The 134,383-nt window shown below is 41.6% G+C and overlaps 1 protein-coding gene across 1 annotated transcript; it reads left to right on the forward strand.

The window, feature by feature from the left end:
* The first annotated feature begins 23,081 nt into the window (after nucleotides 1-23,081).
* FAM126A (family with sequence similarity 126 member A) lies at nucleotides 23,082-93,907 on the forward strand. The gene is made up of 11 exons (XM_040965058.1): nucleotides 23,082-23,257; nucleotides 50,149-50,227; nucleotides 59,548-59,649; nucleotides 62,955-63,134; nucleotides 63,915-63,995; nucleotides 64,456-64,571; nucleotides 64,937-65,032; nucleotides 72,883-72,999; nucleotides 76,137-76,224; nucleotides 77,159-77,318; nucleotides 89,480-93,907. The coding sequence occupies exons 2-11, from the start codon at nucleotides 50,177-50,179 to the stop codon at nucleotides 90,043-90,045; spliced, it is 1,557 nt and encodes a 518-aa protein (XP_040820992.1). The 5' UTR covers nucleotides 23,082-23,257; nucleotides 50,149-50,176; the 3' UTR covers nucleotides 90,046-93,907.
* The last annotated feature ends 40,476 nt before the right edge of the window (nucleotides 93,908-134,383 follow it).

The raw sequence follows: 134,383 nt of genomic DNA on the forward strand, positions 1-134,383 counted from the left end.
TATTTATTTATCTGAAAGGCAGAGTTACAGGATGAGGGGAGATGAAGGGAGGGAGGAAAAGAGAGAGAGTGTGTGTGTGAGATAGAAAGAGAGAGGTGTTTTGTTTTGTCTTGTTTTGTTTTTTTAATCTTTTGGTTCACTTCCAAAATGACTGCAAAGGCCAGGCTTGGGCCAAGCAAAGCCAGGAGCTAGGAGCTTCATCTAGGTCTTCCATGTGAATCCAGGGGCTGTCTTCTGTTGTTTTCCCAGACGTGTTAGCAGGGAGCTGGATTGGAAGTGGAGCAATCAGGACTCGAATCAACACCCACGGGGGTGCCAATTTTTCAGTCAGCAACTTAATTCACTGTACCACAATGTCAACCCCCCAAATCCATTTTTCATACAACAGACTTAACAAGTAGTACACATCTAAAGAGAAACAAATGCCAATAACATTCTGGGTTGTATTCTTCTCTGACCCAGCCATGGATATATTTCGTTGTTACTTTTCATCCAAATACTGAAAGGGAATGCAATCTGAGACCTTGTACACTTTGTCCAGCTTAAGCTGAACCATCTCACAAGTGATAGAATGGTTACCTTAGAAATGAGAAAAATAGCAAGTGGTTTGCTTTTTTGTTTTAAATGATTGTTGTGTTGCCTAGGAAGATGAGTTCTAACCTTACACTCTCTTTGAAAGGATACCAACTCTTCCTCTTTATTAATTTAATTCATTCTGACAATGAATTTCAGTGGAAACCGAAATCTCCAGACACTTTGTTCCAAGTTTGTTTAAAATGCCTACATCTTCAATACTTCTTCAATGGTAAAACAGATGCTATTTACCTTACATCAGACACTGTGCTAAGTGCTTTGAAATATGTATTTATTTTATTCTTGAATATTTCCATCAGAAATAAGTTAGCTTCATCATTTTAAAGATGAACAGTTAGGAGTTCTATAAACTTAATCATTTTGCCCTAGTTCCCCTAACTAGTTAGTAAAGAGAACTATTTATATTTGGCTGCAAAGCACTTGAAATTTCAGTGCATCCCAGAGCTGAGATGATCCAAAGCCAGGAGCCAGGAGCGTTCTTGGGATCTTCCACATGGGTACAGGGTTCTAAGGCTTTGGGCCATCCTCTACTGCTTTCCCAGACCACAGGCAGGGAACTGGATGAGAAGTGGAGCAGCCAGGACTTGAACCAGTGCTTTATGGGATCCTAATGTGTGCAAGGTGAGGATTTAGCCACTGAGCCATAGCGCCAGGTATATGTCATTTAATTTGTAAATATTTTTGTAAGTAACCTTAAAAGAAAAATATTCAGGGAATGGCACTGTCACATACTAAGTTAAGCCTCCCCCTAAAGCATTGATTCAAATCACAGCCACTTTACTTCCAGTTCAGCTCCCTGTTAATGGCCTGGGAAAGGGAAAGCAACAGAGAGTGGTCCAAGTGCTAGGGCTGCTACACCCACTTGGGAGACTCAGGAGAAGCTCCTGGCTCCTGGCTTTGGACTGATCCAGTTCCGAGTGTTGTGGCCATTTGGGGAATGAACCAGTATATGGAAGCTCTCTCTCCCTGTGTATGACTCTGTCTTTTGAAATAAAAATAAATCTTTTTAAAACAGATAAATATTCTAATAAAAGCTAACCATCCAAAGAAGTAGGCAATAAAATCTGTAACATCATCATATTAGCAAGTCAGTGTTCGTAATTTCCTTCACATCCTTTTTTATTTGAAAATTTGTAAAAATTGGTTTTTGTGTATTTAAACACTGAGAAATAGAAACAGATAGCTCCCATCCACTTGTTCACTCCTCCAATGCCTGTAATAGCCAGGCATAGAGCTGGATGCTGCGAAATCAAGAGAGAGAGGTGGAGAGAGACAGATCAGTCTTCAGTCCACTGGTTCACTTTCCAAGCAGCCATAACCACCAGGGCTGGGATAGGTTGAAACCAGAAGCACTGAACACCATCTGAATCTCCTGTGTGGGTGGCAGAGACTCAAGCACCTGGGCTACCACCTACTGTTTTCCCAGAGGTATTAGCAGGAAATAGATGCTGGCATCACAGATGGTGCTTTGCCTCACTGACCCACAATTCTGGCCTTGACAAATGGCATTTGTTAGGCTTCCTTTGCTACTTGCATCAAAGACAAGTCAAAGAATGTGAATGTGGATCTAGCAGATTGAAATGTCACACAATGAAAAAATATATATGAAGAACTATGTTTATTTGGTTCCTAGCCAACATCACACTCAAAGCCTGTGTGATTAGAGTCCAGCTAATGGTGTTTCAGTGTTTGAAGGCAGGAAACTGTCTCTCCTTTGTCTGCTTTCCTGACTCCCCGGAAGTGAGGGCTTCTATTTCCTGCAAATCCCAAATAATGCAGGCCTAGTCTCACCCAAGTGTATTCCCCCCAAACTGCTCATTCTTTGCCTTGCACGTCCATTCCTCTCCACAAGGACAAACTAACATAAAAGGAAGGCTTGTGGTTTCATAACTCAGTAAAATATAGGGAAGAATCTCATGTCCATTTGTTGTGATCTTATTCAAACTGGCTGGTTTCTCAAAGCATCAGTTCACTGACCTGTAAACCAACAAGGCTAACCACTGCTTTTCAAACTTGCAGAAAAATTTATTTGCATAGGATACAAGGCAACTACCACACTCCATGCTGGTAACTAGCATCTCACTCAAGTTCCCATCTGTGTGATGAAATTAATTCTTGACCCAAGCCTTCAGCGGAGACAGGGAGACAGCCTGAGGTTAGGACAGCACACTGGGTAGTTGGCTTCATTCTTCTGGCCCCTAGAAAGTGCTCTGCTCGGTGTGATACCATGGTGTAGTAGGTTGGATCTCTCTCACTGGTGCCAGCATCCCATTTTGGCACTGGTTTGAGTCCCCACTGCGCCACTTCTGATTCAGTTCCCTGCTGATGTGTCTGGGAAAGCAGCAGGAGATGACCCTTGCACCCATGTGGGAGTTCCTGGCTCCTTTGAGGCCATTTGGGGAATGAATCAGCAGATGGAAAATCTCTATATTTCTCCCTCTCTTTTTCCTTCTCTATTTGTAAATCTGTTTTTCAAACAAAAATAAATATTTTTGGAAAGAAAGAAAAGGTTCTGCTCAGGATTATTCACTGCAAGAACTGCAAGACAATCTTGTAGATGTCTGTAGTGAGTGATGTTTCATAGTGCAGCAATGGACTAGTGGAGGTGGATCCAGGATCTCCTGGGAGGGATTACTGGTTGCAGGAGTTCAGGGGATTGTTCCGGGGGATCTTTTTGTTGCTTGGAAAATCAGCCTCCTCTTGGCAGACAGGGAAATGATGAGCTGCTCCAGGTTTGGGAAATTTCACAGTGGTGTTCTGGGAAGACTTGGTTTTGGCAATGATGGAGAAGGGACAAGAGGTCAGGAGAGGGCAAGAGACTGTCCCCATTCTACTTCAGCTCTGTCAGTTCTGCTCAGTTCAAGTCATTTGTTTACTCTAAAGGCAACATCATTTGGAAGGAGAACAAAGAGCTTTGCTAACATACACACACACACACACACACACACACGTGCGCGCACAACCCTGTTTTAGACTTTTCTGCACATGGGGAAGTTAAAAAGAGAGCTCGCGGGGAGAGAGAGCAGGCAGGCAGCAAATGGCAAACCCTTGAACTTGTGTGTAGTTCAATACTAGTAGTAATGATTTCCAATGAAGATGAAAATCTATGTGTTTGAATGTGGCTGGTAGAATCTTCTGGATGAGTAAATCTCAATTCAACCTGCACAGTGCCTGAACTTGGGAGCTTTAAGCAAATACTGGTGCCTAAGTTTCACATTGTAGGGTCTGAGGATCTTTGATTGTGAATGCAGCTCAGGGTGCTAGTCACTAAAAACTTATGTCCATGCAGCAGCGTTAGAATAATTGCATGTTATGTAAGTATGCATTTATAGTAAATGCATTTTAAAAATATATAGGCAGATTTGACCCAGTTATAGAGTTGAATTATTGATAATGATTATACATAGCATTAGTTTTGGATATTTTCCTCAATTTTATGTTCTCCTTTGTCAGCATAGAAGAAACACGACCATAGTCCTTGCTGGCATTATGTAGGCAAAGAGAAACCATAAAACAAACTTTTATGGTTTTGCATTTTCTGTATCAACCGGCAAAATAGCATATATTCATCTTCATGGCCTGTTACTGCCTCTTGCTTATAAGAAAAGTGCTTTTAGAAGATTGTGCCCAGAATGAATTATCTGATGTCAGACACTTGCTTCAAAATCTGACTACAAGGAGTATTAGTCAAGACCCAGGAAAGCTCAAGACCATAAAGTCGACTCTGCTTGAATAATGTTGCAACGAAGTATAAACATTAAATCACTCCAGACACCATTTATTGTAAATGGACTCCAAAGTGTCTATTATTCTTCACAATGACAAAATGAAATAGTCCACAGCCAACTAGAATGTTAAGATTTAAAGCAAACATGGGAGCATCTTACTTTCCTTGACACAAATGTTTACAACTTTTCACCAACAGAAATAATGTGATGACACAGACACAGTCCTTCAAGATTCCTGGGCTTGAATTGAGACATTCTTACAAATCATACCCTTCTAGGTTCATACAATAAAAAAATTATTTTATTTCTCAAGCAGGTGCTCTAGAGACACATCATTCTTTCTTGGGAGACCCGGAATCTCTTGCCCTGGAGCAAATAGCTTTCCTGAGACTCCATTGAATGCAGGTTCTACTGCAGAGGTGTCCAGGAAAGCAAAGAGCAGGCTTCTCACCCTACACAAGCTGTGTTACTCAGAAACTGACACAAATTAGGGAATACTTCTGGGATTTTTAAATGCTCTCTCAGATTCAAATGTAGACCTTGCAATTCCACTTGAAAGAACACTTAAGAAGACATGGCTAGGAGAGATGTGAGGAGATCAATGATAGGAGCTAGGATTGTCCTTGTCTAGATGAGTTTCTCTGCATTTAAAAAATATATATGTGTTTTATTTTTGTTTGAAACACAGAAAGGAGGAGGTACAGACAGTAAAATTTTCCATCTGCTGGAATGACCTCAGTGGTTAGGACTGAGCCAATCCAAAGCCAGGGGCTAGGAACCAGAAGCTTCTTCCAGGTCTCCCAGTGGGTGCAGGGGTTAAAGGACTTGGACCATCCTCTGCTGCTTTCCCAGACCACAAGCTGAAAGCTGGATAGGAAGTGAAGCAGCCAGGACTGGAGCCAGCGCCCATATGAGATGTTGGTCCTATAGGCAGAAGCTTAGGCTACAATGCCATGGCACTGGCCCCCTATCTATATTCCTGTGTTGAGAAAAGTCTAACGAAGAAGTCACAGACAGAATTTTTCCATTGCTGTTGGCATTTGATGAGGTCATTCATGAATGGAAATATTTATTTTGGGGAATAAATAAATGTTCCAAAATATTTCTCCCTCGACTAGCAAATAATATTTCCCATGAGGCAATAGGCAGGGGAGGAAATGAATGCTTATTGAATGCTTATTATAGTGCAGGCGCTCTGCCAAGCACTTCAAAATTGTGTTTATTTATTTGTTTGAGAGAGAGAGAGAAAGGAGAGCAGGAGAGATCAACAGTGGTTACATTTCCAAATGCCTCCGATAGCTGGGGCTTGGACCAGGCTGAAGGTGGGAACCAGGAACTGAATCTATGGCTCCTGCTTGGGCAGCAGGAATCTGGTGACTTGAGCCTTCACCACCGTCTGTCTCCGAGAGTCTACATCAGCATGGCACGGGGACAGTCTCTGCACTCCTATGTGGAACCTGCACATCTTCTAAGCACCTTTATGCACACTAACTCCTTTAATCTTTATGCAGACATTGCGTCTTCTAATTCTTATAAATGCATGTTCTACAGGTTTAAAATTAACGTTCAAGAAAATTTAAGTACCTTTCCTAAAATCATTGATCAAGAGAGTGGCGAAGCCAAGATTCCAATGGTAGCTGAAATTCAAAGTCCACATTTTTTTCCTTATGCTAATCAGTCTTTTTTCCTGAATGAGATAAACCACAGGAGACCAAATGAATGACAGAGGCAAGATTTAGACAGAGGTCAGGGAGAGCAGGGCAGAGTGGTATGTGGCTGGGCTGGTTATGGGGTCCAACAGAGCTGAATCTCAAACTCTTTTCTCGGCCACCCACTGGGTGCAGCCATACACTTTATTCGGGTTGGGGAATATTTTAAATCTTACATAGCGAGTGACAACCTCCTTGGCAGTGCATGGCACATATAAGCTGGCTACAACTGTTTTCATGTTTATGATTGTAAAGACTCTTTTTCCAGAAGTGAAAGTCTCCTGGTCACAGGGCCAATCAGCGACAACAGCGGCCCTGGAACTCAGCGCTTCAGTGTGTTGCTATCTCCTCACTGTCTAAGACGTTGGCCTTCTCAGGGAGATTTCTTAGTGATCATTGAGTTTTGGCAAATGTTGTAGGGCGGCACATCGGCAGCCAGTGCCTTTCTTGAAAAACCCAAGACGTGAGCAATGTCAGGAGCTCAACAGGCACTCACTTCCTCCTCCTTTTTCACGGGAACTTGGTTTGGTCCACGTGTCTGCTCCTTCCCCATCCCCAAGGATTGCATCCTGTTTTGTTTAAGACCGTCTTTCCTCACCTTCCAAATACCTGGGGGACTTGCCAAAATCCACTTGTAGCATCTCTGAGCAGATTTAGGGGGAGCCCTGGGAGCCCACGTGTCAAGCAGGTTTTCAAGTCTGAAGCAGCTTGAGCTGTCAATCTAGGGGACCACACTTCGGGAATCGCTGTCTGGGAGCCTCAAGGTGTGATGTAGGAGTGGAGCTTATCGATCCAGCCAGATTGAAGGCAAGGCTTCAGATTCCTTGGTTGCAGGATTGACCCTGTTGAGGATGAGCCCTATTCCTCTAGCCTTTGCTGGTGGCCCTCTCATTGTCCCTGGGAGAAAACAGACCTCTGGCAGAGCAGAAAGTCAGAGGGCAAACCTTTGCCAACCTCCCTGGGCCACTGACACAGCCATGCTAGGGTCTGATCTTCTGATCTTGCTGATATGTGCTGTGTGATGCTGTGTAGCTTTCTTTGTCCTTTAGCTAGTCTAAGTCAGACTTTCTGCTATTTCAGCCACACTTAGCTACCTTAAGTCGGATAAATTCCAAAGACTACAATGAAAATAAATGTATCTTCACTTATTATGCCAGCTTTCTCTCTTTTAAATCCTTGGTGGCCTTACCTTTCATTAATGTGACAATGCGTATATAAAATGCCAATCTATTTCTGTGCTTTGAATTACAGAAAGCGTTTGATAAAAACACCGCCCTATTTTCAATGCTTTCTTAATGTGGGCAGGAAAAACAGTTATCTTTCAAGAGATTCAAGGCGATTAGTTAGTAGTTGTCAGTGAGACACACACTCCAGTACATTACTAAATTAGGAAACACTTGAAATTCTTAAGACAAGATACATTCCTTCTAAGGAAGTCGAGCCACATAATGTTAACAATTGCTGGCTTGTGAAAGCATCAGTTCTGTGTTATAAGTCCAGATAGAAGCGAAAGTGAAATTAATAAACTTCAACTTCTGCTTGATTTTATATTGTTGCTACAAGCTAGTGCAAATGTAATGAGGATGGTAAGAAGGAAAACTCCCAAATAGCCCACTAGGCTTTCTTTGTAGCACCACACAACTGGAATACTTGTGTGGACAAGATATTTTTACCTCAGTTATTTCTTTCATGCAGAAATATGCCCCCTCGTTGTTTAAGAATGCTAAAGCAAACTTTGTTTTTCTGGTCTGTAGTGCCTTTCCATGAAAGATCGTCTTATTGGGACACCGTCATTAGATTCTCTTTCAGGAAGTGGATAGTACCAGAGGACACAACCTAAGTCTTATGGAAAGAGCCAATAACAACTTAGAGTTTTCCTATTATCTCTGACCTGAGAACCTGAAAACATGTCATGAATAACAATGTGTGTTATTATAACACAACATGTGTGAGGCAATAAGAATGTTTGTTGCTTCTCTACTGTGTTCTAGGCTTTGTGCTTCATGGTGCTTTTCATACCATTCTATTGATTAATCATTCAAGAAACATTTGCAGAATCCCTGGCATTTGCCAATCCTGCTGCTATAGCCTTCTAGAGCAGCCATCTGATTTTGGGCAAGGGCCATGTTTCCCAGGATGTGGGAGATGGAGAAGCTAGAAATCTGTTTCTTTACTTTTTATTCCTTGAGTTTTCCACAGTACTCCTTGACTTTCAACAAGATGTGAGAGGTGGGGAAGCAGGAGCCATCAGCCATTCAACAGGACTCTTTACTATAGAAATTCTCTGGGGCGGTCTCAGAAGGAGCCACATTTTGTGTTATTTCCTAAATTTACTTTAATATCTCCTCTGCTTCCTTCCCCCACCTGTAAGCTCTCAGGTGCCCTAAACCCTCTGGGTTTTATTCTGCACAACTGCAAATTCACCACCTCCCTACCAATCTTTTTCACCTTCAGCTTATCTCATTTTAGACCTCACAGAACATTTCTACTCAAAGTTGGGATCTCTTTGGTGGACAATTAATCTCTTGAGGCCCTTGGATCCTGGCTGATGTAGTTTCAAATGATAATTACTGGGGGAGGCAGAAGGAGTGGGCATAAGAGAAAGTTCTAACTAGCAACGGAAAATGTAAAATTCAGTAAATAAAGGAAAACTTGGCAGAGTCTTTTGGAAAACTTGCCAACTCCTGACTGAAATCAAAATGTATTCAAATGAAAGTCATGGCTCATGGCTATCTTGGGAGGTGGAATGGAAGAGAAAACTTGGAAACAGTCTACTTAAGCTGGTCACATTTTGAAGTCAAGTCTGATCAGAATGATCATATGAGGTATAGAGAAAGAAAGAATGGTCTTTGGATTCAGGATCATGCAAGTGTGTGATTATTTATCTAGGCAGGTGTCTTAGCCACTTGCAAAGCAGATTTATTCTGTGTATAGCTGTATTTGATTGTCATTGGTTCCCCTGAAGAAGGCCAGTTGGGAAATGGTTAAGTGCAATAAAAATGTAAGGAGGGTTTTTGGCACAGGGTAAGTCCCTGCTTGGCAACTTAACATTTAGTTGAACTATGCCAGGCCCAGGGAGACAAATAAATACTTGCATGTTCTCATTCATGTGTGGAATCTAAAACAGTGGCTCTCATAGATGTTGAGAGGAGCCTGGTGGTTGGGGAGGCGGACTTAGGGTTGAGTTCCTGGCTTCCGGTTTCAGCCTGGCTTGTCCTCAGCTGTTGCTTTCATTTGGTAAGTGGGCTAGCAGATACAAGATCTGTCTCTCTGTCTCTCCATGTCTCTCTAAACTAAAATAAATACCGTCTTAAAAAAAAAACTAAAAAACAAAACAAAAAAAGGGAAACCCTTTAGCTCTTTGTGCTTCTTGCTCCTATCTGTGATACAAACTATAAGACCTCACTCTGAGAAATAACAAGCAGAGTGAGGAGTTACTGAGGGAGTAGTATGGGGGGGAGGAGAAGTTACTGAGTGTAATGCCCTCTTATGAAGAGAAAGTGTATGTGTTAACCAGAACGCTGGTAGGAAACCAAATTCTCCCTTCAAAAGAATTCAACTAAAGGTTTTCTTCTTGTTGTTTGTTTTATTTCTGTTTTGATTGACATGATAACTGTACATATTTGGAGAGTCTAATGTGATGTTTTGATACTTATATACACAGCATAATGATCAAATCAGGGTAATTAACCCTGATGCTTATCATTCCTTCATGGATAGAATCTTCAAAGTCTCTTTTTAGTTATTTGGGAATATAAATTTTTTTTCAAGTTTCACTTATTTGTATTGAAAGGGAGATTTACAAAGAGAAAGGACTTTTGTCTCCTACTTCACTCCCCAAGTGGCTGCAACAACAGCTAGAGATGAGCCAATCTGAAGCCAGGAGCCAGGAGCTTCTTCTGGGTCTCCCAAGTAGGTGCAGGGTCCAAAGGCTTTGGGCCATCCTCCACAGTTTTTCCAAGCCATAAGTAGGTAGTTAGATTGGAAATGGAACATCTGGGACATAAACAGGTATCCATAACAAATTATTAACTATAGTTATCCTACTTCATAATATTAGCAAGCTTCAAAAATTTCATGAAAAATATACATCATGATAAAATAATTGTGTTCAGGATTTAAAAATACTTGTTCAAAAATAAACTTGCCTTTTTAGTTGTTTTTCCACTAAAGTTCTGTAGTCCTTTCAAGAGCATCAGAATGTGTGCCTTCTGTCTAACTATCATGTGGTTCCTGTTGACCTACCTCTTCCTAGACTCCATTCATCAATTCTTCCCCAACTACTATTTCACTTCCTGTTTCTCTGAGAGCAACTGTTTCAGATTCCACATAGTGAGTGAGATCATGCAGGACACTTTTTGAAGTGTCCACATCAGCTGCATGTTCTTCAATCATCTGTTGAGGCTCACTAAGGTTGACTCCACAATGGGTCTGTTTACAGAGGTGAGGTGCAAGGCGTCAGAAGGATGCTGAGAAACCCAGGCTCTTGAAACAGTGGGGAATTCCTGTAGGCAGAGATCACAAGGGGAAGGCAAGTGGAGGAGGGGCTGTCTTGTAGGAGCCGGGCTGTGGATGTAGCAAGCAGACCCAGCTCTCTTGGTTTCTTTACGCTGTTAGAATAGAATACCATAGGCTGGGTAACCCATGATGGACAGAAACAAGTCAGCTCTGGATTCTGGAGGCTGGGATGTCCTATGTCCAGGGGTTGGGAGGCCTGACTATTCTGATTCTTGGATGGTTCCTTCAATGTTCTTGTCCTTGGAGAGAGCAGTGCTTCATTCTTACTCAGCAGACAGTGGAAGAGCAAAGAGAATTTTTTAGGTGAGAAAAACCAAGATATTTACAGCCTAAGTGACTTGTCCAATATTTCAAATCTCAGAAAATCAATGTAAGGTTTCAGCTCAATATTGACTTTGAATTCATTTCATTCCCCCACTGTGCATCTTTCATAATCCCTGTGAGTCAACTCACTATCTTAATTATGACTCAAAATTCATTCTCTTGGATCTCTGTTTCATAGGGAAGGAAAAGGAGAGAGGAAGATTTCCTGTCCAGGTGGGTGTATGCCAGCACGCTGGGCTCTTCAGCTGAACAAGGAAGGCATTTGCAAGTTCCTGTGAATACATAAAGTAAAAGCGTGCCTACAGGGAGCCCAAGCTGGAAAGATGAGAAGAACTGGTTCCCTAAGTGAGGTCAACTTGATTCATCTAGATGCACCACCAGGTGTGCTGTGTCGCAATCCGAATGGGTGATAAAGAAGTCCAAACTCTGGCTGTATTAGGTTCACTGGGAACTGGGGCCACCCCAGGACTGCAGCTTCCAACGCTTCAGGGCAGCCCGAGCTGAGATTGTGGAACGGTTGACTTCTGTTGAAGGTGACCTCACACCTCTTGCTAGCCCCAGTATATCCTGGAGCCACTCTCCCATTTCCTTGGTTTTGGCTTCTTTGAAAGGAGCCCAGCATTTCAGATGGGCCTTGATCCTAAACTTAGTAAAGCTCAACAGGGTGTCTGCTAACCTAAGCATTGTCTGTCACGTTAATGCGTTATCCCTTCCAAGTGCTCTTTCCATATTCTCCTTCCTAGCCAATCTCTCCGTATTTATGGTATTTCAATCTTCTAAGCTGAGTTTGTGATGGGATGTTGATTTTAGCAGTCAAACTGTGCAGAAGGCAGAAAAGGAAGAACCAGCTAGTGCCACCTCTTGGCTGAGATGCACAGAAAGCTAATTCAGAGTGACATTTTTGGCAAGGTGGTGGGGGGGGGACGGGGGAGGGAAGCAGAAAACACTCTTTGGCTCCTGTTGCCACCCCTGTGCAAATTTTCCAGGTGAGATTTGCAGCAAAGTAAACCTGTCTTCAACTTTCAGAAACATATCAAGTCATCAGAGGTTCAATCACATTTCTGAGAGCCTGTTCTTTGAGTCATATGGATCAAGATACTTCTGGGAGATTTTTATTTCACAACACCATCACTTATCAAAGTTCACTTCGCCCTTTCTTGTAAGGACTAGTGTTATCAGTAAGAAGGTGGAAAACACAATTAAGATATAAATATATTTTGTTGCAAAACATTTTGAAATTCATGCATAATATTTTTTCACAATATACATTTTCCATAAACTTTCAAGAAAATATTTATTCATATATTTGAAAGGCAGAATGACAGAGAATGAGGGAAGAGAGAAAGAGAGACAGAGATCTTTCATCTGCTGATTCATTCCCCAAATGGCCACAATGGCTAGGCCTGGTCCAAGCTAAAACAAGAGGCCAGAATGCCCACATTCTGCATGTGGGTGGCAGCGGCCCAAGTACTTGCAGCATCCTCTGCTGATTTTCCAGGCACATTTAGCAGAGAGTTGACCTGAGAACAGAGCAATTGAGACTTGAACTGGTGTTCTGACATAGGAGTCTGTTGTCTAGGAGGCAGCTTAGTCCAATGCATCACAATACTGGCTTCTTTCATGAATCTTTTTATGGCTGATAGATTGTACTGTTTAACTGTCATCGAGTCTTTGCAAGCTGTGAAGTTTGGAGAGTGTGGTTTTCTCTCAGTACACTCAACCCCGTTCCCATTCTTAGGGCCCTGACCCTTGCTGGAGAATCCTTTACCATGATGTGCTGATGTGCCACAGTGTCAACGAGATTAAAATCCGGAGCTATCAAGCAGTGCTGACCACAAACCATCTCTTCCAGGAAGAACCCATCTCATCACCACATGGAGCCATGTAACACCTACCAATGCTGACTCATAGCAGGAAATCAGCAAAGACTGATTCTGAGCCTAAGAGTGGCTAAGCAGGGATTTGCCACAAGACAGATGGGTACAAGTGTTTTAACATGGCAGAGCTGGAAGAGTCATCGGGGAAATGCGAACTCAAACCAGGATGAGATAGCACGACACACCCACCTGAAAAACTAGAGTTTGAAAGACAGATAATACAAATACTGGCATGGATGTGGAGCAACTGGAGTTCTCCTGTCCCATCAGTGGCTGTGGAAGTGATGTGACTAGTGTGGAAAATGATTTGGCTAGATCATATAAAGAAGAGCAGGTGCTGAGCCTCTTCCAAGCAATGCCACTCCTGGTGTTAGCACAAAAGGGCATGGGCATGTGCACAAGAGGCATGTCGGAGAATGCTCCCACCCCCCACTGGAAACAGCCCAGCTGTCCATCAGCTGTAGAGTGGTCAGGTTAATCAACGTGCATCCATCCCGTAGAATATCATGCAATGAAAACAAACAAGCTATATTTACAACAAGAAACCTGGACAGACTTCAACAAACCCAAATATTAAGAAAAAAAGCTAGGGACAAGGGTATGATTGCACTTCTAAAAAAAGCTTAGAAGCATAGGTAAACCAAAGTCTCGTGAGTCCAGACGCATTGACTTTGGGGAGCAGAGAGTGATTGGTGACTGGGAGCAGACCCAAGCAGCTTCTTTCTGTCCTGTGTCGATTCTTGCTCTTGACCCCTCTTGTGTACATCTTGTGCTAATTGTGCCAATTGGCCCATCTTGTGCTAATTGTATTTTTGTTTTGTTCTCTTCCCCTACATATATTGTACAGTACCCGTCCTTATCTGTGGTTTCACTTTCCATGGTTTTCAGTTACTCTTCATCATCAACTGTGGCCTGACATATGAAAAGGAAAATTCCAGAAACAAGCAGTTCCTAACTTTTAAATTGCACACTGTCTTGAATAATGTGATAAAATCTTATGTGATCCAACTGCATGCCCCTAGGAGCATGTGTTGCTCATTTGACTGGCATGTCCATGCTGCGTATGCTGTCCATCTGTTGGTCACTTAGTTCTTGGTTACCACACAGACTGTTACAGCAGTGTGGTGCTTGTGTTTAATTGTTATTTTATTTCATATTGGTTTCAACGTGCAGGAGTACTGAGGTACTTCTAGTACAACATGATCTGACACTTGCTCTATTCTTACTCTCTTACTGCACCTAATTCGTAAGTTCAACCCTGTATGTGTGTGTAAGAAGAAATGTAGTGTACATAGAAATCAAGACTATCTGCAGTTTCAGGTGCTCACTGGGGTTTTGGAAGTATGCCACCAAGAATAAGACTATAGAGGCATTACTGATGTTTAGGTTGAAAAAGCTGCAATGATTGCAAAACAGTGAGAACCAATGCAAGTTAACACAGCCTGCTCTTTCCTGCGTGATGTCATTCACTTTTTTTTTCCCTCTCAGCTCCCCGTATGTCTGACTGTCCATAATTCCCAAGCTTGGGTCCTCCCTAGAGGCTGTATCAGGCTCAGATATTGCTTTTCCTTCTTGTTGCCACCTCCTTCCCCTTGTTTGCTCTTTTCTTAAGCTCAGCTGTTTCTTAGGGACTTGACTAACTCATCTTTTCTAAGTTCTTTTTTTTTTTTTTTTTTTTTTGCTCACTAGTGCTTGTTATCCTCCTGCTGTAATTCAATTTTGAAAAAACTTTTTTTTTTTTGAGTGACTTCAAGGGTTACCACCTGGTCCAGCACACAGACAATAGCAATTTTTAGGAATAATGTCTTTAAATGGCACCGTGTGTGCTGAGGCTGGCTTCAAATCCGCAGCGAGGATGAGAGAAGGCGTATGTTTTGATTCAGCTAGCATAAGAAGAAACCAGAGGCCATCTTAATGATGAGCTGGACCATTTCCACATGGTGGAGAAATAAGCAGAAGTCGGACTTATTCTTCCTGAATGCTGGTGATGTTCTCTCTTCCCAATACTCTCTTTTTTGGCATAAACATCAGGGTGTGGTGGTGATGACTAAGCAGATGAGAACAAAATGACATGGAAGTATTATTCATATGCTGGACTCCTTCAACCTGAGTGTGACAAACCAGAGACAGTGGGTCAGCTCAAGTGTTTGGCATGTGCCTCTTTCTGCTTTCCTGGCACCCCTCCTCTTGTAGCTAGGCCTTTGAGGTCCAAGTCCCATCCTTTGTCCAGGGCCTCTGCTTGGGGAATTGCCATGGGGCGGGGGCTCCCTTACCTCCCAGTTGAGTGTGTCATCATTTACTAGCCCTGCTCCCTGGACACATGAGAAAATAATTCCAGATGTAACAAGGAGAATACACAGTGAGCTGTCAAGCCGAGCACAACTGAAATACACTACATCCCTGGAACTAGAAAGTCACGGCTCCCAACACTTGGCTGATGGGCTTGGGTATAGATAAGTCAGACTGACTCGCCAATCAAAACCAGATGGTAGGAAAACTGCTTTCTCTGTGTGTGCTCCTTTAACCTGTGTTTCTGCAATTCCTCTCTGGGATTCAAGTGCAGTGAAACTCAGTTCAGCTTCCCCAGGATGGTCCCTGTTTATCACGGTTACCAGCATTTTAAAAATGTAATTTTTGTCTTCTAGGTTTCCACTTCATGGAGGAAAAAAAAAACTACATATGAGTTCATCCTTTTTTACTGAATACGCACTGGTGAAATCTTTTGCTTGCCAGTAACAAGAACAGCTTCTCTGTGGGATTTATGAGAACATTTTAAAGAATTCCAAATAATATATTGGAAAACAGTGAGAAGAATCATGTTGAATCGAGGTTCACTCTGAATTAATGAACCAAACATGGGCACTATCTTTTCCATCTTAAAAAAAAAGAATATGGGCACAGCATTAAGGTGTAACTGGTATATTTGCCACCTAAATGCCAGCATCCCCTATGGGTGTCAGTTTGAGTCTAGGCTGCTCCACCTCTGATCCAGCACCCTGCTCACATGCCTGGCCCAGGTCCTTGGGGCCCTGCACCCACAGAGAGATCCAGAATGAAATCACTGGCTTCTGGTTTCAGCCTGGACTGAACCAGTGGATGGAAGATCAATCTAACTCTGTATGTCTCACCCTCTCTTTTTCTTTGTAACTCTGCCTTTCAAATAAAAATAAAACAAATCTTTTTTTTTTAAAAGTACACTTCTCTTATTAACAAACCAACATTTATTTTTGTAGATTACTTGATAGATTAAAAAACTATTATCCATGCCTGCAATGATAGACATATGACTGTTTATGAAGAACTATACTATAGTAATAATATAGGGGAAGTCAGTAGGGGGTGAGAGAACTCATGGAGGGGGGCAGGGAAATATCAGAGCCTATTAAACTGTATCATAAAGTTATAATAATAAAAAAGAAAAAGAAAAATGAGACAATATGGTTATCACTGTAATAACTACACTGAAAAAGACCGTGTGGAGTGAGTCTTGCAAAAACAGGCAGAAAAATTTGCAACTCCCATACCCTGCTAAAGGAAGGACTGAAGTTGGACATTTTCACACACTGACTCCCAGAAATTTCTCTCTGAAGCACACATGTATAAATACATTTGTTCAAGAAAAATATATGTATGGGCCTAGCGTAGTAGCCTAGTGGCTAAAGTATTCACCTTGCATGCACAGGGATCCCATATAGGTATCAGTTCTAATCCTGGCGGCCATGCTTCCTATCCAGCTTCCTGCTTGTGGCCTGGGAAAGCAGTTGATGACGGCCCAAAGCCTTGGGATCCTGCAACTGTGACAGACTCAGAAGATGCCCCGGGCTCCTGGCTGTGGATTGGCTCATATCTGGCTGCTAGGGTCACATGGGAAGTGAACCAGGGGATGGAAGAGCTTTTTCTGTATCTCCTTCTTTCTGTGTATCTGCCTTCCCAATAAAAGCAAAATAAATCTTAAAAAGAAAAACCAGTCACCAACCCTGGAGGTAAAATTCCTTTTGCAGCATTCATTTTGGTCTACCTTTTTTTCCCTGCCTGGTTCGTTTGGGGATCCAAAGGAAAAAACAAACTCGGTCTTTTCTATTGTAATATTCACAGCACAAACTACTTCCGTGCTTCTCAAATGTGTGGGGATTTCTCCGGAGAGGAAACCATCAAGTCAGCAGTAGAAGCCAGCTCAGTGGCTCCGAATTCACCCCTATTCTGACTGCTTGGAGGTGGCGTTAGTCTGCAGAGATTGAGGTGTGGTCACGCGACACCGTTCCTCCTTTCAAACACCTGTTACTCCTCCAGACCTCCTGAGCCTCTAAATGGCTGCATACCGAGGTTTCTAGGACCATACCTTACACCTTGATTTATTTGCTATTGCAGCTTCCAGAACTGAAGGGAATGCATCGGATTCACCTAATATTTTTTCAATAAAAGATTTTTACAAACAAGGATTCAGATGTAGAGACTCACCGGGCAAAGTCTGAGTGAGTCTCCTGTGCAGGAATTTCTGTTTCTGCAGAGTTGGGGTACACCCCAGTCTTAGGATCTGCGTGAGTTTTGTTCACCTTCCTACACAGGTCTCCCTCATATTCAAATGTACAAGAGCTCCCCAGACCTATCTTGTTGGTGTGAATGGAGATGTCACTGAGTAAGCATGACAGAGCTTGGTCTACCGTGTGGTGATGGGATTGGACAAGAAGTGTTCTGATGGAATGCCAAGAGACTTAGTGGAGAGACTCAGCAGGCCTGTTTGTCCAGATTCTTCCTTGCCATGCCATACAGCATTCCTTTCCCTAAGAGTTGGGGCAGGACCCCTTCTAATGTGATCTCATGATCCCCTATCAGACCAAGTAGATCAGAGGATTTCTTAAAGGCCAGCTCCAACACAGAAATGCAGGGAAAGATTAAAGTGTAGTTTTAAAAAGTTTATCTTTCTTTTAAAGTACTTGGTCAAATGAAAGAAAGAAGGGGGAAGGGGGAAGGAGAAAGAGAGAGATGGTTCATTCCCTCAATGGCCACAACATCTGGAGTTGATTCAGGCCAAAGCCAGGAGTCTGGACCTCCATCCTGGACTCCCACATGGTTGACAGGGATCCAACTACCGGAGCCATCTTCCAGTGCTTTCCTAAGCATATGAGCAAAGTGCTGGATTGGACTTGAACTGGTATTCTGACACAGGGCTGCCAGTGTCACAGGCTCCAGCTTAACCTGCTGTGCCACAGAGCCACCACGTAAAGTGTAATTCTGATGCCTATGGCCTGACGTGATAAGAAAATCAGCAGAGAAAAGGAGAGCAGGAAAATATAAAAGAGAGATATTTTGCTGAGGACTAATCTGCCCAACATTCTAACAAGAAACTGTTCTCTTTCGTACATGTTTTACTTTTTTTTTTTTTAAGATTTGCTTCTTTTTTTATTTGAAAGGCAGAGTTACAGAGAGAGAAGGCGTGACACACAGAGAGAAACCTTCTAGCCTCGGGTTTGCTACCTAGTCAGCCACAATGGCCAAAACTAGACTGGTCCAAAGCTGGAAGCCTGGAGCTTCCTCTGGTTTCCCACGTGCGTTCAGCCGCCCACGCGCTTAAGCCATCCTCTGCTGCTTTCTGCGTGTATCAGCAGGGAACTGAATCAGAAGTGAAACCGCCAGGACACAAGCTGGTGCCCCTATGGGAGAGTGGCACCACAGGCCAGGTAGAAGATTAGCATACTGCACCACCGCACTGGCCCTTCTCTTTCATGTTTATCATTTCTGCAGCTGTCCCAAAGTTGCCTCAGGAACCAGAGACAAAAGGACAAATACTTTAACAAACTACATGCTTCTTGTTCTAGTTGTTAGGAAGCGGTGGAGGTTACTGAGGGAATATAAACCAGGAACTATGAATAAAAACCAAAAGTCATGTGTCATAGCAACACAGCTCATGGTTCTAATTCTTGGTTTACACAAGAATGAACAATGCCACAGTTCATTTCGGATGCATCAGGTGGCGAAGTTGGAATCTCATGGAACTCTTGAATAGCTGCACTTGGGATGCAGATGCCGGGAGCTGGTGGATCCAGTACGGCTGCAGGAACCAGGTTATCTATCTCATTAGGCCCTGAGGATCTCACCAGCCCATCCTAATGATGTGACTCGCCACACACGTTTTTTTCTCTTTCTCTTTTTCTTTCTCTTTCCCGTTCTTGAAAGAGAATGAGTGTGTCTGGTCAGCCCAGATCTGTGTGGGCACAGTGTGACCATGAACTTAGCTAGCCTCAGGTTCTCTGGTTCTAGCTACTGGGTCGTATAGCATAGATCAGGTGTGTGGCTGCCTCACTGGGGAAACTGGTTGGGGGAAATTCCCCCTAGAAAAAGAGAAGCTGACCGAACAGTGACCTTTTAGCTACACTCTTTGTTCTGATATGTATACGTGTGTTTTAATACATTTCACTTACCACTAAAGAAGCAGTTGGACTCATCTCTCGTAACAAAAATACTCCCTTTTCACTTAAAATGGATTACTAAATTACTTTCCTTTTTTTTTTTTTAGCTTCTGAAATTTTGTTTCACAGAGACAATGCTCTTGCTTCTTCCTTCTCCAACTTCTCTTGTAAATTCGTTTGGTAAGCTTTTACAAACCTGCTTGTTAGGGCCTAAATGACTGTTGAGAGCTCCTGTAAAACTTCGCCTAAGGATACGGGAGACTAAACCAAGACACGTAGGAAAGGTCAGGAATATGCTGACTTTCATGAAGTAGTTTAAAAGCATTTCCTTCTTGAAACACAAATGTTCTCCTGGGTGTTTTCCTAGGGTTTTGCCTACTGACATACAAGTGGCCGATGGCAACAGTGCTACCATTTGGAAATTATTGGTGAATGCATGAGTTGTGATGGAAAGGAGAGCACACGGCAAACAAACAAAAATATTGGTTTTGATTTTACTCTTAGAGGAAAGATGTAACCTACGACTTTGTATATCATTTTACCACTGCAAAAAAAAAAGCCGGAAGTGAAATCAGGCAGTAAACCTCTCCCTTCCTGTCTTCTTGTAGGAAGGAAGCAAACTGTATATGCACACACACACACACACACACACACACACACACACACACACACACACACACTTCCGCTGCTTTCATCTCAGTCCATTCTGGGCTCAGTCTTGATTTCCCCTTAGTCAAATGACATTAATGTCACCACCCCTTCCCACTTATGTCCTCAACCTCGGGTCTAAATGAGAATCATTTGGGAGGCTTCTTAAAGAAAAAGTCTCTGTTCAGGCTCTCTTCTCTCTGCACCACACCCAGACTTTCCGATTCACCGGGTGTGGGTGTGGTCTGGGCACTGGTATTTAATGGGCTTCTGAAGTGATCCCAATAAACAGACGGAGGCAGAGGAAGTTTTCCTCCTATACAATGGGACTCGAATCAAGCTGCACTCTTAAATCAGTTCGTGACCCAGGCTCCCCCGCTTGGTTTTTGCCTCCTTCACAATCCCTCCCTTTGGTCACTGCAACGTAGACCTGTCCCTCCTCTAGAAAAATCACTGAACCATTGAATCGGTTCTCACTGCCTCGGAGTCATCCCTTTCAGTGTCGCAGTGGATGACTCATCTGTGCTTACCTTTTCACCTGCTCGTTATCCAGCCATCTCTGCTGTAAGCTTCTAAGCAGTCATTTGTGTCCTTGATGGAATTGATTGCTTTGTGCTGTAGCAGAAGGTCAATATTTGTTCCTTCCTTCCACCCTCAAGTGTGCTTGTGGCCCACCTGGCTTCAGGGACTTACCGGTTCTGCCTCTAGACACCCGTGCTCTTCAGATCAGGCCAAGACACAGCCAATGACCAGCAAAGCTGTGTGTGGGTGTGTATGCGTGCATACACCCCCCCCCCCACTCCCTTGCTTCCTCTTGCTTTTCTACTGATCACGGCCTTGATTTGCTCTCTCACTCACTGGCTTCCCCCAAGCCCAGGACTCCGTGGCAGAATTCAGCTTCTTTGGGATTTGACTGCATGTGTATGCTAAGATGTCAGGGTAAAACAAACTTTCTAGATCTTTCTGTCCCTATTCCTGTGGATAAACATTGCCTTTCACCAGGCTGGACCCAGGGGACCCTAAACTGTCATGTCAATCATTTGCCAATATCTGCTCTGATCTTCCCAGCTTATCCTCAACAGCATTCTACTCTGGCTTTTATTGTTCTTGTTAGAAATTACACCTGTTAGGAGTGGGGCATTGTGGACTAGACGGCAAGTTGCCGCCTGCAATGATGACAGACCCTCTGAGGCCATCTTGAGTTCCAGCTGCTCCACTTGTGATTCAACCCCCGGCTAATGCACCTGGGAAAGCAGCAGAGGATGGCACAAGTCTTTGGGCCCCTGCACACATATGGGAGACTCTGAAGAAGCTCCTGGCTTTGGACCAGCCCGGCTTTGGCCATTGCAGCCATTTGGGGGTGTGAACCATCAGACAAAATATCTTTGTCTCTTTCTTTGTTGCTCTCCCTCTCTCTCTTTCTGTAACTCTGATTTCTAAGTAAAATAAATACATTTAAAAAAAAAAGGTTTATTTATTTTTCAATTGGAAAGTCAGATACACAGAGTGGAAGAGAGACAGAGAGGAAGATCTTCCATCTGACGATTCACTCCCCAAGTGACCACAACGGCTGGAGCTGCGAAACCGAGAGTCAAGAGCCTCTTCAGTGTCTCCCACACAGGTGCAGGGTGTCAAGGCTTTGGGCCGCCCTCAACTACTTTCTCAAGTCACAAGCAGGGAGCTGGATGGGAAGTGGAGCTGCCAGGATTAGAACCTGTGCCCATTTGGGATCCCTGCACGTTGGAGGTGAGGACTTTAACCGCTAGGCCACCGCTCCAGGCCCAACAAACACATCTTAAAAAATATTTTGTCAAAAAGAAAAAAAAAAACTTGTGATGGTCCTGGGTGACTTAAAGAACCAAATCCAAACACAACTGTACAATGTGGACATTCTTAAAAGAAAGCAAAACTGTATGACTCAGTCTGGCCCCACATCACTGCCAAGGGCCACCTGTTGTAGGCAGCGACATGAGGTCACAATTTGAGCAACACAAATACAGAAGCAGCTTTCTTGTCACTGCCGAGAGCGTGACTGGACAGCACTGATCTCAGAAGTTTATCCCAACTCCTGAGGTCTCTTGCACGTTCATTCTTCCCCACCGCTTGGCAGTTTCTCGCCCTGCAGGCCAGCTCATTTTCTCAAGGTGCTCCAACCACTCCCAGTCCTCTCACAGCTCTGTGTCTCTGTCTGAGCTGTCCTTGGACTTGCTTCCCTGCAAACTTCCACTGGCCCTTGGAGCTTGCAAGTTCCCTGACTTTCTGAAATGTAGTACTTCCTTGGTCTTGGTTATCCTTGCTCGTTTAACCCAAGACAGGTGCCCTTAGCGGTGCATTTTGCTATGATGTTCTTATAAATTTATTTATTCCCCGAGTGTGGGGAGTAGGGTGGGGGGTGCTTGGGGAATTGTGTTGGTTCTAGCAGTCACTCCCCAAGTTGTTTGCTTTACACCCTTCGGAGTTTAGTAGAATATACTTTAACTTGTATAGCTACTATGAATGTGTGCCTCATGTTGGAAAGAAGACTTGGTGCTTTTGAAACATCCTTTCTGCTTCTGGAGTAAAGCGCCATTGGAGGTCCATTTTTTTTTTCTTCTAACAAAGTCCCAACTGGACTCCTAAGGGATATGGCAGGTGGCGTCTAAAAGGTTGAAAATGGTAGGAATATAATTGTATGCAGGAGCTGTTTTAGACGTGCTCAGAATCCAGTCCTTAAGCAATAACAGGCAAGGGAGCCATAGGGCTTTTTTAAAAAAAATTACTGTTTTGCAAAAGACGTACTTTTTTTTTCCTTTTCAGATTGTGGAGGAAGATTTTGAAATATTCTTTGAATTTAATGACTAGGGAGTAAATGCTCCCGGACAATAAATGGACACATCATTTGTTCCCTGTTCTGATGACAGTTCACACCATCTTGAGCAGGGCCTGCGTGAGCCCCAAAGGCTTAAGGCATGAAACCTTGACTGGGGATGCTATCTTCTGGCCGCGACCACAAACCCCCCCCCCCGCCGTCAATCATCCCCACCAACGGCCACGCCCACAGATCGACCACGCCCACTCGGGTTGTCCTCCCGCCCACCTCCCCCCTCCTCCTTAACGCTCCTCCCCGCACCCAGCAGCGGGCGGTTCTCATTGGTGAAGAAGTTGTTCTGGTCCCGCCCCGGGGAACAACGATAGGCTCCACTGGCGTGGGGCGGTGGTGGTTGGCTGCCTGGAGACGGGTCCTCGGCCGTGCCTGTCAGAGTGGCTGGCGGCAGTGGCGGCTCTCCGGGGCTGGATTGTCAGTCAGTGAGAGGAGGGGAAGATGGCTCGCCGGGACCCGCTGTGCTGAGGAAGAAGGGAGGTTGGGGGGGCGCAGGTGGTGCCGCCAGTCGGCGGAGAGGGAGAGAGCCGAGCAGCAGCCGAAGCTGTGGCTACGAGCGGCCGCGCGGGTCGGAGCTCCGGGAGCAGCCCTGGTGAGTCCGACCGGGGCGACCCCATCGCCGGCCCTCTCCTCCCTTCCCTCAGGGCGTCCGGACACAGAGAACTTTTTTTTTTTCTCCCTCTCTTGTCTGGGTGGAGAGGTGGCGGGCCGGGAGGGAACCGGGACTCTGTCCCCAGGGGAGGAGGCTCCGTTGACGGTAACGGCTCCCGCGCGAGGCTCGGGGTGGGCAGCAGAGGGCAGGCGGGTGGGCAGCGGCCGGCCCCGCTGACCCCGAAGTTGGGCGCAGCCAGCCCGGCGCGGCGGCAGCTTTGTGTGTGTGTGTGTGTGTGAGTGTGTGTGAGTGTGTGTGGTGTGCGCGCGCGGGGACTTGGAGCAGCTTCCCCTCGAGGAGCCCGGTGCAGCCTCTGGGCGTGACCCGGCGGCCGCCGCTGCCCCTCGGCCGGGTGGGCCTAGGGGTCGGAGCCCCCAGCCCGCCGCGGCCTCGCCCACCTACCCTTCCCGGATGCCCGCGCTTTCTTCCCACCCACCACCACCCGCCTTGCCCACCAAGGCGAGGCCAGACTGGGGGACCACCACGGTCCCACATTTCCTTCTCTCCCAGAGAGGGTGGGAAGGCCAGTCCTCTTCCTTACCCGGTCATCGCCCTGGCGAGCCCCCCCACCTTACTCGGCTGACTCGCTTCTTTCTAATCGGTCTTGGAAAGGTTGGAGAATTGTGGGGGGCTTGGCTGAAAATCGGCGCATTCAGACACCCCCCCCCCAAGTTGGCACGCCTCAACAGAGCTGGCTGTTCGCCCTCCGGCGGCGTGCACTTGTGTGCTTTGTACCTCCAGAGTTTAGACGTGCCTGCAAGGTTTGCATTTTGCCCTAGTGGCTTCTTGCTGCACACAGCCTCTGGCTCCCTGATTAAAAAAAAAAAAAAAAAACAAAAAAACAAAAAACGGGGGACCCAGCAGTTCTGCTCTTCAAGTAGGAGGAGTTTGCTCCAAGCCACAGCTTCTGTGAATCCCAGAGGCTGGGCAGCAAGGCACCTAGAGGGCTTCGTTATATTACTGTCATTAGTATTAATTTATTTTGCAAATTCAGTGTCCTTCGAGCCACACAATCCTTTATGGACCAGGTGGACCTCACACTTCACAGCGTGGGCTTTTGCAGCTTTTTACTTCTTATTATTGGCATGGTGTAACCTTGAGGCATGATGCGGTGAGCACCTGAAAGCTGTTTTTCTGTGAGAATACTCTGCAGCTGGTGTGTCCACATGAAGCTTTAGGTCAGTAACATTTTAAGGTTTACGAAAGGCATATTTGTTGGAAGCACCAGATTTTTGAAGTTCAAGTGGAGGCAAGAAAGGAGAGGGAGGACGGTCGTTAACATTCGCTTGGCTGATGCTTGCTTCAAAGTTAGCTGTTGAAATGATCAGCCCATTCCACAGAGGGGCAAGGAGGAGAACCATCATGTGTTTAGAACACGCATCCTGGCCTTGGCTCATTTTTATCCTGTTTGCTTTACTGCACCTAGATGTGAACACCCAACAAGGCATTAGCTGGTCCGCTGTGCCTGCACTAGTGCCTTCTCTGTGTTGTTCCATTCATGAAATCTGTGTCGCAGTTTAAGAGTGGTTCAGTTTAGACAATGAGTTTAGATATATCTTGTATTCAAGTGTTCTATGCAGCATCTGTTGGGTTTGAAAATATCTTATATCCAACAATTTTCTCTAGCATTCTTTTTGTCTAATATCTTAGAATGAGTCTAAAGAAATCTTAAAATGATCTTGGTATTCAAAACCTTTTTTTCGTGTATCTAGTGCACCCTTTATAAATAATCCAAATGAAGTGTAAACTTCTTTGGCAGCACTCCAGGCAATGAATAAGGACTAGGAGTATAGAAATGACAGTCATAGATTTTGTCCTCAAGGAATTTGTCTGATATTCAGGTTGTTGGTAACATGATGGTAAAGTTTGAGTTGTCATGCTGTGAAGCAGGTGTGGCTAGAGCTGTGCCTGGGAAGGGAAGTTAGGTGTCGGTGGTTGGATAGTAAGTGACTTTGGGTAGAGGTAGAAGTGGGGTTTGGCAGGATCATTGACAGGCACAGACAGTGTCAGGTGATGGAGTCTGTGACGTTGGCCTTGACATGGCTTGGATGCGAGTGCCAGCAGGGGAAGGGTGGGAGATGAGGATGGCGAGGTGGATGGAGAGCCAGAGCAGGGCATTGGCGCCTTAGCGGAGGTGACAAATGAGAAGCCATGGCTTTGCATTCTCAACCCTCCTTCTGGCAGAGTGAGGCAGAACCTGATAGTCCTGGTCATCTCGGGCAATCTGGGCTCCGGGCTTGGACTCGGCTCAGAAGCACTGGGAGGATTATACATTCAATGTTGGATTTCCTTTTATTTTTAATTGAAAGCATTTTGATTACTTCCCAATTATATGTATATGGTAACCATGTCATGTTTTGATACATGTACACATTGTATAACCTTCAAAACAGGGCAAATGTAACTTGTCAAACAGCTAGCACTTCTTGCTAGTCAAAATACTCAATATCCTTTCTTTTAGGTTTTTATTTTTTTGAGAAATACATGGTACATTTTTGTTATTGTCACCCTACTGTACAATAGAACATCAGAACACCTCAGTTTGATTTAACTAGATACTTTGGGTATATTTGAGAGAGAGACAGACAGACAGACAGATACACTCTTATTTACTGGTTCCCCTCTCCTGTGTTTAGCATAGCTAGGCCAGGCTGAAGCCAGGAGCTGGAAATGCAGTTGGGTCTGGCCCTTGACTGGCAGGGATCCAAATATGCTAGAATTGGGAGCAGAGCAAGAACTTGAAGATAGACACTGCGACATGGGATGAAAGTGTCCCCATTGGCGCCTTGTCTGCCAGGCCATGGTCTTGTAAAGAAGTGTCCAGGAGAGAACATTAGGGTCCAGTAATGTAGTTGGGAGTTCTTAGGGGACTTGGGCAAGTACAGTTGTAACCGAGGACTGCTTCAGAAACCTATGGAAGACCGAGTGGTGATGAAGTAGAAAGACTTGAGTCTTGTCAGGAAAATTGAAAACCAAAAAGCCGTTGGTCATCCATTTCCCCTCTAGAATTACCAGGGCAGATAGGGAAGCACAAGCCCCCAAACTAGAGATGGAGGAAAATGATATGTGTGGGGTAGAATCTAGGCTGGGAGTGGTAAGACAGGAGGAAGGACCACTGCTCTTCAGGATCAAGTCAGACACCTTGGTACCTGCATCCCTTGTCACAGTGCCCGAGACCTGGTCCTCCACTGCTTTCTGAAGCACGGCCTGGGAGGCAGAGGGCGATGGCTTGGTTAGGGGGGTGCCTGCCTCCCCTGTGAGAAAACCAGACTGAGGCTTGGACTCCTTGCTGTGGGCACAGCCCAGCCTCAGCTGTAGCAGGCATTTGGGGAGAGAATCAGTGGACAGCAAACCTCTGTCTCTGCCTTTCAAATAGAAGAAGAAGGGAGGGAGTGATAGTCACAAAGCAGTAGCTACTGAGGGAGTAAGTAAGACTTCTGACTTCTAGGGGAACCCCTATACCAGTTTGGGAAAGATGGATTGGACCCAGAGATCAGCATAAGCTTCAGCACTCTTAATGAACTATACTTAACATATGAAAAACTACATTCAAAAAATTATTTGTTTTTGATGGAAAAACAGATTTACATAGAGAAAGAGAGAAAAATCTTTAATCTGCTGGTTTACTCCCCAAGTGGCTGCAATGGCCAGCGCTGATCTGACCTGATCTGAAGCCAGGAGCCTCTTCGATGTCTCCCGCGTGGGTTCAGGATCCCAAGGCTTTGGGCCATTCTCTACTGCTTTCCCAGGCCACAAGCAGGGAGCTGGATGGGAAGTAGAGCAGCCAGTACACAAATTCATGCCCATATGGGATTCTAGTGCTTGAGTCAGGTCCTACACTTCTTTAAAGTATGAAGAGTTAATGTTGGAGGTATATTGATACCTGTAAAACTAGGATTTCATATCCATCACCCCCAAAAGTTTCCTTGTATCCCTTGTAATCGTTCTTTCTCATCTCCAGGATGAGAATCTGCTTTTTTTTTTTTTTTTTTTTTTTTTTTTGGAGGGGGTAATAGTTGTCTATTTGAAAGGCAGAATTATAGAGAAAGGAGAGACAGAATCTTTCATCTGTTGGCTCATCTGTAAGTGAGTGCAACAGCTGGGGCTGTGCTAGGTTGGAGCAATGAGTTTTCTCTGGATCTACCATATGGGTATAGGGACCCAAGGACATGGCTATCTTCCCAGGCACGTTAGTAAAGAGCTGGGTCAGTAGAGCAGCTGGGACTCAAATCAAGGCCCATAGGATGCCAGCTCTGCAGGTGGTAACTTTAACTGCTATGCCACAGTGCCTGTCCCACCACTGATCTCTGTCACTATAATAGGTCATGTGTATTGCACTTAAGAAATAGTTTCCTAGGTAATTTCCATGGTTGCAGACACTGCAGAACAATCTAGGTTGAAGGAACGTCTGTTTACACATTCAAGAAAAGTAAGACAGGGAAGTTGGAGATTTGGGGAAGATGAGATAATTATTGTAATTAAGGCCCTGTGAAGATGAAGTGGATTCAGAGCCCGGATCAGTAAAAGGGGAAGACAATTCTAGAGGCAAGATCTCTACAAAAGAATGTGAGGTAAAGAGCATGCTGCCCTCCTAGCTGCTGTGTAGGTTCAAGAGGAGTTCTGGAAGCACCTCTAACGTATTAAAAAATAAAAAGTAGGCAATGTCTTAATATTGTGAGCCCGGGGTCCGTGGACCACCCTCTGATGTCTTTGATCTCAAGGGGAGCGGTTGAGACCCAGCATTTGGACTCTGGCTTCTCTTTGGAAAGTCAGTGTTTGCAGCCTCTTGGTGGCCCTTTTGCACTTGGGCTGCGACACTCGAACCCTTGCTAAAAGCGTCTCTCCCCAGAGCTCTTGCTGGCTTGCCCTTTGGTCCCGTGCCTGATCAACCACTGGAGCAGAAAATCATTGCGCAGACTCCCGAGTGAGACAGAGAAGGGTTGTGACCAGGCATTGTCAAAGGTCTACAGCTTCCGTCTCGAGAGAGGTGAGACCTTTGTTCCCACCACCATTTTTCCCCCCTTTTGGATATTTGGTAAAGTTAAGTCCAGGGATTATTCCTCAGCCCTGACTCAGGGATCCCAAATGGCTAAAGTCTGAGTGTTGCAGCAAAGGCAGAGTGAAAAGTTTTGTCTGGTTGTCTCTGTAGAGTTCTTCTATTGTGATTTAGGGATCAGTGGATGATCTGACCTTGAGAGAGAAGGCCTCCCCAAATTTGGCATGACTGTCACTGTGAAAGCATAATTTGGGATACTCTAAGTTTCTAAAGCAATAGCAATATTGTAAAAATTATTTATTTATTCGAAAGGTAGAGTTACAGAGAGAAAAAAATCTGTCTGTTTGTTCTTTCCCCACATGGCTACAACAGATGGGGCTAGACCATGGTGAAGCCAGTAGTCAAGGGTTTCATAGGGGCTCCCGCATGGTGCAGGGCTCCAAGTGCTTTGCCATCTCTTTGGTGCTTTTCCATTAAAAGGGAATTGGATTGGAAGTGGAGCAGTCAGGACTTAAACTGGTGCCCATATGGGATTTGACACTGCAGGCAGCCATTTAGCCCACTGGGCTACAGTGCTGGCCTCTTGTATTTTCTTAGTTACTCGTGTAATATGTAACCATTGTAGGAAATCTGGAAAATGCAAGAAAGCGAAAATAATAAATAATACCAGTAATGTCTCCATACAGAAAAAAATTATTGCCAATACTTTAAGGATATCCTTATGAGTCCTTTTAAATGTGTATTTAGTTGTTTCTTTCTGTCAACATAAAGAAGCCATAACGATAATTTGATTTTTGAAATTTTGATAACAACCATTTTTTCTTTGGCTTATTTTCACTTACGAGGTGATGAATGCTAACCTGAGTCAATAAATATTATTCTTTATAACATCATGTCATTTTAAATATGTGTCTCCTGTTCTGGTATATAGATTTACCTTAATTTATTTAGCTATCATGTCAGTAGTTGAAAATCTAATCACTTTCCAGTAATTCGGAGTGAGTAGCTAGCAGTTAGCTTCTTGACAGCTTAATCCCGGCTCACATCTTGTGTTCTTCACCTATCCTGAAGTCTTAAAGTAAGCATATTTTAGTGACTTAATGCTTATTAAAAGATGTCTCCCTGAAAAGTTTATTTACTCTTGGTGAGTTGTACTTGAGATTGCCAGTACACTGTTCGTATTTAATTGTTACTGCTGAAAGATTGTTGCTTCGACATGGAAAGTTGTTATTTTCCGTAAATGTTTTTATTAGCGATATTAAATAGTCACATTTCTTTTATCTATCAGTGTTCTTTGTCAATTATGATGTGAAACTTTAAAAGCCAAGTCATGGGTTCTTTTTGTGTATACACAGTATTAGGACTTTGTGAAATTATAATGCATGTAATTTCCTCAGTTCAGCACTAGCATTGTAATTTGTTTTTGGTGAGAGCTGTTCTTTTTCAGCAAGCTCTTAATGTTTTTAATGTATTTAAATCAATCACATTTTTCTTTTATGGCATCTTGCCAGCTTCGAGAAGCATTGGCGCATCCAAGTTACATAGCCGTTTACCTCTGTTTCCTTATATTAACTTCATAGTGTTAAGAAGCATTTATGCCCTTTAGGCTGTTTGCAGTATATTTTCATTTAGAGTGATAAGTCACTTATTTTAATACTATTTTTGGAAGAATTGTCTTTTCCTACAGGCTTTAAATACCAAATCATTTGTACATGATCAACCTGCTGATATAGACTGTGATTATTTGAGGTGTTCTATTTCATTGGCTTTTTATGTTTGTTCCAGTAATTCCAAACTTTGTAACTGACCTTTGTAACTTTTGGATGTCTCTTAGCATGTGGTGTGTGAGTCCCCAGCATTATCTTTCAGAGCGTTTTCACGTTTCAAATTACCTTTAATTTATGAATATCGAAAGAGTTTTATTGGAACACCTGTATTAATTTTCTAAAGATAGTTATGCTGTCTCTGCATTACTATCACCCGTTCTTCAGTCATCCTCTGTAGTGCAAAAAGAGAGTGTTGAATTTTCGTAAAGTGGATTCTGGCCATTTATAAAGTGATATTTGGTAACTTGTTGATCCTGTGGTGAAGGGAATCATTTTTTTTTTTTTCATTTTATTAGAAAGAAGCTTACATCTCTCCTGATGGAACAGTAAAGTTGGTGATTTCCTAACTATCCTCTTAATGAAATTCTTAATTTTAATAGTTTGCAAAATTTGATAATAGCTCAGTCATAGCCTTTGGAAATGTCATCTTGCCAACATTTAATCCTTGTTTCTTTTTTCCTGTTACATCATCCAGAGCTTCTAAAATAATGTTAATTTGGGGGTAGTGGAGAGCAAACATCCTTATCTCATTTCTCCATTGAATGAGAATCTGTTAGGGTTTCATGGTTTGTAGTCACAATTTTTATAATTTTAATTTTTTAAAAGATTTATTTATTTACTTATTTTATTGGAAAGTCAGATTTACAGAAAGAAGGAGAGACAGAGAAAGATCTTCCATCCATTGGTCCGCTCCCCAAGTGGTCACAACGGCTGGAGCTGAGCTGATCGGCAGCTAGGAGCCAGGAGCCAAAAGCCTCTCTTGTGTGTCCACGAAGGTGCAGGGTCCCAAGGCTTTGGGTCGTCTTCTACTGCTTTATACTAGGAGGGAAGTGGAGCAGCTGGGATAGGAACTGGTGCTCATATGGGATCCCAGTGTATGCAAGGGGAGGACTTTAACCACTAGGCTACCGCGCCAGACCCTGTAGTCCCAATTTTTATCATGTTAAGGAAATATAGTTCTTTGTTTTCTGTTTTGATACTGAGATAGATGGTAAATATGATCGTATTTCCTCTTTTAAAAAAAATTATTTTGTTTGAAAGAGTGACAAGGAGAGGGACAAATTTGCGGTCTTTTTATGTCTGGGAATTCATCCCTTCCTTGGTAAGTTTGGAACAGCTTAGTTGTAAAAAAGTCTAAGACTTAATGGATTGAATGCCATTTATTGAAATCTTAGTATGTGCTGATGTAGTTTCTGAATAGATTTAGTTTTATACTGTGCAACTCTGAGATACAAATTGTTATTTGTGTTCCTCAAATAAAGAAATTGAGACACACTGGTTGAGATGCTGGTTAAAGATCAACATCCAGTTAGCAGTAGAGTACTAAGAGTTTAAGTTCAGGTCTTGCCTGATGCTATAACCTATGTTTTAAAGTCAGTATCCTAATGTTTTCCATTTTATTTGAGCCTCTGATTGCTTTTCCTCTTTAATGTTTTGCAATCCCATCATAATAATTCCTGGTCTTTTCTGTGTTGGTGTTGTATCTTCTGCTGTTTTAATAAATACAGCCTAATACAGTTGTGATAGGTGAATGGGGTGGGATGTGCATGGGATGATAAGACTTTACATTTTTATCTATGTATTTTATATATTCATGTTTAAATTTGGTGAATGTTCAGGATGAATTTGTGTTCTTGAGTCTTTTTTTTGTACATCAGAAAGAATGTGATGGTACACACCACATATCAAGGATCAAGGAGTGTTGGAATCCCTGGGTTCTCTTCCATTTTAGTTTAAATGTTTGTCATCATTGAGCCCTGTATCCTGGTAGCCTGTTCATAGTAAATGCTAAACAGTGTCTGTGTGGTGTGTATTTTGTGGAACAAAGCATCTTTTCATTAGTTGATGAACGTAAGTTGCTTTCTCATTAAAATGCACAAGGATTCATTCAGTAATTTGCATGTGACTTAAGAAAACCATTGTTTCTGAATTCTTAATCTGTACTATGAAAATTATTTTAGTTTTCAGCTTTTGTGAGTTTTACATTTACTGTTTTATGGAGTGCTGTGTAGATTTGGAAATCCAAGAGAATAGTGTAAGTCTTAAAAGTGGTGAAATTTGACGAACACATATGGACTTACTGTTATCTTTTTTGAACTCTTGCTTTTTGTCACTTTGTCAACTGACAGTACTTAATCCATTTAAGGTATTGGTTCTAATCAGCACACACAGCCTGCCCTCCCCACTTCCTCTCCTGTGGGGTCATGAAAAGTTGCCAGTGAGGCCTCTTGAATAAGCTTGCCAGACACATCTGAAGGCCCTCAGAAAGACCAGGGAAAATGGAATGAAAACAAAGGTTTATTTTGTACAAATTTCTTTAAAATCAGTGCATATGAGGGAATTCTTAAAAAATTCATGGAAAATGCACACTATGAAAAGACTGAACATGAATTTCAAAAGCAGTTTGGACCAAAGCAAACTTACCTTTTAATACTTTTTTTTTTTTTTTGCAAACTTTTTTTGAAGTCCCCTTAAGACATCTGCTGTTTTGGTCTCATTTTCGAGGTTCCAGCTGATTTGTTCATCAGTAGATGTTACTGTAGTGTGTAGTGATATACTGCTCACAGCAGGGCACGTGTTGGTAGTAGATGAGAGAGGAAGACTGTGGTGGGAAGTTGTGAACTTTGAGTGGTTCCCGTAAAAGGGAGTGGAGAGGAAGGAAGAAGTATTTTGGAGACTCCTGGGAAAAGAAGCATCAACCAGTAGGAATGCCAGAAATCTGTAGATGCAATAAGCTGTTGGAGAAGGGTAGTGACGTGAAGCCAGATTACAGGATGATAGACGTGGAATATTGGCATTAGTGAGATAGAGAGAAGTAGTTTCAGAAGGGAGGATGTGTGCTGCAGGGTTCAAGAGAAAGAGCCAATAGCTGTTTCATTCATGAAGTCATGGAGAGTATACCAAAAGAACCAAATTTACCCAGGGAAGGAGGTTAAGGAGTAAACTGATGGTGAGTTAAGTGGAGGCAGGGGTAACAGATTAGGCAGCCAAATCAGGACACCCATGCCAGAACAGGTAAGAATGGCTCATTGGAGAGTCTGATGAAGCTTTCCTCTGCCTCTCCTCCCCTTCACCAGCTGTGAGACCGTGAAACGCAGTCTCAAGTGATAGAGCTGTCTTTTATTGAGCACCTACTGTATGCTGTTGCTTTATTTGTGGGGGTTTTTTTCCCCCTAAAACATTACCTTATCCTTCACAGTTAAGGAAACTGAGATTTAGAAAGTTTAAGTTTTGGACCAAAACTGGAAGGTGTCATGAGATTTTTTTTTGGACTCCAAAGGTAGACAGTTTCTCTTTATGTCCTGTTGCTTCCTCTGTGTCCTGAGCTATGTCAAAGCATTGTGGAAGGTCAGAGGAGTATGTTCTGATTTCCCTTCTTACAGAAAGGAGTGGGTGAGAACTTATACTTTCTCCTGCTGTGTTTGTGTCATCCATATTATCAGTTTAAAATGTTTTACCCTCTGTCTTTCTGTGCCATTCTGCCTTTCAAATAGATGACAATAAATACACATTAAATATGTATTTTTAAAATGGGTAGGCATTGTGGCACAACAGGTTAGGTTGCTTGTAAAGCCTGCATCTGGTACATTAGTGCAGGTTCAAGTCCCAGCTGGTCTGTTTCCCATTCAGCTTGTTTCTAGTGCTTCCTGGGAAAGAGCATATGATGGTTCAAGTGCTTAGGCACTGGGTGGAGTTCTAGGCTTTAACCTGACTCAGCCTTAGCTATTCAAGGCATTTGTCACTCTGCCTTTCAAATCAACGAAAATGAATAATGAATAAGACAAAAATTTTAAATGTTTTGCAAGAGGATTCCTATTAATAAGCTCCCCTTCCATTTTTACAATGTTTGATTTTTAGCAATCACTATTCCTAGGTTATAAATGTTCTGTATATCTGATTTTCCAATAAAAATAAATGAATTTAAAAAAAAAAGCAGGGCTCGGCGCGGTGGTGCAGTGGTTAAGGTCCTCGCCTTGCACGCCCAGGATCCCATATGGGCGCTGGTTCTATCCCGGCAGCCCCACTTCCCTTCCAGCTCCCTGCCTGTGGCCCGGGAAAGCAGTTGAGGACGGCCCAAAGCTTTGGGACCCTGCACCCGCGTGGGAGACCCAGAAGAGCTCCTGGCTCTTGGCTTCTGATCGGCGAGTACTGGCCGTTGCAGTCACTTGGGGAGTGAATCATTGGATGGAAGATCTTCCTCTCTGTCTCTCCTTTCTGTATATCCGCCTTTCCAATAAAAAAAAATAATAAAAATAAATCTTTAAAAAAAAAGCAATAAAAGCCGTAGCTTCAATTGTGCACGCAGTTCTGGATAGCTCCTCAGAAAGGCCAGGCTCCTTAGTGGAGATTGAGCTGGTCACAAGTGGTAATCAGAGTAGACACTTGTGATGTGATTTATTGAATTTAAATTTCATCAATTGGGGATTAGTTATTGGCAAAATAGCCTAAGCAGAGGTTTGCTTCTTAAATATATTCTTTCTTCAGAAATAATAAATAATTGACAAAGAGATGCTTTGTGGAATTAAACATTCTTATAGGATTTTGAAGTGGTTTGGAAGATATCAAGATGGAAATTCCTGTGCTCATCTTAGTCTCATATTCAGCTACAAAAGCAAGTCTAGGTTGTATTTTGTTATAACAATAAAAGACAATTTTTTGACATTGTTTTTTTTTAAAGATTTATTTTATTTTCATTACAAAGACAGATATACAGAGAGGAGGAGAGACAGAGAGGAAGATCCTCCATCCGATGATTCACTCCCCAAGTGACTGCAACGGCCGGTACTTGCTGATCAGAAGCCAGGAACCAGGAGCTCTTCTGGGTCTCCCACGCGGGTTTAAGGTCCCAAGGCTTTGGGCCATCCTTGACTGCTTTCCCAGGCCACAAGCAGGGAGCTGGAAGGGAAGCGGAGCTGCCGGGACCAGAACCGGTGCCCATATGGGATCCCGGTGCTCCAGGCTAGGACTTCAGCCACTAGGCCACGGCTGCGGGACTGACATTATTATTATTATTTTTTTAAGGTTTAGTTATTTTTATTTAAAAGGCAGGTTTTACACAGAGAGAAAGAAAAGAGAGATCCTCCATTCTCTGATTCACTCACTAAATGGCCTCAATTGCTGGACCTGAGTCAATCCAAAGCCAGGAGCCCAGAGCTTCCTTTGAGTCTCCCATGTGGGTATAGGACTTGATCCGTTGCTTTCCCAGGCCATAAGTAGGGAGCGGAACAGTTATATTTAAACGAAGAAAACCAACCCAGTAAAATCTACTGAGTTTCTGATTGCGAAGAAAGAAAATTTTTGTACAGTTAAAATCTATTGCTTTTATTGTAATGATGGCCCTGTTAGTACACATACCTGCCATTAACTGTGCTTATTTGCATTTTCTCCTTGCGCCGCCCTCTTTGCCCACAGTTTTTTATTGGGCATCTGAGCCTCTGTTGGCAGACTTCAATAATGGTTGAGAGTCTTGTTCCAGCTTATTAAAGGGCAGTGACTCACGCTAAGACGTCAGCCCACAAGTTAATTGGAATTTGGTTCTCTTGACATTTCTCTCTTCCTTTGTCCCCAGAATTGCAGCAGAGAAACCTGCCACTTAGAATACAAAAAGCTTTAAGGAATTGAAGTAGAGCTGTACTTTGGAAAGTATTTGTGATTGCCATTATATCTGGGAAAGACAGCAAAAACTGGCAAATTGTAGCAGAGATCTTGTTTACAATGGGCTTTATTTTACATCCCTTTTCATTTTTTTTACCCATAACATTTATTTTTATTTTTCTTGCTTATACCTTTATTCACCTTGATTTGTTTCAACAGAGAATAAGTGATTCTCTCTTTGTGTTTTAAGTTTACTGGTTTCTAATAGTAGACGGAATCGCTCAGTCAGTTACTTGGTTCTATTCATTTTTATAAATCTAGCATCTGGGAAAGAGTGGACAGTAACAGTTTATGAATATGTGGATGATATTTAAACATCTTTATTACAAGAAAAGATTAATTTGGGTCAGTGTTGTGCAGCTGGTTGAGCCACTGCTTGTGGTGTTGGTATTCCATTTAAGCTCTAGTTCGATTCCAGGCTGCTCTACTTCTGATTCCAGCTCCCTGCTGATACATCTAAGAAAGCAGTAGAGGATAGCACAAAGGCTTGGGTTCCTGTAAGTCCCTGTCTCTCCTGGGCAAGATCCAAATGGAATTTCAGACTCTGCCCCAGCTCTGGCCCCTGTAGCCATTTGGGGAGTAAACCAGTGGATGGAAGATATCTCTCTCTCTCTCTCTTTCTCTCTCTCTCTCTATATGTGTGTATATAAAATTCTGCCTTTCAAATAAATAAATATTTTAAAAAGGAAAAGATCCATTGCTGGATCCTAGTTGATTATAGCTCTGGGAACATTAAAGGCCTGACTGTGACCTCTGCAAAATGTGTGTGTGTTGAAGTCCTAACCCCTCAGCCTCAGGATGTAACGATAATCGGAAATGGGATTTTTTTCAGAAGTCACTAAGATGAAGTCATTAGGGTGGGCCCTAGCCCAACATGGTCAATGGCTGTGTAAGAACAGGACTTTGGGAGAGGACACAGGGAAAGGGAAGACATCGTAAAGACAGGGAGGCAGTGGTCATATGTAAGCCATGTAGAAGGGCCTGAACCAGAGCTATCTCTCATTGCTCTCCCGAGGAAACAACCCTGCCAATCTCTTGATGCCAGACCTCCAGCCTAGAGAACTACAACAAAGTACATTTCGGTTGTTGACGCTGGCCAGGTGCTTGGTTACGGCAGCCCTAGCAAAGCAATACAGAGGGCTTGTGTGCTTGGATACGGGGGAATCCCAGATGCCCTTAATTTTCCTATTCTGGAGAACAGTCTTCCAAGCCTAGTGTCAAAACCTGCAGATCTTTTCTGTTTCCCTCAGACCAGACACAGGGGAGAGGTATTTCAATCGATTGCTGGAGAAGGTAATGATCCACCGCCTCCTCTCCATGCTCTCCCGATAGCAGCTGATGGTGAGCAGCTGGCTAATTCTTTGTTTCAACTGATTTTGTTTGGTTTGGCAGGGTGGAAGTGTTTATGGGGTGTTTGTGTGCTTAGGTGTCCAAGAGCCTCCGCAGTAGACCTAGTTGCTTTTTCAAAGTAGGAACTGGAAGAGAAAGGCTGAATAAAATGCTTTTTAATACGACATTGATTTGAGCTAATTGCTTGTGTGTAATATGAGTTACATTATTTTGTCTGTGTTGCAGCCAACAGGGACAAATCAGTGTCTTTCAGCTCATGCCCATAGCTTTGATAGCTGCCAGATCCTCTGATTATCAACCAATCAATACTGAATTGCTCTAGCTGTTCTCAGCATTTTTTCACTATATGCTGTAATCATTAACTAAAAGAAGAGTGGATCAGAGGCAGAGCAGCAGAACTTGAACCAGCATTCTGATAGGGGATGCTTGCATGCCAAGTGAAGACTTAACCCACTGCACCACCCCAGTAGCCTCAGTAAAGACATCTTTTATTTATTAATTTCTTAATTGTGTAGTTCACAAAGCTGTGCAGAACCAACAAATAAACTCCAATTTGCAGGGAAGTAAGGATTGAGTTTTAATTTTGGCATTTAAACATTAGACACACCCACACCTTGTTATGTGATCATGTTTTCATTCTCTGGTTTTCATTCATTTCAGTTAAAAAAAAAAAATCTAAACCAAGGGGTTGATACAGTGGCATAGCAAGCTAATCCTCAGCATGTGACACCAGCAGCTCTTACGGGTACTCATCCTGGCTGCTCCGCCTCTGCTCCACCTCTCAGCTCATGGCCTGGGAAAGCAGTTGAGGATGGCTCAAGGCCTTGGTACCTTCACCCATAAGGGAAACAGAGGAAACTCCTGGTTCCTGGCTTTGAGTGGACTCACCTCAGGCTGTGGCAGCCATTTGGGGAGTGAATTAGCAGATGGAAGGTCTCTCTTCTGCCTTCCCATCTCTCTGTAAAACCTGCCTTTTCAAATAAAAGCAAGCAAAATTCTAAACAATTTTTTAGAAAAGGTCAAAACTAAGAATTTCTTCAAAATCACATACTATTAAGTTTCAGAGCCTGAAACTAACTATGAATTGAAGAGTTAAGCTTCAGGCCCCAGCAGTGTCCATTCCATAATCCTGTAGTTCTCAATTGGATTGCCGACAGCAGAAATATATTGCGTATTTCCAACTGAAGTGAAAATATCATGTCTGTCTAAATGAGGAAGCAGTTAGATGGCCCTAGCTGTGTTGTGCAAACTGCAGAAAATGTGAAACAATGCCACTTTTCTCACTTTTTTAAAAGTAAAAATGTTATGCTGTCATAGAATCAGCAATTTTTATTTTTGCAGGGTCCCAAGGCTTTGGGCCATCCTCCACTGCTTTCCCAACCCACAGCAGGGAGCTGGATGGGAGGTAGAGCAGCCTGAATAAGAACCTGCACCCATATGGGATCCTGGCACATGCAAGGCGAGGATTTTAGCCGCTAGACTATCGATAACACTGGGCCTTGTCTTTGAAACTCAACTATGATAAATACAGTAAATATAGCCATCCTAAACTCCACAACTTACTGTTTTGAGAACTATTGATTACACATTATGTGTGTAGAAAGAAGTTTGAAATAACATAGTTAACAGTGTTTAGTTTTGATGAGTGGGAAAGCAGCAGTGAAAGGGTGAGCATTTCTTTTAATTATGTGGAAAGATGAAATGCAGCAATTGAAAAGTCTCCAATGAAGAGCAATATTAACGGGGATGGGAGATTAGTGTTCTTTTAAAATCTTCATCATTTTTTTTTCTTTGTTGTTTTAAAGGTTGTTTTTTTTTTTTCCCTTGATGGAAATTTTGTCGTTACATAGTAAAGCAGAACCTTTCTTTTAAACACTTTGTTGCCGATTTTGTGCATTTCTCCTAGTTTTATCACGTTTCCAACACTAGTAATTATTCCCCTGGAAAATGCAGGGTGGGCTTCCTTTCATTTTTCTCTTCCGTTCCTCCTTTGCCGAGTAGATTATGGGATCCTTAAGGACCAACCACATATGTTCCAATTCTTTTGCCAGTAGTGTAAAGTAATAGAAACACTTTGCCTTTTTCAGAGCAGGCACTTGAGGGCTTGATGAATTATTAACGTTATAACGTTGTTATTTGAATACATAGTATAGTGTTTTTGCAAGCCTTGCTTTCTTGTTTCCACACTGACCCTTCTCAACCTACAGTCTGGATAAATTGCCAGTTTTAAGTTGTGGCTCAGGGTAGGTAAAAGAAATGTTCTTAATCATTGTACAACTGACCATTTAGTTGTACATAATCAAGTCAGTGATGTTGCAGTGATTTTTAAGGTCAATATAAACACACTATACAGTTTGTGTTTTAGTTATTAGGGTCAATGGGATTTAAACTTAACATTCAGTTGTACAGTAATTAAATCAATGGATGTTATTGAGATAATTTTTATAGTTTAAAATGTATACCAATCTCAAAGTCTGTAATATAAACTTTATGCTTTTTACTGACTATCAGGGCTTAATGGACTTTGATTTACTGAGGAAAGACCTGAATTGCTCGGCACATATGATAATTACATTTTGGAAGGGTGATATAAACACTTTGGACACTCTTAATTAGCCAGTAATTGTTCTTGTAAATTTCTACCCAATATTAACTTTGAAATTATTCACTTGTAATAATTTTATACTTAATTAAGCATAATCACTTATATTAATGTACTCTTTAGAATTCTTGTACAGTTCTAAGCATCTGTATAAGCCTCATGTAAAATGGGAGATTTTCTAAGTCAGGTTTGTCTGTATCAATCAATCAAGCTCTAAGACGTTAGAAGGTGCTTTCGCAGCTGACAGTGGTGGTGCCTTCACTCCCTCCCGGCGCTTTGCTGGCCCGTGTATGCGCTTCCTCACCTCAAACACTGGGATTTTTCAGTGTAAGATTGTGAACAGCCGGGGGAGTAAAAGGAACCAGGACAAGGAGCATAGACAAAAATAGGAAAGTTGGAGTATTTTGGAAAAGAGCAATAAGTTATGTTCTAGAGGGGTAAGGCATGGTCATATTTTAGAGGGAATTTGATGGGGAAGATCTGAGGTCATAGTATGTTGAGGAGAAAAGGGAGATGAGTGTGACAGTAACATACGTGGAACAGTGGAGAAGGGAAGGAACCACGAGTTGGAAGGCTGGCTGGACAGTACACGCCAAGACAGGAAAGGCCCGACTGACAATGTTGCCATGGAGACGGAGAGCAGGTGGTAGCTTTGACAGGCTTGTGAGGGTAAAATTAATTTCTTTATTCAATAGATGCTTATTGGATACCGTATGCATTTATGCTTATAATAACTAAATTGACCTTTGTAATTACCACCACAATTTCAAGCTTTGAAATTGTTATACAATTTCTATGTAAAACATATTTTTTTTTTACTTCAAAAAACATAAACTTTAAGGTTATGTACACTGATGGTGAAGTTCTTAACATACCCTTTTTGATAGATTTGTAATTTTGGAAATAATTAATGTCACAGATCTTGCTGCAATGAAAAGCAAAGTTATTACCCCCACCATTGCTTTTGCAAAGTATTTATACTTAATTTGGTTAACAAATTGGAAGTTGGCTATTCAATCACATGTGTAGGAAATTCTCCAGCAAGCAAATCCAGGTTTACTGACCAGAGGGCTTTATTTTTAAAATGAAATTTTATATTTATATTCTTGAATGTTTTATAGTATTTAAAAAAGTCATTTATTTGTAATCTTGTGTTGCAAACTATCACTTTGTACTGTCTGAAGCATTTTCTAAACATGATTTCCACATTATATTTATGTTATTTAAAGTAGGTTGCTAAATAAATTTAAAAATTTGGAAAGTACTGTAACTTCAAGGTCATTTTTCTCTGGTTAAAGTGAATGACATAAAGTGTGCATGAATACACTCAACCACGATGTTGATAATGTTTGATAGCTTGCCTTTTAGAATATAAGGCAGAAGGAGGTAAGGGAGGTGCAGATCACCACATTATGCATACTTAATACTAGGGCTTACTGTTGGGAAAGTGAAACTTGAAAAATCAGCATTAGTGATATTCAGTTACAGCGAAGGATTTTTTTTTCCTTTTCCTCATAATTGTAAATATATCATCTAAATCATTGCTGTCATTTTTCTGCATGTTATAGCTCATAGAAAGCCCTGGCTCTTGATCATTCTAGTCCATAGAAACATTTTCTTCTTTGCATTGTCTTCCCAGGCATTAAGCTTCGTTGTTGTCATTAATCTTCATGCAAGGTTAATGCTTTCTTCCTGGATGTTTCTCTTATCATTTGTTCTAGAACATTTTTTTAAAAATTTAGTTAATTTTATTGGAAATTCAGATATATATAGAAGAGGAAAGACAAAGAGGAAGATCTTTTGTCTGATGGTTCACTCCCCAAGCGGCTACAACAGCTGGAGCTGAGCCAATCCAAAGCCAGGAACCAGGAATTTCCTCTAGGTCTCCCACGTGGGTGTAGGGTCCCAAGGCTTTGGGCTGTCCTTGACTGCTTTCCCAGGCCACAAGTAGGGAGCTGTATGGGAAGCAGGGCCACTGGGATTAGAACTGGCACCCATATGGGATCCCAGCATGTGCAAGTTGAGGACTTTAGCCGCTAGGGTACTGTGATGGGCCTTCTAGAACTTTCCATATTGGAGCTTTCCTCAACATACATCAATATTCCGTTCTCATGGTAGATGTGTTAAAAACAGAGTTAGGGCCCAGCATGATGGCTCAGTGGCTAAATCCTCACCTAGCAAGCACTGGAATCCCATATTGGCACTGGTTCATGTCCTGGCTACTCCACTACCCATCAAGCTCCCTACTTGTCGCCTAAAGCCTTAGGACCCTGTATTTGTGTGGGTGACCTAAAAGAAACTCCTGGCTCCTGGCTTTGAATCAGTTCGGGTCCAGCTGTTGTGGCCACTTGGGAAGTGAACCAGCAAATGGAAGATCTTCCTGTCTGTCCTTCTCTCTGTAAACCTACCTTTTCAATAAAAATAAATAAATAAATCTTTTAAAAATACAGATTATCTTATATTCTTAGCCTGGAGCCCCTTGTACTTGGCCGGTGTCCGCTTGGGGAGAAGTCATTTCTGATTGCACTCACTGTCACTCACATGTACAGCTTCAACATACACTAGCCCTGATTCTTTGCCTTCCCTCTGGTCCTGAGTTCCATGCTCTCAGGATGACTTGATTGCATGCTGTTACCAGCTACCACAGAGGGTTAATTAACAAGTTAATTCCAATTTGAAACTCAGAATTCATAGTCAAAACCACTGATTTCCTACATTTGTTCATCTATTAGGCAACTTTGTATGTTATTTGTGAGCCGATTTATCAAGGCTGTAATATAGCTTAGATCTTAAAAAAATTAATGGGGTAAGTACAAGGTAGAAGGAACCTGGTTTGGAAGCAGTTTATTTAATGGGTCTTGGGGATTAACTGATTCTAAACCTGCTATCTTTTTCTGTGGGACTTGATTAGCTTTTCCTGATGTAAGTATCATATCCTGTCAGCTTATTTGATGCCTCTTGGGTTATTGTATTTAAGGTAGATACTACATATATATATTTTTTTTAAGATTTATTTTTATTATTTTTTCATTGGAAAGGCGGATATACAGAGAGGAGAGACAGAGAGGAAGATCTTCCGTCCGATGATTCACTCCCCAAGTGAGCACAACGGGCCGATACTATGCCGATCCGAAGCCAGGAGACTCTTCCGGGTATCCCACACGGGTGCAGGTTCCCAAAGCTTTGGGCTGTCCTCTACTGCTTTCCCAGGCCACAGGCAGGGAGCTGGAAGGGAAGTGGGGCTGCCGGGATTAGAACCGGCGCCCATATGGGATCCCGGGCGTGCAAGGTGAGGACCTTTAACCACTTGCGCCACCGCGCCGGGCCCGATACTACATATATTTATCATTTCTGTCTGTAGAAAGCTGCTTCTAAATAATCTGCTTCTCCATGATTCTATATCCTTGGTCTCAATGGTTGAGCCTCAGAGAGCCAATGTCTGGAGTGATTAGTGAGTTGCAGATAAGGAATTGGCACACTCAGAAATTTATTTAAAGAATTTGGGGGTGGTTCATAGAGAAGTGTAGATTTGGCAGAGTGTATGTAGGGAACAGAAGGACCCAATAGGATTAGGAGAGCCATTATGGGGCACAGGGGTAGGTTAGGAAGCCAGTTGGAATAAAGAATGCAGCAGGTGCACTGAGCGGAGCAGAGCAGTCACAGTGGACAAACTACCTTCAGCAAGTGGGCTTTAAGTTTTAGTTTTATTTCCTTTTTTCCCTTAAGGCCTTCTTGTGTTGGTCTTTCCCTTGGATTTCTGTAAGATTCTTTCACAAGGTAACTTTCAAATCGCCCTGACTAAAACTGTAGGCAATTTATCCACAAGTTAGATTGCTTTTAGGTAAGCGCTGCCCAGGTGGTGAGATGAGCACTTCTTTTTGAAGCTCAAGGTTATTTCTGAGCATTTGCTTTCATACCGTGGTATGAAAAAGAATCATTTAAAGTTTGCATTTGCTTATTTTTATTTTCTTATTGCAAAGTAGAAATAGAGGAGTGGAGACAGTGGAGAAGATCTTCCATCCGTTGATTCATTTCCCAAGCTCCTGCAATGGCTGGAGCTGAGCCAATCCAAAGCCAGGAGACAGGAGCCTTTCCCAGGTCTCCCACATGGGTGCAAGGTTCCAAAGTTTTGGGCTGTCTTCCACTGCCCTCCCAGGCCACAAGCAGGGAGCTGAGTGGGAAGTGGGTCTGCCAGGATTAAAACTGATGCCCATATGGGATCCTGGAGCTTTCAAGGTGAAGACGTTAGCTGCTAGGCTACCACACTGGGTCGTACTTATTTTCATTTTTATATGAAGGACCTGGCATGATAGCCTAATGGCTAAATCCTCACACCTTGAACCTGCCAGGATCCCATATGGGCACCGATTCCTGTCCCAGCTGTCCCATTTCCCATCTCAGCTCCCTGTTTGTGGCCTGCTTGTGGGAAAGCAGTCGAGGATGGCCTAAAACCTTGGGACCCTGCACCCGCGTGGAAGACCTGGAAGAAACTCCTGGCTCCTGGCTTTAGATTGGCTCAGCTCTGGACATTGCGGCCACTTGGGGAGTGAACCAGTGGATGGAAGATCTTCCTCTCTGTCTCTCTTATTTAATCCAAAGTCAGGAGCCAGGAGCTTCTTCCTGGTCTCCCAGGTGGGCACAGGAGCCCATGCACTTGGGCCATCTGCTGCATTCTCAGGATGGGAAGTGGAGCAGCCGGGACACACACTGTGCCCATATGGGATGTTGTCACTGTCAGGCAGAGGCTTAGCCAGTTGAGCCATTGCCCCTGTGATGTGCTTTTAAGTATTCTGCTTCAAAACTTGATAAAAATAGGGTTTAATTACACAGCAAGAAACTTCTATTTTAATTTTGTTTCTTTTACCTTTGAGAGGAATAAAGATTTTTTTAAGTATGAGAGATATTTTGAAGATTACTTGAGATCTCTAATTAAATTTATAAAGATTGTAGTTATATAACAAGACTTTGCCATTAATGTTAATAGGTTACATATGAAGTTGGAAATGTGGAGGTGGGCTAGCAACTTTGAAGGGCCCTTGGGTGCATGTTGGTAGAGGGAAACGGATTTTAAATCACTGCTCCTATTTTATGATCACGTGGGCTACTGCCCTACCTAAGATTTAGTGATGTATTAGTTGGGACTCTTATTCATCATAGAACTTGGAGATTATGGAAAAATGTTCTTATAATTGTATTGATATGTGGTAAGGACAAAAGCTCCTTTCAACTGGGAAACACTGTTGGCTTTTCATCTTGTATTTGTTTAAGTACACATCTCACCATATTATCATCTTTCCTTCCTTAAGCATTAATATTTCAGATTCCGTTTTTAGTGTTTAAACATTTTTTCTAACATCTTAAAATACTTTTCCATTTTATGAGTTAAAAGAAATTTGCCACCTGCAACAATTATGTAAGTTTTGCCATGTGTAGGTTTTTTAGCTTTAATAAGGTATAATTGGCAAAATCACATGTATTTTTGATATAACAGAATGTTTTGCTCTTATAATTGTGAAATGATTATATCAAGCAGTCAGCATAACTATGGCCTCAAATACTTAATCTTTTTATGTGTTGTTGCTAACATTCAGGATCTACTGCCTCAGCATTTAAAAATATGCAAAACATTATTAACTATAGTCACCAAGCTGTACTTATGATTTTCAAAAATTATTCATGCCATTGAACCCATCTCTCCACTCCTTGTAGTCCCCTCTATTCCCTGACAACCACAGTTCTTTCTGTTCTTTGCTCCTGGAGGTTTTCAGAATTCTACACATAGACCTGCTCTGTCTGCCACTCTGTACCCAGCCTATTCCACCAAGCATGGTATTCTTGCCTGACTTGGTAATTCAAAAGGAGGGAGGGAGAGATAGAGAGATCTTCCATGAACTGGTTAGTTTGCCAGATGGATGCAACGACCTGGGCTGGGCCTGGATGAAGCTAGAAGCCAAGACATTCATTCAGGTCTCCCACATGGATTGTGGAGGCCCAAACCCTTGAGCCATTAACAGGGAGCTGGATCAGAAGTGGAGTAGCTGGGACTCAGCGTGGTTCCATGTGGGATGCCAGGGTTGCAGGTGGCAACTTTGCACCACAGCAAAGGCCCCCAAAATATTTTTGTTTGAAAATAGACTTGTTGGGCCCAGCAGCGTGGCCTAGCGGCTGAGGTCCTCGCCTTGAACGCCTCAGGATCCCATATGGGCGCCAGTTCTAATCCCAGCAGCTCCACTTCCCATCCAACTCCCTGCTTGTGGCCTGGGAAAGCAGTCGAGGACAGCCCAAAGCTTTGGGACCTTGCACCCATGTGGGATACCCAGAAGAGGTTCCTGGATCCTGGCTTCAGATCGGCATAGCATCAGCCGTTGTGCTCACTTGGGGAGTGAAGCATTGGACAGAAGATCTTCCTCTCTGTCTCTCCTCCTCCCTGTATATCTGACTTTCCAATAAATAAATAAATCTTAAAAAAAAAAAAGAAAGAAAATAGACTTCTCTTAAAATCCATTTCCACAAATTTTTTAAAGTATCTCATGGCTGGTTTATTCATTTATTTTTTGTTGAGTATAGTATACTGTAAGATATGCATACAACTGTTTTTTAAGATTTATTTTATTTTTATTGAAAAGACAGATATACAGAGAGGAGAGAGAGAGAGAGGAAGATCTTCCATCCAACGATTCACTCTCCAAGCGGCCGCAATGGCTGGAACTGTGCCAATCCGAAGCCAGGAGCCCAGGAGCCTCTTCCTGGTCTCCCACATGGTTTCAGGGTCCCAAGGCTTTGGGCTATCCTGGACTGCTTTCCCAGGCCACAAGCAGGGAGCTGGATGGGAAGCGGGGATGCCAGGATTAGAACCAGCGCCCATGTGTGATCCTGGTGTGTTCAAGACAAGGACTTTAGTTACACTACCGTGCTGGGCCTCAACTCTTGATGAACATTTAGTTTGTTTTTAGTTTTTGGCTATTAAAAAAAAATAAAAAGAGCTGCTTTTCTGATAAAGATTCCTGGATATATCCTTCAGAGAACATATGTCCACAGTTTTGTGGAGTATTTTTATGTTGCCTTGCTGTGTGCCTGGAGTATACATGTATTCAGTTAGACAGGATAGCTCTTACCAAAAAATGCTTCAGATGTTGTGCCAATTTGTGTTTATACTAGTTTTGTTGAGTATCCTGATTGCAAAATATCGTTTTTCAATATTTGGTAAGACCTGTCTTTCATTCTAGCCATTCTTGTTGAAGATGATGGTGTTGTGTTTCATTATGGCTTTTAGTATTTTCCCTGTTGACTAATGAAATTGAGCACCTTGTTTTTTAATCTACTTGGACAGGTGATGCTTTTTTTCCCCTATTGAATTGTCTGCTTTTTTTCTGAATCATTTATGAGTCCTTTGTATGTTCTGATTATCAGACATTTGTCTCAAATATATGAATTGCAAATATCTTCTGCCACCTCATGACTTTGCCTTTTCAATCTCTTGGCAATACCTTTTGATAAATAGGAAGTTCTCACTTTTAATGAAGGTCATTTTATTCCTCCTCCCTGCATTACGATTAGTGCTTTTCTGCCTATTTAAAAAAGAAATCTTCGCTTACCCCAAGGTTATGAAAGGATTCGGTTGTGTTTTCTTATAAAACACACATTTAGGTCTATGATTCACCTGGAACTGGCCATTGCTTGCACTGTGAGCTGGAGAGGTCGTGGCTCTTTCCCTCCCTTGTCCCCATGAAGCTATACAGTTGGCCCAACCCCTGGTGTTGTAATTTCTTATTTAGTGTCACTTTCATCATAATTTGATTGACTGTATGTGTGTAGATCTATTTCTGTCCAAACTGTTCTTCATGTTTATTTTTCTGTTCTTCTGACCGTACCACACTGCCTTAGTTACTGTGGTTTGGGGAGTTTGGTTATGAGTCTTGAAACCTTCAAATCCAAGTGCTCCAGCCTCATGGCTTCTCAAGATTGCATTGGATATCCTTGGTCTTTGGCATGTTCCTATTGGTTCTTTCTAATCCTTTTAAGAGTAGCTTTAATTTTAACTTCAGAGTTATTTTAAATTTTTGTAAAAATGTTATCTGCCAATATCTTTGTAATATGTTAAGGTGTTTCTACTTGTGATGACTGTTCTCTCCTGAGTTTATTAGATAGCAGAATGTATACAGAAATCTATGTGCATTTACATTTACTTCACAAATGTAAAACAAGAGGAAAATACTGAGTAGATACAGGCAGACAGAAAATAATGGTAAGAATATAAAATAAAACAGCCAGTAGGATTTCAGCGTGGCCTTTTGTGGACAGGGCAGAACCTGTGGCCCCCATTTGATTTGTTAGAATCAAAGCAAAGTTAGGTGATTCACAATCTTTGAATATAACAGCAAACCAGTTACTTGTCAGGAGTTTTTCCTAATGGTGAAAACTAAGGGTGTAAATTTTCTTCCTTATTTGCTTTTAAGGGATAATAATTGATCTAGCAATATTTACATTGGTATTTTGAACAGAAATTCAAAGTTTATGCCAGTAGATAGTTCTATCAAATCAATAATAGGATATAGTTATGTGATTTTCTGATAGCTTGACTTGATTCAAGGATAATTTTGCTTATCATTTATTCTAATAAATGTGTGTCATTCACGTGATTCTTTGTGAATGAGTAAATATTGTAGGGTGCTTAAAAGAGCGTGGAAAAATACAATTAAGAAATATATCTATTTATAAGTCCATTTGTAGTTTCTTCAAAATACATATTTCCTATGAACTTTTTGTAGATTCCTCATATGTATGTACCACATGTATATTTATCTACATACAGATGAGTATGTTATATGAATATATATATGCATATTATATATGAACTTCTGTTAAATATGTTTTCATGAGAATTTATAGCAGAACTTTGAGGGTATGTTCGGTAGCAAGAACCTGTGTTATTCATCTGTGTGCTTTGATAGACAGTTGAGCAAAGGTTAACTGAGTTAGCAACATTGTTTAATGATACTGCATAATAGTCCTTTATCATTTATATACTGTGATAAGTGCTTTTGTTTGCATTTTAAAGTCTAATCCTCACATTAACCCCTTGGAAATACTTGCAGTCTTATCCCTGTGTCACAGTAGAAAAAAAGCAAGGCAAATACCTTGCCCAAGTTTATACTACAAGTAAGTAATTGAGTCAGGATTCAGTTTTCGGCAGTTCTGCTTCAGTTTTTACTACATTATTATACTGTTGACAATTCAGAAACTTAATGCAGATTTTGTACCTGAATTGGGAGGTTAGGAAGTTTAGGCGGAACTAAAGTCCTGTAAGAAAGGGTTTCTAAAGTTTGTTCCTGTACAGATGGCTAGGTGAGGAAAAGTACAGTACTTGGACAAATTTTGCCCAGTGTGAAACTATTTTGCATGTTCTTTAGCTTGGTGCATTTCTCTTTTGTGTTTAAGTAAAGGCTAATTCTCTGAGTAACTGCCGTCAAATAGGGTCTCTGAACAGAACATGGGAGTTGTCAGAATCACAGTGGAGTTGCTTGTGTCAACTTTCATGAAAATTAATTAATTAATTGATTTTAAAAAGTTGGGAGCTTATCAAGACTGGTACGTGACTGCCTGATGGTGACTCGACCAGAGCCACACGCTTGCCCAAGCAACGCTCTGGGGATAGACATCTACTCTCTGCTCCACCACCCTTAGACTAGCAGCACTCTTGTCCTTACTCCTCGTGACCAGAGATTATGTTTCAAAATACCAGAGGAAGTCCTTCTCATGTTTGCCTTGGAAAACTTTGCCTTGCCTTGGCTTCCTTGAATATGCCCACAGTTTACTGCCGGTGCATATTTCCACTGCAGTGTTCTGCTATTGCTAACAAACATCATTATTCAGATAATTTTATTTGTTTGTTTGTTTCTTAGGCTGGCAGACCATCATCTTAGATGTTGTCATTTTTACTTTTTAAGTAAGTATTTTTCAAGAATCAAAATGGCTTTCTTAATTACTGTTGCAAGGAAAAACTGATAATATAATCAAATTGCTTTCTATAGAGCCAATTTTGGACACATCTTTTTGCATTTTTCACAGTCTTTAAATGTTTCTTACAGTCTTCTTAAGATGGGGATATTTTTGAAATTGTTTGATTGCAGCTGGGGGAAAATATCCAGTGTGTTTGAGGGTGGCATTCCTAGAAGCCATTCTGAAAGCTACAGAGCCCACTTCATCATGTTGCAGTATTTATACTTGTGTCAGAATTCTTGGGTTTTAAGGCTGGTTTGTGCACATTAGTTTTGAAATAAATCTAGTCATTTGAAGCTTGCTATGAGCTCCTTTATTGTACCAGATTACCTCTTTTCATTTTAATCAGATGATCAAAGAAATATATTCAAAATTCTAACTTTTTTCCTATGTTAATTTTCAGGTTGAAGGTCTAGAGCAGATGTGGAAAGATGTTCACTTCAGAGAAAGGCATCGTGGAGGAGTGGCTGTCAGAGTTTAAGGTAACATTTGTTGAACTAACAAAGCCATTGTAGTTTAGAGAAGTTTTGTCTGCCGTTTAAATTCCAGTGGCTTTTACATTTCCTCTGTATGACCATAAAGCTAAATAGCCATGGAAGAAGTAGGACACCAAAACTCTTAATAGGCAGTTATTTATGTCTAATACTATTTTTGTAGGAAATCAATTTCATTTTTCTCAAAGAATCGCTGATGATTAATTATCGAAATATTTGTTTCACTTTGGGGGGGCAGTGTGGTATAGGGGGCAGTGTGGTATAGGGGGCATTTGAACTGGGAATATCAGCAGTGAGAAGAAGTTCAGGGGTGAGAAGAAGCCCACCTTTGTACAATAGATCTTTCTCTGCTTAGCTATAAGAAAAGTGTGTAACCTTTGATTAGTTAATGAAGAAAACAACATTTATGTTTTCATATTCCCTGAACTCTCCTCTATGATAACTAAAATTGTGTTCCTTAAATAAACTAATTATCTCCCCCTGCCATTATATAAATTACTGTGAACTATAGGAGTTTAATATTTTAGCCTGCAGTTGTTACTTTGCTTTTGTCCAGCCAAACTTTAAAGGCAAACTTAGAGTTGAGTTATTGGTTTGTTTCAATAAAAGACTGTACAATAGGTATCCTGAGGACCTCATACCAAAAAGAAGAAAAAATAAAATGATAGCATCTGAAGGATAGAGTTTGGGTGAAACTGAAATGAAACAGCGTTTTGTTAGGTTTGTGTAATGGGTTTTTCACTCGATCTTAGCCAAAAGGCTGAGGAACGATTGCATAATGGGTTTTAATTAACTCCTGGTCTACACTTCAGAGTGGACACAGGTTACTGAAATCTTAGAAACTACAACAACGTAACATGTTTGGCATGTTGTCTTCAGAAAGGCCTTCACTGAAGCTGTGCTCCTGGACTGGGAACCAAGGCTACCTCCCTGCATCAAAGCAATTTAGATCCTTCAGGCAAGAGTTGGACACTCCGTTCTTCCAAATGTAGTCATACTGAAAACTTCTCAATAACCTATGACTTTAAACCCCAAGGCTTCTCAGTCAGAATACAGTAGTCACTCAAAAACGGAAGTTGTTAGGAGATGTCAGTTGCTTTGTGTCCTTGGCAGATTCAGTGTTTCCTGCCAACAGCTGGCCTTCCCACCCTGTTATCTAACACTATTGGCTAGGCAGGCGGATTCTTAACTCTCTCAGCTTTTATGCAGTCATGGCTTGAACATCTTTCTGTGGACTCCCTAAGCACTGAAGGGATGCAGAATGTGGCCGCCTGTGGTGGCCTTCTAACATGCTTTTTGATAGTTTGGCCAAATCTTACATGTGCTCTTCATTCAAAATGGTTTTAAGTTGTTTTTTCTTTTTTTTCCCTTCTTCAAAAAGGCTTGGTGTGGTTTGTTATTACTATGATTTTTTTGAGGGTCAAGTTGATGGTCAGTTTAGCAGTTGAATACTGTTTCTTTCCAGTTACGCTTTGTTTAATGATGAAATCAGATTTGCAAAAGCACATATTATCCATTCCTTAAGGTGGATAACCATGAGGAGGGGATATGTTAAAGGGTAGGTAATAGGGGAAGGAACAACTATTAAAAAGCATGACTGAGTTAGCTTGTTTTCCCATCTGTTTATTCCCTCCCCTTACTGTCTTGGATAGGAACAGTTGTTGGCAGGGAGGATCAGCATTGGTGTGTTCTCAGCATAAGTGGGAGTTGGGGCCAAGGGGTTCAGAGATGACATGTAAAAGAGTTGGCTAGAGGATTTGCACTGAGCAGAGAAGTGAATGCAACAAATGTGTCAGTATATTGAGGAAAGAATGAGAGTGAGATTTCTCCCTGAGAACAGAATTATAAATGTGGAATGGGGAAAGGCAAAGAAGAACTCTAGTTCTTCTAGTTCTTCTAGACTGGATAAAGAGAATCAATGTGAACTCACATTTTCTTCTTTTTAAGATTTGTATGGACCTTTTTTTTTTAATGTAAAGTTTTAATTTTTATTTTTGATAATGATTACAAAGTTGATCAGGATGGGAAGGATTGAAGTTAGGGAAAAGTGGGTGTGATCTTTCCAAATTTTCTATTTCTTCTTTCTGTTTCTGGAGGAAGGGGGAGAATAAGGTGAGAGGTCATACCCAGCCTCCTAACCACCCAAGTACCCAGAGATGGATAACAGCTACTTGTATTCAACCCAGGGTCCTGATGTGGCACACACTCCACTCTGAGAGTTCTGCCCAAGTGGCTTCTATAGGTCTGAAATGCTCCAAGGATGAGGAATTCCTTCCAATGTTCATTGGCTAATACAGTCACCCTTAGAGTCTCCATTCACCCAGATTTTTGCTGTCATTGGTTGGCTGAGGCAGTTGTCCAATTTGTTCTGTTCTCCTTCCTCTGGTATGGTACCAGATGTTCTCTAAAGGTCCCAATGGGCTGCCATATCCTCCAAGCACATTAGAGCCTGTTGTCTGTTGCTCTATCTTTTATTTTATACTAAGGGGCACCAGTTCTCACAACTGGACCCAAGGACCTAGTCCAGGTGACCTGGGCCCCAACAAAAGCCACTTTCGGTCCTGGAGCTCATGGACCCAGTAACTATCATTCAGGCCGGCCTGAGAACCCAGGCCAGGGAACCCGGGCCCTGCCGGATCCCCTTCCCCCCCCCCAGGGCTCACAGATTGGCATGGCTGCACACAGATGCACACAAATTGGCATGACTTACCTCACTTTGGCATCGGTCCAGCCTGCTTCCAGCTGCAGCTCATGTTGGTGAGTGCTACAGCTTAGCCTGTCCCAGCCAACTCCAGTCCTGGCCCTAATGTGAACTGGCTGGTGTTGTAGCCTAACCCATCTCCTCCTGCACCCGTTCCTGGTTCTTAGATGTGCCAGTGGATGTTGTGAACTGGCCCAGCCTGGCCCACCCCAAGATCTGACCCATATGTATGCTGGTGGGTAACCTAGCCTGATCTGGGCTGCTCCTTGCCTTGGTTCTTGTGCTCACTTACAAGGACCACATCCTGACAAAGGAGTTTCCCAAGCTGTTCTTTCAGGTCTCCTCTCAGTGGCAAATCTCGTGCACAGCAATGGGTCCTTGGTCCTGGTTGGACTCACTCCACCTCTTGTCCTGACAGGAACAGTGTCCATGTCCAACCAGCCCACACCCATTCTGGTTCTTACTGCTGTGTCTTACAATCCAGCCACACCTGGTCCATGCCCAGATCCAGCTCTCACATGGTTCAGCGGGAGTTGAGACCTAGCCCAGTCCATTCTACACTCACCCTGGCACTCACGAGCACCAATGGGTGCTGGAGTCTAGCCTGGTCTGGCACGCCCCAGACCGAGTCCACTTCCATGCTGAGGGAGATTGCCAGCCATGTCCAGCCCAGCCCGCTTCCCCCATTCTGGCTCTTGGCATTCACCAGTGGGAACTCCAACCCAGGCATGTTGTTCCTTTAGCTCCCAGCCACAGATCTCGTGCATACCGATGGAGAGTGTAGTTCTGCAACAGTGAGCCCACATACGCCCCCTCAACAAATTTCTGCCTCTAGTCCTGATTCTCCAGTGTGCTGGTTAGTATCATGGCCCAGGCTTACATTACTCATCCCCTGTTGTGACTCTCACTTGTGGGTACTATGACCTAGTTCTGTCAGGCACGCGCCCAGCCCTAGCTTTAGTGTGTGTCAGTGGGTGGTATTCAATGATGGCCGATGCTAACTACCCCAGCTCAGGTCTCACACGTGTGCAGGTACTTTGGTCTGACCCTTAAAGGTCCTCCCGTTACCCCCTCAAACCAGTAGGTCTCAGCCTCCTGGCTTATGTGCAAGTACAGTTTCTTTGTCTATGGAAGTTCCTCACCTGGGCATGAACCCTCAGGTCCCCACTCGCCCCAACTGTGCCATCCCCCATGTCCCCTGTAAGTCCATAACCCCAAGTCCCTAGAGCCTGCTACGGGGTTGCCTGCTGCTGCTGCCAGGTAGGTGTCTCAAAATTCCCCCTGTTTTTCTTTTTTTAAAAAGGCTTATTTATTTTAATTGGAAAGGAAGATTTACAGAGAGGAGAGACAGAAAGATCTTCCAGGGCCCAGCGTGGTGGCCTAGCAGCTAAAGTCCTTGCCTTGAAGGCTCCAGAATCCCATATGGGTGCTGGTTCTAGTCCTGGCTGCTCCACTTCCCATCCAGCTCCCTGCTTGTGGCCTGGGAAGGCAGTCGAGGACGGCCCAAAGCTTTGGGACCCTGCACCCGTGTGGGAGACCCGGAAGAGGTTCCTGGATCCTGGCTTTGGATTGGCACAGCTCCGGCTATTGCGGTCACTTGGAGAGTGAATCATTGGATGAAAGATCTTTCTCTCTGTCTCTCCTCCTCTCTGTGTATCTGCCTTTTCAATAAAAATAAATAAATCTTAAAAAAAGAAAAGAAAGAAAGATCTTCCATCCGCTGGTTCACTCTCCAAGTAGCCACAATGGCCAGACCTGAGCTGATCTGAAGCCAAGAGCCAGGAGCCTCTTCCTGGTCTATCACATGGTTGGCTGTCCTCTACTGCTTTCCCAGGCCATAAGCAAGGAGCTCGATGGGAAGTGGACGCATGCAAGACGACGACTTTAGCCACTAGGCTACTGCACTGTGCCCAGAACTCTGTGTCTCAAATAATTAAAGAGAAACAGAGGTAGAAGACTTTGATCCACTGATTTGCTCTACAGATGGCCACAGCAGCTGGGGCTGGGCCAGGCTAAGGGCAGAAGTTTCTCCTGGGTGTCCTTGGTGTGTGCAGGGACCATCTTTCACTGCTTTCCCAGGCATATCACCGGAGTACTTGATCAGAAGTGGAGCAGCTGGGACTTAAACACTTCCCATATTGGGTGCCAGTGCTATAGGCAGCAGGTTAACCTTCTAAGCCACAGTGCTGACCCCATCCTGAGTTCTAGATGTGTATATGATATGTATGTGTGTATCCATACATAGATGAAGGTACCTCAGAATGTTCGTGGAAACATGGAAGTTGTTTTTTTCCCTTAATGCTTTGAAATAGGCTCACATGTATGTGCTTCTTAGCTCCTTTCACAGAGAAAACCTAAGAAACAACACCACCCCACATACAAGGTGCACAGATCTTATTTCCTGAATTTCTTTTTCCACTGAAAGAAACCAGAGTACAAATAAATGCACAGTACTATTTAAATGATAGTTAACCAAGAGAATAAATTACTTGGGTCACAGTGTTTTACTAAAAATTGGTTTATGAAGGTAGTGGTTTATGAAGGTAGTGAAACTTCTTCATTGTGAGAAGGGAATAAAATCACAGGTCTTATGAAGTAAAAGGTAATTTAATTTAATTTATTTCTGTTCTACTCTCCTCCCCCAAGATTTACTAGTTTTCGATCACTTTGAAAATGAGTATTTGTTGTCATTTATTTGGAAGACACCATTCCTGAAAATCATGTTGAGCATAACTCTGAATTATATAAATATGTACTGAACTCAGCTCTGTGTTTGATAAGGATAATAAAGTTATCAGGCAAAATCAGCAGCAGAGCAGAGGGAATACTAAGGACTTGGAAAAGTTCATGGCAAATGTTCCTTAGGAAAAGCATATGTGGATTTATATTTTTTGTGTGTGCCAAGATAACCATGTATTTTCTAATTCCATTTATCTTCAGATGTTTTGAAGTTCCTTGTAGAAGGCTAAAAATGTGTTTGGGTAGAAATATGCTATAAACCTTTAAGAATATATTTATTGGGGCTGGTGCTGTGGTGTAGCAGATTAAGCCTTCACACTTTTATGGACCTGGGTTGGAGTTCCAGCTGTTCCACTTCTGATGCAGCTCCCTGCTAATGGCCTGGGGAAGGAGGGGAGGATGGCCCAAGTCCTTGGGTCCCTGCGCCTACGTGGACGACCAAAAAAAGCTCACGACTCCTGGCTTCAGACTAGCCCAGCTTTAACCATTGCCACTATTTGGCAAATGAGCCAGCAGATGAAAGGTCTGTCTTTGTCATTCCTTCCAAATATTATTATTATTATTATTTGTTGTTGCTGTTGTTGTTGTTGTTGTTGGAAAGGCAGAGTATTAGGGAAAGAGAGAAAAACTGCAAGATTGCTCCCCAATGGCCACAACAACCAAGCCTGGGTTTGGCTGACCAGGACCTGAGAGCTACATCCAGGTCTCCCATTTTGGCAGCAGGCCCAGGCGTTTGGGTCACTTTCCACTGCTTCTGAGGCTCATTGGTGGGTAACTTGATGAGAAGTGGACTAGCTTGATTCGACTCACAGCTAGGGGATGTTGGCATCAATATCACAGATAATGGCTTCACCTGCTGCACTGTACTGGCAACACTGGTTAAGTACTTTTAAAATGAGGATGATTTCTATCTGCCTTTGAAGTGATCTGTGATATTAAATAACATTTATTAGTCAAAATAAAGACAATATTACTAATAATGTCAAGGTCACCATGCTTGATGAAGTGAATTGAGAGTCAGAAATCCTTTGATCAAATCCTGATTTTCTTACTAGGTGGATTTGTTATGTTGGGCGAATCATATAAGCTCTCCAGTCATCAGTGTCCTCATCAGGAAATTGAAGCAGGTGGTCAGTAAAAAAACCCATTTTCAGCATCATAGTCTGAATTTCCAATCTTGCTCAGGAACCTTGCAGGTACAGAGACAACACAGTTTGATTTGTGAAAATCTTGCATTTAAAATCTAAATATTAACATTTTTTTCCAAGTGTCTGTTTTAGATATGTTATTTGTTTTTTCTTTATGTTCTACTAAAACGGTAAGAATAGGATTTCATTTCCAGATTTCATGAATAGCTCAATCTTTTTCTTTTCAAATATTTATTTGTAAAACATTTTTCAGGTTATAGTGTGTATTTATGAATGCTATGTGTAGATTTACCTAGTGGATTTCTGGACTCCTCATTTTTTTTTTTTTTTCTGATAGTCACAGGATCTTAATAAGTGATTCAAATCCAGTCTTAGGAGTGATATTGTTGAAAAGGTTGTTTTAGTTATTGGTTTTTCTCCCATCTGTCCATCTCCATTAAATCTTTTCCACTCAGCCCATATTATCTCCTTATATTAAAAAAAAATCTGCCAGATGATGCTTGAGTGTGAAGCATCTGTCTTCAAATTTTGCCAAGAAGAATTTTCCAGCATAATGTTCCAATACATTACCTTTCATTTTCATCTCTTCCTTCTGAAATATGAGATTCAAATGGTATTTAAGAAGGCCAATACTTTGAAATTAATACAGGCCAAGAAAATGTAGATGCTTATTATAACGGATCTTAAATGTGTTCGGACCTTTTAAATCTTAAGCTTTTCAAAACGCCATTCATAAACATAACAGCCATATCTTCTTTTTTTGTATGCAATAGTAACTTTACCCACATTCTTGCAGTGAAATAATGACAGAATTGTGAAAAAAAATCAAAGTTATTACATTAATTTTTAGGATAATTTCTCCTCTCACTTACTATTAGTCTTGGTTTCCCAAAGTTTATCTTTTCAGAAAAGAGCTGTCTTTCTTCCATTGGCTGTTTCACAAAAAAATATTTTACCTCATAAGAATTAATTGATATATAAACTTAAAAAAATAGTGTTTTAGTTTTAGCCCAGATAGTATGTTACAACAGATAATCTTATATTCACAAACTCTAAAATATTTATTTTAATACAGTTCTGCTTAAATTTTATAGACATGTTAGAAACATGCAAGTATTGTGTCATATTAAATTATGTAATGTATTTTAATGATAGAAAACTAGATATATGAAATATGTAACTTAGGTTCATTTTTTATTCAGAAGATTAGGAACCTTTTTTATTTGACTACTAATTCTTTTTATATAAATTCCATTAGCACTATGCTACTCTTGATCAAATGACGGAAATGGAATGTTGCCTGGTGCTCTTTTATTACTTGCTTTTGAAATAAGGAAGCATGCGCTAATCTCTTCTTTATGTATGCTGTGCAGTGAAACTTGTTTTTTTCTCTGGAGGATGTTGGAAGGCTCTCAAATAGTTCACATTTATTAACCATTCTACTACACAGAACTGACTTATTAGAATTGTTTAAAAAGCCATTCATTTTTATGTCCTAAGGTAAAACATGACCTATTTTTAAAGAATCTACCAAGGAATCAACAGTGACAATGTTTCTGTCTTCTCCTGTCTATGATAAGTTCCCCTGGCAAAGGTTTGAGAACGAGGCTTTGTGCTGAGTGATGCCAATGGAGAAATGGTAAGACAGTTCTTACCCTCGAGGGGCTCGCAGTAAAGATCAGATCAAGATTAAATCCTTATTGTAAAAAGATGTGCTGTTCCACTTTACATGTCTGTTTATGTATATCTGTATAGTCGTGCCAAATGTTGAAACATGAAGCACTAGGATGTAGAATATGGAAAAAGCAGTGTATGTCTTGAAATGACTGTCAAGACATCTTGAGACATGGTGTCTACTGCAGGATTAGCACTGGTTGATTGGAGGAAGGAAGTAGTTCAGGTGAGGAAGAATCCTAACTCAGGAGACGAATTTTGTCAAATTTTGTCATTCTTAGAATGACATGGGTTTCTTTTTTTTTTTTTTATGATTCCCTGTCGTGTGTGTGTGTATTTTGTCCTTTTGTGTGGGTGTTGATTAGTTGCCCCCTGTTTGAGGCTACACTAGAAAACTGGTTTGTGATAGAACATCTGAGAAGCTGAAGTTTTCCCACCAGTTCATGAGGTAGAACAGCTTAACAGAGCTTACCAGTCACAATATGTACCTCAGGACATATTTATGTAAGACAGTATCCTGTGGCTTTTAGGTCTGAAACATTATCAGAGCCTTATATAACATGATTAGTCAGAATCAGGACCCAGATAATGTGACTTATATAATACTCCAGAAATGTGGCCAGCTTTGTATATGGCTTATATCCTCATTCTAACCTCACACTGTGATCAAAGATGAAGTATTGGTGTTCATTTATGTTCCTGATGATGGGTCGAGGATAGGATAAATTTCTGCTTTATTTTGATTTTTTTGTTGAACTATAATTAAGATAAAATTGACTATTTTAAGGTAAAAATATGGTGTTTTTATTTGTTTAGTAGTTTTGCAATGTGGTGCAGCCAGCAGCAATGTCTAATTCCAGGGCACTCCTACCACATCCATCTTTCTCCTCCCTCTCCCTGCCATCTGCACCTGTTAGTCACCTTCAGTCTTTCCCCTTCTTCATTCAGCCTCTGCCAACAACTGGTCTCCCTTCTAATCTATGGACTCTCCAATTTTGGAAATTTTATAAAAAAAAATTAAGCTTTCTTTTTTTTACTTTGTTTAGACACTGCCAGAAACATCTTTACCAGATTATGCCACAAATTTGAAAGACAAGAGTTCCTTAGTTTCATCTCTCTATAAAGTTATCCAAGAGCCACAAAGTGAGGTAAGTATTCTTACAGTTTATGATACCATTATTTTCAGTTGATTATGCTCACTTTTTATTATGAAATCTAACATATATAAAAGGTAAAGAAAATGTTTTAAAGAACAATATGAAATGAAATTCACTATACCATTCTGCCTCCCATAGAATTATTCCCATATTCCCAAAGCTATCTGTGTGTGTGTGTGACAGAGAGAGAGAGAGAAACAGTTTAATGACCACATGTGCACTACTATGTCAGTGAATAAACTTAATGGATGTAAAAATGTGATGTAATGTGGGAAGTGTGTGTTGGTCTGAGGAGGTGAATTGAGATATGATTGAAGTAGAACCAGAGAGAGAAAAACCAGGAACAAGAACTTTCCAGGAGAGAAATCAGTCATTTGAAAGGCTGTTAGATAGATGTGTACAATGAGTTCAGGAAATGTATAGAGTCTATATGGGTATGATGCTGTTAGCTTGAGCGTGGCTTTCAACTGAGTACAATTTTAGCTAGACATCCAATTAGAGGCTAAGAGTACTCAAGTCTGTTTCAACATCAGCTGTTCACTGAGAGTCATGTGAATCCTCTTTGGGGTTCCAGAATGAGAGAGGTCCAGTGCCAGCTGATGCCACACCTGAATAGCAGAGTCTTTCCAACCATTTTGTATTCTGTCCTATCTATGTTCCTTAGTAATTGTTGAATACAAAACTTTTGCAAGGTTTTCCTAGTAGGTTCACCCAAGCTCAAAAGTTTGATACCTTCCCAACTTAATTATTTTTCTGTAGAATTTATTTATGTGAAAGGCAGTGTAGTGGAGGGGAAAAGATAAAGAGATTTTCTATCCTCTGTTGCCTCCCCAGTGCTGGAACAGTTTGAACTGGCTCAGGCCAGAGCCAAGAGCCTGCAAGTCCATCTAGCTCTCCTCTGTGGGAGAGCTGTGGGAGATGGATGCTGTTGTCTCAAGCAGTGACTTAACCCAGTGTGCCACGCTTTCTTGTGCCTCGTTTCTACTACTACTAGAAATGTGTCTGGATTACAGACTTCCTACTTACGAATGAATTGTTGTAAATGATCATTTGAATGTTGCATGTTTTAGAGGCCAGGGTGCTTTTTAGACTGTAGAGAAGATACATGATAAGGTTCCCATCAGACTTCTAAAAAACTCATTTCACGGGCCTGGCGTGGTGGCGCAAGTGGTTAAGGTCCTCACCTTGCACGCCCGGGATCCCATATGGGCGCCGGTTCTAATCCCGGCAGCCCCGCTTCCCTTCCAGCTCCCTGCCTGTGGCCTGGGAAAGCAGTTGAGGACGGCCCAAAGCTTTGGGACCCTGCACCCGCGTGGGAGACCCAGAAGAGGCTCCTGGCTTCAGATTGGCATAGCATGGGCCGTTGTGCTCACTTGGCGAGTGAATCATCGGATGGAAGATCTTCCTCTCTGTCTCTCCTTTCTGTATATCCGCCTTTCCAATAAAAATAATAAAAATAAATCTTTAAAAAAAAAAAAGCTCATTTCACACACACACACAGACACACACACACACACACACACAGAGTATGCTTGACGTGTTGTTCTTTTTAACAGTACTGTGAGAAAGAACATTTAGCATTTCACTGCAGACACTAGGGAACACTGCCCATTCTAATGCTTTACCCACATTGCTTCTGTAGTAGGAGGTCAAACACTGGCCATATTTCCCACTGTGTATTTTATTGTTTTCTTTTCCAACACTTTCCAGAATGTGTATAAAGTAGTTAAAGGAGCTGACTCTAGTACTGACCCTTGTGATCCTGGCCTCTTTGTCTCTATTCCCTCATGTGGAAAGTGTGGATAATGATATTCCACCCTACAGTGCTTTGGGATTGATCAGGTTCCTGTATGGGAAAGTACTTTGCAAGCCGTAACACACTACACAGATGCCAGGCTGAATGGGTTTCAAGTACATGCCTTCATCCAGTCTATTGGCAGCGTGTGATTTCAGCTTCCCCTTTGGATCTGTCTTCATTTGGCTCTGCAGCAGGCTTTTAATGTTGAATGTCAAACTGTTTCTAAAGCCTTTGAATGCACTTTGATTAAATTTGATTCTCTGCTCATGCAGACCATCTTAAATATATTTTCTAATATATTTTATAATTTACTAATACTTTCTAAGCTTAGCAGTCCTTATCAATTGATCCATTCAAAGCTTTCCCAGGGATTTATTGAAAAGCTGAGTCATGCTACAAAACAAGGATGCTGAGGCTGGCCCACAAACTACATTTTGAAAAATTGTACCCCAAAAGCTAAAAGTCTTCCTTTATGCCACTTTTAATCTCATTATTTAACATTCCTACCCTAAAATCTTTTCTTGGTATCTATGAATAGAATCCCTTGTAGCCCTCCAGTTTCTTTGTTACCTTCCCATGGCTTTGATGGACATGTGTCACCCTCAAAAAGACCATTTGGAGAGTGGAGAAATATCCCTTATGAAGGATTAATTGTCAGAGTTAGGTAATTTTTCAGTAGGAAAGATTAGTTTTAATCAATGTTTATTGAACTGTGACTTTTGTTAAATCTTGTTTAAATAATATTGACATTAATTCTCAGTTTGTATATTTAATTTATTTCAAATCAAAAACACCCACTATAAATTAGTTTCTGTTCATTTCAATTATTGGCAGTGAAAAATCTGTTGAGTAAATTGACTTAAATCTGTTGCCTAAATTAATGAAGGATAGCTCATTGAAAATATAAGATGTTTTCCTTGAAAAACCAGTACCCTGTGAATTTCTTGACATACAGACTATGTGTATCATTTTATATGCTTTATAATAACATTACCTATGAGTGTCTTTTATCTTGCTTTCTGAATCATAAAAAGAAAGTATTTTCATGATACAGCCCACTCTACTAACTGGATGGGGTCGGGGGAGGGGTGTGTGGTGGGAAAGAAAAAGGTTAGAGATCACTCCAAATGATGTTGTATGGTAGTCACTGCTACCGGATGAAACTTGGGAGGGAGATCCCATTTCATTTCCCGCATCCCATGGCTAGTCATTTATGTATTGTCATGTATCTAGTCAGGAATGAAGGATGCTAAGGAAGAAACTTACTGCCACATAGCAATTTCAAGAAGTAAAACAAAAGGCACTGTTTTCACACCAATACTATCTGAAAGTTGTGAACTGTTCTGAAATTTACATAGTGCAAATTTAATAAACATATGTTCCTGTTTACCCTTCCGTCAGGGTTGAAAGCTTAGTTATGAATAACTTGTACATCTCATGTAACAAGGTCATTGAAATGCAGTCCAGTTTTAGAATTAGCATTTTGTTTTTCTTGCAGTTGCTAGAACCTGTCTGCCACCAGCTCTTTGAATTCTATCGCAGTGGGGAAGAGCAGTTACTTCGATTTACACTTCAGTTTCTCCCAGAACTCATTTGGTGCTACCTTGCGGTCTCCGCCAGCAGAAATGTACACAGCAGTGGATGCATCGAAGCTCTTCTTTTAGGGGTTTACAATTTGGTTTGTATTTAGTGTAGTTAACACAATGTTTTTCAGCAAAATCCAATCCATAACCTTTGTGACTACTTTACTTTTTAGTAAAACTGTTTGTTTTTAGTACATCAAATGACTCAGTTTATTCTCTCTCTCCAAAAAAAAAAAAAAAAGAAAGATTTTATGTGGTTAGGGACCCTACAGGGATACATATAAGTATGTAACTATCCTTCAGGATAGATGGAAGACTAGAAATCGTTATGATTTCAGTTCTTTTAAGGAGGTATCTGAAAATATTGTTGTGTTTTACATTTTTTAAACTTAAAGTATACCATCTATAAATGATGTTTCTGATCTTCACAGAAAATTTAGAAGCTCAGCTAATATTTACCATAGTTTTATAAAATGTGGTTATATCATTGATTTAGAATTTTCATTATGAATAGAGCTTGTATATAAGTTAATATGATGCTCTAGATACGTATGATTTATCCTCTTCAAAAATGGGAAGAAAGTTAAAGTCCTTTTGTATTTATATCCCCAATTGATTTAGAGAATGTAATTGGTTATATTAGAAAGATCGGTTATTAAGACTGTACATCTCTGTCTCAGTCATTCTAAAAGCTATTTTAAAAGTAAGAGGATGTACATTTTACCTATTTCTATTTATGAATAATTGATACTAGAATATCATGGTTTAAGATTATAACTGACTAATTTCTACTCAGGTCTTTAAAAAATAGATTAACAAAATAAATTTATGTGTAAAGAAGTAAAGATTTCAATGTATTTTTTTTACTTTTATAGGAAATAGTTGATAAACAGGGACATAGCAAAGTATTGAGTTTTACGATTCCATCTTTATCCAAACCATCTGTGTATCATGAAGTAAGTGACATTTTATCAAAGTAAGTTTATTATTCATAAGATTTGATATTGCTATAAGTTAGGGTTTAATTTTGAGGTAAATATCTTAAAAAGTATAAAACACCAAAGTATTTATTATTTTCAAAGTAAAATGAAAAATCAAAATCTTTAAACTCTGAGCTAAACTGTAGTAGTAAGAGCTCTATTGAAAGTAGGCTATTTTCTTACCTCCTGATGGATAAGTTTAATCTTATGTTTAAATTTGTAGCAATTGTACATTTCCATACTAGAATTTTTTTTGAAAACATTTCTTGTTTATCCTTTGTAGTTTGATTTTAAACTACTTATTAAATTTTAGGTGGTTGAATATTTTTATTGTATATGATGTTCCTGGTGTTCATTCTTCATGGTATACATGTTCTAAATATTACATTTTCACTGGAATTGCTTTTGCCCCTTCATTTGAATGTCGTTTCTTCAGCCTTCCAGCATTGGGTCCATGGCTCTGACAGAGAGTGCCCTCTCCCAGCACGGTTTATCCAAGGTCGTGTACAGTGGACCTCATCCTCAACGAGAGATGCTGACAGCACAGAACAGGTATACTGTTGACACTGACTTTGAAAAATCGTTTCATGTGGACAGACAGTAATGTGTAATCAGGCATGCATAGCAGCTTGTGACTAGTGAGTTATTTTATGCAAGAGAAATACACGTCTAGATTTGTTACTGGATTTCCAATGTCATCTGGAACACAAATAAGTTTTTAAGATAAGTATGTGTGGCTGTTCCTTGGGAAGTCTTCTTTTTCCCTGTTGACTTTTTACCATCATTGGTACCTAACATTGTACAGGTCTGTTCCCTGCAGTCCCATGCCTCCCTCCCCTGTGGTCACCCTCTTACCTATTTTGCTTGATTTGTTAGAATTCTGAAAACTTGTTTATATTCTTTTGGTTTGTCTCTAGGTTTGAAGTATTGACATTCCTTTTGTTGTGTTACAATGCTGCCTTAACCTATATGCCCGGTGTTTCTCTTCAATCACTGTGTCAGATTTGTTCAAGGTAAGTTAAAATCTCAATTGTTTTTAATACGTGAACTCAGGAAAGCTAGTTTGCTGCATGCCTAAATGTTTCTTGTTTTTAATGTGATCATGTGTTTAAAATGTTCAGTTAGTGTAGAGCTCAGCCTACTCAACTCATAGGGAGCTTCCTGTCTTCTGAAGGAAAATCACAAAAAACTTGATGCAGGATGTAGAGCTTGATGATATGTAAGTGGAATATTTAACCAGAGAGTTATTATATTAAATATCTAAAATGATGAAACTGTGATGATTTTTCAGGTTTAGACATGTGTTTGACTTTTTGTTTACTTTTATTCATTTTTACTGTGCCAGGAATTACTGTGCCTCGAAATAAATAAAAAATACTAATTTAAAAATTTTTCTTGTTTAAAAAAATCGGAAACAAGAAGGTGGCTAAATAAATTATCATAGCCTTTAGTATATTATTGGAACATTAAAAAATAATAACATTTAATGTTAGTATATATACCATGGTTCCTGATTTTTTTAATGTAACTGGAATATTAATGATATTTATATCTAGTTGGTAGAATTATGATTTAAATTTCTTTTTGATTTTCTGTGATGCTTTACATTTTCTGTGGGAACACATTACCTTCTCCTGAACAAAACAAAACAAAAAACAAAAAATGGTTGCCTGTGGTAGTTCAAGTAAATAAGGGGTATTATAGGATTAAGGAATTTATGGAATAATTTGTATTGGGAGAGCTTATTTAGAAAGCACAACTAAGCCAGAGGGAGGTCCATGGAGCAATCACACAGAGATCCAACTGATCCACACACAGCAAGCAGAAAAAGGGAATGTGCTGGCCAGGGTAGAAAGCCACGTGGAGCAGTGGGAGGTGGCAGTTGGCAAGACAGGGCTCACAGGTGCATTCAGATGATTCCTGAGGCCATGCATAAGTACATTTCCTTCCTTGGAGAGAGAGTTCCTGTGTGCATGCGGTCTCTGCCACTCACTGAATCATTCTGATGCATTTCTTGCTTGAAATCATCTAAAAGCAGAGGTTCCCAAGTAAAATTTCAAAACTGATGGAATGATTTACATAATATTGCCATCTTTGTATTTTGCCAAGTCACTGTGTTATTAATATCTACTCTCCACATTGTTTACCAAAAAGGAGACTATTGTAATGTGACAAATGGGGAAGGGTGAGAAGGACAATCATTTGTAAACTAAAATTTGGCTTTTTTTGTTTCTCACATCTCACTGTGGACCCCTGAAGACTTTGGTAGGAACTGAAATGAGTGTAAGGACCCCTAAAGAGATCTGAGTTTAAGGAGTGACTTTCACCGGCAGAATTTACAGCCCAAAGACCAGGCCCTGCTCTATAGCTGTTGTTCTTCCATCTAAGGATTGAAGAACTCTGGAATGCATATATGAAGAGCTTCAAAAAGTTCATAGGAAATGGACTTAAAAATTTGTTTTGATGCCAAAAAAAACACCCTGAAACCCATGCATGTTTTTTTCATAATGCACATTTTCCATAAACTTTTCGACTCATATGTGTGTATACATATATGTTTGAATGCTTATGTAGTTTACATATGTATATGTAAATATTTTTGAAATCTCCTAGACAGGCTGTAATAATAGTCACTGTTGATGTTGCCCTGAAAATGTGCATGGAAAAATCAGGGGGAAAAAAAGAAAAATCCAGCAAGAATGTGTATCCCTGGTTTTTGTCCTATGAAACCCTTAGGTGCTGCCTTCTCATATACCCACTTTTACAATGTAGGTTAAAAATATATATATAAATTGTAGGGTATTACTTTTACCCAAGCAGGTAACTGAATAATTCTCCAACAAAGAGTGCAAATAGATGCTAGTCTTAAAAACAAAGAGAAACACAATTATCTGAAACTAGATGTAAGAGGATGCCATGTTGTGTGGCTCAGCTGGTTAAGCTGACACAATACTGACATCCCAGATCAGAATGCTATTTGGGTCCTGGCTACTCTGCTTCCCATCCTGCTCCCTGTTGTGTGCTTGAGAAAGCAGCTGTGGAAGATGGTCCAAGTGGCCCAAGTGCTTGGGCTGTGGCTACTTACCTGGGAGACCAGGATGGAGCTCTTGGCTTCAGTCTGTACCCAGTCTGTGCCCAGTACTGGCTGTTGATGTCATTTGGTAAATCAATCTCTTTCTCCCTATCTCTGCCTTTCCAATCAATTAATAAATGTTTACCAGAAAAGAGAGAAAGAAAGGTTAAATAAATAGATAAATACTAGCTGTAGGATTTTGGCTAAGGAAAATTTCCCTAGACTTATATTAGATTATTCTGTGCCACAAGAGAAAAGGATTCTGTGTAAATGTTGTGCAACATAAGAAAACAAGGGTTTATGTGTATGTGTGTATGACCTAAATAATTCAGAAGACTTCAGCTATTTAAACTAATCATGATTCCTAAGCTACGGGACATGGTAGAAGAGTAACTCCATTCATTTTGGTGGTTTATGTTCTTTATTTTTGTATTAAATTCCCTGCTGTATTCTCAGTGATAAAATCCACTTTGCTATTTCTCTTAATTTCTATTTTCCTTAATCATTTATCAAATACTCTAATTACAAAGTGTTGTAAATTTTAATAATTAGAAAAGAGTTGTGCAGCACTTTTCTTTAATCTCACTTAAGTCAGTTCGTGTCTGTGGAATGAAAATGGTTCCAGAGCTGTGGTGATGAGCACATCATAAATGGGTGTGCCTACCTTAAGGTAAAAGTAATCGCATAATTTGGCGGCTAATCCCATACATTTTGGCATGCACCAGGTCTCTTTGGTTGCTGCTCATTTTGCTTGATGATTATACTGAAATGATCAGTTAGGTCGTTTTGGAAGAAAGATTCATAAACACAACCAGTCTGTGGCACATTTGAAATACATCCATTGACTAATAGATGTTGTTCTTAATCTGGTTGTAATGGATTGACGGGGCGGGTAATAATGAAGACAGTCTTGGGAACTTTTCATCCTTTAGCCATTACACACACAAATCCTTTCTATTGAGGAAAAACCAAGTCAGTTACTGTGAGGTTTGCTGGCCTGTGCTTCCTCCCCATATAGTGTGCATGGACCATCTGAAGCAGAGATCTCAGACAGGTGAGGGCTGAACTGAGCAAGTCACAGTCCACAAATTTTTTTTGTTGTTGTTGTTAAGATTTATTTTTATTGGAAAGTCAGATATACAGAGAGGAGGAGAGACAGAGAGGAAGATCTTCAGTCCGATGATTCACTCCCCAAGTTAGTGCAACGGCCGATGCTATGCCAATCCGAAGCCAGGATCCAGGATCTGCTTCCAGGTCTCCCACGCAGGTGCATGGTCCCAAGGCTTTGGGCCATCCTCCACTGCTTTCCCAGGCCACAAGCAGGGAGCTGGATGGGAAGTGGAGCTGCTGGGATTAGAACCGGTGCCCTATGGGATCCCGGAGCGTCCAAGGCAAGGACTTTAGCCACTAGGTCATGCCGCCGGCCCGTCCACAAATTTTTATTCATTGCTGGTACTGACTATTACATAAGGCATTCCTTAAAGGGATGTACTCATCAATGCTACCAATAGGTCTTGTTAGTATACTCCTGAGCCCTCTTAGTTTGAGGAATTAATTTCTTTCTTTTTTAATTACTGTTGGCCATCTCTACTAATATGAGTCTGCTTAACAGATGGCTATGCCTAATCTTGTCTCTTGACACGGAATGTAAGTACTAAAGATGAAGCTGTACCAGCTATTAAGTTGAATTCTCTCCCACTGCCTGAGGACACTCTGATTTTGTTCAGCTGCTGAGTCACATGGCTGGTTGACTTGAGACGTGGACTGCTGTGAGTCCTCATCAGTGTAATGCAACCTGCCCCTCTCCTCACTTGTAGACCAACGTTCCTGATCACCTGAACAGATCTCTTTTTGTTTTCTGTCCACTGGGGGCACCTTTGCCTGAGTTAGCCTTTCCGAGGATGAATTCTCCAAATACAGTTACTTCCTTACATACTTACGCACGCTCTCTCTCTCTCTCTCTCTCTCTCTCTCTCTCTCTCTCTCTCTCTCTCTCGCTCTCTCTGAAATAACAGTTACAGGTGGCAGTTATCCCCGGTGAGGAACACACACATTCACAGTGGATGCACAGCATCACTGTTCTTTTCTTCCTCGCCTGTTTGCTATTCTCATCCTAGAGCATGTGTCTGAAATTAGTGTTCCTTCCTTGTTGAGAAAACCTGTAGCTGATCTTTTTCATTTCTTACTCTTTTTTTGTGGTGTGGTGGGGGGCATGGAATAAGGGACATTTGTGTTCATGTAAGTCTTGCCCATCTTTCACAACCCAAATAAAGGTAATCTTGCCGCCAGCTAGTTGAGCATGATTTTTGTGGGAGGTCTTCACTTGAGGAAAGTGGCAGAAGGGGAAACCTTTGTTCAGCTCCTAAATTCACAAGGCAGAAGAATGAGGACAGGAAAGAGGACAGAGCATAGACTCCCTGAACCTGGTCTTCTTTTTTTTAAAAGCTTTATTTCATTGACCTGAAAGGCCAAAGCAAAAATCTTTCATCCACTTGTTTATTCCCCAAATGAGCCGCAACAGCAAACACTGGTGTGTGGGTGGCAGGAGCCCATGCACTTGGGCCTTGTTCTGATGTTTTCCCAGGTGCATTAGCATATAAGGACTTGGATTGGAAGCAAAGGCTAGGATTCAAACCATTGCTTATATGGGATGCTGGTTTCAATGCCAGTGCCAAAATGGGCCTTCTAATTATTTTATGGTTTTAACTCAGAATATGTTAACTGTCTCATGAGTTCACTTTTACTCTAAAAAACAAGACAAATGTCTATTCCCAGAAAGTGAGAATTACAGCAAAGTGTTTTCCACACTTAGAAATCAATACTCAGAACTTCTCCCAGAAATTTGACAAAGTGTGTTTTCCAAAAGAGATTTTATTTGAACATGGTTTAAGGATTTGGCAAATGTTCACACAGGGCCAGAGTAACTGTAATACAGAGAAGGAGGTCATGCTGCTCCAATGCTCTTCTGAAGGTTGGATCTGCAGGCTTGGGATCTGTAAGGGAGAATCAGATGACAAACAGGGGAGTCAGTCATGTGGCCTGGTGAGGTTGACTTCTTTTGTTCTGTTTTGCATTTTATTTAAATTCTGTAAAGGGTGTTATGAGAACAGAGTGTCTTTGAATAGTGAAATAAAAAGAAAGCTGAAAGTAGGTCAGAGAATTCTTCAGTACTAGAAGACATGAATGGAGATAAGTTAATGGCACAGCTGGACAGGACCAGACCTGGGGCAGGCAGGAGTGGGGAGGATCTGAGCTCAGCTGGTTGCCTCCTTGGATGTTCTAGAGTGAGCCCTTCCACTGCAGGTTATTTCCTTATGGCACTTGAACCCCTTTGAGGTAACGAATTGGCTGCTATGGGCTTCAGGAAGTCAAGGCCTCTGGGGCTGTTTTGTATCCTGGGAACTTAGAGAAGTGCTGGTATTCGGTAGAACCTTAGTGTCTATTTGTTGAACAAATGAGTAAAGATAGATGATCTTTTCTACTTTAAATTTTGATTCTATAAGCAGAATTAGGACTAAAGAAATAGGTGTGTGTGTTTTACTCTGAAAGGATCTTTTATTGATGAATGCAAAATCACTACAGTTTTAGTTTTTAGGAGCTCTGAGAAAAAAATAACTCTTTGCATTTCTGTAGAAAAGGCTTTAGTTCAGCTCCTAATAGACAACTGCTTTTTCTTTTATGTTTAGCTGGTGAGGGAGAATGAGAGAAAATGGGATCTTATATCTATGTAAATCTTTCAAGGGTGTTATTGTTTGAGAAAATTGCCTCTGCCATTCTGACCTAAATGAATTTGAAAGTTGGTTGACTATCCTAGAGCCATGATAAAGTTGTTCTTTCTTAAGTCATTAATAACAGTGCTGACTTACTGCTGGCTAAAGCATCTTTCCTGAACCCTACCCCTCTTTCCCAGTTTCTAAACCTGTATGTGTCTAATCCAGTTACCATCACCATCAAGTGTGTCATTGATCCCTTCTCCGGGTTAGGACTGTCTCTCTTGCAACTAACAGCTGAATTAAAACAGACTATTCCAAAAAGAACATTTCCAGGCCTGTTGTATCTGGGAAGAATAGAAATGGAAATAGCCTAGGATCAGGTGGACCCAGAGGCTAAGAGGTTTTTAGGACATTTTCTCCCATCCCATCGTCTTCATTTGTTGGCATTTGAACTTTCATTTTAAACATAGGCTTCTTCAGTGAGGTCACTATTCACGGTGACCTCAGAGAGCCGGATGCCCACGTTGTCTGCTTGTAGTGACCTCAGCAGAAAGAACGTGTTCCCTCCCAGCTTCGGTTTAGAAATCAATCCAGCTAAGGACTCTGTGCCAGTCTGAGGCTTTTGTATGCCCTGTGGCATCATGGAGGAGTAATGAATCAGGTAGATTTGACATAGATGTTTTAACAGAGATAAAGAACAGTAACTTAAAGTGGGCATTTGCTTCTCCTTAACATGAATGCCCGAGCAGGAAAATGGACTGGAGGGTAGGCTGTCTGTGTTTCTAGTGTGTTCTGACTTGTTTCTGTTGTGGGATTCAGCCATTCTCCATGGTATTACCCTGCCTGTAGGGAAATGGATGACTGTTACTGCATCGGCAGGCAGGGAGGAAGAGGCGAAAGAAGGCCTGAAGCTGCTTCTCGAGGGCTTGCCATGCCAGTTAACATTGCCACTGTGCAGAACTTAGTCACATGGTCCCTTTGCTGTGAGGAAGGCTAGAAAATATAATTTCTAACAGGATAGCCATTGTTCCTAGTTAGAATGCCTGTTAGAGAGAGGAGGGAAATGTACCTTACGTATCATTGTTATTATTAAAAATAAATATTAGTGTGATTATCTCTGCCATGGGTAGTTTGGTAGCCTTACCATAAATTATGTAATTAAAGTTGACTAAAGTTGACTTAGCCTTCCTAAGGGTGAGAGGAATGGCAGTGCTGTTCATGGAAAATGGCGGCGGGACACACAGTAGACAAAACTAACACTGTGCAATCTGCTGAAAAATCAGGGGACTTTCAGAGCACTATATTTTATAGCTTTCATCATGTGCTCTAAATGATTTATGTAGCTATTCCCTGTGTACAACTTTTGGGTGGTTTCCTATTCACTACAGTAAATAGCCCTTAGCTTTAACATTCCTGAATCCTAATTACTAGACCACCAAGGAAACCAACTTTAACATTTCTTAATCATTTATCACTGTCAGCCCTGTTTCTTTGCATTCTTACTTGGTGTATAATAGGTTGTTTTAAAAAATCAGTAAAGACATACTCATCTCTCTTTAGGATTCTGTCTTTGGTGCCATGTGTATGCAGCATTCGGGAATGTATAAATATTTGCTTATGTTTTATATGTTTTAGAGTTTTAAATAATAAAACATTTATTGTGTCTGAAATTTATTATGGTATACTGACTGAGACATGAGTTCAACTTACAGTATTGTTTCGGACTGAGCAGTTTGTGTTGAGGATTTTCTCAGGGATTAGGCTCACATCATTGGTGCATTAATGGCAGTACAGCTGAGCTCCATGTAATGGGTTTTGTGGTAGCCAAAAATTACTAGTAACTGAAGTGACCAAAATTGCTGAGCCAATCAGAAAGTGAATCTGGTTCTCTTACTATATATGACCATTCCTCAGGCTTTATATATTTTTTTTCATCCTAATTTACTCCAAAAAAATATTACAGATAAATAGATACTAGGTTTGCTGTGAGAATATACCTTATTGGTTTACAGATGTTGAAAAAATTGAATTTTTTTTCCAATTTTACAATATGCTTTATTTATTTTTGTCTCTCTAGAATCTGTGTTTGTGGATATCCTCGACAGCATGTAAGAAAATACAAAGGTGTAAGTAGCAGGATACCAGTTTCTTCAGGATTCATGGTGCAAATGTTAACAGGGATTTATTTTGCCTTGTAAGTTTATCTCATATACAAAGTAAACTTTTTCTTTGTTTGGAAAATCAGTCTGTTAGTCTATTATTGATATTTTATAAACTTAGTACTTAGAGATAAATAATCGTATCTTTTGTGAAAGTTCTTGATAAGGCTTTATTATTTGAAACATACCTTTCTAAAGTTCTTAAGAGGTTATAACCAACTACAATACTTCATTGTGTTTATTTAATTCAAGGCTAGAATGATAATCAGTAACACTTAAGTATACGCATGGTCTTTTTCTTCATCAGTTTTTAACATTAATTTCCAAACATATTTTTTTCCTCCAGTGTGTATCTTCTTCCATTTTTGAAATTTCACCACTTCAAAACCATTGTAAACCTTTTTGATCAGAAATAGTTGATTATGGATTGACTATTGCATTCTCATTTGGGTACTCATTCTTACCTAGTGACTTAAGTCCTAGCATTTTTCTTTGAACCCTTATGCTTTGTAATTCTCTCATTACATATCTTACCAGTCTTTGCATTATGATCACTTGATAACTTTAATTATCTCTTAGTATATTACAAGCTTTTTGGAGTCACAAGTTGTGTCTGTAGGTGAAATCCAGCCTGCTGCTTGCTGTTGTAAATAAAGTTTTATTGAAACACAGTCACACCCATTTGTTTACACATTGTCTGTGACTGCTTTTGTGCTGCTCTCACAGCATTCAGCAGTTGAAATAGAGTCTGCTTGACACACAGACCTGAAGTGTCTGTTGGCTGGCTCTTTAAGGAAAACATTTTCTGACTGTTGTTTTAGACCATAATAACTGTCCTGTAGTTCTGAGATGCTCTAAACTGTTTTATTGTCTTTCTTTTTCTCTATTTCATTTGAAATAATTTCCTATTTTCTGTTTTTATGTGTGCTATTCTTTCCTTGGCTGTTTGTAGCCTGTCAACGAGGCCAGTGAAGAAGGCATTCTTCATCTCCTTCCCCTAGCCTTTTCATTAAACTTGGGTGGTTCCCGTCTTTCTGGGGAAACTCCATCTGTTTGTAGATCTTTTCCACTTGTCTTTAATATTTTGTCACACCTCACTTCAGTTTCCCTGATGCCTCAACTTTGGAGTCATCTCTGATCTCATTGCCCTTTTAGATTTTTTTTTCCCCACCTTTTGCTTTTTTTTAAAAAAAGCTTTATTTATTTTTATTGGAAAGACAGATATACAGAGAGGAGGAAAGACAGAGAGGAAGAACTTCCGTCCGATGCTTCACTTCCTAAGTGGCCTCAATGGCTAGAACTGAGCCAATCTGAAGCCAGGAGCCAGGAGCTTCTTCCAGGTTTCCCACAGGGGTGCAGGGTCCCAAGGCTTTGGGCCGTCCTTGACTGTTTTCCCAGGCCACAAGCAGGGAGCTGGATGCAAAGCGGGGCTGTTGAGATTAGAATTGGCACACCTATGGGATCCCAGAGTGTTCAACGCACGGACTTTAGCCACCACGCTATCACACCAGGCCCTCCACCTTTTGCTTTTTTTCTTGTGTGTGTGTGCATTGCAGCTTTGGATTGTTTGTTATTTTGTTTAGAGACAGGATAGTAGAGATGGAGGTAAATACTATTCATGGGCTTGCCTCTTCTAGATTGCTGGTGGGGTCATAGCCAGGAGTGAGTTGGGTTGGATCTGTGTTGTTTGCTGTGGTAGGCTGCAGAGAACCACCTACTTCCTCAGTCAGTGCCGCCTGGCACTGCGGGCTGGAGCTGGGTGCCTAGAGTGTCTTCCTGGACATTGCTTTCAGCCTTCCTGCTATAACTGAGCGTGCTGTGGCAGCAGAGTGTTGCTGGCTTTTGCAGGTGTATGTGGTGGAGGGAGTGATGTGAGAACGGGGACAGTGGCATCCTCGGACAGCCTCGTCTTGATAGATGCCAGGGCTGGGTCTTTCTCAGTGCTGCTGCCCTTCCTCCAATGCTACAAGACCTTGGTGGCCTTAACAGAGACCAAGATTGTTCTCTTCCAAGTCACTGCCCCTGCACCTGTGCTCTGAGGGGTGCAGTGTGGCTTCTGTTTCTTTTTATTTTTTCTTCCCAAAAAAGACTTTCAAACTTTTCTTCTGAGAAAAGGCTCCAGTTTCTTCTTTGTGCCTTTCCTGCGTGAGTGATCCATCGTTCTTTTCCCAGCCTGTACTGCCAAGGGCCGGTTTCTCTGGTCTCCCTCCATGATTCCAGCTTTTCTCCTGAGCACCCAAAGGAGGCCTTTGGAGGGCAGTACACGCTGTGAACAAGTGTGGCTTCCCCGTGCGTGATCCCAGGGCTTCTGTCCTCTCCAGCTGACCTTCTGTGCAAGCCATGAGCAATTTAGGTTTCAAAGTTTGAGTTCCTGTCTGCCTGCATTGTTGCCCACCTCTTCAGATGCTCCTGCACACCTTGGGGTTTGCCCTAAGACGTCAGCTTTTTGATATATTCATGAGAAGTTATGATTAAGATTGCCTGGATTTATTTTGTTTTCAGGGTTGGGACAATTTTGTTCCCTGTCTTTCGGGCCTCCATTGTACTCTTGACACACTCTGTGTTCATTCTGTTGGCAGGTGATCAAGCCATGAAATCTGTTCATTTTTGTAATTTAGCCAATTTTTAGAAAGGGTTTGGCATGTCTTTGAATATTATGCATTCACATGCAATTTCTCCCCTCATATCTTTCTGATATTTGCAATGTACAGCCTGTGCACTTCTAAATAACTTTCAGAATGGAAAGAAATAACTACTCAGGATATTGCACGTCACAGTAGTTGTAGATTCTCATTAAAAACTGTGTGAGTTAAAGAGTAATTTGACCATAAAGTGTTTTGAACATTATTTTAAGGTATGTAATTTATTGCATTCTAACTTGCTTTGAAAGCATAAAATGCTTTAAAATTACCGTAGCTGTTTGGATTTCTGTTCTAAAAATTTCTGTTCTGTTCTTTAGAGAAAAATTGTACATCTGTAAAATTTTCTCTGCTATTAATAGGCTTTCATTTGAAAGGAATTCAAGATTTAAAAATATGATATTAATGGGAGTAGAATTTGCTACAGTGTGTTAATGTAATCTGTTATTTTCCTTAGTAAAGACAATTTCTCATTAGACTTGTAATTATGCAGAACTATAAACATGTATCATTTCCTTCATTTAATTCTGTAGATATAATGGAGAATGGGAGCTGGCCCAGAAGGCATTGGATGATATTATATATAGAGCCCAGCTAGAATTATATCCAGAGCCATTGCTGGTAGGTGTCTCATGTGTATGTGAATTTTACAACTATAAATTAACAATTAGCCATTCAAAGTGCATTCAGGCATGTCATTAATACTTAGTGATTCAAGTTCTTATTACACTTGGAAAACGCTACACTCAGCAAAGTTTATAGGGCCCACTGCAGTGGCAAAGTGGCTAAATCCTGGCCTTGCATATGGTGGGATCCCATATGGGCACCAGTTCATCTCCTGGCTGCTCCACTTCCCATCCAGCTCCCTGCTGGTAGCTTAAGAATGTGGCAGAAGATGGCCCAAAGCCTTAGGAACCTGTACCCTTGTGGGAGACCCAAAAGAAGCTCCTGGCTTCTGTCTTTGGATGGGCTCAGCTGTAGTTATTGTAGCCACTTGGGGAATGAACAAGGAATGAAAGATCTTTCTCTCTCCTTCTCTATAAATCTGCCTTTACTATAAAAATAAATCTTGAAAAAAATGGCTCATATAAAATTTAATCATTTTACTAGTTTGCTGGATACATGATAAGTAATCCTTTTTATTTATAAGTATGATCTCCTTAACATACTTATGCTTTGTTTATTAATTAACTTTAGGCATTTTGAAATCCAGTTTCGTATTTAGAGAGTTTTAATATCGTACAAAAAGGGATCTTCAAAAACTTTGTAGGAATTATGAGAATTATGAAAAACTATGCATGGATTTAAAAACCTTTTTGTACTCAAATGAATTTATCCTTTAATTCCGTTTTTTCCATGAACTTCTTTAAAGTACTTGTATTATTTTTAACCGTAAGTTTCCCGCTCACCTATTAACCCCTTATTGTAGAGGAGATATCTATCATCATGTGAAATGCCTCGCAGAGTTTCTTTTTAGAAACCTGTTGATACTAGCATGTTTCATCTAAGGGTAAAATGAAACATCTCAATCTTAATCTATACTTTTCCTTCCTAGGTTGCAAATGCAATAAAAGCTTCGTTAGCTCAAGGTGCCATGAAATCAAGTAAGGAAGGTACAAGGTGTATTCAGGTCGAAATCACACCAACTGCCTCTAGAATATCAAGAAATGCAGTAACTAGCATGTCCATAAGAGGCCACAGGTGGAAAAGACACGGTAAGAAACATGCGATCCTTCAACTCAGAGCAGTAGTGTTTCTTTCCTCAGTGCTGAATGGTGCAATAACTTCCGTCTTTATCCTGGGAGGAAGAGCTGGTGAGACTCCCCCAGCTGCTCATTATCCAGAGGGCAGCAAGGAAGGTGGAGCCCTGGGGGTCTGTATGAATGAAAATGCACTTGATACCATACTACTTTTTGAATGTTGTTTCTATACAATAGGAGAATAAGGGGGGAAAACTAATTTAAAATTATTTCTATAATTGAATTTTTGTTCATGAATATTTGCAAATATTCTTTAGTATTTTTCCTCTCTCAGTTAACTCTTTAGCAGACAAACTTTCACATTGAATTAGAGAAACTACAGAGAATACACATTTCATCTTAGCTTCCTGGTTTAAAAAAAAAATCATAGTATTGCTACAACATTATTTCTTGTGCATTTTGTCTTCATTATCTTAAAATTTTATTGGAGGTTAATGTCGTTCACCATGGCCTTTCCAATGCTTTTCCATTTCCCTTGCTTCTCTCTTAATTTAGCATTCATGGTTTAACTGCTTACTCATTTTGTCACTTCTTCCTGTGCAGAAGTTATTGTAGAGGCAAGAATCAGTATAAGAAGAGGATTACTGTCACTTTCCTCAGGAGGTAACCATTGGATGGAAGCAAAAAGGCACTGGACAGGCAAATATGATACTAAGGGGAAGGCAAAACTCATTCTCTATTTCTTGATCCTCTAACCTGAGAAGAAAACAGTAGCTGCTTTTGGTAGATTTGGTTCCAGTTGTGTCTATTGTTCCTGTAGAGAACAAAAAGGGAGGGTGGGGAGAAAAGAAGAATGAGATCACTGACAGTGAATAGAAAGGTGATGATGAAAGCAATTGCTGCTGCGTCCACTCAGGGACTGGAGAATATTGTATTTGGAAAAGAACAATGGAGAAATCATCCAGATTCATCTTCTACTATTTTAAAGTTAGTGAGACAGTTCTCCGAAGTCCTACAGGAAGCCATGAAAGAAATGGTAGTGTTTGCCCTTAGCAGGACCAGTCATGCTGGTGATTTAAAATGTGCCTAGTCCCAATCAGCTTCAAGTTCTTAAGTGAGAATTATACTGCTGAACAGGGCTAGGTTGCAGGTATGAATTCGTCTAGTTAGAGACTGTGGTAACTCTAAAAATCAGTCTTGGCATTCATGTGTCAGAGTCATCACAGGGACAATCATCAGGCTGTAATTGCTCCCAAACAGGAAATGCAGTAGTTTCTTTTCTGTTTTCCCTTCTTGCTATTGGGTGGACATGCTGAGAATCAGGGGGATGTGAATGTAGGTCCTACAGTTAAAACTGTGAACTAGTAAAACTGTGTTGTGCAAGAGAGGTATGTGTGTGTGTGTGTGAGTGTACAGGCATGTGTTTAATAGAAGAAACCTGCAGTCAAGTGGAGTCTGTTAGTCAGAAATACTTTGTAGGAGAAAATTTCCAAGACAAAATAAGAAATCACTTGACTCTATATTGTGTCCATTAGATTACTGCCTACCTTCTAGGATCTGCTTTGGTCAGCACTCAAAGAGGTTTGTACTTTGTCTGAGAGCTGATAACTCATAGAGTAGCCTTCTTATCACCTCTCTGCTTCTATCCACCCTTCATGTCTCTTAACACCTGGGCAACTCCTGCTTCCATTTGCTCAAGGTCACCTGTGAGGGTACTGAAGAGCAGGGCATACACATGCAGCAGGTGCAGCAGCCAGGCCAGACTTGTGATGGGCATTCCTGACCATCCACTGGACCCTGATGGGGTAGCAGCCTTAGGCCCTTCTTTTCCCCTCCCTTCCCCCCTTTGTTTTCTTTTGAGTCCTTCCCTCTTTTCTCTAATTTGTTGTTTCACATTAAAAAAAAAAAAAAGGTATTCTGGAATGTATTTCAGAATTCTTTGAAGCGTCCAAGATCTCCAATTCCTTTTTAGAGTGAGGAGTTCTGTGCAGTTTGCATTTTAGTGAAAAATGTCCTGAAAGAAACAGAAAACTCCTTTAGCTTTGGACTGGCACAATAGCCTAGTGGCTGAATCCTCACCTTGCACAACCGGGATTGCATATAAAATCTTTACCTTGCACACGCTGGTTCGAATCCTGGCAGCCCCTCTTCCCATCCAACTCCTTGCTTGTGGCTTGGGAAAGCAGTCAAGGATGACCCAAAGCCTTGGGATCCTGTACTACATGGGAGACCTGGAAGAAGCTCCGGGCTCCTGCCTTCGGATCAGCTCAGCTCTGGCCATTGTGGCCGCTTGGGGAGTGAATCAGTGGACAAAGCTCTTCCTCTGTCTCTCCTCCTCTCTGTGTATCTGACTCTCCAATAAAAATAAAACAAAATTTTAAATAACAATAATAACATATACTTGAAATGGTGTCAACAATTCTCCTTTTAAAATAGTTACTGCAGTACCATTCCTTCATTCTGTAGAAAACCCTCCAGGTCGTAGTCGCAATGAATGCTTGTACTTTTTGCCAACTTGATGACTAATAAAAATAATTCTAACCCTTTATTCCTTCCTGCTTTGCTGTCTGCTTGTGTATTTGTGAGACAATGAGACAAGCAAGTAAAAAACATTTGAAAGCATTTGTTACTCTTTAAAGCACAACTACATGAAGGTAAATTGTTCAGCAATTAAATAGTGTTACTTGTTTTTAAATAGTAACGCAATACCCAGAAAAATCATTCCTTTGCTACACTTTAAAAAGGATAGCAGAACACCCCTAATAACACCAATCAGCGTACTTATTAGACACCTCCGCCCTAAAATATCTACTTTATACCAAATCATAACCTCAATAATCCCGAAGCCTGCCAAACTAGAGAAGACGGCACCCCCCCCCCCCTAATCAGAAATAAACATACCATATACTCCACCCCACAAAAAAAAAACCAATACAGATCCCCAAGGCCCCGACACTACCAATACATCCAGCCCAACAACAGACCCCCAAAGACGACCACGATTAAACCACAGATATTATAAAAAAACCGACAACCAAGACATCAATATTAAAACGACCAGATCACAACCACGGCCACCTAACAATATACCCACCACCAACCCCAGCCATAATGTAGATAAATCACACGTAACCATGCACCCTAAACCAACGTTTGTAATGGAAAAAGTTCAATAAAAAAGGCCACCTATCGACACACGCCAAATCCCCCCCCATACGGGGCCCAGCAAACATGAACCTTTCAGAACCTATAAACACCCAAAAAACAAACAGAACAAATCCAACGCTAATACCACACGTCCATCGAGGCGCCATACATGCCCCCCCAAGACAAACCCGACACCGAACTCAAAACAGACCTCCAAGGCACCCCCACAAGTGACCCAAAAAACCCTGCGACATAGAGGGATACAATAGGAGCCTAATATGAAATGCCACCAAGACTCAATTCCAGCTGAAAATGAAGTTACACAGAAAGAAGAAAATCCACAGCACCATCCGTTTCCAGAAAATACAAGGCATAAAGCATAGACAAATCCCGCCTTATAAGCTCATTTTCTAGGCAGTGTTCTAGAGAGGTCCCATACCGCAACCCTAACCCCCAATAGTTCTCCGGCAAATACAACTCCACCTGCAGAGCCGCAAAACAAACCCCCACCGCCCCACACCATCAAACTACCCGCAAAAAGCTACGATCAACCGAACCCCCTAAACGCCCCTTGTACACGTACCCAGTCCAGAAATGGAGGTCAGTGGGTGTTTGAAACTCAAAAAACAATCAAACTGCATAATTTGCTCAGCCACCAGAATGTTACTACATTTATAACATTACAGCATTAGTGAAACATAAATGTAGCAGCTTTCTGTTGATCAAATATGGACAATTGTTTTTATGTATTTCAAATATTTAAATAAGAAATATTTAAATTTCATTAAAAATGAAATATTTTAAATATTTCAAAAAATAAACTGCAAAAGCTAAGCTGTCATAAATTTTGGGATGCAATATTTATTTTGTGAATCTGATTTTGCGACTTTAGAAGGAAAATCTTTTTGAGGAAAAGTAATGTTTCAAATAACTATAGAAGTATTTTGATAAACCAGTGGTATATTTTTAAACCCCAAAGTAGTAAAGTTTAAAGATTGATTAGTGAAGCAGTTTCTGTATCTACAGCTAGTAATACCTACATTTTAATTTCAAAATGTTGTCTATATCCATTAAGAAAATTTAAGAAACAAGAATATCATCTGAAAATTGGCATTAAAACACTTAAAACTAGTTTTATTTCCTTTCACTTATCTTCCTTATTTTCAAATTCTAAAATGCTCTTCAAGGAACACATTTTCCTTCTTCAAGGTAGATGGGAAAACATTTGGAGCGAGGATGAAGTGCTTCCTTCTTACTGAGCATTGTATTGATGTTATCTGGCATTTTTGTTATGGAAATCTCTATTCTTATGGGATAAAATAAAACATTAGAAAGTATTAGATTAACGCATAGAAATCAGACATACTAACTAGGGAACTGAGCATCGTGTTATATTTGTGACACATATGTACTCCAGACTTAAGAGAACAAAGATTTGTCAGTTTTTTTAAGAAAACAAAGCAACAACAACAAAAAACTTACCATGTTTCCTGGTAAAATTAAGTGAAAATATTATTCACTCAGAAATGCAGAGTATTTCCAAATGATTGGTCTTACAGGGCAAAATAGAATTCTGGTTGTAGACCAGAAGTTACTGTTGTTTGTGACTAACCCTCCCTCCCAGCTCTTCATGAGCATTTGCTGCACATTGCACACCAAGGAGGAAATGCTCCCTCGCAGATCATTTGTAACAGGTGTTGTCTCCCTGCAGTTGTCTAGTCATGAGCGTCTCTAATAAGCATAAAGCATTTACATGATTTAGCAGCTTGCATATGCTCTGTTTATTTTTTTTTAACTTGAGACTTAAGATGACAAAGTTATTGTAACTGAACTCCCATAGATGAGAATTCTGTCATTTGCTGTATGCACGACACCTGCTAACCATTTCATGGTGCTTATTTAAGGTAATTGATAATGTGCGCCTCACCAGTGTGTCTGAATAAACCACTGTGGTCTGGACTGTGTTTTCCAGTGTGCCAGGAGCTGCTGCTTTTCTTACCGGAAAGTCTACTTGTAGCCCCAGAACTCACACGTATTTAGTCTCTGTTTCTGCCCTTCTATTGCCTTGTCCCTCGAATCAGCCTTGCAAATCAGCTGCCCACACGGGGCGTTGCTACTAACTCAGGACACACTTCATGTTCATTGTTTTGTTTATTATAAATGTGACTTCTGTCCATAAATATAGTTCATCTGCATGCCTGTCAGTGGCTCTCTGCTGTGATGAGAGTAAAATCTGGGCTCCTGAGCTTGCTGAAGACCACATTTAACCCTAATTCACTAGACTCTGTCCTACGAAGCCAATTCTGCCTCTGGGGCTTTGTCCAGGCATTTTGGGATGTTTGAGCAGAAATTTGAATGACGAAAGGAAGCCAGTGTGAGTTCTTACTCCGTATGATTGTGCTGCCTGCACTCTGACATCACTCAGTTCTCGGCTGCCATAGCCCTTTCTCAACCCTCAGACCAACCCATCTGAAGTGGCTTTCTCCCCACCACCCTGCTTACTTTATCTCATGTTCTTTTTTCTTCATTGCATTTTTTGCAATTTAAATTCTCTTGTTTATCTGGTTGCTTTATTACAGTGAGTTCCAAAGTCTTTCTCTTACTTCGTCAGCTGTTGTATTCCCAGAACCTAAAACAATGCCTGAGCCATTGTGAGTGCTCAATGAGTTATAATTGAATGAATGAATGAGTGAATAAACAAGGACATTTATAACAAGGACAGTTTGTTCCTTCTGTTCTGTCGACTGAAAAATAACATAACAGCACAATAAGTTATGTTACATGGTAGGGAGTATGTATTTATTCTACTACTGAGAGAGCTATCATTTTAATATTTTTAGTTCATTTTAATGTTTTTTTTCTGTATACGTATTTTTCATAGTCACCCTTTATTTAAGTTTCCTTGATATCTTGCTTTTGTTAACATTGTTAAATATTTTCCCAAGTTCTTCTAGTAAATTCGGTTGTTTTAATGGCTACATAATACTACTGCATTGAGTTGATATTCCATCATTTACTTAACCATTTCCCCAATATGTTATGTAATATGTTTCTATTTTTTTGCTATTATAAATAATTCTGCAAGGAATAGCTTATTGAATATAGATAGCATTACATTGACTTGAATAAATTGTAAACATAAAATTCCTGGGTTAAAGGGTAAATATTATAAATTATTGTGAATGAATACATATATACAACTTTGCTTTTGAGGTTTACACAAATCTTTTCATAAATGCATCCAAAAGTTATTTTTAATGTATAGGGTTCTTTTAAAATGTCATTTTGTTATTTTCACAGTAAGTTTATATTTCATTGCTGTAACCAGACTCCTCTGGACTAACAAATTAATCTTTCAGAGATGCGTAAGCCCATGAATAAATCAATCATTCCTTTGTTGAAATTGTTACTTTTAGTAACAGGGCAGCTGTAAAACAAAAGCCAGGATAGCTTTATGAGTGACATTAATGAAATAGATATTACATAATTGGGATTGTAAAATTACATTTGAGAGATAACAAAACTTTTCACAATCAGTTCTAGTGGTACTTTGTTTCATGTTTTGTTTTGTTTTTCCTCAAAACTGGAAGAAGTTTTTCAGGGAAAAATGACTTGAGTCTCTTAAAATCAATTTGGAAGTATCTATTAGAAGTGTCCTTTAATTTTCCTCATTTGTGCATATGGAGACAAGTTACCTGTTTGTACCCATAAAGGGTATACAAGTAAAATATTCTGAGAAGTCTCTTTGTGGATCCTTTTCAGCTTTTCAAGTTATTTGAAGTCAAATGTAAGTTTCTATTTTATATATAGGGACGAATTATGTATGACAACTTCTGCTGAGATTTTTAATTTCTGGTGAAAGCAAATTATATTTCCTTACACATTATATTCCGTTAAAACATCTTCTATGTAATTTTTCTTAAATAGTAGCCTTCTCTTCTTAGATAACTAAGTGTGTTATTCTCTGAATAACATGATTTAAAAAAAACTGTTGATTTTTAAAAATCGTGTTAATGTTACTAAGCATCTTACTAAACCTTCGTTTAGAGATGATTACTATTTCATTTTAACCAACAAAAAGCTTTTCTATCATGTTAAAATGCTCACAAGCTATATATTCCTTTTATCAGGTCAAGTGACATACTCCTAGCTCACCATTCTCACTTCGATTTATTCTGATAATAATCTTGTCTCAAAACAGGAAAGTTATAAAGTTAAACAAATGTTTCTTGTTACCTCCTGGATATCTGAGCTTTTCCAAGTACTAGGTACATAGCAGTGACCACAATCCCTGCCTTTGCATGGATGTTTGGCCCAGCAATTGAGATAGTCCTGCACCACCTTGGAATCAGTTGGTTCAGTCCTTGGTTTCAGCTCCTCATTCAAGTGTGCAACTTCCTGTTGATGTGGAGGTCCTGAGAGGTGGCAGCAGTGGCTCAGTTAATTGGGGTTTCTGCCGTCCACATGGGAGACCAGATTGAGCTGTTGCCTCAACTAAAGTTTGTGATGTTGTTGGAATTTACAGAGGATGAACCAGAGGATGGAAGTGCTCTCTTTCTCTCTCTCTCTCTCTCTCTCTCGCTCTCTCTCTCGCTCTCTCTCTCGCTCTCGCTCTCGCTCTCGCTCTCGCTTTCGCTCTCACTTTCGCTCTCTCTGCTCCCTCTCCCCACTCTCTCTGCCTCCCCTCCCCTCTCTCTCCCTCTCTCTGTCCTTATCACTGTGTCTTACATCTGGTAAACAAGATAAGCAGTTCTAGAGAGTATTGAATGCTCAGAACAAGAAACAGAACAAAACAGAAGGTATTTGAAAGAAGAGAGTACTGAAGTTTTGTTGGATTGACCAGGGAAGACCTCACTGAAAATAAAGTTTTTGAGAAGAAATCTAAAGGAACTGTAAGGAAGTGAGCCCTTGGCTTGTCTGAGGAGGGGCGTGGCAGACCTAAAGAACAGCCCATATGTGGGCTCAGACTGGTGCAGGGTTACACAGGGAAGAACTTGGAGGGTGACGTGGAACAAGCCCACTACTATTTTTCTTTATTCTGTGATTTTCCTTAGAGTTATGTGTTTATTCCTTGTAGTTGTATGCAGATACATGGTTTACTTTAAATGATTTTAACAAATTTTAAAAATCTGCTGTTGTTACCATTCCAAGAGTTAATATAACACCAGTGAATTAGTAAACAATTTGTACTTCTGGGAAAACATAATTTTTCTACTTACCATTCAACTTCATGATTAAAAATTAATACAACTAAATCTTAGGTTGAAGATATTTATTAATAATTCAGTTGTTGAATGTTGCTTTTTAAATAACTGTTGATATTTTTTTTTAGTTCTTCTTAGAAAATTTTAAATAGTCATAACTTAAGGACCACTTTAAATTATTAAATTTCATTGGCATCTTTTTACAATTAAATTATAAGAAAAGCAATCCAAAATATCCTATCTTGGACAGTTTCTGCTTTCTTAGGTTTCTGTCCACACTTATTTCCATGGCTTTCTGTTCAGCCAAAGTAAAGTTCTGGCTTTACTGAGCAAGAATCCTTGTAAATAAATGGAAACTGAATGATGTCAAAAGATATTTATCTCAAATTGGCACTAACAAAATCGAACTTTTAGCATTTATGGCCTGTGCTAGAATGAACTTTTTTTTTTGGAAAGGAGAAGAGAGAAAGAGACCTCACCAAAGGTCAGCAACAGCAAGGACATGGTTAGGCTGTAGTCAGGTGCCAGGAACTTAACCCAGGTCTCCAAAGTGGGTGACCAGGACTCATCCAAGCTGCACATTTACAGGAATCTGCTAGGCTATCTGTGCTCATCTTTCACAATTTTGTTAAATTTTAGTACTCCTTTTTTTATGTCTGAGTACTTTCCAACATATATATATAATATATGTGTGTGTATATATATATATGGATTTATACATATCACACGTGCTTTAATGTTCTCTTCATAGCTTGTTTGTGAAATGGTGTCTACAGTGTAAGTGAATGAATCTTGGCTGCCACACAGCAGTGTCATGGCAAATTTACTCTCTGTTGCAGTGCCCTCCAGCATGTGCCAGCAGTGAGAATTCTTAGCCCTTACTTTGTGGACAGCTGTTAGTCACTGGGAGTGGGCTCAGTTGAACTTTGTGAGGGCACACAGCAATGGCAGGGCACCACTGCCTCACACATGTTCTTTGGCCTAAGAAATAAAATCTTTATTTAAAGAAGCTTTAGACAAAAGGCGATGACATGCTAAGTTAAGGAGAAGTGGTACCACCAGAATTTTGGCTGCCAATGCAGCCTAAGGCCCTTAGGGGGTACTTCTAGACCGGAATACTGCGCAGGTGTGGCATATACAGGGGACCCTTCACAATTTTTGGTTAATGTTCTCAGCATTGGAAAGAATCCAAATATAGCAGTTACTCCTTTGTCACCAGGATGCTTTAAAAAATTCCTCATCTGCAGCATATAACCTTATCCTGATTATAAATCAGAATGTCTTGGGGCTAGGCGGTGAGGGAGGCAGACTTCAGGGATGATCAATGTACAGTAGATCTAGGGAGCTACGGAATCTGTGGCCCCCAGCTTCCTTATTCCTCAGACTTCAGCACCATTTGTGGGAGCCTGACAGTCCTTTCACTAAATATATCTTCCTCAAGCAGATTTGAGCTTTATGTCTTTTAATGCTTGTAATTTTATTTTAATTTATGTTTTATTGGTTTTCAGTTATCAGAAAGGCAGGGTGAGAGTGAGGGTGGTCTTTCAGATCATCCAATAGTTAGTTGACTCCACAAATATCCACAACAGGCTGAACTCAGGAGCCAGAAGCTCCGTCCAGGTCTCCCAAATGGGTAGTAGGAACTTAAAACACTTGAACATTAACAGGAAGCTGGACTGGATGTGGAGCAGTGAGTACTTGAACCGGCACCCTGATATGGGATGCTGGGGTCCTAGGCAGCAGCTTACTGCACTGTGTCATGATGCCCAACCCTACATCTTGTAGATTGTATGCTATTTTATGTAGATCTTACTTGTTTTCAACTTTGTTTGACTACTGGCCCATTTTGTGCCAATCTTTTTTCCCCACCTAGTACAATTAAATTCCTTTATAGGTTTAAGTAAAATCATGACACTGATTTATGACACAAGATAGAACCATGTATCTCTGGGCATTAACTAGTTGGGAATTTTCCTCCTTTGTTAAAACAATAATGACTTCTTTTCAGAATAAAGCATTGACAGTTGATTTGTTTTCCCAAATCCATTTTTTCTTTTCTCCAGTGTAGTAATGAACTGTTTGCAAGCTGACCTAAACTTAGGAGTCTGAAGGAGTTCACTGATAAATTTATATCACAGTCAAATTAATATGTCCTGATATAGTCATGCAAAGCGATGGATGTGTGAGACAAAAACTATACCCGTGGCATTACTAAACCCTGGTATCACAAGAAAGAACATTTCCTCTCCAAAGAGGAAGTTTCAATGTAGTGTAAGAAGAGAATAGAGTGACAAGTGATTCCTGTTGTTGGCCAGAGCGATGGTTCTGGCTGTACTTCCCCGAGCATTTGCTTAAAACTTGACGTAAGTTCAGGTGGTGACAATATTATCTATAAGACTAGAAATTAAGAATGTATGTTTTCATGTACCATGTAAAATATGTGTGTGAAAAAACTGCAGAACATGAGCGTTGCTTTTTGTTTTCTTTGTCATTTTGAAATCCAAGAACACGATTTTGTCTCCAGTGTTGTCCAAGTATTGTAAAATTGTGGAAATCTCTAGCTTAATTCATAACATTTGGTCATCCAATTTTTATGTTGGGTTTTTGTTGTTTTGCATTTTTATTTTGTTTTGTTTTCAGCCATCATTTTTTGTCTTATCATCTTCACTTCTAGAGCAACCTGACAACAATAATGATACCACTGACGTGGGCGTCCTTGTCATTCCTGACATTAGTGTCACACATGTGGCCGGAGAGAGAACCGGGAATGGGGACAAGGGCAGAGCCCTAGGAGAGATGGATGCTCAGCCTGTGCAGGGTGTGCAGGACACAGCCACAGACCCTAGAACTGAGAGCAGAGGCTTGCCAGAGGTCAGGAGGCAGAAATCTGTAAGAAAAATGATGGAGGATGGAATAAGCCCACCAGCCAGAGTGCAGTTTTAGCAGAACACTTGATAGCTTCCCTCCAAGGTATCTCAAGGCACAGAGCCACCAATGCATGCTAAGCCGCAGTTGCACAGTCACAAAAATGTTGCATGTCCTCTAATAATCAAGCTGCATGCACTATGCGCACAATTGCTCTTTGACTCTCAAAGCAACTTGGAATGGTCATGCCTCCATTGTCTCCAAGTCAATTGTTATAAAAACAGAGGCAGAACACTGCTTCCCAAAACAGTTTTCTGCTTATGTTTCATGATCTAAACTTATTTTTTCACGTCTATGTTTTTACCATCTTCAATATGAAAGATAGTATATTTGAAATTCTGTTTTAAGCTTGAACTTGTGATATGTACATTCCAGATTTTTTAAAAATTTTAATATCTAGAATCTAGAATACGATCTTCTTAAAAAAAAAAACTCTTAAATATTCTAATGCTATTTATTTCACCCCCCCCCCCAAACACACACACAAAAGTTCCTTGGTGAGAGTTTTGATTTTATACTCTTGCTACTGGGGGGGCATTTATTTTCCCCTAGTTTTATTGTGTAGTGATTTTTCTAATTGTTTCTGATCTTTTGCATGAATAATAGAACTCTTTCTAAAAACACTGTGGGGTGTGATTTGTGGCATGCTTTTTGTTTAATACACTCTAAATCACTGTCATCTAATTACAATGAAATATCCCTGATGTTTGTGGAGAAGATGTGATCTATCCTTTGATTTTTCAGTAATTTGTCACATTATGAAATGATGCTGAAGCATAATGTACTGAAAACAATTGATTTGTCATTAATTGTTTTAAAGGACTCACTCATTAATTGTTTTTGAAGGACTCACACACGATGCTTAATGTATTAATGAATCTTTGTTATTTCTTTGTTTAGGAGACACAGAGCTAACGGGTCAAGAAGAACTGATGGAGATAACGGAAGTTGACGAGGGATTTTATTCCAGGGCTGCGTCTAGTGCCAGCCAGTCAGGTTTATCAAACAGCAGTCACAATTGTAGTAACAAGACAAGCATGGGGAAGAACCCGAGGCGGTCGGGAGGGAGCAAGCCTGCAGGAAGAGACAAAGAAGCGGCCGGAGAAAGCTGCAAAGATCATTTTGCGCGAAAGCAAACCCAGAGGGCCCAGAGCGAGAACCTCGAGCTTCTGTCTTTGAAGAGGCTGACGCTGACCACCAGCCAGTCTCTACCGAAGCCCAACAGCCACGGCTTGGCCAAAACAGCGGCCACTGTGTTTAGCAAGTCCTTTGAACAAGTCACCGTCCCACAGAATCCACCACCTGCCATCGCTTGTGGGCCTGGGATGGAAGCCAATAGGTTTTCCGCTTGTAGCCTGCAAGAAGAGAAGCTGGCTTATGTCTCAGAAAGAACTGAACTTCCGGTGAAGCATCAGCCGGGAGCACAAAGACCACCTAGTATTAGCATCACCTTGTCCACGGATTAGCCTGTCACGTTTTTCTCTCTTATGCTAGGGATTCTGGCGCCGCAATGTGGCTTTTGATGAAAGCGCCCTGGTTCTCTCGTGCCTGCTCCTGACACGAGTTCCTTCAATGCTGGAGGCGCCCTTGACTTTACGAAGGGAATGATGTCTAGATGGCAGTAAGTGGAAGCACAGTTTTGTGATTTCCTAGTTATGTGTTTATTTTCTCCCTCCTTGGGTTTGAGTCTTTTTAAATTTCCTTTCTCGTGACTTGCCCTGGGAGTTGGCATTGTGGCAACAAATTTCAGCAAGTAAACTAAAGCGTCAAGATCAAGATGACTAGATGTCAGGTGAAGGTGTGAATTGGTGGGGTTTTTTTGGTTGGTTGGCTGGTTGGTTTTTGTCTTTTTTTTTTTTTTTAAACAGCTTCTGTTTTGGTATCTCTGTGCTTGGCCTGCAGAGTCAGATAAGACTGTTAAGCACAGAATCAGGCAGACGTGTGACTCAAGGTGTTCTACAGCTGGCGGCAGTTCAGTGAGCTGGGCCAGGAGAGCAGGCATGTGAAAAGAAAATATGATGTCTCTGAGAAGTGTCCGATAAAAATGTGGTGGCTAGATCATATCTAAGGTTGGGAGGGCTTGTTCAGAGCCCCAGAGGATGCCTGGTGTGGTTCAGTACCTAGGATGTGATGTGATTCTGGGACCTTTCCTTTGTTAGCGTTGGAATATTTTTATGTCAAAAAACAGACTGCTGGTAGGTGTTGTTTTTGAAGTGTTTGATCTGGATGTAGCAAGTGGAAGTCTCTGGATTCTGAAGGCAGAAGGGGGCACACAGCTGATGTATGCTGCTCCTCAATTTTGGAAGTCCTCCCCAGTGTGGATCCTTTTAATTTAGAGAATCATCAAAGACTCCCCGGAAATCATGAAATCTTGCAACACACTTGTGCTCCACATACCACTTCTGACAGTTATCAAAGTATGTGTCTGCAAATGAAGAAGGGCTTTTTAATCTAAAGGATGTCCCGGAAACAATTAAAAATGGTGAAATTTGGACAGGATGGCATTCATGTATTGGCCAAGTGAGGGTTGCCTGTGTTCTTCAAATAAGAAAGCTATGAAATGTGTTTCTTGCTTGTGAAGAGGCCTGTTTGAAAGGTTCTTATGATGACATACGAAGAGTGATCCATTTAGTTACCCCCAAACCAGAAAATAAAAACAAGAAAAAGTGAGACAGCAGAAGCTAAACAAGCTTGGACATAACCCTAGGGGTGGACGTAATCTCCAGATGAATGTAGGTACTTGGTGTTTGGCAGTCATGGCAGCTGTCAAGGCGGAGGTTCCCCTGCGAAAAGCAAGTGTGTGCCTTCAGAATTCCGAATGAGAGGAAGAAGCAGGGCTGAGGATGTTGGTGACTCCAGGCAGGCGGAGCATGGGGAGCTGTCCCCATCGTGGACTCTTTGGCTTGGAGTACACAGTGGAATCCTTGTTCGTGACCCCTGGCTGTGGTCCCCAAGAGAACTCGCCAGTCAGCTCCTTCCTGTAGCTGCTTATACAGAGTTCACATATGTGAGGAACTACCTGTGCCCTGCAGAGGGGCCAAGCGTTTCCATGCTGTTTTGACTTCAACTGCTGTGCCTTCCAGTTTAAACCCAATCCTTTAAGAACCCTAAATACAAAGTGGTTTTTGGCATAAATGAATTTGATAGATTTTTAAAATTCAGTAACAGGATGAAATAAGATATATTAGAATAAATTATAGTAAAACAAACAAACAAAAAACCAAAAATAAACAAAACTATCAGGCAACCAGACAGTAAAAGTTGGTATTGTATTAATATACTAAGAATTCTGTGCACAATTTAAAGTATTTGTAAAATTCACTGTGAATTTCCTGTTGTCTTTTTGTAATTCTTTGAAAGAGTATTTCCCCTGTGCATGGTTTCTAACAGTATTGATATTCAGAAATGTGGTAGGACACGTTTTAGGAAAGGCTAAGTGACACAGATGAGAGCTCAGATTGTAACATTGCGCCACAGGAGTGGAAGTTGACTTGATATTATTCTAGATCTCTGCTACTCACATGGCGCAATGACTGGTAGGTACGATTGAGGTCACTCAGCATCTTTTTGTTTTTTAAAAAACAAAAAGCATAATTTCACGGTCACCCCAGTTTCATTGAATCAGAGTCTGGGTTCTACCACGAGCCCAAAGTGATTTTAAATGGATTAATGTTTGAGAGCACCAGAGTACAAAAACAGGTGACTTGTATGTTTGCTTTCCAGTGGTCTCACAACCCGAGGTCAAATATGGTAGATGTCAGACTGTTATAATCTTCATTGTTTCGGACATCACATTAATTTGTTAATAACACTGACACATGACTTCTGAAGTCCTGCAAGTTTCTGACGATCTTTATTTTTTTTTTTTTGGATGACTTTCACATTGTTGATAGGGTGAAAAAAAGCAACATTTTGTATTTTTCTTGTTAACCATGAACAAAATCAAAGCTGCATCTGCCCACAGTCTTAAGTTGGGAAGATGGCTTCTCGGCCTTTTGGCTAAGATCAAGTGAAACTGAAAGAAGTACCACTGTTTTATACGATGCATTTGCATGTGTGTTTTCTTTTTGATAATCTCAGAAGTTGCTTTGCTCAGTGAAGTGGTTCTGAATTTTTGCTTCAAGTGATTTGCACCAATTATTCTTCCGGTGTGTGGAACTAGTTCTATTACCCATAAAATTCTTGTATGTTACCTTTGATACTATTTCAGATAAAGGTTACACATTAAAATATTTAGAGCAGTTTTATAGCAATGCTGAATCAACTGTGACAGTAGTTGTTATTATCCCTATCACTCTCTTCCCTCTTCACCTTTCAGGCCTAAAAATTGAGGTGACTTTTGTATGTCGCTTTGCTGTAATGATGCAAATGGTCACCAATTTGCTATGTTTTCTGAACAATGCGTCTGATCCAGGGGAAGGATTTCATGAAGAATCGGGGCCCTGCACCTGAAACCTCAGAGGATCTGGGCAGAAATCACACTTCTTTTCCACATTATAAGCCTCGATGGGTTCTAGAAATGGCCCAACCTGTCATTGTTGAAAACCTAACCCTGCAGGATGTTGTAGGCAAGCTGGCCTCAGCAGTCGCCTTCTGGAATCCTAACGGCGGCGGGGGGGGGGGGGGGGGGAGACAAGGCAAACTTCAAAGCAGCAAATCAGAACACTCCAGACCAGCGTCTCCCGGGAAGCACCCCAAGAGATCCTTGTCTGTCGCCCCATAGCTTCCAAAACCAAGCATTGCAAACTTGAAGAGTGGAGATTCTCAGCCCACTGAATTGGTGACTCAGTCTTAAGTGATGACTGAACTTTGTTTTGATGAAGCAGTATTTCCTTACCCTTGTCATACAGGAAACAACCTAACAAACACAAGTCTTCAAAAAAAATAAAAGTAAAAGAAAGTGTTAAAGGGAAATCTATTTTTAAGCCAAAATAGATCAAAATGATCCCACTTTTAAAGAGATTTTGTCTTTTTTGGAAGAACAAAATGCTAAAACAAATTGTGGAGAAAAATGTACTCAGACATGTGATTTTAAACCTATCTAAAATGGACACTTTAATGTTTGAGTCTGTAGGCACATTAAATCTGCATTAAAGAGAAGCACATTAGGGAAATAATAGACATTGGATCATGCAACTGAAAAATATTTATGGAAAGCTATTGAAGCAGAAATAATTTGATGGGTATCTAAGTCTTGTAAATAGACATGAATGTATAATTGTGTCTTCCCAATCTTCAGATGAAATTATTAAAACTGTCAATTAATGAGCATGAATTTGTACTTTCAGATTTGTGGCTTAATAAAATGATACTCAGTAGCCCATGTTATTCAGGTTTGTGTTTAATATTGTTGAATTCTTTATGAGAGACCGTCAGTGCTTTGTGCTTTGTGTACAAACAAAGAGAATTGCAGTAGACATTTTGAAAGCTCTTTTATGTTTTTTATAGCTGAAATCTAGGGTCCCTGTATCTTAATATGAAGTTTTTGCTGGTAAACCTGAGATCTGGTTTCACATAGTGTGGTTTTCTGTTACATGAAGCTTACCTCATATCCTTACTCCCAATTGTATAGTGATACTAAAACTTTCACAATAAGTATACTTATTTCTTACTGTGTTCCTATGAGTTTACATTCCTAAATAATTAACTATGACTTTGGATATTTTATTTGTCCCCTACATTTTTAAGGCTATGGAAACAAACTGGAGTTTCTGGTTTTGTTGTTGTTTGTTTTGCTTGTTTGTTTGTTTGAAGTTTTATATATTTGTGTAAGTGTTCTTCGTATGCAGTAATTTATACAGCAAGTGTTGGCTTCTTATTTTATTTGAAATAAAAACTAAAAAAAAACAAATGTATTTTTTCCAGGTCATTTTACTCCTAAAAAAATTTTAAAAATTTGCAAAACTCATGATGTGGAGGAAGAGAAAAAAGGAAGAAGAATTAGGTGAGTTGGGCCATTGAGAGCTTTTGGGATAAACCATAGGACAATGCCATTTCTGACTTTATGCCTTCCCTGGTGTAGGCATGTGTGGTGTGACAGTGCTGTTAGTGTCTGTCTGAGAGCATGAGTCCCTTGGTCCCATCAGTCAAAGCCAACTGTGATTCCAAAAGCATGGGAAAATCTAAAGAATGTTGTTCTGCCTTTTTAACTTTGATCAGAGTCTTGATCTCTTCAGTAGAAATCAGATGGCCCTAGCACTTTGGATAAGACTTTCTGATTGATCAGTATGAATGAAGGAATTAGGCTGATGTTAGCTTTGGGAGATAATCAAGGATTACACTCCAGTCAGTATCTTATCTGAGTAAGATTTTAGAATTTCATTCATTGGCTCAAGGAGATTGTAGATGGCACTGCTTGAATTGTTTGACTATATGTCCATAGAATCAAGACCCACCTGGAAGCTTGTAACAATTCCTGGTATGCAGTTGGCTATATAAGGAATGAAGTCATTTAGAAAATACATGTAGGAGACCAGAGCAGCAATTCTGTAAGCAATGTATGTGTTTTCACATGTGTTGAAATATGTGCTCTTTTGGTGCCTAGAATAATTAGTCCCAATAATTAGAATCTTTGTTAATATCAGCATAATTGTTTTATAGTTACAAAGAAAGGCCTTTACAAACAATTGTAATCACTTGGTAATTTTCCTTGCATTTTATTTCTGTGGTGGTTGTCACAGCAAATATTTATAACTAAAATTGTGGTTTTATTGACCCCTCAGAACAGTCATAAAAAAACCCCATTTTACTAAAGAGGAAATTGAAGCTGTTAAAACACATGACCTACTAAAGGTCATGTTGCTGTTGTGTGATAAAATCAGGTCTTGGACACAGTTCTTACTTTTCTATCACTTGGCAAAAGAAGATATTAAATACCACATAAGACATGTCTATTTGAAATTCATTCATTCATAGATCTTATAGGTGATAGAGTTAAGGTTTACGCTAAAATAAAACCAAGCTTTGCTAAAATTAAATTATGTGTTTTGTAGAATTTGAGATTAATGTGATTCAGTGGTATATTCCTAGTTATTCTTGAATTAAAAATAAGGTAAGATGCAAATTCAGATTAAGGGTTTTTTTTTTTCCCCATCAGGTTGATAGATATTTAAAAGCTTTGTTATAGACTTGGCATAGATGTAGGGGGAAGCAGCCTCTGAGACAACTAGTAGGATTGTGAAGTGGCACAGCTCAATGGGTGGGCGATGCCGCAGGATCTAGCAGCTGTAATGTGACCTAGTAATCCTGCTCTTCTGTGTTTCTGCCACTCTGCATGCTCTATGAAAAACTTAATGTCAATGTTTATAAATGTAAGCATGCAAGGCATTTGTTGCAGCATTACTTTTAATAGCAAAAAAAAAAAAAAAACCCCACCCAAAATCAGAAAGGAACCCAAAACAAAACAAAACAAAACAAAAAATTGAAAGAAACCCAATGATCTAAATGTCCCTTAATGAAGGAATGATACTTTATGGTGCATATGCGTAGTAGAATATGATGTAGCCATTAAAAAAGAATATGAATCTATAGGCAAAGACTTTGGTTATGCAATAAAATGTTCCCTCCTACAAAAGCAAGGCATGGAACTAACTATATGAGGATAGTTCACAACACCCTGGAAAGTGTATATTATGCAAAATTTTTGCATGGATTTTGAAATGTTTTTGCACCCAAATAAACTGACCTTTTAACCCCATTTTCCCGTAGACATTTTTAAGATGCCTTCCATTAAACATTGCATGACCCCACTTTAAAAACTAGACCTGTGTAGAATGCTCTGTAATGGGAATAAACACATTGTAATACACACATATGCTTGTTAGTGTTGGTGGGGGAGGAAAGCATTGTTTCTCAGGTTGTGGTCTAAGGCAACATGCATTAGGGAAAAAATATGATGGATTTTAAAATGGAACTTCTCTGAATTAGAATCTCTTAGTGAAATATGGAAACTTATACCTGTTAATGAGTTTCTCAAGTGTTGCTAGTGAGAAAGTTTGGTCTAGCTGCTGATGGGCAGTACATTGGTTATTGAAGAGACCTTGTATTTTCAATGGTTCCTTAGTAAGATGAAGGCAGTACATGCTAATTGACGTCAGCAACATAGACCTGATAGTAAAAAGATGACATTGGAAAATGATTTTATTGACAGGAGTACACATCTGTCAAATGACAAATCCTTTACAAACAAATCTCTGCTTTTGTTGAACTGTCCCAGACTCATCAGGTGGCTTGTTAAGAAATCAAAACAAAATGATAGAACTCACTGCAATAAGAAGATGCCACCTTAATCCACTTAGTTGTAGGGCCCTGAGGTCTGCACTCAAATGGCCTAGGGCATGTCTGGCAAGGCTGGCAATGGTTGAGAGTGGCCAAGTGAGAAGTTAAGGATTAGTGGACCCAGCAAGAAAGGATCTTGAAGAGTCTTGACTAAGTCAACTGTTGGCATAACTAGAAACTGTCTGCCCAGGTAAGCAGATTGTGTGTAACCTGCAGTAGATTGTTCTGATTTTTTTTATAGATAATCAGCTTTTCTGGACAGATTTCTCACAGTAAATGACTGACTCACATTGACCTGGGTGGACTACAGTTTTGTCTCAGCTGTGTTGACCCTGATGGATCCTGCCGTGTGTGTGTGTGTGTGTGTGTGTGTGTGTGTGTGTGTGTGTGTGTATTCAGAAACTGCTAGTCTAGGTCATACGCTGTGCAGTATATTGGTATGTCTTCTGTTGCTTCTCAAGGCTCTCCTAGAGAGATCTAAGATTTCTTCCAAAGCTTCTTGACCCCAGTAGCCCTTGGTTCACACACTCGTTAGGTGCTCTACAGTGACTCAGTGCACTGTACAATTAACATCTCTTTACTCAGTTGTCTCCCTCACTAATCTCCCGTGGGAGATTAGTATCAGACCTAATGCATGGCAGTGAGTTCTAACTCGAGAGAATATGAATCCAATACGGGAAACTGGTGGCAGCCCAAGAGAGACACCATTGTTCTTGGGATCTAGAGAAATCTGTGAATTCTCTAATGGACAACCACCTGGAGAAGGTGAAGATTAAAATACTTGACTGTGCCTTTTAAGTGTACTTGAGTGAAAGTTTTGTGAGTAGTAATTTAGGCTGCATTGTTATTTCTTTCTATTTAGAATGATTTAGAGATGTTTCTGGGCTCGTGTTTGCTGTTTACTTTTTTTTTTTTTCCTACTATATTCTGTTGTCTTGTGGTGCATGGGAGTGATATCTGGACTTACCAGGAAACCAACTAGGAACAACCTAGTTTCGACACTATGAATTCTTACTTCCTCCCTTGTTTGATTTCTATAAAGAAACTATAAGCATATTTAACGTTTCAATGTTAAGGTCACTACTACCTAATGAAGGGTAATAGTGTTGTGGTGGCACAGCAAGTTAAGATGCTGCCTGTAATGTTGGCATGTCACATGGGCACCAGTTTGAGTTTCAGCTGTTGCACTTCCAATCAAGCTTCCTGCTAATATGCCTGGAAAAGAAGCAGAAAATAGCCCAAGGCCTTGGGTCCTTGCATCCATGTGGGACACCCAGATGGAATTTCTGGTTCCTAGCTTTAACCTGGTCTAGCCCTGGCTATTGATGGTCATTTGGGAAGTTAAACAGCAGGTGGAAGTTCTTTCTGTTTTTTTCTCTCTCTTCCATCCCCCAAGCTTCATGTAAATCTATGTTTCAAATAAATAAATCTCTTTTTTTAAAAAAAGAAAGCACATCAAACTTTTACTCTCTTCATTTAGCTCACTGTTTCTACTTCTCTTTCCCTCTGGAACATGTCACCACTTTTCTAATTCCACTCTAGTTTAGAAGCTTGGTTTAATATTTATTCTTTCCTTAACTCATTATATCCTATCTTCCTCTATATAAGAGGCCTATAAAGACTTAAATTGAGCAATAAGCATATCATTTGTGATAATTTCCAAGTAAAGATTATGTTGCTGAACCAATCACAGTATTGAAAACTTGAGACTTTATGGGGTAAGTCCTTTAAACTCAGTTTGCAGATGTAAAGGAATTATTGAGGTATAGTGCATGTGACAGAAGAAAAGAAACAAGCAAGCAACAGGAAATAATGCTTTTCCCAGATCACTGAAGAGGAAAAATTTGGACCTATTTATACCTACTTGTACAAGCTGATGCTGGCTAGGGATAGACTGCAGTATTGCAACCCCTCAAAAAGATGGTTCTGGAAGAATAGTGAGGAAGATTTGAGTGATATCTTTTGTCTGCTCTGCATAGCAGCTGAGTTGCACCAACATATAGATCTATTCCATTGGTGCCAGGTCAGGTGATTGATAACACATAAGTAAAAAGATTGGAGGATCAGGGAACTGAATGTATGACTAGCCTTCCAAAAAAATGGGCTCAGCTTATAAAAATTGTTTCTTATGTGCCTGTTGGGTAAGAAAATCAAATTATAAGGGAGGCACTACATATTCAGATAGTCAAGTTGGTGGTGCATATCAATCACGTTGAAATATCAGTTCCAGATCCAGTGCGGTAGCCTAGTGGCTAAAGACTTCACCTTGCACATGCCAGATCCCATATGGGTGCCAGTTCTAATCTCAGCAGCCCTGCTCCCTTCCAGCTCCCTGCTTGTCACCTAGGAAAGCATAGAGGATGGTCCCAAAGCCTTGGGACCCTGCACCTATATCGGAGACCCAGAAGCAGCTCCTGGCTCCTGGCTTCGGATCAGCTCAGTTCCAGCCATTGCAGCCACTTGAGGAGTGAACCAGTGGACCAAAGCTCTTTCTCTCTGTCTCTCCTCAATATATATATATATATATCTATATCTATATCTATATATGTATATAGATATATATGACTTTCCAATAAAAGTAAATAAATCTTAAAAAGAAGAAGAAATCCCAATTTCTGTTGAGTCAGCTTAGGAACAGCATGGCTGTACCAGAAGGATCTGAGCCATCCTGGACTTGGACAGTGTGACCCTCCTTGGATGAACACTGTCGCAGTTGCCTTCATCCATTCTGCCAACAGCAACAGTGTCACTGTGATGCACACGGTTGCTTTGTAGAAGACTGGATGCATGAAATCTCTCCTGGAGAGGTAGCTGTGAGTCCTCGGGGAGCGGATCTACTCTGACCCGAGATTTGAATTTGCCTTTCCCCTGTGCCATGTTTCTGTGGCATAGGAATTCTCAGCCTTCTATTTGCCATCATGATTTCCTGCAAAATATGTAAGAAGCAAGCGGGGAGGTACAATTCCACTTCCAGCAATGGCGGGCTAAGTAATGAACACCGGAGTGTTTGTACTGGCCACCCAGATGATCTGAACAAACATACATGCATACATACATACATACATACACACATACATACATACAAATGAAAGATGGGTGTCTGGAGAAGGTAAGCAGTGTTTTTACTGCTCCTGGGTGTTAGGAGACCAGTGCTACCAAGTCATAGCGCTTCTTAGAAAGCTCCTGTATGCGAGGGTGGGGCCCCCAAAAACACTGCCAGAAAAGTTAAATGTGAATTGAAAGAACCCCAGGGACCGACATGGTGGTGTATCAGGTTAAGCCTCTGTGTGCAATGGCAGCATCTACTGTGGGCTCCAGTTTGAGTCTTGGCTGTTCCACTTCTGACTCAGCTCACTGCTTGCGAAAGCAGCAGAAGAGGAATCAGCTGCTTGGGTCCCTGTGTCCATGTGGGAGACCTGAAAGATACTCCTGACTCCTGTGAAGCCTGGCCCAGCCCTAACCCTTGCAAGCATTTGGGGAATGCACCAGCAGATGAAAGATTATCTCTCTTTCTGCCTCTTCTCCTCCTGTCTCTGTAACTCTACCTTTACAATAAATTTAAAACAATGTATCTTTTTTTAAGAAAGCTTTTTTTTTTTCTGAAAGATTTTCAGAGAGAAGGAAAAACAGATCTCTCTGCTGGTTCACTTCCCAGGTGGCCACGAAGACCAAAGCTGAGCCAATGGAGCAAAATCAAGAGCCAGGAGCTGCTTCTGGGTCTCCCACACGGGTGCAGGGTCCCAAGACTTTGGGCCGTCCTCCATTGCCTTCCCGGGCCACAAGCAGGGAGCTGGAAGGGAAGTGGAGCAACCAGGACATTAACTGGTGCCCATGTAGTATACCAGCACGTGTAAAAGTCAGGGTTTATCCATTAGGCTACCACGCTGGGCTCTTAAAACAAAACATTTTACAAAGAAAACTACCCCAACCCTCCCACTCACAAAGATGCAGGCATGTTGGTTCCTGAACTTGGTCAAAGATGCCTGGGAATAAACACACCCTGCACAGGCCCCAACACCTGCAGGCTTCAGATCCTACAACTTTCCCAATACAGATGCCAGCAGAAAAGAAAAAACAAATTGCCTCTGTAGCAGAGCAGCACTCACCAAGAAGAGCTAATTGTGATAAACCCCAGCATCTTGCGAGGCCTTCTGCCCATCACTATACCTGGGGATGACGTGGCCTCCGAGACACCCATACAACAGATAACCAGAGGAAAGAGCAGACTCTGTAGCTTACTTTTTTTTTTCCAGTTGAATTTCCCACTTTCTGACATAAATCTGGGCGAAAGGCCCAGGGGTAGAGTTCAAGCCAAGAAGCAAAAGCAAACGCATCATGACAACACACAGGAGGAAAGAGATGAAAAGTTCAAGACACTTGAACGAGCCAGCACAGCGGAGAATAAAAAGATCCCAGTAAGCAAGAATGTTCAGGGAGCAGCATTGTGTCACAGAAGCTTTAGTCATCACCTGTGGCTCCAACAACCCCTACGGGCACCAGTTCATGTCCCAGCTGCTCTCTTTCTGCTCCAGCTCTCTGATGATAAAGCTGGCAGAGCAACAGGAGGTAACCCAAGGACTCAGACCCCTGACCCATGTGGGAGACCCAATTGGAGCTCCTGGCTCCTGGCTCCTGCCTCCTAGCTTCGGCCGGGCCCAGCCCCAACTGCTTTGACCATTTGGGGAGTGAACCAGAGGATGGAGGACTCTGTGTGTGTGAGAGAGTCTCTCCTTCCCTGTCTGTTTTTCAAATAATTTTTTTAAAAAATTCAGAGTGGTAAGCTGGGCGCTCTGCTGATTGTCACATTGACTGTTTCCTGTATCCTTAGATTGATTACTCAGAGCAGGGGGAAGAAAAGAAACAGAAACCTGTGGAAGATCAGAGCCAAGCTTGTGTTGCAGGTTCTGCCAACAGGAAGAGGTCCTGGCACAGAGCCTAGGAGTAGAGAGGAGTCAGAGTGAACTCGGGCTTCCAACAGTTGAGACCTAGATTTCAGCTATAATTGAAGTGAACTGCCTGCTACCAGTCTCTCCTCCTGCCTGAAGACACGGTGATCTCTCCTGTAGATAGATATATCTAGAGAACGTACAGTGTAGCCTATCAGATACCAACCCGCCATTAAGTAAAAGAATTACAAAGAATGCTAAAGATCAGGACAGTGAAGAAGAAACAATTGAAACAGCTACTAGTATCATTACTGACAAATTGGAAAACAGATTTGACCATTGAGTCAAGGTGGATAATTTCTTGATAACCATACTGCTTCTTTTAAAAACAAAACAAAACAAAATCAATGGGAAATTCATGAATTAAAGATGTGAAACCTCAAATTAATGACTCTGTGTGTTTAAGCAGACTGGAAAGCAATGATAGATTCAACAGAAGGAGAGATAGATAGTATGAAGATAATGAAAGATCCAACTCTGGTGACTGCAAGAGCTGTAAGACACAAAGTTAAGTTGAAAACAAGAGGAACCAAAAGAAAGCCTGAATGGCTATACTAATATCAAGATATTACACTTTGAAACAAATTAGGTTACTAGAGATGAAGAGATGATTGATTTATTTTTATTGGAAAGTCAAATTTCCAGAGAGAAGGAGAGACAGAAAGATCTTTTGTCCGCTGGTTCACTACTGAAGTGGCAGCAATGGCCAGAGCTGAGCCACTCCAAAGCCAGGAGCCAGGAACAACTTCTGGGTCTCCAATGCAGGTACAGGGTCCCAAGGCTTTGGGCCATCCTCAACAGACTTCCTGGCCACAAGCAGGGAGCTGGAAGGGGAGTGGAGCAGCTGGGACATGAACTGGTGCCTATATGGGACCCTGGCACATGTAAGGGGAGGATTTTTAGCCACTTTTAGCATTGGCCCCAACGATCAATTCATCATGAAATGTAACGAATAAAACTCTACGAATCTAGCAACAAAGGCCCCAACATGAAGCAAAATGGAAGGCATTATATTTGGAGACTTCAATGTTCCACTTTGAACAATGGGTGTAAGAGGGAGCTATTGTGGTGCATCAGTTCAATGGCTCCCTGGGACACCGACATCCCGTATTGGAGCAACTGGGCTCAAGCTCTGGCTCTGCTTTCTGTCTAACCTCCTGCCTGTGTTCACACTGGAAGTCAGCAGACAATGCTTAAGTGCTTGAACCCTTGCCACCCACATGGGCAACCCACATTGGATTCCAGGCTCCTGGCCTCAGCCTGGCCAAGCCCTAACTGTGCTGGACATTTTGGGGGAAGAACCAGCAAAAGGAACTCTCTCTGCCTTTCAGATAAATATAAGTGAAAAGAAAGAAAAAAAAAAATAGCACAACAACAAGGCAAACAAATTATTCCCACAACTCAAGAATGGTGAACTTATTTCTTAGAACTATTGCTAACAAATTAGCACAAACCATGAGATCATTTGTGTGAGAGAATTCATTGTCCCACAGTTCTGGAGGCCATGTGAGGCCATGCCCCCTCCGCCCTGAGGAACCCCTGCTGCTTCCCTTCTAACTTCTGTTAACTCCCAGTGGATCTGCCTTCCATCTGCATCCCTCCCATCCCTGACCCTGTGGCTACATGTGCTCCTTCCTATGTCTTCCTGTGATCTTCTAAGAACACCTGTTTACTCTGATTACTCCAAGTTGACCTTGTCCGCAAAGATCCTATTTACAATTAAAGTGATATTCCTAAGACCCGGGTGTGGGTCCGGCGCAATAGCGTAGTGGTTAAAGTCCTTGCCTTGCACGCGCTGGGATCCCATGTGGGTGCTGGTTCTAATCCCAGCGCCCCACTTCCCATCCAGCTCCCTGCTTGCAGCTTGGGAAAGCAGTCGAGGTAGGCCCAAAGCCTTGGGACCCTGCACCCGCATGGGAGACCTGGAAGAGCTCCTGGCTCCTGGCTTTGGATCTGCTCAGCTCCAGCTGTCGCGGCCGCTTGGGGAGTGAACCGTCGAACGGAAGATCTTCCTCTCTGTCTCTCCTCCTCTCTGTATATCCGCCTTGTCAGTAAAAATAAATAAATCTTAAAAAAAAAAAAAAAAGACCCAGGTGGACATGAGTTTTGGAAGGCTGCTGTTACAGTCCTCTCTGTGCTCCCTCCTCCCCATTCAGATCATGTCATCATGCAAAGTGTATTTACAACACACCTCAACATCTTTAAAAGTCTTTGCATCAATCCTGAGTTCAAAATCTCATCTAAATATCATCAACACACAGAACTAAGACCCATCATATACATTGTGCTTGGACAAGAACCCATGTTCCATGCTGGGACAGGCTCCCACAATATGAGCTGTGAAACCAGAAAAGAAATCCTCTGCTCCCCAAAAATACTGTAATGAGCAGATCAGGAGATAGACATTGCTAAAAAGCAAGTGGAGGAGTTAGAAAGGGTGGGGAGACCACAGCACTAGGAACATCCAGAACCCAGCAGGTTTTGTAGCTCTACCAAGCTTCAAGGTCTAAGAACAAAACACCCTAGCTTGTTGCCCTGTTCATGCCTGTGGTGCTGGCATCTAGCCCGGCTCAGTACACCTAGCCAAAGTCCACACTTGTGCCAAGGGAGATTGCAGCCATATCCAGACCAGAACGCAGCCTCCACTCTGGGCCCCACACTCTCCCGTAGGAACCCCAACCCAGCAAGGTTGTACTCACAGCTCCCCAACCGAGTCTATTCCCAGCCCTAGATTAAACATGTGCCAGTGGTACTCTGACCCAACTGACTTAGCCCCTCACCTGTCTCAGTCTTTGCCTTCGATGCTGTGGCCTAGTATCCCTGGCTTATGCAGACCAGTCGGTATAAGAGCCTAGTTTGGCATGACCTGTGCTCCATCTTGATTTCTGTTCTTTCTTGTGAGTTGAGGTTTACTTGGCCCTGCCCATTCTGCTCCCTTCTAGTTGCAGCTCGGGCCACTCCACATCCTATTTTAGGATGCACCTTCGGGTGCTGCTGCCTTGACCGGCAAGACAGCTATCAGTTTACTCGTAAGTGATGGCAGGTGCCATGGTCATACCTAGCTCAGCCCATCGTCACCCCAGCACGTGAGCTAACCTGCAGGACCTGTATTTCCACAGGATTGGGCCCACACTTCCCCCACAGAGTTTACCCCAGGACCTAGTTCTCTCACGTGCTGGTTAGTATCTTGACCCTGCCAAGTGTGACCAGTACACCATTCCACCACCCAGTCAAGTAATGGCACCTAGCCCTGCCAGACAGACCTCATTCATAGGTTTGGTGTGGACTTGTGTGTGACAGTGATGCTCTATGCTAACAGCCCATCTCAGGATTCCTTACTGGGCTGGTGAATCAGTCTGGCCCAAATAGATCTTATGGACACTCCCCTCCAAACTATGAGGTCTCAGTCCCCACGCTTGCCAGAAAGTTTCGTGACCACATTACTAGGAATCACCCAGAACTCATCTCTCACTTACACTCACACTGGCCTTATGCATGTGTATCCTTAGGCAGCAATTACATATCCTAAAAACCCCAGAGTTCGCTGCCGCCAGGAAGCCAGCACACAGAGTCCAAAGCCTAGGACTCAGTCACTGCCTTTTGGCAGTGGCTTTGGCCTAAGTCCCCAGCATTGGATCTGGCATGGCTGGGGCACACCCCCATAGCTGCTGCACTGCAGGGAGTTGCTTTTGGCCCAACCCCAAGGCCCGAACCCCTCCCAAACTCGTCCCGCCTGCAGGATGTTAGCTGTAGGGCAGAGCTAGGACTTTAATCCAGTTTCCAACTTTTCCTCATGATGTACTTACCCTGAGGGAAGAGCTCTCTTGGGCCTGGAGAAAACCTAGGACTGCTTTTCAGCAGTGGATTTGGCCTGAGTTCCCAGCATTGGGTCCGGCCTGGCTGGGGCACCCCCCACCAAATGCCTGCCTTACATTGCTTCTCATTGTTGATAAGAAGTTTTATAACAAGTGTTTTGAATTCTATATCCCCCATTTTCTTGAGTTCTTCCTCAGTTAACTCTTGAGATCGGTCAAGGGCTTTGCTCCTTTGCAGGGGAGTCTTCAGTAATATTCATTGAGCCTTTGTCTCTTCTTTTGCTCTTGGTCATTGTATTTCTAGTTATCAGATTCTTCTCCTTGGGGCAGGTTTCTAAGCTGTGTCACCCTGTTCCTGCACTGCTCATCTGGTATCAGCTGCTCTGTCTCTGCCCCCAGTCAAATCAAACAGACCAGCAGGACAAACAGTTCCTTGTCTGGATTCACCTCCTGAGCTCCTGGTAGACATCCCTTCCCACCTGGTTGCTGGTGTAGTTCCTGCTGCCAGTGGAGTTTAGATTATGGCTTGCTGAATGCCGCTGGAGTATCAATCACTGCAATACCACATCGTTGTTTTCACTGATTTCCTGTCAGTCTCTAGGTACCCCTCTGCTGTTGCTGAGGGGTTGTCTTCTCCTATTTCTTGGAATGTGCCCTCTCTGGTTCACACTGCTTAATATTTTCTCCATCTGTCTAAATGCGTCTTTACCCTATTCTGCCATCTTGATTCCGATATCATTTTTGACATAACGTTGTTGGAGGATCCATTTTTTTGTTTGTTTTAGCACTTTGAATGTGTTATCCCATTACCTCTGATCTTGATTGTTTCTGCTGAGAATTCAACTACTAATCCTATTGTGATAGCTATTGCTATTTTTCTTTTGCTAAATTCTAGAATTTCTACCTGTGTCTTTTAGCATTTCTGCTTTCATATACTATTTGAATTTCTTGAGCTCCCTGGATGTATAGTAAATGGTTTCTCAAAGTATTTGGGACAGTTAGTGCTGTTACTTCTTTAAATAATCCCAGGAAATACTCCCTTTTCTCTCTTCCCCTCTGTGGTACTGCCTGTGTTGTATATATTGTTGTCCTTAAAGGGGTCCCATCTTTCTTTGATACTCTTTTCATTTTTCTTCATTTTGTGTTTCCTTTGTTCTTCAGATGCATCATCTTTGTCAACCTGTCTTCAAGTTTGGAAATTCTGCTTAATTGTGCCTTTCTAGTAAATTTCTGTTTTAGTTATTTGACTTTTCAACCTTAGAATTTTTATTTGGTTCTTTTTTGTATTTCTGACTTTGTTATTGTTCTCTATTTTAAGAAACAGTGTCATCATTCTAACTTCCTTTACTTCTTTATGAATCATTTTCGTGTGTGTGTGTTTGTGTGTGTGTATGTATGTATGTAATTAAGAGGAGTTGTTTTCTAGAGTAACATCGGGCTTGAACTCTCCCACACTGTTTCACATAAACTTGTTTACTTTGAGGAACACTGGGAGCTCTCCTATGACCTGTCCTTCCCCTCAAAGTGGAACTTTCACCGATGTTTAAGAGGCAAACTGCCGTCAGCACGGTGGTGAAAATGGGTTGAGTTGGGGTCTCCTTCAATGAAGCCATAAATATACTTTATGAGGAAATCCATCAATATCCAGACTTCAAATATGTTTGTCCCTTTGTATTCACTGGTTCTTCTTTTTTTTTTTTTTTGCAAAAGTAATGAAGGTGTAGCTTTGCTTAGTTGGGTTATATGATGAAAAACTATACTTAGAATGCACTTCACCAATGTAGCCCTGGGATTAACATTTCAAAAAAGTTAGTGATTATCAGGGTAGTAAATGATTGGTCTCTCAGACTATTTTAAAGGTGAATTCTCTTGCTGAAGTTTTCTTTTAACAGGTCAAGACTGATACCAAAGAGTGCCTGGTGTAACAATGAGACAGAAACTTTGTACAGTTGCTTGTGACTAACAAAGCCAAAACAAGACAAGCCCAATTTGCATAGTGTTGTTTTCATTTTCTTCTACCTCTTAAGGGTACAGGACTCTGAGCAGCCAAATAAAGTGAGGACACTCACTTCTACAATTGGATTTCATCAGTTTTACCACCAATACAAATACCATCAATCAAAAGTCAAAGATCATGAAAGCTTTTCTCTCTGATCGTAAAGCCAAAATCCATAAAACTGAACTCTTTACGTAATCATGCATGACTTAGGCCTTGCAGAGAAATGTGTATCAGTGGTACTCTTGTTAGACTGAAACGCCGGTAGTCAACATATAGAATTCCAAAAAAAGATAAGCCCTAATTAAGCAGATACTTTAACATAATATAAACATTAACATAAAATAATTAAAATAATGAAAGCAACATAATTGCTATGGATTGTTACAGTTTTGTTCTTTTTACTTAATATATTGCAAAAAGAATAATTTTGCAATGCTTTCTTATAGCAATGCACTAGAAGTCTCCACCCCACCCCACCCCACCCCCAGAAAAAGAGAGAGAGAAACATGTAATACTATATTTTATGGCCAAAAGTAATTGGGCCCCTGAAGTAAATCTACTCATAAGGTAACACAGAAAAATTCAATTTAGTGTCATATTTAACACATCATATTTAGTATATTTTTAAAGAGTTATTTATTTTTATTGGAAAGTCAGATTTTATAGGGAAAAAAAAAGGAGAGACAGACAGAGATCTTCCATCCACTGATTCATTTCCAAGTGGCCGCAATGGCTAGATTTGAGCCGATCCGAAGCCAGAAGCCAGGAGCTTCTTCAGGGTCTCCCATGCAGGTATAGGATCCCAAGTCTTTGGGCCATCCTCTACTGCTTTCCTAGGCCACAGGCAGGAAGCTGGATGGGAAATAGAATGGCCAGGTCTCGAACTGGCACCAATATGGCATCCTGGCACGGGCAAGGCGAAGACTTCAGCCACTAGGCTGCCATGCCAGGCCCCATATTTAGTATTCTTAATTATACATGTACTTATTTGGTTAAAAAACAACATAGCTATCCTACAAAAAATTTTATCCTACAAAATAATTGTATCCTACCAAAAACTTGTAGCTATCCTACTCTGATTTTTCATGTTAAAACAGGCTGACTTTTTCAGATTAAGAACGATACTTTCATGTTAGGGAATAGCACTGTTCACTGCTAATGCTTGTCAATGGCCTTCCTGTTTGTTCTGGTTTGCACTTCATATGTGGATGTTTTCTCATCTGTTTTTTCCATTGGTTCTGAACGTGTGTGTAACGTGTGTGTCTGTAATTCATTCTGTCCATATGTGTATATGGATAACCTACTCTAGGCAATGCCCTTTGCTGGGTGCTGAGAACACAGACGAGGAGGACACCATGTTTCAGCTACAGATGTTGGGAGAGAATTAGGGAAGCATAGCGGTTTTGTTTAAAAGAGGAGTTGTAAAATCATCCTAAATGAAGGAACAACAGTTAAGCCAGATGAGCAGGGGAGAGGATTGTCATGGAGAAAAGAAACCACAGACAGAAAAACCTAGAAGAAACCAAGACCTTTGTGTGTTCAGAAGGTGAGAGGCATGCAGAGTGAGATAGTCGCCAGGCCAGCTGCATGGTCAGTAATTCACTAACTCCCTGTTAGTGAAAGGATGCAAATTAAAGTGAGTCTTGGGAGAATTGCCACAGGGGCCGAGTTGATAGAACTGTTTTGTGAAGTTTCCAGGCATCCACTCCCAGTGGCATCCTGAGCAGCTGTGACTACTCCCAGCAATGATGTGACACAGCGAGCACAGTGTTGCCACAGGAAAGCTCACCAGAGGTAGCTCAGTTTCACACAGCCTCGCTCTTAAAAACCTCAGTCCCAAACGAGGGCATGATGATAACTCATGCCCTTGAGCTCTCTCCCCATGACAAACTTGCATCACTAGACTCTCTGGAAAGACCCAAGGCTCCCAAGTCAACAAAGACACCCTGAGGGCTTCAGGACCAACTTTCAGGAGCTGAGGGTGAAGGCCAGTCATCTCTCTGGATAGTTAAATAATGCTTTGCTGCACAAGCTCTAAGGAGTTCAGCTTGACTGGAATGCAGACTGAATGAGGCTTAAAGGTGGTCAGAGTCAGATAGAGAATCACTGATGGAGTGGTGGACAGAAGGAGGAGTGTGCAATGCCTTTAACAGAGACAGTGTGGCATGAACAGATATACTTGGGCAGTGTGGATTTCATTGTTCCCTCCCTCCACATACTGTCAGGAAGACCAGAATGGGGATAATAATACCAAAAGTAGAAGTGAAAGAGTGCCAATTTGTGTCTGAGTGCCAGAACTTGTGGAATGCGTATTTTGCAACAGTGCCAAGCCAGAAAAATCTACCTAAGGAGAGGTGCTTCGGCTGAGCGCACAGTGCAAATCGGAGCAAAAAAAGAAATCAAGGACTCTGTACATGAGCAATAGGGCTTCTCCCAAAGAAATCTGTCAGCTGGACCTTCTTAGCACTCTGTTGCTTGGAACTGGGCCATATATACTTTCTTATTCCTCATCTCTTTAAAGTTTTAGGTACAAAAACATAAGTATAGATTCAGAAAACTTAGGGGCAGGGTAAAGAGATCTTGGAACTCCTTTCAATCCATATTTTTGTTGAAGGGCCACCCCCGGAATGACTGTAGATTTCTCAAACCCCTTGGCAGAGACTCAGGTTGAACAGATGGGTCTGCGCTTTGAGTAACTACATCCTGTGAGTCCTCTCTGAGATTGTGCACACTTGTCATTGCATTTCCTTCTGCTGCCTTGTTGAAAGGAGCCCCCAGGAAGGCATGTGCTGCAAGTGAAGTGGAAGAAACCCATGAGTCCCTCTGTCACTGTAGTAAATGGGCCACACTCCTGTTGACAGATCACTCGGATGCCAAAGCCCCGAGGCATATTCTGTTGCTGAGGACACTGATAGATGTTTCCAGGTGCTAATGTTTTTTTTTTTTCTTTATTGATTACATTGTGTTTATGAGACATTGTTCTGTAGGTAATGGGATTCTCGTGGGATTCCCCTCCCCCTCCCCCAATCCTCCCACCTTGGTGGATACCTCCACCTTGTTGTGTAACCACAATTTACAGGTGTTAATGTTTTATTGATGTATCTTAAGATAAACGTTGATTTTAAAAAGGAAAAAAAAAAACCATGTGTGTTTTACTTGAGCTCAAGAAGGAGAATATGGTTCTGTTCTTGGAAACCTAGGGGCCAGGTGTCTGGCTAATCCACTGTCTCAAGCTCAATCCATAAAATAGAGATGGAGCAACAAACCCAGGAGCAGTTCAAGTTGTTCCAGGTTATAGGAGTACCTGGAGTGTATTATAAATAAGCGGAGTCAGCTACTAACCTTACACGTTTGACATTGTCCTTTGTCACAGTTTTCTCTAATTGCTTTCCTCTTGATGTTTTACCCTAGTACAAAACTTTTATATTTTATGGGGTCTAAGAATGCTCTTCATTTTATCCATAGCTGAAATAAACATATGAGTGCATTTTTTTTTCTAGAGCAGCTTTTAATATTTAATGCCACCTATTTGGAAATTGCTTTCTGAATTGGCACATAGATTTTTCTAATATATTAAAACAACTCCCACACTTCCTTTTATATTATTCCTTTTATATTATTGTAGGCATCATTATGTGACATCTTCTCCTCTTGGCTAGGGAGCCAGCAAGTAGGGAAATGTGAATTTATCTGAATTTACTGCCAGCACTGAGATGGTGATGAATTCATCATTGCTCATCTTTTCAGATAAATTGGCTAGAAGTTTGGTAAGAGCATGGGCAAGCGATTGCAGCTGGTAAGGTAACATGATCCACCTTAGCAAGCATCTTAATAGTTTACGTGTAAGTGTCTCACAGAAGGACAGGCACATGTCTTCATAAACTTACCTTTCCCCTATGTTAGAGGATTGAATTTTTCTGTAAATAAATATTTTTTCTATTTTAAAAGTGTTGATCCTAGTAAAGAAATCCTCAATAACTAATAACTTCATTTTTATTGAACAGCTCATGTAGATACCAAACATTTACTAATCCATGTGAAAACCCAAAATGCATAAGACTATCTGCATTTAAGGGAAAGATGGGAAATAATTATAGTTTAACAAAACCCAGACTTAAGAATTATAGTGCTCTTCACTTTTGGGACACTTAATAGTATCTTTAAAGATATTATTAAATTCTTATTAAATTAAGTAAAATTGTGATTTCCCTAAAAAAATAAGACAGTTTTATTCATAATTATGTATCTGAGGGGCCAGCACTGTGACACAGTGGCCTGTGATGCTAGCATCCCATAGGCATACCAGTTCATTTCCCAGCTGCTCCATTTCTGATCCAGTTCCCTGCAAATTGCCTGTGAAGAGAAGCAGAGGATGGCCCAACTGTCCATGCTTCTGCCACCCACTTGGAAAATCCAGATGGAGCTCCTGACTCCTGGTGGTGGTGTGGCCCAGGCCTGGTTTTTGTGACCATCTGCAGAATGAACAAGAACATAGAGGATCTCTTTCTCTCTAGCTTTTTCTGTTACTCTACCTTTCATATATTTCAAAGAGAGGAAGCTGTTTTTCTTCTGTTGATTCCCTCCCCCAGGTGGCTGCAACTACCAGGGGTGTGTCAGCCTGAAACCAGGAGCCTGAAACTCCATTCAGGTCTTCCACTTCCATTCTTTTTACCAACTTTTAAAATCTGTTGTATCTGTATCTATAATCCCTTTATCATTCCTAATATTGGTTGTTTGAGTTCTCTTATTTCTTGATTATCTGATAAGGCGTTTGCCTATTTTGGTTTGTTTCCTAGTTACTGTGAATGTTTTGAGTGTAAGTTTCTACATGGACATGTGTTTTCATTTCTTTTGGCTAGATGCCTAGGAATGAGGTTACTGGGTTACATGTATCTCTGAGTTTAATCTTTTGAGGGGCGCCAGGATTGGCTGCACAGTGGCTGTCCATGTTAACATTCTCTCCATTAATGTATGAGCTTTGTGCCTCCTTACCAACACTCATTTATGCTGTCTTGTTTGTCCTAGCTACCCTAATGCCTCTAAGATGATATTTGAGTGTGGCTTTGATTTCTATTTCCCAAATAACTGATGATATTAATTATGTTTTATGTACTTATGGACTATTCATCCTATCTTTTTTGACTGTTGAAATCCAACTTATCCTTTTTTTTTTCTTTCCTTTTTTGGTCTATGCATTAGTAGTTGTATCAACAAAACTCCATTTAGTTCAAGTTGAGAAACTCTGGTAGATTTTCTTCTGGATGTTTTATAGTTCTTTTAGAACTCTTGGTCTTACACGTATCTGTTACCTGATTCAGCTTAATTTTTGTATGTGACTTGAACAAAATGTCAGTATTTATTTTCTCCTCATATAAGATATCCAACTCTTTCAGCACCATTTATCAGAACAATTTTCTTTTCCTCATTGAACTGTCTTGACAGTTAAAAAGAAAAAAATATATAGTTGACCTTAAAATGCAGTTTCTGAACTTCCAATTCACTTCTGTCTGTTTATCTATCTTTTGCCAATTCTGGATGGTTTTACTATTGAATAATGGGTTCCTGACTTCAACATTACTTACATTTTGGCCTCAGTAATTCTTTGTTGTTGGTGTTTATAAAAAGGGGATTTCGGCTTGGTTAGTTTTCTGTATTGTTCATCTGTTTTTATAAAATCTTTTTGACTTCTAATCAATTTAATTTTCTTCATTCTATTTACTTTGAGTTTACTTACTATTTTTTTTTTAGCTTTTTAAAATGGAAAGGTCATTGATGCATAGCTTTAAAAATTCTTTAGCAACATTCTTTTGTAACATTCATTTCTAGCATTTAAAGCCATGCAGAAATGGCTCTAAGCATTGCTTTACCTGAATTTCATATATTTGATGTGTTTTACTTTTATCATTGTATTCAAAAGCATTTCTACATTTACTTCTGTTTTCTCCTTTGACATAATATTTGTTTAGAAACTATTGTTTAGATTGTAAATATTTGATGTTTTTTTGATACATAATTTTCTTCTAACTTAGTTCTACTTTGGTCAGAAAATACACTCTGCCTGCTTTCAATGGCTTAAGGGTGATTCAGGTTTCTTTCATGGTTCAGCACATGGTCTGTTGGTGAATGAACTTGAAGAGCTTGTCTTTTCTGTTGGACATCCTATCACGTAAGTGCTGATCATATCAAGATAGTTTATAGTATTCAAGTCCTGATTGACTAATTGCTGAAATAAGTGTGTTAAAATCTCTTGGTCTGATTAAACAATTATCTTTTTAAATTTTGTCCATGTTTTCCTCCTGTGTTTTGAGATGCTGTTACTAAGTGCACGCACACATGTGCACACACACAGAGGTAACTGCCAAGTCTTCCTGCTGAATTGCCTCTTTAATCCTTAATATAGGCTCTGTTTCCTCACTTATAATGTTCTTCGCACAATGTTTCAGCTGACATTAGTACAGTCTCACTAGCCTTCTTAGCCTTACTGATTTCTCCACATACCATCTCAGTGAGTCCTCGGGCTACACTGGAGTTCAGTGGTGACTAAAAACTTTGATTCCATAACAGCATGCTTCACACTTGAAATGAGTTACTTGTGGACAGTCTATAGTGTAATTACTCACAGTTTGGGGAATAAGTTATTTCATGTTTTGTTTTCTGTCAGTTTCCCTTTTTGTCCACTTGGTTCATTTTTTTCCCCTTCTGACTTCCTGGTTGTTATTTAACATTTCTTTTTAGAAGTTGTAATCTTTCCGCTTTTATTTCATATACTTTCAAGCCTGTGTTTTCTTAATTGAGTCATATCTCTTTTAGAAAAAACATATAATTGAGCTTTGTTTGTCTTCCTTTTTGTCCACTCTAACAATCTTTGCCTTTCAAATTGTGTATTTTTAGATCATCAGCATTTTATGAAATTATTGATATGGTTGCATTTAGGTCTGCCATTGATCTTTTCATGATCTCTGTTTCTTTTACTCTTCCTTCTTCTGTTCCCACGTAACTGCTCTTTAAACCAGTCTTGCATGTAGCATTTTAGTTTACGTGCTGGCTTGCAAGTCCTGTTTATACTAGCATTTCAGCTGTTGTCTAGGAATTACTGTAATCTCCAATCAGGGCTTCCCTGTTTCATCCTGTGCGGTGAATGCCACCCTGTGAGCCCAGTTAGTGGATGCCATTTACATCGCTATGACTAAAACTAGATGTTTCACCACCTTTAGAGCAGTCATTACACACAGGTAGGAACTGGGTCAGGAAAATTCAGATTGCTGTTCTGGAAGTGGAGGCCGACTCCACCTACCCTGACACAAAGCGGTGTGCCTTTGCCACTTGGATAGACAGATCTGACAGCGAGCAGGGTGAATGAGGCCACAAAGATGAGGCCTTTTCCAATAGGCTTAGTTTGCCAAAGTGTGAAACTCAGCACATTTCAGCATAATTCTTTATTTTTGTTGTTCTATCAGTCGAATCATATATTGAATAATTTAGTAAAACTACACTTATCAGAGAGCAATATGAAGTGCTGCTATCTGTGGTCCTTATGCCTCCAATTCTTATTTTCTTATGTGGCCAGGGATGTGTTGTAAATAAATTTGGAAAGTTTGGACAAAACTGACCTGTGGTAGATGCTAATTATTGTAAGTGAATGACACATTAATGCATAGAAGTAGCTATTTTCTGACTGCAAAAAATGAAATTCCATGGACTCATTTCAGCCTTATTCTATCAGATCAAAAATTGTCTCAATGAGATTATTTTGCTATAAAAGAGACAAGCATGGAACTGGTGCAGTAGCCTGGTGGCTAAAGCCCTTGCCCTTCATGCACCAGGATCCCGTATGGACGCCAGTTCATATCCCGGGGCCCCATTTCCCATACAGCTCCCTGCTTGTGGCCTGGGAAAGCAGTCGAGGATGGCCCAAAGCCTTAGGATCCTGCACCCACGTGGGAGACCTGGAGGAAGCTCCTGGCCCCTGGCTTCTGGCTTCGAATCAGATCAAGTCTGGCCATTGCAGCCACTTGGGCAATGAACCAGAGGATGGAGGCTTTTCCTCTCTGTGTCTCCTCATCTCTGTATATCTGACTTTAAAATTAATAATAATAATAATTAAAAAATCTTTTTTAAAAAGAGAGACAAGCACAATTTAAAAGAAAGCGAAACAGAAAAAAATGTGAATTTCTGTATCATTTCTTTTCTCATTTTTAAGAGAAGGTAATGGTATAAACAGTGTTGCTTGCAATTTTTTTTCATTATTTTGATTTATTTAATTGCTTTGATTCCTGAGCCATATCTTCGGAAACAGGTTTAGAGAGTATAAATTCAGTGTGACGTGAAGCCTCTAAGTGTAAATTCTAGGCCAGAGCACAGAATAGACTCTTTTAAGTCCAAATACTTCTCAATGCAATTTTGTTTTTAAAAATCCAAGCTGTAATTTGAATATCTCTGATTAATGAGTTTTAATACAACATAGATATACTTGGAAAAATTTCCTTAACTGTAGTGAAAAAGAAGAACAAGAATTGGTATTTGTAAGGTTTACATCCACATAAGATGTTTGGTTTGTCAAAACCAAGCCTGTGGTTCCGAAAGGCTGTTTGTTTTCTCCTTTCTTGTCTAACAAAAGCCTGCAGCTCTATGTTTCTGATAATTGGATTATAAATTCTGCAAGGCAGATAATCTGTTTTCCATCTCATTATCAGCCCATGTGTGCAAAGGGACAGGTTACCCAGCCTTAGGGTGGGTGGTGATTTAATAAACGTACACACCCATGTTATTGACCTCCCAAGAAAAATAGAGAGCAAAAACCCTCCCACTTGATGGGTAAGCAGAGCAGCAAACAAGTTCCTGAAGTCCCTGCTTTGTAATTGAGTGAAGCTGGACTCTGACCTCGGCCCTGCTCTTTCCCCATCCCAGTGTTCCCAGCTCCCCCAAGCTATACAACTTACCACCCTGGAGCTGAGCCATGTGCTGCCTGTGTGAAGACTTGCCTGCCACCCGTGTGTTTCCCAGAGAGATATTTAGGCAGGCACATCACTTACTGTGCAAAGCTGTGTCACCTAGCATCCCCACACCTAGCCTACTCAGCACCAGTCCTGTGCCCTAGACGTGGCTCACCCTCCCACCCTCTCCCCCTCATCAGATATCCTGGGGAGCAGTGTGCCCTCAGTAACACACTAGGCTGCCTGAGTAGCATGAAACTAAGTTGTGCCACTGCAAAAACAGCCCTGTAGGGCTCATTTTGAGCCCATTAATTCTGGGTGAGTTCAGAAATCCCGGAAGCCTCTCGAGTAACCAGCGTTGTAATCCACCCAATAAAATGAACTTTGTTCCATCACTTTTCAGCCTCAGGTTCCCTCCGACAGTGTTTGCCACTTGTACTTTGGTCCCTTTCTCCTCACTGGTAACTGCCAGTGAGTCCTAGGTTGTGTGTTAAATACTAATACATAAACACACACACACTCACAACTTAATTACAGCTTTTTAAAATCTGGCTTATCTCTTTGGCTAGGTGGAAGTAAGGGAAGTCGACAGACTAGATCCTCAAGTGATACGGACACAGTTTCTTGCTGGAATTTGCAAAGCCGATTTAAATATGATCTTAACTGTTAGAAGAACGTCTTGTACTAAAAACAGAGACTTTGAGGAGAGCAGCTGTTAAGAACACCTGGTTGACACACTTGAGGTCCTTGTTGCTTCAAATGTATTATTAACCATAGAGCCTGTCTTATTGGAGTATCAAGATCCATACAAATGTAAGAAAATCATCATAATAAAGACAGTGTCCCTGCCTTGCTGGGGTTCAGTGCTTTCTTCGCCCTAAAACACCATTTTTGGGGGGATAAGGGGTATGGTTTTAGTTGGGAAGAAACAGAGCCTGCAAGAGTTCTACTAACTTGTGACAACCAGTTAAACAACAGCAAAGAACTTGAGCAAGCGCAGTGTTACTTGTAGTATGGAAATATAGGATTATTGGGAAAGTAAGGTCTACATGAAGGCCACAAAACTGTGAGAATGCCTAAAGGTCACTGGTGATGAAGAAATTCAACAGGGATAAAGGCATAAGGATGGCTTTCAACTTGAAATGACCATAAGGTCATAGAAGGCAAAGACCTGAACCCTCAAGAGTGACCCAGCAGTTTTCACATACTTTGTGGGTCTTCCCTTGACTGCTAGCATAGCTTTCATGTTTTTGCATTTTTAAAAAATATTTATACGTTTGAAAGGCAAAGTGGGAGGGAGAGACACACAGAGAGATCTTCTTTTGGTTCACTCCCCAGGTGACTGCAACAGCTAGGCCTCCACAGGTCTGCCACGTGGGTGGTATCACCTGCTGCCTTACACAGGAGAAGAATCTACCTGCCAGGGGCCTTTGGAATCTTTACAACATCACTCACAAGCCATGCAGAATGATCAACGAAAAGATCAGCCTGCTAGAGGTTTGTTAGAACTTCAAGTTTCCCCTGCTTGTTGCCTAGGCAGGGCCTGACCAAAAGCTTTTGTGGCCTCACATGCCCTGGGAGCTGGGTGTTCCTCACCACTGTCCCAGCGAGTGCATTAGCAGGAAGCTGACTTGGAAGCAGATTAGCTGGGATGTGGTCCCAAGCACTGTAAGATGAGATTGGGGTGTTCCCTATGCAAGTTTCACCTGCAGCCCCTGATTGTCCACCCCCACATATTTTCTCAATTTTTCCCAAGATATTCAGAGGAAAATTCAAACTGAACTAAAATAGATTTCAAAATTAAATACTATATGAATGCTGGTTCAAGTCCCAGAAGCTCTGTTTCTTCTGCAGCTCCCTGCTAGTGTGCCTGGGAGGGCAGCGAGAAGGTGGTCCAGCTGCTTGGACCTCAGCCACTGCCATGGGAGACCAGGGTGATGTTCTTAGCTTTGGCCCACTCTAGCCCTAGCCACTGTGGCTGTTTCGGGGAATAAACCAGCAGCTGGGCGATTATTTTTCTCTCTGGTATGTGTCACTCTGCCTTTTTACACATATTTTTTAGAACTTTATCTAATACTGATATAGTAGCTTCAATCACTATTTAACAGTGCAGAGTACTTTTTTTTTTTTTTTTTTTTGGACCAAGTGTCCTTACAACCTGACTTAAATTGGCAGTTAATTAAACCTCCTCAGGACCCGGTGCAGTAGCCTCATGGGCTAAAATCCTCACCTTGCATGTGCCAAGATGCCGTTTGGGCGCAGGTTTGTATCCCAGCTATTCCACTTCCCATCCAGCTCCCTGCCTGTGGCCTGGGAAAGCAGTAGAGGACGGCCCAGAGCCTTGGGATCCTGCACCTGCATGGGAGACTCAGAAGAATCCAAGGGTTCTCAGTTGAGGTAGTGAATAAAGCCCACGAGTGCAGGACAAAGGAGTGGAACTTAGCTTTCCGGAAGGAGTCAACCCTAGGTGTGGGCGGCCATGAACTCCCAGTCCTTACAACCCAGTGCAGTCCAGAGGGCAAAGAGGAAAAGTGACAAGACTGCCGAGTCCCCTTGTTTTTCCCCCAATACCTCAGCCCTCATGTTCAAATTCCTCGAAGCCACCACACTCAGTGGTATCATGGTTCATCCTTGCCACAACAGGTACAGTTTTCTGTTTTCTGATACCAAAAACACAGAAAGCATGTTTCTCCTTAAATAATTTTTAAAAACTTTTTGATGTACCTGAAATGCTTTTTATGGGATACTGTGTAATATTTCAACACATGGTACAAAGTGTAAACCAATTAAGCCAGGCCACCAGCTTTTGCATTTCCTTATTATCATGCCTGTGTGTCTGGAGCCTACCAGCTCCTGTCTCCTGCTCCATATATAACACCTTGTTCTTATGAGCTCCAGCTGCCTCACTCTGCTATGGGGAAACGCCAGAAGTTGTTGCTTCTGTCTGTGAGGACCATTTCTTTCATGGTGATTTTTTTTTTCAGGTTCTAGAAGCCATGTAGTAAGTATCATTGCTGCCTCCTCTCCTCATTAAACATTGACAGTGGGGTTGAAGAAGCCCCACGTAAAAGCCACAGTGACCAACGGCTCTCCAGCACTTTGTGTGAATTCTTCAAAGGTCAAGTGTCTTGGAGGCCGACTGGCAAGCAGGAGAGCTGCTCTGGAACGTGCACACCCCAGGGATGGAGAACAGAAGTGGCAAAGAGTTCACAGGCACAAAGGCTCATGGCCTTGGTTCTTTCTTTTAATATCCTTGGCACTGGGCATAATAGACCTTCAATTATGTGTTTAAGACCCTCAAATCCCTCCTTTTAGCATCTACTTGCCCAGACCTGCCTTCTGACATCCGCTTCCTATCCAGCTACAATGACTTCTCACTAAGTTCTTTCAGAGGAATTTGTGCATCTGTGACTACTCGCAAATATATCTTGACACTTGTGATGTCAATCAAAGCCTACCCACTGGTGAAAGCTGTGAAGCTGGGCTTTGGTTGATGAGAGGATCTAACTTTATGTAAATCCACATGTATTGATAGAAAGGATCTCCTCCAGGGTCACCAGCTCCTCCTACTCACACAATGTGCCCCATCCTGATGTTTGGGAGAGCTGCTTCCTCTGTGTGTGCTAATATTCAGACACTGGTTACTATAGCTATATGTGGCCTTAGAAACCACACAACTCAACAATCCCAGCTAATAGGTAAGTGAATTCAAGAGTTTTGTGGCATCATGAGTATCTCATGGTCTCCCTTCCAGTTAGAATGTTAGAACCAAAGAACAAACATCCAGTGTCTCAGGCCAGTGATACTTGTCTCCCAAATCAGTGACTTCCGGAACAGATTGAAGGGAGCCAAGGGTTGGGGCTCATCAGATCTCTTAAAGCAGTCCTATCATGGTCATTAGGAATAGGCACAAATGAAAAAGAAAAAAAAAGAACCATCTACGCAAGACCACATGGGAGCATCCCTAGGCAGTGCTGAGTGAGAAACAGTTCCAAAACAGTGCATAGGGTTGGGTCGTGGGGCCACTTCTGTGAGCCAAAGTGAGCAGTGGCTATTTTCCTACAGACAGATGGATCCCACCACAGTGGCAGTGCTCAACCAAGGACAGCTCCACTGTCAGGTACAGTGGACAAAGGAAAGCTGATCCTTCTCCACATTGCTTCCATGTTTAAAAGGGGAACGCAGGCATTCATCAAAATTTCATGAAAATGAGGAAACTATGTTTTCCCTTGTGCTTTCCATCACTCAGATGGCTTTTTTTCTAACACCACCAGTCATGCTCTAAGGGACTCCGCCTGAGATTCTAATCCCAGTGGGAAATCTAGCTTAATCCCAGAGCTCAGGGGGAAGGATCCAGCAGCGGAGAAGGGGAGTTTTGTTCTGACACATAAGGAAGGAAAGAGAATGTGAATTTATCCAATCCCCAAAAGTCTGCCCTATCCATATCTTCACAAGGAGTGTGACCTGTTAACCTTCAGGGTAATAACAATAATAAAATAATTAATAATTAATAGAATATTAAAAATTAATAGTAATGGAACATGTTAACACTAGTACCACTCCTGGTAACCATGGCAACCACATTCTTGTGAGCACTAACTCTGTATTTCAATTCCCCTCCCAACACCTTTGTGCATTGTTGTTCTTATCTAATAATCTACATAGCCACTCAGCAAGGTATAAAGACTTTTTTAATACCCATTGTTAGAGATGAGAGACTGGGACCTAAGGAGACACAGTGTGAAGTTGACTGTGGCCCCGTGGTTGGCAGGTGGGCGAGCCTGACTCTGAGCAGAGTCTGGGCTTGGGCACAGGAGTGGACATTTCCCCGTTCAGAGAAGTGCTGACTGCCCAGGTCTGCGTTGTATGGGGAGAAGCAGAGTGTATCACCTTAGGAGATAGCTCCTGTCCTACTGGTTTCCCCATTACTTTCCCGTTAAACTCTTCTGAGCCTTTTTTCCTCAAGCTTTGACAGCCCTGGGGTCACTAAGTCAAGTGCACTGATGAGTCATCAGGCAGTATGTATCTCCTTTGGGGAATAAAAGTCCATGTAAGGGAAAAATAGATCATTAAGGAAGTGAATCACATATTGAGAACTTCGTTGCTCAATGCTTGCAGGTACTGAAAAGAAAGAGAGAGGGAAGGCCAAAGAACTGGAGACTTCTACGATTTCACCCTCCTCTACACAAGGGAAAATATTGGATCCTGAAATCCCCCTTAAAACAGAATCATGTAGATTAGGTTGGCATTGACCATAGAAGGAAGGTCTATCAGCCTAGGAGGACCAGCCTCACACTCATGCCTAGTGCTAATCCTTAGCAGGATTTAGCTGTTGACCAGAGTAGTTGACCTGGGACCTAGGACACAACATTTGAGAGCCAAAACTTCAAAACAGAGAGTGGAAAAAAAGAGAGGGTGGAGAAGCCTTGTTTCAGGAAGGTCTGAAAGGCCACAGCCAAAGGGAGGGCAGTCCACGAGCATGGACACTCACTGTGGACATGGTGGCCACTCACCACTGGGGTGGGAAACCTTATTCCAGCCAGGGTCACTTACAACATTACTTGCACGTGGGCCATACATTAATATTATCAACTTAAACATTAACCGGCTGTGGCGGTATTAAACTTCAGGTCTAGCCTTTGGTTGCTTGGCTGGGCCAGACATAGTGGTTTTGCTTTGACTGGATGCTCCCTGCACTTGCAGGAGTCATCTTGTGAGGTATTATGTGCTTCTAAGAGATTTCTGACACATTTCAAAATAGAGAAGAAAACTTTCTTCTTTAAGAATCCTAACAAAACTTCCTGCCTGTGGAGCAGATGTGGCCAGCAGGTTAAGCTGTTGTCTACAACACCAGTACCCCATGTGAGCTCTGAGTCAAGTCCTGGCTGCTCCACTTCCCATGTAGCTCCCTAATAAGGCATTTTGGAAGGCAGCAGAAAAGTACCCACATAAGAGACGAGGATGCAGTCCCAAGCTCCTGGAGCAGAGGCCTGGTAAGAGTGACCATTTGGAAAGTGAATCAATGGATGAAAGATTCTCTACCTCTCTCTCACACACACACCCTTACTCTCTGTGTTCTCTTTCATCCCATAACTTTCTGTTTCAAACAAATAAATTATTTCAACCCCCAAGACTGGCTGTGCTCTGGGACCTGGTCTCCCAGTGCAGAAGGCCCCAATCGGGGCACACTGTGCTGATGGATCTCAGGTGGCAGCGTTGCTGGCCTCTCTTTGTGCAGCCCACAGGACACATTTGCACCTTCAGTATTCTCTGCACAAAGTGTTTCAAGGCAGGGCATCACCCGCGTGTGTCTAGGAACTGTTGGCTGTGCTGTCTGTGGTCCATCTGCCTATGGCTTCTGTGAGTTTCGGACAAGAACTGGAGTCTCCTGGTAAGTAAGCCTCTCCAGTTCCGGAAATGTCTTTTTCTTGCTCGTGTGCATACATGACAACATTATGTAGTGCTCTGACTTGTGTAGGCAGGAAGCCACTAAACTTACATTTGTTTTTTTCCCCCTGTTGGAAAGTAATGTGTTGGAGAAGGACAGGCCCCGCTTCCCATCCAGCTCTCTGCTTGTGGCTTGCAAAAGCAGTTGAGGACAGCCCAAAGCCTTGGGACCCTGCACCCACATGGGAGACCTGGAGGAGGCTCCTGGATCCTGGCTTTGGATTGCTTCAGCGCCAGCCATTACAGTCCCTTAGGGAGTGAATCAGCGGATGGAAGATCTTCCTCTCTGTCTATCCTCCTCTCTCTATATATATCTGACTTTGCAATGAAAAGAAATAAACCTTTTTAAAAAAAAAAAAAAAAAAAAGATGATTGGCTTTTTGAAGGTGAGTCATAGGTCTCCATTTGTTGACAATGATTGCTATGGCTTTATTTCATATGCAATAAAACTGGCATAGATGATTCCATAGTTGAAATAAACGAACAGAGACAATTGTAGAGAAATCCAGTTGGAATTGGATCAGTGGAGGCTTCTTCTAGGTTATGACCATACAGGAAGAGTTGGAGACTGTTCCTTATTAATTGAAGTCTTTTTCTGCTCCCCTGTCTCTAGCCTCTAGTAATGGTGGGAGAATTGATTGATATAGAAAATTCTAAAAATGAGTAGAAACAACCAAAACCTGCTGGCCCCAGCAAAATGACAAGGGAGAAGAATCCTACAGGTAAGTAAGTTTCTGATGACCCACAGCTCTGGTTAAGTTCTACTTGGGCAAGGGCACACTGCTACATCACAGCACACAGCTCCTCTAAACACAGCTCCTCTAAACATCAGAAAAAATAGGAGGTCAAAAAAAAAAAAACCAAAAAAACAAAGACACAAACAACATTTGTTCTCTTATGTCGCAATGCTCTAGGGAACCCTCAACTGATTTGACTAATTCTCAAGTCATTAGGCAGTTAGCTTTGCTTTTCCATTCCTCTCTTCTGCATCCTACTTTCTCTTAATTATATTAACCAAAAAAAGGAAATGTTGACTCATTCATATACACAATTAGGGTCCTAATTCCTGAAACCTGGGGGAGCACACTCACCTCCAGTTCATTTTCTCACACTTGTTTACTTACTAACACTTGTGAACTCCCACGGTGGGGGCCCTTTGAGGGAGGAGACCTAAATGGAAGATCCCAAATGGGGAAGCTCATCTTGCTCTCCCTTGAGCATGTGCAGTCCTCAGGCTGCTTTAGAAGGAATTTCCACATGAGAGTTATTCACCATGCTTCTGGAAGGCATATGCAAGAGACCTGTAAGCATTTTGAGTCCAGAGTTTTCTTCAGATCTTCCCAGGGACTCTTCTGCATCCAGAAGCCACCCTGGACTGGAAAAGAGAGTTAGTTGCCACAGGAGGAAGGAGTAGGAAATCTTCCTTTCCTGATTAGAGGAAGTAAAAAGGTGGGAATGGAGAGTGCAAAATCCCAAATCCTATATATCCCATTTATTTATGTATAGTTCTATGCACACTCAGACACACACAGAGGCCAAGCTTTTCCAGCTGCTCATTTACTCCCCAGGTGCCTCCAAAAGCCAGAGTTGGACCAGGTTGAAGTCAGGAACCAGGAACTCCATCCAGGTCTCCCATGTGGATGGCAGGAATCCCAAATACTTGAGCCATGCCCCTGCTGCCTGTCAGAATGCACATTCCCTGAGAGTTTCTGGCTGCCAAAGAAAGAAAATTCCCTTGCCAAGGGTTTAGACCTTAAGAACTTGTGTGCTGCACCAAGTGAGGATTTCAGCAAGTCCTCCATTTTGGCAACTCGGTGGTGCTGTTAAGATGCCAGCTAGTTCTCTCCCCTTGCCCTGTCGTCCTCAGCAGAGTGGCTTCTGACATGGTCGCTAATGATCACAAGGCAGCAGCTGCAGCTCTAGCCCCTCGTGGATGGAGACTAGCAAAAACAAGTTCTCACATCAGGAGGCAGGCCTTACCTTCCAGGGGCCATCTGGCTATAGGGGAGTCTGAATTGTGATTCAGTCCCCTGCCCCACTGCATAGGCTATGAGCATATTGTCACCCAGAACAAAATAGGCATTCTATTAATAAGAAAAAATTAAAAATAAAAATGGGAAAGTGGCAGTTATTCATCATTTGCTAAACAGATGTCGTGTGTGTGTGTGTGTGTGTGTGTGTGTGTGTGTGTGTGTAAGGGAAATTGTTCTGTGCATGAGACAACAGATTGAAGTCATTACATTTAAAGTCCCTTAATGACTTCAAATGGAACTAAACCAAGACGAGGACTCTTCCTACTGTACATCTTGTTGAGGCCTAACAGAAAAACGCACAGCATGCTAAGGAAGACTCCAGGTTGTTGGTCTTGGTCTCTTATGTGTCATTTTCAATTTTGGTAATACATTTCAGCATACATATTAAAGATTGTTTTCAAGGGGAAAGACATTATGCAGTAGTCCAAAATATAGACTTATTATTCGTATGGTTAGCCAATTTATTAAATGTCCTTTACACGCAAGGCATTCAGAGGGGTAGGTTCCTTGTTCTTGCATTTATGTAAGTAGGATGCACTTGATGGTTATACAAAGCCTCCAATTAAGTCTGAGTCATCAGACCTAATAAAGACAGAAAGCAGGAAGGTTTCAACAAGTGTGTCAGTTTCCGCTTCCTTCCCAGCCTGTGTGTGAAGCTACTATAATAGGATACTCCTGACATCTGGGCTGCCCGGATGAAAATTCAGCTGTCAGTAACAACAGCATCAGTCATAATCGGAATTCCTTCCTTATATCTTTTCCTATTGCTTGGTCCAAGACTTCCTTTAAGAAAGAGTGCAGCATATGCATTGTTAGATGCATTTAAATGAAGTATCAGACCAGTAACAGGCACCTAGCAACCATTGCAAGACCTAGTCATACATCCTAGGAGGCTCAGGAGGGCATGGTCAACACTTGCACGTGCAGAATTCCCCCATCTTCGGCCCATTTGTCTGATAACTTAGCATGTGACCTTAATGGTTCACATCTACCCTACAGCTCTGCTTGACCTCTGAAAGCTGCCCTCAAGTCTTGTGCTCCTCTCTGGAGTTTCCAACACGGAGAAGCATCAGCTGACAGAGTCAAGTCTGATTGCTAAAGTTTTTGCATGAACCAACATCAGAGGTGACAGAGGAATGGGTTGAGAGGAACATAGTGAGACCACAACTGGAAAACCAGGTGAGGGTGTGTGAATGGTCAGACAAGTGAAGGAAAGGCCTTGAAGAACACAGGAGCATCCAGGTAAGGACATAAGCTGTAGACCAAGGTTAGCAGACCAACAGAGAGCAGAGCTACACCAACAACCTGTGGTGAATGTGTAACATCCTCTGTACTTCTACTCATTTTAAAGAACTATTTATTTGCTTATTTTTAAAGATTTGTTTTATTTTTATTGGAAAGGCAGATTTACAGAATAAAGGAGAGACAAAGATCTTCCATCAATTTTTTTCATTCTCCAAGTGGTTGCAACAGCCAGAGCTGAGCCAAGTGGAAGCCAGGAGCCAGCCAGGAGCTTCTTCCGGGTCTCCCACACAGGTGCAGGGTCCCAAGGCCTTTGGCCATCCTCTGTTTATTTCCCAGACCACAAGCAGGGAAACTGGATGGAAAGTGGAGCAGCCAGGACACAAACCAACACCTGTATGGGATCCTGGCACTTGCAAGGTGAGGATTTCGCTGTTGAGCTGTTGTGCCGGGCCATATCTATCCATCTGATTTTGAGTATGGACCATGTGCCAGGCACTGTTCCAGGTGCTGGGAATTTGTGAACAAATCGAACACCCCTCATTTCCTCACCCTCATTTCCAGAGCTAAACTTCTAGCAGACAGTGGATTGAAAACAAAATATAGAAGTTAATTATACATAAATGATACATCATTTTAATGACATATAGTAAGGGGAAATGAGCCATGGAGGTAACAGAATATGTAAGGCTGTGCTCAGGATATGATAGTCCTGTGTGGCTATTTTAATTTGAATCAGAATGAAAAATGCAGAACCCAGAGCCACAGCAGGCACATCTCCAGTATTAAATAACCACAAAGGGGCTTGTTGGACAGTGAGGCAGAAAGTTCTGCCAGTCAGCACTGCTCTGGGGAGGACACAGAGAGAAGATACATTTTAGGTGAATACCTGATGGAGTGGAGGGAGTTGAGGAGAGTGAGCCACAGGCAAGCATGGAAAGAATATTCCAGACAATGACAAGGGCAAAGGTTCAGGGGTTGGTGTGAGACCCATGTGTCTGAAGTGTGATCAACGGGGGTGGCATAGCAGAAGAGAGACTTCTGGATTTTGCTCTGAGTGACATGGGAACCACTGGAGCTTTGGAGCAGAGCAGTGATGAGGTCTGGCATAGACTTTGATGAGAGCCTGCTGGCTGCTGTGGTGTGGACAGATTGGTAGTGGGCTGAGGTGGAAATGGGAGACAAGCCAGTGGCTACTGCAGCAATCCACATGGGAGCTGGTGCAGTCCTGGAGGTGGGGGGGAAGTGGTCAGATTCAGGGTGGTGCTTTTGAAAATTAAGATAAATGATGACTCACTGGGGATGTGGGTATAAAAGAGAAGAAGACTCAGCGCCCTGGTCTAAGCAATGGGAGGCATGGGGAGGAGCCACCTAGCAGCCGGAAGCCTTTGGGTAACCATGGGCAATGGCTTTGAGGCTCTCTCTCTCCATTGCCCCTTCTGGATACAGGGGACTTGCTGTGGACAGGCTCTCTCATCCCATCTAGTCCTTTCTGACTTTTGCACTTGCTCCCCCAGCTCCTGGGTTTTGTTGTTTGTGGTTAGGCTTTCTCTCTTCCCCCAAACTTTGCATGGGTGGTTTCCCTAAACTAGGAAGCTATGTCCATTCCCTACACCCGCCACATCTAATTTTCATTATCTGTATCTCTAAGCTTATCAACCAAGGGGTATGGTTGAGTATTTTTTCCCAGTGGAGATAATAATGACTGTTTTGAGTCAAAGGAAAACAAAAGTTTTGGGAATTCCCTACCTGTTTGGAGAAAAAACAAATGATTCTCTGTGATCTGTGTTTTTATTTAGTACTGGACTGCTTTCTAGAAGCAAGTTCATACTAAACAGTTTTTAACTTTCTCTGAGTCACTGGAAAAATACGCACTATGCAATATGCTGTTTTGCTGCTTAATAACAGTTGTGATTTGAATGTGTTCTAGTAGTAGCCTTGGATTCCTTCAACAGTCCCAAGATTTGTGATTTACATAAGCTGTGTCATATAGACATGCTGCTGCTCTGCGGTGGAAGCAGCTACCATGCGACAGGTTGCTTGTGTGGGATCTGGGAGATCTCCTAGGGGTTGGGGGCCTCTCATCCAGGTAGGCAGAGTGAGTCTGGAGATTTCCCCATAAGCATGGTCAGTGGATTGATCTGGAAGGGAGGAAGAAGATGTGTGGGAGGGAAGACTACTGAGGGAATATGTGGCAGGCAAGGAATGACTTCTGAGGGACTCCCATTGACAAGTTACTGCATTTGCATGTAAGCGAGGGGGCTGAGACCAAGCGGTTTGGAGGGTGGAAGCAGCAGGACTCCTGTAGGTCAGACAGATGAACCAGCTCAAGTGGGAAATCTCAACTGGGCTAGTTAGCACGGGCCACAGCTGACCACCATTACCTGCCGATGAGAGTCAGAATACAGGATGGGTGATGTTAGGTTGGGCCACAACACTAATAAGCACATGAGAGAACCAGGTCCAGAGGCAGATTCTGTGGGGGATATATGGACTCACCCATGGGTACTGCAATTTACACTGGTTAGCTTAAGAGCCAGGGGTGGTGTCAGGCCATGGAACCCTCTGATATTCATGAGTGTTGGGGTTGGGAACAGTCCAGGCAAATCCAGGCTGCAGCACCCATAGGTGTGGGACAGACTGGGTTGCAAGCATCCACAAGCTCACACAAAGACTCGGATATAGGGGGCAGACAGTGCCAAGTAAGGGCCTAGTATCTGCTGTCACATGTGAGATCTGGGTCTGGGAGTGTGCCTGGTGGGGGAACTTGGAAAACTCTCCTGGTGAGCTGTAGCTCCTACTAGTGAGCATGTGGTTCAGGCTGAGAGGTTGATCAGGCTGGGCAAAGTAGTTCCACTTATGGAAAATGTGGGGGTTGGTTCGGTAGCGGGTGGTCCAGGCAGGGACAGACAAACCTTAACTCTCTGACATGTGCAGGAGCCAGGCTGGAGTGTAGGTCATGTTATTACACCTACCAATTTGCATGAGCCAGGGATGGGAGCAAACTGGGCAGGACCAGGTTGCAGCACCCACCAGCAAAAGTTGGGACTGCGGGTGGGCTGGGACAGGTTAGAACAGGCTTGGCTGGGTCTTGGTACCCATTGAACCATGTGAGAGCTGTGTCTGGGTGTGGACCAGGTGTGGCTAGGCTGTAACATACAATAGTAACAAATGGAACAGGTGTAGGCCAGTTGGGCAAGGCCACTGTTCCTGCCAGGACAGGAGGTGGACTAAGTCAGTCTGGGCCAAGAACCCACCGGTGTGTGTGAGATCTGCCACTGGGAGGAGCCTGATAGAGCTTAGAGAACTCGTTTGTCAGTATACAGTTCCTGCAGGTGAGCATAAGAACCAAGGCTGGGAGCAGCCCAGACCAGGCCAGGTTACAGGACTCACCAACACATATGTGGTTAGGGTCTCAGGGGGAGACCAGACTTGGTCAGATCATAACACCCACTGGATAAGAAGTGATAACCAAGGACAGAGTGCAGGACAGGCTGGGTTGGGCCACATCAGCTAGTTCACATTGGGGCTGGGACTGGGTGCTGGCTGGGCTGGGCCAGGCTGCAGCACCCACTGGCTAATGATGCGGTCAGGTGAGCCATGCACAAATAGGGGAAAGTACATAAAACACATATGGGAGGGTGTACTTCCCAAGGTTCTCATGTTTGTCTCAGTGTTTGATGTTTCATCAATAGCTTGTAGGCTCTCTGGTGCATGTGTCAGAACTGGGTTTCCTCAGTGGCTTAGATGGAGCAATAGGCGACATTCCCAGATGCACATGGAGGATTTGGCAGTCCATTGGAGCCTGCAGAGGACATCTGGTACCATAATGGGAAGGAGGACAGAACAAGTTGGTCAACTACCCCAGCCAAGCTTGACAGCAAATTTATGGGTGGATGAAGACTCAAAGCAGACTCTGTCAACTAAAGGAACTTGGAAGGATTTCCTCATCCTTGGATTGGTGAGATCAAATAGCATTTCAGAACTATTGAAACCACTTAAGCAGAACCCTCAGAGCATGCTCCACTCCAGGGACCCTGGGATAACATTGGGTGGCCATTCCCCATTCCTGGGTACTGAGGCAGTTGGGAGGCTGGTTGTGGCTTCTCCCATTATCTCTGTCTTCACCCAGAAGAAGAAAAAGAAAATTTGGAAACCAATGGTCTTACCCACTTTCCCCTAAACCTCGATCCTTTTCACCCTAATCAACTATGTAAACTCATCAAAAATAAATTTAAGGGCCCAACATAGTAACCTACTGGCTAAAGTCCTTGCCTTGCCGTGCTGAGATCCCATATGGATTCTGGTTCATGTCCTGGCAGCTCCATTTCCCATCCAGCTACCTGCTTGTGGCCTGGGAAAGCAGAGGATGGCCCAAAGCCTTAGGACCCTGCACCCATGTGGGAGATCCGGAAGAGGCTCCTGGCTCCTGGCTTTGGTTGGGCTCAGCTCAGGCCATTGCAGCCACTTGGAGAGTAAATCATCAGATGTAAGATCTTCCTCTCTGCCTCTCCTCCTTACTGTATGTCTGACTTTCCAATAAATCTAAAATAAAGAAATTAAAATTTTAAAACACATTGTCTAAAAAAACAACTTGAGATATTCCAATCCCAGTTTCCTGCGGACATACACCCTGGGAGGCAGAGGTGCCAGTTCAGACGGGTGGATCCTTGCCACTCACAGAGAAGACCTGGCTAGAGGCTCCTGGCTTCAGCCTTGCCCAAGTACCTGCTGTGGTGGGTCTACGGGGCATGGGCTTTTGGATAGGAGATTTCTGTTTCTTTCTCATCCCGTCTTCCACTTTCTCAAATTAAGTAACCAGTCCTTAAAAATCCCAGTACTACCCAGAGCTATCATTTGCATCAGCAATTACAGCTGGAGTGAGGAGACAGCTGGCTGGTAGCCACCAAGCATCTGGTACCAAGCATAGCAGGTGGAAGGAGAGCACTCAGCACAGCAGTTAAGATGCTACCCGGCAAGCTTGCATCCCATGTTGGATTACCAGGGTTTCAGTTCCACCTCTGCTCTGGATCCCTACTTCCTACTATTGCACACCCTGCCTGGCATCAGGTCATAACCAGTACTTCAGTCCCTGCAACCCACTTGGAAGACCTGGACCAAGTTCCTAGCCTCAGCCCTGGCCTGGCCCAGTCCTAGCTATTGCAGTCATGTGGCAAGTAAATAGGCAGATATAAAATCTCTCTCTCTCTCCCTTAAAAATAAATAAAAGACTAAAATTTTTATTTTTACTTGAAAAGCATATTTACAAAGAGAGGGAGGGAGAGAGAGAGAGAGAGAGAAAGAGAGAGATCTTCCATCTGTTGAATCACTCTCCAAATGGCTGCAATGGGAAGAGCTGGATAGCCCAAAACTTTCAGCCTAGGGGTTTCTTCCAGGTTTCCTATACAGGTGCAGGGTTCCAAGGCTTTGGTCCATCCTCTATTGCTTTCCCAGGTGACAAGCAGAGAGCTGAATGGGAAGTGGAGCCACAGAGACTGGAATCAGCACCATATGGGATGCTGGCACCACAGGAAGAGTCTTAGCCTGCTGTGTCATGGCATTAGCCCAAAAGTTTTAAAAATAAAAGAAAATCTTGGGGCTGGCATGGTAACTTAGTAAGTTAATCATCCACTTGCAAGTGCTGGTATCCCATTTGGGCACTGGTTTGTTTCCTGGTTGCTTCACTTCTCATTCCTGCTACCTGCTTATGGCCTGGGAAAACAGTAGAGGATGCCCTAAGTCCTTGGGTTCTGCAGCCATGTGGGAGACCTAGAAGAAGCTTCTGGCCCCTGGCTTCAAATCAGCCCAGCTCCAGCCACTGTAATCATTTGGAGAGTGAACCAGCAGATGGAAGACTTTTCTGTCTCTCCTTCTCTCTGAAAATGTGTCTTTCCAGGAACATCTTTCTTTTTTTTTAAAGAGTGGCATGGCTAGTTTGAGAAAGCAAAATGTAATTTGTATGACTGAAAAACTTAATATTAGAAGCTAAAACTAAGCAATGCAGTGGGATGGCATTTTGGTGTTGGGGCAAAGCCACTGCTTACACCACTGGCATCCTGTGCAGTGTCAGTTTGTACCCCGGGTGCTCCACTGCTGATCCAGCTCCCTGCCTAATGGCCTAGGGCAAGCAGTAGAAGATGGCTCAAGTGCTTTTGCACCCCCTCAGCCATGGGGAGAAGCCACTGGTTTTGGTCTAGCTCAGTTTTGTCCTGGTCAGAGGGGGAAAGAGCCAATGTATGGAAGATTATTTTTCTCTCTCCTCCCCTGTTAGCTACTCTGATGTTCAAATAAATAAATAAGTCTTGTTTTAAAAGATTCAATTGACAGGTTCCACAGCAGATTAGATAGAATTAAAGGAAAACCAGCTATTTGTAAGCATGTACAAAGTAAAAACTTACCATAAAACAACTGAAAGATGAAATAAGTGGAAGGATGTTAGAAGGATACAAAGGGAAAGAAATACTTAAGAGACCAAACAGAAAACACAAAATAAGATGGTTGATGTAGCTTAAATATGTTGTGGGCTATCACCAAGCATAAGCAGATGAAATACTCCAGGTCAAGGATAAAGTCTGGCAGAAGTGGATTTGAGTATGACGTTCTAAACTGTTTACAGTAATACAAACAACAGAATAAGGAAGATCAGAAGTAAAAGGAATAATAATGATATACATGTGAACATGAACCAGAGAAGCTGTATTAACTTAGAATTGATAGTATAGGCTCGAACAAAATTATTTGATATAAAGAAGATCCTTTATGATAACAGTTCAGCTCATAAGGTACAAAGACTCAAACTTCTAAAAAACATTTGTTGATTTTTATTTGAAACGCAGAGTTACAGAGACAGAAGGAGAGAGAGAGAGAGATTTGCCATTCACTGGTTCACTTCCCAAGTGACTACCTATGCCCGAGCTGAGCCAACATAAAACAGAGGTCCCGGGATTTGGACCTCCTCTGCTGCCTTCCCAGGCCATTAGCAAGGAGCTGGATTGGAACTGGGAGTTACTGGGACTTGAACCAATGTGCTATAGGATTCTGGCACTGCAGGCAGAAGCTTAGCTCACTATCCCACAGTGCCAGCATAAAGGCTTAAAATATATGACATAAAACAATGTATAGAGGGTCTGGATGCTATGGCTCAGTGACTAAAACCTTGCTTTGCACATGCTAGCATCCCATATGGGAACTAGTTCATGTCCTGGCTGCCCTGCTTCCCATCCAGCTCCCTGCTTGTGGCCTGAGAAAGCAGGCCCAAAGGATGGCCCAAAGTCTTGGGACCCTGCACTGCATGGAAGAACTGAAAAAACCTCTGGGTCCTGGCTTCAGATCAGCTCAGCTCTGGCCGTTGAGGCCATTTGGCCATTTGAGCCAGCAGATAGATCTTTCTGTATCTCCTCTCTGTAAATTTGCTTTGCCAATAAAAACAGATAAATATTTTTAAATGTGTAGAATGTAAGAAAAGAAATAGAAAATCACTGTGGCAGATATTTAACTTATCATATTTTTCTTGGTAATTAATAAAACAAGCAAAAAATATAAGCATACTAACAGGAGTGCACCATGATGCAGTGGGTTGAGCTGCCTGCGATGCCAGCATCCCTTTGGGCACTGCTTTGAGGGCAGGCTGCTCCATTTCTGATCCAGCTTCCTGCTAACTTACCTGGGGAAGCAGAGGAAGATGGCTGGGGTACTTAGAACCCTGTCATCCCTATGGGAGACCTGGATGAAGTTCTTGGCTCCTGACCTAGCCCTAGCCTTTGCAGCCATCTGGAGGTGAATCAGCAGATGGAAGCATTCTCTCTCACTCTCACACTCTCTCACTCTTCTGCCTCTGTAACTCTCTCAAATAAGAAACCACTCAAATATTTTTTAAAATCAACATATATTAGTGTGTGTGTATTCACTCAACCAAAGACCATACTGCACCCAATAATTTTGAAATATCTGCTTTCTGAGCACATGAAAGATCTGCAGAAATAGCCCATAAGATAAATCAAGCGCAAATCTTATTTTCAAAGAATTGAAATCATATGAAGGATGTTCCTCAGATCTCAAGAAAGGGTAAGCATTGATAGGAAACGCAGATACTCCTCATACACCTATAAATTG

Source organism: Ochotona curzoniae, unplaced genomic scaffold (assembly GCF_017591425.1).
Source record: "Ochotona curzoniae isolate NIBS_2020 unplaced genomic scaffold, NIBS_Ocur_1.0 scaffold_3835, whole genome shotgun sequence".
NCBI classification, from domain to species: Eukaryota; Metazoa; Chordata; class Mammalia; order Lagomorpha; family Ochotonidae; genus Ochotona; species Ochotona curzoniae.

What these genes read in the sequence shown, in the direction of transcription:
- FAM126A (XM_040965058.1), top strand. Translation starts at nt 50,177, where the DNA reads ATGTTCACTTCAGAGAAAGGCATCGTGGAGGAGTGGCTGTCAGAGTTT. An exon ending in CTGTGTCAGATTTGTTCAAG is followed by an intron (nt 65,033 to 72,882) that starts GTAAGTTAAAAT and finishes TTGTCTCTCTAG; the next exon opens with AATCTGTGTTTGTGGATATC. An exon ending in ACAGGGATTTATTTTGCCTT is followed by an intron (nt 73,000 to 76,136) that starts GTAAGTTTATCT and finishes TTAATTCTGTAG; the next exon opens with ATATAATGGAGAATGGGAGC.